This window comes from Camelus dromedarius, chromosome 6 (assembly GCF_036321535.1).
Source record: "Camelus dromedarius isolate mCamDro1 chromosome 6, mCamDro1.pat, whole genome shotgun sequence".
Lineage (NCBI taxonomy): Eukaryota > Metazoa > Chordata > Mammalia > Artiodactyla > Camelidae > Camelus > Camelus dromedarius.
In genome coordinates this window covers 64,548,506-64,692,684 of record NC_087441.1, presented here as the reverse complement: position 1 = coordinate 64,692,684, position 144,179 = coordinate 64,548,506, and the positions used below count along the sequence as shown (strand labels likewise).

At 36.5% G+C, this 144,179-nt stretch overlaps 1 protein-coding gene across 2 annotated transcripts; it reads right to left on the bottom strand.

Annotated features, from left to right (window-relative positions):
- Nucleotides 1-52,069: 52,069 nt before the first annotated feature.
- IBTK (inhibitor of Bruton tyrosine kinase) lies at nucleotides 52,070-131,813 on the bottom strand. 2 transcript variants are annotated; one of them, XM_010981292.3, is made up of 29 exons: nucleotides 131,619-131,813; nucleotides 121,855-122,549; nucleotides 117,799-117,895; nucleotides 116,599-116,723; nucleotides 113,321-113,431; nucleotides 111,811-111,981; nucleotides 110,515-110,632; nucleotides 110,244-110,424; nucleotides 108,212-108,335; nucleotides 106,262-106,439; nucleotides 103,489-103,666; nucleotides 101,721-102,320; nucleotides 100,549-100,635; nucleotides 99,629-99,711; nucleotides 99,508-99,545; nucleotides 98,988-99,084; nucleotides 94,236-94,337; nucleotides 91,642-91,759; nucleotides 89,104-89,164; nucleotides 82,514-82,635; nucleotides 80,768-80,880; nucleotides 77,959-78,107; nucleotides 76,405-76,568; nucleotides 75,126-75,218; nucleotides 74,439-74,582; nucleotides 63,362-63,511; nucleotides 54,601-54,672; nucleotides 54,071-54,203; nucleotides 52,070-53,348 (listed from the first exon to the last, which is right to left on the bottom strand). In XM_010981292.3, the coding sequence occupies exons 2-29, from the start codon at nucleotides 122,173-122,175 to the stop codon at nucleotides 53,217-53,219; spliced, it is 4,062 nt and encodes a 1,353-aa protein (XP_010979594.1). In that variant the 5' UTR covers nucleotides 122,176-122,549; nucleotides 131,619-131,813; the 3' UTR covers nucleotides 52,070-53,216. The 2 variants fall into 2 exon arrangements, with proteins under 2 accessions (XP_010979594.1, XP_010979595.1); XM_010981293.3 differs by having other exon boundaries at nucleotides 103,489-103,663.
- Nucleotides 131,814-144,179: the final 12,366 nt, after the last annotated feature.

The following is a 144,179-nucleotide window of genomic DNA, read 5'->3' as shown; positions in this document are numbered from 1 at the left end:
AAATAGAGAAACAACAAGGTCCTACTATATAGCACAGCGAACTATATTCAGTACCTTGTAATGGCCTTTGATGAAAAAAAATGCAAAGAAATATATGTATGTACAACAGAATCACTATGCTGTACACCAGAAACTAACATGACATTGTAAATGGACTATACTTCAATTTTTTAAAAAAAAAGTTATGGTGAAATACTGGAGAAAATTGAGTTACAGAGCAACCCAGAAGGTTGAGGAACAGAAGTCAAGGATTCTGGGTTCTGTGATGTCTTGTTTCCACATCTTCAAAGGAGCACATTATTCCTGCTGTGGCAAGACACTGCTGTGCCGTACATATTTCCTCTTCTTCCTAACAGAAACTTAATTTTGTTTGGGGGAAACGGTGTATCCGGGCTACACACACGCACACACACATGCACACGCACACACACACTATATTCTCAGGCTTCCTTGTAGCTCAGGGTGTCCATGTGACACAGTTCTGTCCAATGGGATGTAAGTAGTGGTTGATGGTGGGTTCCTGGAAAACCTTGTTTAAATTCAGCAGCCTTGGTCTCTGTCCCTACACAATCCCTCTTCTTTCTTAAAGGCGCCATGTTTGGAGGTAGAGGAGCCAAGTTCTAATCCTGAGGAAGAGAGGCTGAGCTAAGGGTGAGGGAAGGCAGAGAGACAGAGCTCCTGGCCAGGCCCGGGCTGCTTCCTCTGATTTCTTTGTTCATGCGAAAAATGAAGCCCCATGTGTTTCAGCCACTGTCATTTTGATAATTTGAGCCAAACACAATCCCTAACTGACACACTTACTACACTTCTCAGATGAGAGAACTGAATTCCCTTCACTGACCGAAGCCGTAGGGCTCAGGTCTAGGTCCGCTTCTTTGTGTTTGCCTCTGCCCCTCGGCTGAGCCCTGCAGCGCAGGGTGTTGGATTCTCTTCGCAATGTTGTGACGGACTCAGCTCCTGTCTGACCTTCTGACGCCAGAATTGAGCTCACAGGTATTCTGCCACTGCTGGTCGGAAAAACAGAGGAAGTCCAGGGCTTCCTCATAAAGAAGAGGGCACTGGAGCTGGGCCTGCACGATGTCAGGGATTCCAGTGACTGAGGTCATGCAAGGAAAGGCAGTTCAAGCAAAAGGAGCCCTTCCAGCGAAAGCATGGAGAGAGGCAAGTCCAGTTTGGCAGGAGCAGAATATCTGAAGGGCTATATTTACTTCTTTTTTAATTGAAGTATAGTTAATTTACAGTGTTGTGTTAGTCTCAGGTGTAAAGCAAACTGATTCAATTATATATATATTGTTTCAGATTCTTTTCCATTATAGGTCATTACAAGGTACTGAATATACTTCCCTGTGCTATACAGTAGGTCCTTGCTGTTTATCTATTTTATATATAGTAATAATGTGTATCTGTTAATCCCAAACTCCTAATTTATCCCTCCCTTTCTCTTTCTCCCCAGGTGACCGTAAGTTTGTTTTCTATGTCTGTGAGTCTGTTCTTGTTTTCTATTCAAGTTCATTTGTATCATTTTTTTAGATTCCATGTATAAGTGATATGATACTTGTCTTTGACTTCACTTAATATAATAACCTCTAGGTCCATCTACGTTGCTGCAGATGGCATTATTTCATTTTTTATGGCTGAGTAATATTTCATTGTGTGTATCTAGATATGTCTATATATAGATATATACACGACATGTTTTTTATCCAATCATCTGTTGATGGACATTTAGGTTGCTTCCATGTCTTGGCTATCGTAAATATTGCTATGAGCATTGAGGTGCTTTTATCTTTTCAAATTAGAGTTTTCTCCAGATATATGCCCAGGAGTGGGATTGCTGGGTCATGTGATAACTTTATTTTTAGTTTTTTAGGAACCTTCATACCATTCTCCATAGTGGCTGCACCAGTTTACATTCCCACCAACAGTTAGGAAGGTCCTCTTTTCTCCACACCCTCTCCAGCATTTATTATTTGTAGACTTTTTAATGATGGCCATTCTGACTGGTGTGAGGTGATACCTCATTGTGGTTTTGATTTGCATTTCTCTAATAATGATAATTAGTGGTGTTGAGCATCTTTTCATGTGCCTGTTGGCCATCTGTATGTCTTCTTTGGAGAAATGTCTATTTAGGTCTTCTGCCCATTTTTTGTTTGGGTTGTTTGTTTTGTTTTCCTTTTTAATATTGAGCTGCATGAGCTATTTGTATGTTTTAGAAATTAAGCCCTTGTCAGTTGCATTATTTGCAAATATTTTCTCCCATTCCGTAAGTTGTCTTTTTGCTTTGTTTATGCTTCCCTTTGCTGTGCAAAAGCGTCTAAGTTTGATTAGTTCCCATTTGTTTATTTTTGCTTTTATTTCTTTTACCTTTGGAGAGCAACCTAGGAAAACTTTGCTACGATTTATGTTGGAGAATGTCTTGCCTATGTTCTAGGAGTTTTATATGTCATGTCTTATAGTTGAGTATTTAATTCACTTTGAGTTTACTCTTGTATATGGTGTGATGGAGTGGTCTAACTTTATGGATTTATATGCGATTTACCTTTTTTTTTCCTTTTTTAATGAAGTAACTTTGTATTTATTTTGGAAGATTTTCCTTGTCAAGGGGAAAATCTATTTTGAGTATGATATCAAAAGCTCAGTGCCATACAGAAGCAAATAAAATTAAGTATGAAAATAGGCATTAGCAGCAGCTGCTAGCCCTAGTGGAATTACACTTCCCTATTTTCTCTCTTAATTAGTTGAAAGGAGCATCATTTTACCACGTCTCTGCACTATACCAGTCAGCCACATTTGTAGATTTTGTGGTATTTGTGTTGAGAATACTTACATATTATGTTCCTGAACAGCCTTGAAGATGAGTTAAGTACTTATTTAACACTAAGCTTTCCTTTTTATTTTATTCAATCATAGAAGGTGGACATAGTTAATTTATTTGTTTGTTTTATGGTTTTATTTCATTTGAACTCTGCACAGCTTGTAATTTTTATCTTTCTCTGATACAGCATATCAGAAACACGTCTTTGATGTGGGATTATTAGAAAAGTGGAACATTTTCCTTTAGGATAACAAAGTACTTCTCAGATGATCACGCGTCACCTCAACACCATTTGGTCATTGGAAGCAGTGACAGTTTAAATTCGGCCATTAACACATTTTTAAAAGATATGAATTATAGATTCCCTTATCAGCTATGCTACTGTGCCAAAAATCTTACAGCATCTATCAGATGCCATTACATTCTTACAAACAGATACAGCATCCAACCACAGCAACCTTATGAATACTAAACATAGTTCCCTGGGGTTTGGCACAATGTCTTTGAAAAGTTGTGTTTCATCCTAGCACAGTATTTTTCATCAGTCATTCACTTTCTCTAATAATGACATCATTTAACATGCTGACAGATCCACTGTCATCTCAGAATACGTCCTAACACACTTACACCTGAGTGTTTTTTCAACATGATTTACTAATTAAAAGAGTTGAAATATTCAGTGATAAATCAAGGAGGCATATCTTTGTTCATGATGCCTCTTTCCAAGTAATATATGGAGATCCTAGCTAACTACCTCGGGACTTTTCCTCTTAAACAGCTTGCATGTATTCAGGTCGATCCCTCTGAAGTAAGACACTGAAGTGTTTTCAATCAAATTAGCTGCTGCGTGGCTACACATTTTATTTCAAGACTCTTTACTGTGACAGCTATTTAGTGTTCCTCTTTTGCAGTATCACAGATAAAAGTTTGTTATATAAATGTAGCCATCTTTATTTTTAAAAATTATTTGTGCACTACATATCTTCAAAATTATTTTTGTGGTGGTGTACGGTGAAAACCAGAGATGTGATAAAACCACAAAACCAAAAAAAGATTGAGATTTTAAAAAAGTGCTGAGTAATGAACCTGGTAAAAGACACTGATCTCAGACGAGAACAAGGAAACCTACTGTAATTGAGTGCAAAACTGAACTTTGGACTTGCCGGCAGCAAGGGTATAAAACAAAAACAAAGCTGTGGTGTGTTATGTTGAGCTCACCATTAATAAATGGAAACCAACAGTTCACCAGGAGTCCTGTGTGAAAGCATTTTTTGAGTATCAATTACATAGAGATTGTTTTAAAGCTCTGTGCAGAATTACAAGACCAGGAATTTTGCACAGTGCAGCCCTGGGCTCTGTTGGTAATACTGGATGGACACCAAAATTGAGAACCAAACTACGTGATGGACATTTTTGTCTTATTAAATTTTACTAAATCCTCTCTACACCCCATCAAGACTGAGTGTTAATATTCCCGTTTTACAGATAGGGAAGCTAAAATGTTGAGAGGGTGGATGCCATGGCCAGTGATACAAAGCTAGTAAGTGATGGAGTTGAAAATTGATCTCAGAATCATCCGATGCCATAACTCGTGCTTTTTTGACTATTGTACCAGAGGGTTTCCAAATGTCATAGTAACAAACCCTTTCCTTAAAGAAAATTACTGAAAGAGAACCAATCTTCAGTGCATACGGGGGCAAAACTGCCCTGACTGAAGGGGGTGGGGTCTACTCTCATTCCCTGGGTCCTTTTCCCCAGGCCCCTGTCTCCATGAGTGGCAGGTCCCCAGAGACCCCAGCTTCATGGCCCTAGTGATGCTTGAAGTGAAGTTTGGAGGCATGGTGCTGAATGATGCCTCTTTCCAAACCCAAGCTTTCGTGGCTCTGAGAGCCCAGATGATGCCAAGGTAGATCTTCTCAGAAGGAGGTCTTATAGATCACGTGACGGGTCCTTCTTCAGAACCAGTTCAATCAGTTGTGCAGATTTCTCCTTGTTCATACCGCATTCTGTCACTGACACTTACGAAACCGAAGGGCAAAACGCTAAATGATAGATATCTGAAAACATTTATTTGGAGAGCTAAAGTCATATAATTCTCAGCTCAATGCCAAGCAAAGTGAAGTGCGTGATGAGCATATTGTAGAATATCTATCAGTTTTCTCTGTTGCATATGGATGTTTTTCAGAATATGCAGAAAATTAGAATCACAAAGAGGATACAGAAAAGGGATTCCGTGGTTCATTTGAGTAACTCCATATGCTAAAGATTCCATTCTTACACAAAGCAAGCTTGACATTTTGGGGTAAAAACCAGAGAATGTGGCCTGTCTTCTAGCTCTATCATAGGTCCAAATGCTTGAGCATGAATCAGTCGGTTTTCAAAGTTCTGAACCATCACGTAAGGAAGAATGAACTGGGCCCCAACCTCTTGAGGCTAAGAGTTAACAAGGATGCATGTCCACCGTAAAGGACTCCTGGAGTACATTTTTTAGCTGTATTAGTGCATTCCCAGATAAATGGGTTTCTACTCAGTCCCTGACTCATAGGTGAAGCCATGAACTTCATTTATCCTCATAGAAGAGAGAAGTCAGGTCCCTTATTTTAGAATCCTTTTGGGGAGTCCCATAGTCCTAAGCAGAAGTTGGGAATTTAAGACCTGCCCCAAAGGAGCATTCTTAATCTCAACCTGATGGGAGAAGTGTACCTTTAATCAGGTATGGCCAAAACTTCTGCTGTACAAACCAAGATAAGAAATCACAAGTACTTGACTCTATTTAAACTGAAGCCCATGGCACTTTCCAGGAGGGCAGCCTCTGGGGGAAAAAAAGCTATTTGCTAATTTTTGAAGAACAGCCAGCTACATAGGGATTGCATTCATCAGAGATGATGGTCTGGTCTTTAGCTCTGAGATGTCCTGGTGATTTAGTTGTGGATCATCTGAACTTCTAAGACTGATTTTTTTTTTATTGAGGTATAGTCAGTTTACAATGTTGTGTCAATTTCTGGTGTACAGCACAATGCTTCAGTCATACATGAATATACACATATTCATTTTTATATTCTTCACCATAAGCTACTATAAGATACTGAATATATTTCCCTGTGCTGTACAGTATAAACTTGTTTATCTATTTTATATATCTCAGTCAGTATCTGCAAATCTCAAACTCCCAGTTTATCCCTTCCCACTCCCCTCCCCTCTGGCAACCACAAGCCTGTATTCTATGTCTGTGAGTCTGTTTCTGTTTTATATGTAAGTTCATTTATCTTTTTTTTTTTTTTTAGATTCCACATATGAGTGATATCATACAGTATTTTTCTTTCTCTTTCTGGCTTACTTCACTTAGAATGACATTCTCCAGGGCCATCCATATTACTGCAAATGGCATTATTTTTATTTTTTATGGCTGAATAGTATTCCATTGTATAAATATACCATATCTTTATCCAGTCATCTGTCAATGGACATTTATGTTGTTTCCATGTCTTGGCTATTGTAAATAGTGCTGCTATGAACACTGGGGTGCAGGTGTCTTTTTCAATAAGCGTTCCATCTGGATATATGCCCAGGAGTGGGATCACTGGGTCATATGGTAAGTCTATTTTCAGTCTTTTGAGGAATCTCCATACTGTTTTCCACAGTGGCTGCACCAAACTGCATTCCCACCAGCAGTATAGGAGGGTTCCCCTTTCTCCACAGCCTCTCCAGCATTTATCATTTGTGGACTTTTGAGTGATGGCCATTCTGACTGGTGTGAGGTGATATCTCATTGTAGTTTTGATTTACATTTCTCTGATAATTAGTGATATTGAACATTTTTTCGTGTGCCTAATGGTCATTCACATGTCTTCATTGGAAAATTGCTTGTTTAGGTCTTCTGCTCATTTTTGGATTGGGTGGTTTTTTTTTTTCTCATTAAGACATATGAGCTAGTTATATATTCTGGAAATCAAGCCCTTGTCAGTCTCATCTTTTGCAAATATTTTCTCCCATTCCATAGGTGGTCATTTTGTTTTGCTTATGGTTTCCTTTGCTGTGTAAAATCTTTAAGTTTAATTAGGTTCTATTTGTTTATTTTTGCTTTTATTTCTATTGCTTGGGTAGACTTCCCTAGGAGAACATTTTTGAGATGTATGTGAGATAATGTTTTGCTTATGTTTTCTTCTAGGAAATTTACTGTGCCAAGACTGATCATTTTTAATGTGGAGACTTTTAAGTATTTTTAGTGTTGTTTTTTTTTTTAATGGAGGTACTAGGGATTGAGCCCAGGACCTTGTGCATGCTAAGCATGCACTCTACCACTGAGCTATACTGTCATCCCTTTAAGTCTTTGTAGATACTAGGAATCTGTGAGGAGAAATGGCCTGATCATTCTATCATAATAGTCCAAATGGAAATAATAAAGAATTATGGTTATGGAACAAAAATAAAGGTGAGAAAGAGATAGAATAGAGTTATTAGTGGATTTGGCATTGGAAAGGATCTTAGTGGAAGGATTCACTGACAATTATACCTATTGAGATAAATTAGTAATAATAATTCAAGAAAATAAAGGTTTTATGGACACATGTGTTTGTATATCATCTATAAGCAGAAATTTATAAATAACCAAAATGTTCAGTGATAGGGAAATGAGTAAGTAAACGATGGTGAGTATGAAAAATATCATTTAATGATCTGACTCCATACCTAGATTTAGGAAAACAAAAATTCTGTCCTGGAATCTGAGATCCACACCCTTCCTAAGTTCAGATGATGGTCTTCACCCCTGCTGTTATTACGGAAAGCAAGGTTGCTGGACCTGGCTGTGTTTCCAGGAATCTAGGAAGGATGAGAGGGTGAGGCATGATTTGCCTAAAGCTAGAGGGTTCAGGTGAGAAGTGATCTGAAAGGCTGGTTCAGCAGAGCATCTAAGCCAAGGCATCACTCCACGGAGGCCAGACATGGACAGGGAGGCAGGGCCTGAAGAGATCAGAGCAGCTGAGTTCAGAAGGAGCAGGTAGCAGACGCTGAAGAGATTCCCTGTGGAGCTTTTGTGAAGGTCTGTGGCCTCAACTCTTGAGCGAGGAGGGCAAAGTTAAGGACTCAGAACTGGTATGAACAGTCTGATTCTCAGTGTAGGAAATGGGCTAGGGATTTCACTCAGCTCTCAAGTGCTTTTTTCATCCTTGTCCTCCACAACCCATTCCCAGTGGGCACAACCACGCCTGCAGAGCTGTGGGCGAGGCATGACGCTGAAGACAGCGCAGCTGGGTCTCATCCCTGTGCCAACCCCAGACACTCTGTTTTCCGTGGCACTGGAAGGTATTAGCAAGGACCCAGATAAACTGGTCCTTCATGTACCCATACTTTTTTTATACTGTATCCCACACAATAAGCATGTACAAAGAATACATTTAGCAACAAAATAAGGACTTCTAGGATGGGGCTGTGCCTGCCAAGAGTGCTGTGGTATAATCTTCCTGTGGGTTTTGTACCTTCGGGTTTTAAAACTCTTAAGAAATCCACATTTGCCTGCTGCAGGAAGGAGGATGTGGTGAGTTATACAGGCTTTTGCTGTAATGTGAGAGGCCCCATGGTGCGCAGGAAAAGAGGCTGGGATTTGAAGGCAAAAGATCTGGGCCAGTTTACTGTGTGACCTCCGCAGAGTCATTCAATCTGAGCCTCAGTTTCCTTCTCTATAAAATGAGACTAATGGTTTCTTCACATCTTTCAGAATTGGTGTGCCCACCGTGAGATATTAAAAATAAAAATCTTTAATTTTGTATGAAAAATTGTTATCTATGAATTAGATATTTATAAATATAAGAAAGCAATGTATAAGCTAATATTAAAATGATGTACTAAAACCTGTTCCTACCTATTCCAGAGACTCCTAAACACCACAGATAGGTCCTAGGATTTATTTAGATTTAACACTTAAGAGGGAGGGTAAGCTCAGTGGTAGAGGGCATGCTTAGCATGTACAAGGTCCTGGGTTCAATCCCTAGTACCTTCATTAAATAAATTAGACAGATAGATAGACAGACAGACATACAGATATATCTAACCACCCCCTCCACCAAAAAAAAAAAAAGAACTCTGAACAGAGCTTATTACAAATAAATAAATAAATGCATAACTTAAATATAACACATAAATACTGATGATTCCCAAACCTATGAATATAGCTAGCCTCTCTTCTGACTTCAAGGCCTTATCTGAATATCATACAAGCCTCAAACTCACAATAGCAAAACTTAACTCAGTCTGTCCCTCCTCCTGTTTTCTCTTAACTATTGGCATCACCAGCCATCCAATGACACAAAACAGACACTTGGAAGGGGAGCTGTCATGGTCCCTGTCCCCCCTACCCCTGGCCTCCATCTCACCACATCATTTACTCCTAAATTCTGTTGACAGACGTATTTGTACCTGCCCCGTCATCACTGCCTGAGTTCATCTCTCACTTCCTCTGCCTGGTCTTTGTGCCTCTGTTTATGCCTCATCCTGTCGCTCACCTACGCTGTTGCCAGTGACCTCTTCCTAAAGGTTAAATCCACTTAGAACACTCTCCTAAAATTCTTTAGTGTCCTGCCGTGGTTCTCAGAAGGATGGGGACATCCACCAACACACACATATATTCTTCACGAGCGAGTGCCACCCTCCCCATTCTCCTGCTGCCAAAGATGAGAAAATGTAATTATCTGTAACCTGGGCTTTCTTGGCAATATTTTAGCAAGTTCTCAACAGCCTGACTAGTGGTATTTCTGGCTTCCTCTAGTCTGGGCTTCATCTGTCTTCATTTTTCTTAACAAGATGATACCAGGAGAAGAAGGAAAAACCGAAGGAGGTTGAAGATGCTGATGTTATTTATTGATAATATGTCATCTAAAAATCATTTTAATTTATAATAATTTGGTTAGGAAATGCCCAAATTAGTTCCAGTTATATTAAGGGATTAGGAGAAGAATCAAGAATGTGAGAATCCTAATGATTTATGTTTCTTTTTGCATTTTTGCAATGAGCATGCAGGTGGGGTTGCCAGATTTAGCAAATAAAATTAGAGGCTGTCCAGTTAAATTTGAATTTCCGATAAACAATGAGTCACTTTTTTTTTAGTGTAAGTATGTCCCAAAGATTGCATGGGGCTGATTTATACCAAAAAAAATTATTCATTACTCGTCTGGTTAAATTTGAATTTGATACCTTTTGTTTAATCTGGCAACCCTACATGTATTACTTGTGGCAACAAATAGTTAAAAGGTAAAAAAAAGGAACCATTCACATTTGAGACACACAAAATGTTAGCAGCAGTTCTCTCCAGATGATGGAATTTCTGCTGATTTTTAAAAATTTTTCATCCAACTTCTCTGTGAAATTTCCAAATTTCTCACCATATTTTTCTAATCAGAACTTTAAAAATGATATTTAAAAAAAAAAGACTGCATCAAGTTTGGCTAATATCTAGATATTGGTATCTAAGGAAAACCTATTTAATCAGAAAATGGAATCGATATTCCTCTCCTGGCAGGGGTCAAGACTTGCGGGGCGAGGACCCGTAGTCCTCACGCACAGATGAGCTGGAGGGCTAACACTTGATGTAAACCCAGGAATTTAAGGGGTGAGGGAAGTTTTCCCCCAATGAGAGTATTAGATAGCTCTATACATACATCTGTATATTTATAACTGTGCCTGTTCACCCTGGAGCACTCCTGCAACGGAAAGTGCCAGAGCCGGGCACGGGAGGAGAGCAGGGGACTGGCATTCAAAGTGAAAAAGAGAGTAGCACGGGCTTTTCTTAATCAGCAAAGCTTACAAATTAGGAAAAGCATGAATTCAAATTTCCTAACGCACAATCCAGCAATTCTTGTGTTTGAGCTGGCATTTATCCCACCTTGCTTTAAATTCAATCACCAACCTACTATGTAAGGGGACAGCAAAGGAACAGCAAAATTCACGCCCACAGACAACGCCGTTCTGACCCCAGTATCTCAGGTAGAGATCCACTGCTAGCCTTTCGCAATCATGAATATTTGAGTAAAATTGCGCTATGGTTAGTAACAACAACAACAAAAAACCCTGAACTATTTTTCCATGACTTAACAAACAGCCTCCAGGAACTTGCATTATATTCCATTGAAGTCACAGTCAGACACCAGATTTATTCTGATTGTATTCATTTCTAAATTGTCTTCACTTCAATGAATGATTTGTTGAAATTTGATAGTCTCTGTGGTTTTATCAGTCACCCTAGGAAACGGTTCCTCACAAATTTGCCGGGATTCGTCATAAGTTTACATGATTAATGACTATTAAAGGTCATTAAGAACTTAACGTGATAAATGTTAAATGTCCATTGTGGTAATTACTGGCTTTTATTCAGAGTTATTTTTGCAATGAGAGATGCTGTGAAAGATCTCCGGAGGGAAACAAAAATGTCAGAGACAGGCCTGCCTTTTAATAGAAGCCTTGAGCTTCAACTTCTGATTTTCACCAGTTTTCCGACGCTGGTCCTCCCAGTGGAAGGATGTGTGTGGAGCAGAGCTTAGCAGAGTCAACAGGCAGCCTCTTTGAGTGTCTGGGAGTTTTTGTTTTGTTTTAGTTTATTTTTCCTGTGTTCAAACTACACTATTCTAAGATTTAAGTAGGAGCCGAGAGGGAAGGGATATTCTTTGCCTGTGAATTCTCTCAGATGATGAAAAGCTTGCCCTCAATTTCAAGGATACAAGGGAGACAACACTGCCATATTAATTAAATGATAGTATAGTCTTGCTTGGGCTCCTTTGAATTTCGAAAGCCCTGTCCTTTTGAAGTTCAGAGTGCTAAACAGACAGGCAGTTTACGTCAGCATCCTGCAGACAAACAGTGGAATTATTCACGCCACTTGCAAAGTCTGCAGCCTGGAGGAAACCAAAGAGCCAGAAAGGAAAGACAGGGATTATTTTTGCTGCGCATTTAGTAACATTTCAAGGTGGTGATGTGGACAAGGCTGTGGAACACGTTGTCAGAATACATGGACTGGATCTAATCGTTCATCAGAACGTACCCAGCATCTTAAGCCAAGTTTGCCAGGGTTGAGTCCATTTAAGGAAACTGATAATGACATCTCTTTCATTCAGAAGAGAACGTATAACTTAGCTCCAACCAGGAAGAGTCAAGGACAAAAGCTTCAATAAAGAGATGTTTTCAACATCTTTGTTCCTGAGATCATATTAGACATGTGTTCTAATAATAATATCTCAGAAAGAACATGAAAAGAAGGGGCACGTGTCAGAGGAGGAAGTAACTTCACCGAAGCCTGGGACTCAGGGGCACTGCAGATACAGATGGGCTGCCCCATGACTCCCCATCTTACTACCCTCCTCTTGCATATTCAAAACAGGAATCCAATCCAAGGTCAGAATGTTCTGAGTTGTGTTCAGAGGGGTCCAGCTTCTGTGATGTGAGAGCCTCCAGACTGAAGAATTATAGAACCCCGTCCCAATGAGAGCTTCAACTGGGATTCTGTAGGAACAGTCCCCACTGGGTCTGGTGGGGCAGGAGGAGGCTTAATTAGGGGGCAGAAAACCAGATGAGGAAGGGAGGCAGAGTCAGACAGGAACAAAGGTTTTAAGGGCAGTAATTTTCCTGGGTAATGGTTTCATCAGGGGTTCCTTTGGCAGCCCCAGGAGAACAGCAGCAATGGAGATTTTCTGTTGTCTTTATTGGTGAAGTTCCCTTTAAATGAACCTTACTGATCAGTAAGATCAGGTCAGACCCACAGCAGCCCTGGGCCCTGTGTACTACCTCAGACCCTGCTGGCATAACCACGTCCTTGACCTTCCTGACCGTGACTGGGGCATCCTGTCTCAACACAGGGTCAGCATTATCCTCAGGCTCAGGCCCCAGAGCAGCAGGTCAGAGACACTTCTGCTTCTGGAGCTGACTAGACCCTGATCAGTTTGTAGAAGCACATTCTAGAACCAAACCCTTAGATCTCTGTGGCTAGGACAACGCAAAGGTTTCTCTGGTTTTGTTCTCTTGAATACAAAAGACCCACTATGTGTGGACCTCAGTCTTGAAGAAACAAGAATAAATACTAATGGTGGTCAGGTGGAATGCTCAGTGACAACACGCTTTAATGCAATGTGGTAAATATAGAAGCAGTCGGAATCTAACACTATTGGACCAAAAGGAGGGAATGTGTAATTTTTCCCATCCACATGCTAGAGAGACTTAAAACAATGGTGAGCTAGAGTGGGAGCCTCTCAGGCAGTCATTGCGAGTACACACAGATACAATCACCTTTGGGCTATCAAGGGACTGTGTCTAGGTTACCCTGCAGCCACCAGGATCATAGCAATCGAAATGCCCGGCCCAATTTGGATTCTTTGCCAACTACTCTAATCAGATTCACCCACATGTCCATTCATGCTGCCTCTGAGCTACGTGGCTTTCCTTTCCTCCTCCAACCTTCAGGTGATCTCCTTTCGGGGGAGCCCCTCATGACAGGAAACCCATTTTAGAGTGGAGGACCAGAGCAGTCGTGGCTGGGTCTGTTGGGCTGAACTCTGACAACTCCACCCCTCAAGCTCTCTTTTCCGATGGACTCCGATTCCACTGCTCAGAAAGTGTGTGAATTGGGCAGCTTATTTTAACCTCTTTGTGATTCAACTTTCTCATCTTTAAAAATGGATATTTACCAACCTTGTAGATTTCTTATGAGGGCTAAACTATATAATGCACAGAAAATGCATGGCACTGCCCAGCAGCAAACGGGCACTGAACAGCTGGAAACTTCTCTCTCTTCTTGCTTCTTCTCTCTAGAGGCTGCCCTGGGGAAAGAGATACGAAGCCTGCTTCCCTTGTGATTCTCAGACACTTTACCGCTTTCAGCCCATGTCCCAGGGCCTACATCTCTCTTGGACCCCAGAGAGATGTGAGTTTATGAAATTACCAGTCAAGATTTGGTCCACCAGAGCCTGATACCAGGACATCTCACTAGATGGTTTCTCCCTTTGCCTGGGAGTCTAGGATTTCTACCATCTAAACATCCTTCATTGCTATGTGCTGCCACCCTCAGAGCAGTGCTCCCAGTAGGTGCCACGCCCACTGGCCAGAGCCTGGGACACGGCTTTCCCTTCTGTTCCCCAGGGGCTGATCTGGCGTTTCATCCTGTACCACTTACAGAATGTAGCAGGGGAAGGGCCGGGGCAGGCGTGCACAAGGCCAGACTATCTCTTGGTCAGATGTTGCCTCTGATGTTCCTGCCGGAAAACTTTCCTCTGCAACGTGTATATCCACAGGGCTGTGGGACGAAGCCGTTGGGATGGAACAGTTTATGAAGACACTAGTTTGTGGAGTATTTTCGCTTCCTTGTATTGTTCTCTTTCCTTTCTCCACTTCCAAAAGTGTAGCAGGCTCAGATCTTTTTGTCTCGGGGTAACAAGTGGTGGCCTTGTGCATGTGTGGAGGATGGGAAAGGGGAGACACAGCCTGCAAACCTCTGGATTTTGCTTTCTAGAAGTTGCTTTTAGAAAACACATCTGATAGAACACTTGTTGACATAAATAGCAGCAATCTTTTTTTTTTTTTGAACCAGCTCCTATAGTAATGGAAATAAAAGCAAAAATAAACAAATGGGGCCTAATTAAACTTAAAAGCTTCTGCACAGCTAAGGATCCCATCAACAAAATGAAAAGATAATCTACAGAATGGGAGAAAATATTTGCAAATGATGCAACTGACAAGTGAATAATTTCCAAAATATATAAACAGCTCATACAGCTTAATATCAAAAAATCAAGCAATGCAATAAAAAATAGGCAGAAAACCTAAATAGGCATTTCTCCAAAGAAGACATCCAGATGGCCAACAGACACATGAAAAGATGCTCAGTTTCACTAGTTATTAGAGAAATGCAAATCAAACCTACAATGAGGTATCATATCACCTCACACCAGTCAGAATGGGCATCATTAAAAAGTCTACAAATAATAAATGCTGGAGAGGGTGTGGAGACAAAGGAACCCTTTTACACTGTTAGTGGGAATGTAATTTGGTGAAGCCACCATGGAAAACAGTATGGAGGTTCCTTAAAAGTCTAAAAATAGACTTATCATGTGATCTGGCAATCCCACTCCTGGGCATGTGTCTGGAGAAAACTATAATTTGAAAAGACCCGTGCACCCCAGTGTTCACAGCAGCACTATTTACAATAGCCATGGCATGGACGCAACCTGAATGTCCATCCACAGGTGACTGGATAAAGAAGATGTGGTGTATATATGTACAATGGAATATTAGCCATAAAAAAGAATGAAATAATGCCATTTGCAGCAACATGGATGGACCTAGAGATTATCATACTAAGTGAAGTAAATTAGAGAAAGACAAATATCATATGATGTTGCTTATATGTGGAATCTAAAAAATATACAAATTTTACTTATAAACCAGAAATTGACTCATGGACATAGAAAATTGGTTACCAGGGGCAAAGGGACAAGGGGAGGGATAGATCAGGAGTTTGGGATTAACAGGTACATATTACTATATATAAAACAGATAAACAACAAGGACCTGCTGTAAAGCACAAGGGGCTAGATTCAATTTCTTGTAATGAGCCATAATAGAAAAGAAACTGAAAATAGATATATGAATGTATGAATATGTAAAATTGAATCGCTATGCTGTACACCTGAAACACATTGTGAATCGACTACACCTCAATAAAAAAAAAAATTTTAAGAAAAAAAATTAAAAAAAAAGAAACACATCTAGACTTTGAAAGAAGTGAAAGGAAGAGGTTGTAAAGAGAACGTCTTGAGGAAATCAGGGTTGCCCCCGCTTCGCCCTCGGCCTCTGGCTTCCCCCCAACACTGGACCCAGAGGTCCCGGCAGGCAGAGGAGAGGAGACAGGCATGGTCTTTGGTGCATGTGCTGGTTTTCTGTTGCTGCGTCACACATCACTGCAAACCTGGGAGCCTAAAGCACCATCCATGCACTCAGAGTTTGGAGCCAGTGCGGTGTGGCTGGGTCTCTGTTCAGAGTATCACAATGCTGAACTCAAGATATCAGCCAGGCGGGGAGGAATCCACTTCCAAGCCCACTCGGGCTGGCAGAACTCAGTTTCTCAGCAGTTGTGGGGCCGAGGCCCACGCTTCCTTGCTGGCTGCCAATCAGGGCCACTCTCCATTCTGTCTGCAAGCCAGCGGTGGTGTGTTGAATCCTTCCCATGCTTCGAATCTTTGATTTCCTCTTCTGCAACCAGCAGGAAAAACCCTCTATTCTTAAAGGACTTGTGTAATTAGGTCAGAGCCATGCGACTGTTCACCCTAACTTAAGATCAACTGATTCAGAACTTTAGTTACATCTGCAAAATCCCTACACAGTGATACCTAGGTTATTGTTTGTTGGATAACTCAGGAAAAGTATGTGTACCCCTGGGACCAGGAATCTTGGGGGCCATCCTAGCAGTCTGCTTCTTGTAGTCCCAGGGTGAGGAACTGAAACCTGCTTCTTGGCAGCACCATTAAGACCATGGAGGGAATGGCAGGGTGATGTGCCCAAGAACATGGGATCGTGGGGAGCGCTGCAAAGATGCTCACTTGCCTGAGGCTTGCATAAAACTAATAGGACAACGTCAAATCCCCGGTCCTGATGCCACCATGCAGAACTGGATAATGGATGTCTGAGAAGTGACCAGCCATGATCATACTCTGAAAACTTGGCACTGTGTCAAAGCTTAGACATGCAGTTAGAAATGAAATTGAGTTACAGAAATTAATGTCAGTGATACTTCTTGCACACCCACAAGATAACAGTGGGAGGCCTTACTGTCTCCAACCCTAACTACAGTACCTGCTGTATTTCTTCATGAGTGAATGAACAAAGAAATGAAGCTAGTAATAAATAGTTCAGAAAACTTAACAAGAGCCACCAGCGTCATCAATCAACCTCTTTCAAGTAACAGAAAAAAAAGAATGCATTAAGGCAGCTCTTTTTAAAAAGTGTGCTTGGTGAAAAGTTAAGTATTACATTAAAAAATAATTCTTTAATCAAGATTATTGGGAAAATGCTAGATCACAGAATGTAAACCAGTTTCTTCCCTCCAGGTTTTTTTTTTTTTTTTGCATCCTTTAAAATGCCAATGGACATTATTATTTTTTAAGTGGGATAAGATGTAACATCTCCAAAATTTGACACCAAGAGCCCGTTTTGCCCTGACAGTGTATCAGTAAGGATGAGCTGGGTAATGCTGCAGTAACAAAACCTCAGTGGTTTATAACAACTGTGCTCTATTTCTCTTTCACTTTACACGACAGCCACTAGGTGGCTGTACCTCTTTTCGCCATATTCACTCTTGGGTCAAGGCTAAAAGGGCAGCTCCCACTTGAACCATTGCTGGTCTCATGGAGGAAATAAAGGGAAAATGGTAGAACCTTTTGATGGTCTTAAGGTTTTGCTGGAAGTGGCACACAATTTCATTGGCTGAAGCAAGTCACATGGCCAAGCATGACAGAAGTAGTAAGAAGATGTGTAATCCTCCCACAGGGACCGTTCAGCAATACTGTTTCTGTGTGGAACACACTTTGAAAAACCCCACGCTGAAAGTCACTCTGAGCTTGGGACACCCCATTTTCCCTGTGACAGAGGAAAGACACAGAACCACAGGGCAGTACAAAATTAGACCACAGGTAAATCTTGGCTTTCATCCCCAATCCATTATACTTGTAGTTTATGCTTTTCTTTCAGTGTGAGAAAAAACAGGAAACAAAAGACAACAGTATAATTATCTGAAGTTTCACTGCTTTAGCTTAATATGCCTAGATATTTTTAAAAGAAGAAAAACATTAAATCTTCCATTATCTTCTGCCTAAAAATTCTGATTGTTGGTCATATCTAAGAGAAAATCAGAACCTGCCTGCTGCTCTTGGTTTTCTTTAAGCTATTCATAAGAGGGAGCCCCGTGAGTGGGACACTAGTGGGGGTCACCCTGCTGTCTTCATAGCGCCTGCTCATCTTCCCTGGTAGGGCCACTTGCACGTTCCCTTGGCCTGGCCAACGTGTCACTGCATGTAGCTCCGGATGACTGGATGGAAAGCAGTTTGTCTAAATAACTACCGAACTCTGAGCTATACCTGAATCAATAGCAAAGCTGGTGAAATGTCTCGAAATCTCAGTGGTAGAGCATGGCATTCTCTTAGCCAGTCAGAAAGAGGATTCAAGAGAAAAGGCACAGATCCAAAGTTAATGATTGGGACTTTATTTTCTTCCTCTACTCCTTGCCCTCACCTCTTTTACTTCTGAACTGGGCAGGGGACAGAGATAACTTGCCCGAATTTAGAAGAAATAAAAATGATAGGGATGGTCATTGCCGACTAGCTAAACTGACGGACTAATTTCTGATCCGGATTTCAGTCTCCTGGGAGCACATCAGATTTTTACTGATACTCCCAATAACAGTTCCATCCCAACAAGTCCATATCTGTTACTTCTAGAGTCAGAATCACTCAGTGAGCTCCACTTGCATAAGAAATACCTTTTACTCATGACCTGAGTGTGGTGACCTATTCAGTGCAATAAAGAACCACTTTCAAGATTAGCTTTAAAATGGAATCACAGCTATTGGACCCTCTTACCTGTCACTGACCCTACCATTCACCTAAGTCCCTTCCTTAAAGGAACTTTTAATATATACACACACACACCACACTCATACACATACCATATGCGGTTGTGTGTCTTAAGTTAAAACTCACTTTAAATCCAAAGAGTTATACATTTAAAGCTAGAGAGACCGTGATTGAAATCTTCCTCCAAAACATCTTCAAGGTGGTTTTTTAAAATGTATTTTTACTGAAGTACAGTCAGTTTACAATGTGTCAGTTTACAGTGTACAGCACAATGCTTCAGTCACATAAGAACATGCATACATTCGTTCTCATATTCTTCTTCAACCGTAAGTTACTACAAGATACTGAATACGGTTCCCTGTGCTATACAATATAAACTTCTTGTTTATCTATTTTATATACATTAGTTAGTACCTGCAAATCTCGAACTCCCAATTTTTCCCTTCCCACCTCCTTACCCCACCTGCCGCCCCAGTAACCGTAAGTTTGTTTCTATGTCTGTGAGTCTGTTTCTGTTTTGTTAATAAGTTTGCCCCCCCCCCTTTTTTTGGATTCCACACGAGTGATATGGTATTTTTCTTTCTCTACCTGAGTTACTTCACTTAGAATGACAGTCTCCAGGTCCATCCATGTTGCTGCAAATGGCATTATTTTATTCTTTTTTATGGCTGTAGTAGTTCATTGTATAAATATACCACAACTTCTTTATCCAGTCATCTGTCAGTGGACATTTAGGTTGTTTCTGAAGCCCTTTCAAAAAGCCTGGAACTGGCCCAAAGTCTCTGTTTTGTGAATATATGGGTTGACCTTCTCCATGTGTTTGAACAGCATAACTAATAAGGCTTGTATTTTCATCTCTTCCCCAAGCTGATTTGGTTCATAGACAGTAGGACTGGCCTGGCTTTGACTTTGCCTGAAACTAGTCCTTGTTCTCAGCTACGCATCCTCAGGATTTGACACCAGCACCCCAGGTGGTTATGATGGATGTGCTAGCTCTTTAGAAATGCGTGGCCAGAGGGGTTACGTACAAAAGAAGTTGTATTTCAAGTCTTTTAAGTGGTTTTATGCAAAATACATTACTTTATGCTGCCTACAATGAGAACAACTCCAGCAGAGTGTTTACAAAGCAATAACCCCCCCTCCCTCCACAGGGTCTTTGTAAGAGTCTAATTAACTTAAATTATTTTGTTAGCTAAAACCTATAATTAAGATGTAATAAGAACCTCCTACTGACTTACAACTAGAAGTCACACACAGCTAATCATCTTGAAACATCAGACAGTTTCTCAACTTGATGCTTATTATAAAACTGTCCAGAGAAATGGAATATGACATTTTAATTTTTTCTAGGCTATTAAGAATATATATTTTAGCTATAGCTTTGATTTGTAGGTGTTATAAGTTATTTTTCCATCTTTCCATAATACCAGAGGAATTAGAGGCAATCTAGAGAAAGAAGGAAAGGCCAGGCCTCTTATCAATGAAGACCACAGATGTGAGCTCACTGAACTGTAGCAGATCCCTCGTTGGAGAGAAATTAATGTATGTCATTGGCTTAGAAATAGTTTAGGTGGAAAGTTTTAAATATCCCTTTTGCAGAAACCAGCTTTAAGAGAATCTGAATCCAGGTGCCTGAACCTTAAACTGACAGTAAGAGAAACGCCCCCTCCTGCCCCACTTACACATAGCAAAACTTCCCAAAAATATAAAGCATCTCTTTTAGAATCTGATATACCAGAAATTCACTATGGAGAGTTTTGCAACTCTGGGAATGTAAGAGGTCATTTTCCAGGAGCCTAATAAAGAAAACGCCCATCCTGCCGGGAAGTCAGGACCACGCGTGGTCACCCTCTCTCCCCACGTCTTGGCGAGTGATGTGCACTCAGTCAGCTGAGAAAACAGAAGCTTCTCCAACTTCTCACAAATCCACAAACCTCCTCTGACCCATTCACGTTCTTTGTTCTGTCCTTTGACAAGGGAAGAAGAGTTCTACTCCTGCTAAGCACCTGCTCTTGCCCCCGGAAGCCTCTCTCTGACCTTCCCCAGGAACATGTCTGCTCTTGTTCTTTCCTGCGTCCTCTATTCATGACTCTCCCCTGGGTCGTTCCAGCAGCATGTGGATGCACTGGTGTTTTCTGTTCTCAATGAACAAATGACAAGAGCAATGAAAACAAACTCCAAATCCCACAGCCCCCTCTGTTCTGACTCACTGCTCTCTGCTCCTCTTTGCAGCAAAAACTTCTCGAAATGTGTGTCCACCCACTGTCTTTACCCCCGAACCCCTTCTCCCCTCCAGTCCACTCTCATCAATCCTCTCTCCCCACCTCCCCTGACTGCTCTTAATAGGGTCACTGACAAGCTACACGTTGCCATTGCCAAGGGCCATGTGTCTGCCCTCGGGTCACCCAGACTCCTGAGAACTCTCAGAGAGGTGACCACTCCCTTGTTCTTCAAGCATTTTTCTCTTCCCAATGACTCCGCATGTTCCTTGGTCTCCTTCTCTGGTTCTGCCCACTTTTTCCCTCTCGTTTACGCTCCTCTTCCTTGGCCCGTCTCTAAGGTGAGAATGCCTCGGGATTCAACCTCCGTCTCGACATTTTCTCCCTGGGATTAAATGCTGTTTATATGCTCATGATTCAGGAGTCATCAGTTAGGACTCATACTGCAAATCACCAGAAATCAAACTGTCTTAAATAATAACGGGGGGCTGTTGGCTCACATAAGTGAAAAGTCCAGAAGCAAGGAGGTAGTCTTCAGGGCTCAGTGATGTCATCAAGGGACCAGTTTCTTTCCAAGTCTCTGTCCTGCCTTTCATGTTATTATCTTCATCCTCAAATTGATGTCCCTCATGTTGACAGTGGCTGCAGTGGTTCCAGACTTTACATCCACAAATCGTGCCATCCAAAATGAGAAAGAAGGTTGGTTTATAGTAGCATTCTCGGTGCTCTCAGGAGGACAGGAAACATTTTCTTAGAAGATCCCAGAAATGTGATTCCACATGTTCCATTTGCCTATATATTTCAAAGACATACTTCTGATCCAACTCCTTTGGATAGGGTAATGCCATGTGCAGGGTGGCTTAAATCTAAGTTATCTGAATCTATAACAATGATGTGGAAAAGAAAGAATTAACTTGATTGAGATAAAAACAATCAAGATCCATGTCAGATTCTAGGTGAGGAGGCAATTGCCTCCAAATAATATGGGTGCCACACAACAGTGATGGGAAAGAAAGAATGGTGGGGAGGACCCACAGACAATTTCCAAAATGCTGCTATATCTCTGATGTCTTCTCTGAGCTCAAGACTTAAATATCCAACTATCTATTTGACATCTCTTTGGGGTGTAATGAGACTAACACTCTCGACACTCCTTACTCCAATCTGCCGTCACCACATCCAGTTTCTTCTCCAATATTCCCTTGTCAGTAAATAGAACCACTATCACTTTGCAAAAGACCACAATGTAGATTTCCTTTGTCATCTTGCTTTTCCTTACTCCAGAATCTAATCCACCTTCGAGTCCTGTTGATTCTACCTCTCAGTTATATACTGAAGCCATTTATTACTGTCTCCTTCCACTGTCTCCTTCCAGGTCTAAGCCATCACTCTCTCTTGCCTAAACTACTGCAATCATCAACCAACTATTGTGCCAGTTCCTCTTTTGCCCTCCTGCAATCCAGTCTCTACACACCCTCCAGAAGTAGTCTCTTCAAAATTTCAGATCATTGCCTTTCTAAAGTCTCTTCATGTCACTGTCATTTTTAGTGCCTTCAATGGCTTCTTGACCTATTTAGATGGAAACCTCAGCTCTTCATATGGAGCCCCTACAACAGCTGGCTCAGGTCCACCTCCATCTTTATCTCATTCCACTTCCACCTGTTCTCTGGGTTCCAGGAACAGCCTTTTTCACATCCTACACACGGTCAGCTTGGATCTACTCTCACTGTTGAACTCTTAGATCCCAATAGCCCATTCTTTGACCACAACTTCTCATCCTTCTAGTCCCCTCTGTCTGTTAGTTCCACCACTTATCATATCCTCTGGGACTTGACTGTTTCCTGATTCAGTGCATCTGTCCCTCCATCTGCACTTCCTTCCTATCCAGCCACGACAGCATAGAAAAAAATTATACAATGAAAATTAGTACCATTGTCTGATATGATCTTTGGTCTTGACTATGCCCAGTGTACTGTTTGACAATCTTATACACATCTCTAAACATGTATCTTTCATTCCCTTCATAATTGTCATCAGTCTTCAACATCACCTCCTCTCTCAACATCTAGCTTCTTAAACCACAGAAAAAATAAACCTCCCTCAGTCTACTGCCCTTTTACCCACAAAATAAGATGCCTCTCTATCCATGTTTAATTGTTTCTACCTTATCTCACAGAAAGAGGCCTTTTAGTGTGGATGGTTTCTGCTGTGAGTACCAAAATGCTAAAATGAATGTGGTTTAAACAGCAAGGAAATACAAACCTTCACATAACAGGAAGTCTGAAGTTTCAAGGTTGGTACAGTAGCTGATGTCATCAAGGACCCAACACTTTCCCATCTTTCCACTCTGTAGTCCTCATTCTTCTTGCCTTCATCTTTAGGCATCACTTCCTCACTCAGTGTAGTGCAGAGGTAAAGAAAATGTTGTATTATATACATACAATAAAATATTACTCAGCCATAGAAAAAGAATGACATAATGCCATCTGAAGCAACATGCATGGACCTAGAGATGATTATACTAAGTGTAGTAAGCCAGACAAAGACAAATATGATATCACTCATATGTGGAATCTAAAAGATGATACAAATGAACTTATTTACGAAACAGATTCACAGACAGAAAACAAACTCATGGTTACCAATGGGGAAAGGAGTGGGGAGGGGTATATATATTAGGAGTTTGGGATTAGCAGATTCCAACTACTTTATATAAAATGAATAAACAACAAAGTCCTACTGTACAGCACAGGGAACTATATTCAATATCTTGTAATAACCTATAATGGAAAAGAATCTGAAAAAGAATAGATAGATATGTGAATAATCACTTTGCTGTACACCTGAAACATTGTAAATCAACTATACTTCAATTAAAAAAAAATTTAACATAGTCTAAAGGTAGAAAGATTAGTAGTAAGGTCTCTTCATGTATCTCTTTCATCAAAAGGGAAAACGCTTCCTGGGGCAACCATGCATATTGTACCCAGGGTCCCTGACAGGGAACGGACCCCATGTATTGTGTGCTGGTAAATATTTACCTGTTAGCTCTCCATGAAAATGCAAATAACTCCCAATAATTTATCTTCAGTCAAGACTTTTTATTTCCTTTTAATTCCAGATCGATATGTCCAGCTATCTTTCATACATTTACGCATTAGGATCTCCCATGCATCTCCAAAGTATAATTCATTACATTTCCTCTAAAGTTACTGCCTCTGCATTGCTGGTGTCCATGGCTGACATCAGTTATTCAGACTGGATCGTTTTTGGTTTTTTAAGTATTTCATCTATTTATTTGGAGGGTTGGTTATTAGGTTTACTTATTTATTTTCATTTAATCTTGGAACTGGGAATTGAACCCAGGACCTCGTGCATGCGAAGCACGCCCTCTACCGCTGAGCTCCACCCTCCCTGCTCCAGACTGGATTGCTGGGAGTCATATTATACTCTTCCATTTCCACTACACTTACTCCAGTGAAAGCCCGGTATTATGAGTGTCTCTCCTAAATAGCCCCCAAATCCTTACTCAGATTCTGGGTCCACATTCAGGAACTCATCACCTCTTTCTGGACTACTGCAGTAGCCCTGAATGTTCTCTCTGTCCTTGGATTTTCCTGCATTCCTTTAATCTATCCAACTTTTCTAGAGAGGTCTTTCTATTGAACAAGTTGGCTCAAAATTCTTCAGTGGCTCTAAGTTGCCCAAAGAGTAAATTTTAGCCTCCTCTGCATGGACCTTCATGATCTGGACTTTAACAACCCATCCATTCTCATCTTCTATCTCCCCTTCCTTCTCTCCTCACTCTAATCTTACTCTGTTACCACACTGAACCCTTTTGAACAGAACCCATCAGATGCTCTTTTGCGTCCATGTCTTTACACATTCTGTTCTCTCTTTCAAATGTACTTTCCTCATTTATCTACCCAGAAAACCCTCAGTAAGTATCTTTGCCAGTGCGAAGTCTTGGAATTAATCAGGGAAAATAGAGGCTTTGCCTATATTCTGATTGCATTTTGAGAGTATTGTTATAAATTTCTCATTATGTTAAAATTCTTGGTTTGTAAACTCCTTGAGGACAAGAACAGTTTCATCTCTGTACACTCTCTGATCAGAATAGTACCCAGCACAAATCAGTACTAAAGCTTGTTGAATAGCAAAGTAAACAAATGCATTAATACTGAGTCTCTAGAATAATCATTGGTGCTGTTCTAAAGAGAACAGAGACTGGTTAGGGAAGCTTTGCTGTAATGAGTCTCAGATCAAGAGTGCCAGTCTCATAAAGATCAAATAACTCTACTAATCTCCTTGCCAGCCGGCCATCAACTTTATGCCAACAGTGTGGTAAGACTGATGTAAATGTGTCTACTATTCAAAAAGTAAACTGCACAGTCTGTTGATAATAGGACATTATTGTATACAATGGGAGCACATAAAAACATTCATTTTGAGATAAAATCAAATATGCAAAGGACTTCGAGAAGCAGATTCATCCATTCCCTCTCCATCTGTGTTGAAATTAGGCCAATTACATTAGGATATATGTTTTATTCTTAATCTTTTCTATACTCCTGTAAATTTCCAGGACAAAATTTCCATATTCTACATTTTGAACCTCATCCTGAAGGGACTGCTGGTTCTCTACTATTGGGCCTTGATTTTCATAACAGTCTATGTCTTGGAGACCAGGTTTGGAAGGAAATATAGTTAATTCTGTTTGGTTATGTTTTCCTTGAGATGCAAGGATAAGGCTGGCCCGGATGGCCACTGGATATAGGTCTGGAACTTACATTTACCAGGTTCTGTTGCTGTTTATAGTAAATGATGTCACTGAAAAGTTCACGAATGACTGGGTTTGGGTGAGTTTCTGCTTCTATTGTGTAGATTTTTCTCTCTTTGTGTTAGAAAGAATTTTAGACTAAGTTTTCTAACTAAAATCAGAATATTTTTGTGTAAACATTAACAGTAACTCAAAAAGATAATATCCTATGAAGTGATGAGTAGAACTTCTGTATTTTCCTCAGAAAGTACACATCAAAATCCAGGGGGCTTTTTTGTTCTTTTTTAAAAATCAATTTTTTAAGTTGAGGTACAGTTGATTTACAATATTATATTAATATCAGGTGTACAATAAAGTGGTTCAAAGTTTTATAGATTATACTCCATTTAAAGTTATTATAAACTACTGATTATGTTCCCTGTGCTGTACAATGTACTCTTATAGCTTATTTTATACATAGTAGTTTGTACCTCTTAATCCCCTCCCCTGGTCTTGCCTCTGCCCCCACCCACCTCTCCCCACTGGTAACCACTAGCTTGTTCTCTATATCTGGGAGTCTGTTTCTGTTTGGTTATATCCATTTGTTTTATTTTTTAGATTCCATATATAAGTAATAACATAGAGTATATGTCTCTCTCTGACTTATTTCGCTCAGCATAACACCCTCCAGGCCCATCTGTGTTGTTACAGATGGCAAAATTTCATTCTTTTATATGGCTGAGTAGTATTCCATTGTGTATATGTACCACACCTTCCTTATCCATTCATCTGTTGATGGACATTTAGGATGCTTCCATATCTTGGCTATTGAAAATAGTGCTGCCAAAAAAACTGGGGTGCATGTATCTTTTCAAATTAGTGTTTTCATTTTCTTCAGTTGTATATCCAGGAGTGGGCTTGTTGGGTCATATGGTAATTCTATTTTTAGTGGCTTTTTTTTTTTTTTTTGAGGAATCTCCATACTGATTTCTACAGTGGCTGTACCAATTTACATCCCCACGAGCAGTGTACAAAGGCTCTCTTTTCTCCATATTCTCATTAACATTTGTTATTTGTGATCTTTTTGATGACAGCCATTCCAACAGATGTGAGGTGATAGCTCCTTGTGGTTTTCATTTGCATTTCCCTGATGATTAGTGATATTGAGCATCTTTTCATGTGCCTGTTGGCCGTCTGTATGTCCTCTTTGCAAAGATGTCTGTTCAGGTTTTCTGCCCATTTTTAGGCTACATTTTCTAACTAAAATCAGAATCTTTTGTGTATAAAAATTAACAGTGACTCAAAAAGATAATTTCCAAGAAAATGATGAATAGATATAAAATGATGAATAGATATAAAATAATGAATAGACCTTCTACATAATTTTTCTCAAAAAGTACACATCAGAAATCAGAGTTATTAAATTAACCTTTAATTAAATAGACAGTAAGTCTAATTATTTTGAATTTAGAAAGAATGGAAGTATGAATGTATTGATGGAATGAATTAAGTATAGGAGTTGAATCCTGAGCATTTTTGTAGAAGCTAGGTTAATGTTGCAAAGCTGCATTGATATTTTTTTAACACTTCATATATTTGACTTTTTTCTTTAAAGTATCTTCAGGAATCCTTTGAAAGGTTTTGGATTGCTCAGAAATAGAGTAATTTACAGTCAGCTTACTTTAAAATTCTTGACTGCTAACCTACTTGGTGAAAAGTTAATAGCATGACTGATTTAACATTTTGACTTACTTTACCTGAGCTAGGGTCACCTGAAAAAGAGTCTCCATGTCCATTAGAGTTGAAATTAAAATTAAATATGAACTGTGTTTTGAGTTCTTATCAATAGAGTTTTAAAATTTATAGACACTTTGAAATAAACGGAATCTTAACAAAATTTTATTATAATCCAGTAAGGAATGTGACAAAAAAAATCAACCCCATAACTCTGACCTTTCATCTTTTCTCTACCCTGAGTTTCTCTGAGATGGAGAGAGTTATTCAGTCTTCTTTCTGACAGAACTGTCCCCAGTTGGATATCCTCCCATGGTGAATAGAAATGCCACAGCATTTGTGCACTAAGGTCTCCTTGTTGAGGGCTGAGGAGGGATTCACGGAAAGCATTTGGACTAAGGGGAGATGAGAATGGAGAAAGGGAAAGAGAGGAGGAAAGACTCCCCTTAGAGAAGCTCACAACATAAACCCATAACCCCAACCACAACAAAGTGGGAAAGTACCACACCCCACCCACAGCTACTTAACACCCTTCACGTCTTCTCCACTGTTCGGGCAGGGGGAGCCCACATACATAATACTGTTCACTGGCGACTGACCAAGAGGTGAGACTGGAAAAGAAGAGGGTACTAGACACTTTTTTTGCCTATTAAACTTTATTTAAATAATAGTATATACAATTTAAATATGCACAGTATAATACTCATCTGCTTAACGTAGTATTTTTGAGATTTATCCATATTGACACACGAAGCACTAGTTCACTGATTTTAGTTTCTATACAATTCTATATAGAAGAATGGACATGTATGTTGTTTCCAATTTTTTTGCTCACACACTTTTGCAATTCGCCATTTTATATATACCTCCTTATACATGCGCTACAGGAATTCCTTGAAGCTTGTAGAAGTGAAGTGGGTCAACCATAGCATGAGCACAGTTCTTCAAATTTACCAGGTCCCGATGCTGCAGTCTGCACCCTCACTGCGGGTACCAGAGTGAACGCTGCTCCACCGTCACTCAGGACTTTCTAATTGTAACATTTGGCTTATCTTTTAAGTATGAAGTGACCTCTCATTGCCGATTTAGTTTGCATCTATCAGAGTAGTGTGAGCTTGAGCAGCTGCCTATTTGTCTTCTGTGCCTTTCAAAAATATTCAGTTAAAGTGTACCCATTAAAAAGATGAAAAGAAGAAAACTCAGGAAGAAAAAGATCGCCTATAGAAAATGGGGATAGAGCGTCTCCATTAGTGTTAACTAGGGAACTGGAGACGTGGGGCATGGTGGAAAGAAAGGCAGGAATTATCCTAGTAGGGGAAGCTGGGGTGAGACCAGTCAGGTCAGAAGCAGCTTACATCAGGAGAAGGGGAGGCTCATCTGGGGCTGGTGTCCGCATTGGTGGGAGGGCACTGGAGTCCATGGGCAGGAATGTGAATTTCAGGCCTGAGGAAACGACAAATCCTCAGAGCAAATTTGATCCATGAGTCATCACCCTATTGGACCGGCTGGAGTTCGAACCACACTTCCATTCCACTTTCCAGACCCCGCCTCCATGAGAAGTTAATTTGCATTGCATAACCCAGCCTTCTGGCGTAGACAAAAACTTTTCATTTTTTGAAATTATCAAAAATATTTATAGTTTGACTAAGCTAATCTAAAACACACAGCAGAAGCAGGCCATGCCCTACGTTCCCTGGGCTGCAGCTGCGGGAGTGGCTGCACGTGTCTAAGCCATCGAGGGCCCGTCAGGGACCCTCTAGTAAAAGCAATGCTGTCTTAGCAGCAGGACGGCTGCGGAGGTTACCTGGGACCTCTTCCCCAGAAGTGACTGTCTCTCATGGGTGCCACTGTTTCCTGTCCCATTTCCTTCAGAACCTAAACTTTCGAGGCATTTGAGCCTGGAGCAGGTTCCACAACTCATTGCAGATGGAGGCATTTCATGTCCTGACCCAGCAAAATATTTTACAGTCCTGTTTCCTAATCCAGGAAAAGCTGAGTCTTACCCTTGTATAAGCCTAAACTTTGCCCTGAAAAATGAAAGCAATTCAATGAAACAATTGGGAAAAGCTTGCCTTTGTTCTGCTGAGAAGATTCAACATATGCCCCAGGGCCACAGCCCAGCCAGCCAGCAGGAGCCGCAGCCAACATCAGAAGGCGGCCAAGCCTGCCCAGAGCACCTGAGCCAGACACCAGACGTTTCTGCATCTTCTTCTTGGCGCTTCAGTAGAAGCAGGGTTTATTATTAGCTTCCTTAATATTAAGAGAGACCCCCTCAAAGGTCCTCAAATCTCCAGACAATATATATATTATAAAGTATACTGGGCAGACTCTTATTTTTCTGATTAAACTAGTTAAATTGAATTAAACTGGAAAAACTTTTGTCACAAATTTTAAAAGAGCATGCCAGGATAAATTAAAAGAAAAAAACCTGTTTCAAAATGGACATGAAGAAAATCACAACGGGAGAGGAGAGCAGAAGAGGCCATGAGGAAACGGGAGCGACCACCTGCCACGTTTTTTCTGGAAAGTTCTTGAAGCAAATGTTGATTTCACAGCCAGCAATTGATTCACACAGGCCTCCCAATAAAAGCGAAGGGATGGAAATTGCAAAGTTCATTGTCAGCGCGCGCGGTAAAGTAATATGCAAATTAGGGTCTTAAAATAAGCCTTGGAGAGGTCTGGGCCGCTTCACTCACAAGAAGGCAGCGTGGCTGCCATGTTCTTAGGGTTTAACTGCGCCGATCTCCGGTGGGGCGAGCGTGGAGCTCCTCCGAAGTGCGGTGTCCTGATTCATGGCATTTAGCAGATGGGAAGGGCCCTCTCCAGAAATAAGCCACTCCGCTGAGACTGGGCAGAAAACAGCCTGAAATGAGTCACACCACGTAAGGGGGTACAAAAGATGATTCACCAGGTCCCAAGGAAAGTACAGAGGCGGGAATGCTGGTGTACCCGGGGAACCTCAGGTCTGCATCTCTGAGCCCGGCGCTGAGCTGGCGGGATGAGGGGCTGGTGCTCCAGTGTGACGGATGGGGTGGGGCTGCGCCTTCGGGGGAGGTAGCGCAGCAGTGGCTGCTGGCTTTTCCGTCCAGGATCTTTGTGGCCGGGGGAGACATCTGTACTAAAGTCTCTGCAGAGGATGATGTGAAATGATTTATCCCGAAGACTGCACAGCTGGCATCAGATAAAACATTTGGAATCGTTTTAGATGTGCGTTACCTAGAGGCAGCATTCCCTCCCCAATGCTAAATTTAAACCATCCCTGCCATTTCAGACTCTACTGAAATCTGTTTCTCATAGAATGGCTCTGTCTTGGAAATAGCATGCGACCCCCCGCCCCGCCCTCGTAAAATGGAAGAGAATTTTAAACATGTAAATCACCAGTTCTTCTACCTCCCTCTCTCTTTCTCTCTCTCTACACACACACACCCCTCTTTTAAGAAAAAAAAATTCAGATCGGAATGAGGAATGAAGAGAAGTGAGAGAGATGTGCTTCCCAGGACGGGGAGGGGCTGGTGGCCAGTGGCTGCCCACAGCTCACAGGCCGTGGGGCTGACTGACTCATGCACAAGCCCTAGGGGATCACCGATTTCCTCAGTCGCCCTTTAGGAGGAGAGAGACAGAAAACGTGATACTTTAAATGTTCCCACAGAATCACAGCTTTTCTGGATCCAAGGGAACCGCAGGCTTACCCTGCTGCCTGCCACGCCAGAGTATAAATAAGGCTGAGGAGCCCCACGTAGCTGAAACCCTAACAGAAACCATCTCTCCCACACACACGTTCGCACGCACTCAGGATCCCATGGGAATGCTTACACAGTCTGACAGAGGACCCTAGTCTGTGCTCGAATATTACAGCACGTTTTCAAACCTTCCCGCATTTCTTGATGTACTTTCAAAGCAAAATCAAATTGTGAATGTTAATCTCCTTACCCCAAGGATAGATCCTGTAACTATTCCAAGAAGTTAAAAGCCAAGTTTAAGCAGAACTCAGGAAGCGTTCCAGTGTGGAGTCCAAATGCAAAAACTCTTTGCTGTTGGTAAATAGGGGTCTTGCTTGCCTTCTTGATGGTGATAACCCCCCGTCACAGGACACCACCTTCTTAACTCTCCCCACCTGTCTTGGTTTCTTGTGGTGACGATGCTACTGCTTCCCGTGGCACTTCACCTGCCTGGAGTGAGTTAGCCAAGGAGTGGGATGCGATTGGCAGGGAAGGATGCCTAGGGTTCTGCGTGGTTGGTGGCAGTGCTCATAAATGTCTGTAAGGACAAGGAAGGGTTACCAGGCACGCTTTGTCTTGTCCAAGTATCCTCCCCGCTCCCCCTGGTGTGGCCCAGAAAGAGCATGTGACTGAGGGGCTTCCCTGCCCCTACCGTAAGGCCAGCCGACTGGCAGGGTCCTGGGAGCCCTTACCAACAGTGAGTGGTTCAGTGAGAGCTGGGAAAAGGCTTTGGTTGTTCCCAAGGCAACAGACCCTCTGAATACTTTCATAGAGAGTCCAAACCCTCCTGGCTCCTCGGTCTCTTGAGTTTCCTGGGTTTTCTATCAAGGTCATTTGCCAAAACTACCGTTACCACCATGCTTTGAGATTTCCATGCTCAGTAAACGTGGCTGGAATCTTCCACTTGACATTGTAAGAGGTGTGACATAAAGCCTCTAGGGGAGAATGTGGTTCTTTGTAGGAAGCCCTAACCCCTACATCACACCCCACTTCAGGCATCAGTCTTCTTTTAACTCACAACATCAGTGCTTCTGGCTTTAATTAATACCAGGAAACCACCTGCAGTCCTCACTACCACAGCCAAGTGCGTTAGCCTTCCCAGGGTTCTGCTGTGTTTTTCACCCATAGTAAATTTTGCTAAAACACCTAAATCCCTCACACTTGTAACACGTGTCTTTTTTGTTTGTTTTTGGGGGGAGTTTAGGGGTTTTTTGTTTGTTTCCCTCACACGTCTTAATGAGAGACTTGCCATCAAGAGGATGTTCTCTGAAAAGTAAAGCCATTCTTGACAACCTAGTGTGTAACAGCATACACTGGTGAACGCACGTTACTCCTTTGTATCACTTACCATGTTGCTTTGTCAATTATTGGACTGTGAGCTCCCCACAAGATAACTGTAAAGTATCTACTGTATGTAACCACCTCGGGAAGGGATAGATTAGAAGTCTGAGATTAATAGATACACTTTACTGTATTTAAAATAGATAACAAGGACCTACCGTATAGCACAGGAAACTATATTCAATTTCTTATGACATAACGGAAAGAATCTGAAAAGAATATATATGTGTATAACTGAATCGCTTTGCTGTACACATGAAACTAACATTGTAAATCAGCTACACTTCAATAAAAAATAACAACAACAACAACAAAAAGAATAACCCTTCTATAGTGACAAAGATGACATTGCTATATTACCAAGTCAGAATGTTCTATACTGCGCTGCCCTACTGATTATAAACATCTTTTGGGCGGAGTTAGGCCAAAGTAAGTTACCACAACGAAGGCTTACTAATGAAGACCAGTCCACTCCCTGCTTGGTTACTAAAATCTTTACTCAGTGCTCAGAACAATGATTGATTGATTCCCTGATGACTTTCAGAACACACACAGAATCCTTATTTTTCTTTTTAATTAAAACATGCATTGATTAGCAGATCTTGACAATACATCTTCAATCACTCAAATCTTTTTTTTTTAATATCGCAAAATGCTCAGCAGGCAAGAAGCATGAGACCAAGACTCAGAGTCAAATATAAAATGAGGCATAACTTTTAGGCATATTTCTTTTCTAATAAAAACATATTTTCAGAGCTCTCCTTTTGTGAAAAAAAATTTATTGAAGTATAGCTCATTTACAATGTTAGTTTCAGGTGACCAGCAAAGTGATTCACTTATACATATACACACACATACATATATATTTTTTTTTCTTTTCAAATCTTTTCCATTATAGGTTATGACAAGAATTGAATTTTGTTCCCTGTGCTGTACAGTAAGTGCTTGTTGTCACAGCTCTCCTTTTGACATAAAGCGATAGTTTGGGTTCTCCTGGGAGATGGTTTATAATACCAGCTGTCTCCTGAAGGTTTCCAGTGCTCCTGGTCAGGGCTGGGCTCTGCTTTTCTACAGAGGAATCAGGGTAACTGAACGGCCATTGATAATATGTGCTGGGGGACTCTGAGCTATTCCTTAGTGCCTCAGCCCAGAATAGCCTATTTGAGAATAGAAAATAAAAGCTAATTCCCACTTTGAGAGCTCAAAGAGCTTTGTGATTTTAAAAAACTATCTTTGATGGCAACTCACTGAGATAAGGAACAAGTTTTAAGCAGACCCTGTTGGAATGTTGCAGTGCTAGGCAGGAAAGGGCTCAGGGTGCCAGCAGGCAGGCTGCAGTACAGTCAAACAACTGGGGTTGAACCTCTGCACTAATTTCCGGGCTATGCGCCGCCAGCCTGGCTTCCTGCTGAAGCATCACTTCATGTTTTCAGGCAATACCCTGACCCACTATGTGAAACTAAATGCGGAATCATCTTCCTGTTGGTGTTAAAACTTTTGCTAATTGAAATCCTGGCCTTTAGAGCCACTACTGTCATTGTTTAAAATACTGCCATAGTGATGTTTGGGAGTGCTTGGAATTATGTTCTAGTGGAAAAATCTATATGAAATAAATGCCCAGTTTAAAAGTCATAAGGGCAGCAGAGCAAGGGCATTTGTCACTGAAACTATGATTCACAGAGGCTCCAGGTTTTGCTGTTCCAAGTGTTCTGTTTAACTAGGAGTATATGCTTAAATGCTATCCTTCACTAATCCAAGATTTTGAAGCACTGTTTATTCAGTAGCCAATGAAGACAGGCCTCTCATCTGGGTGGGAAAATGGACTGTCAAATTGAATTTTTAATTCTTATTTTTTATTGAAGTGCAGTCAATTTACAATGTTAGTTTCAGGTGTACAGCAAAGCGATTTGGTGATACATATACATACATATATTTTTTTCAGATTCTTTTCATTACAGCTCATTACAAGAAATTGAATATAATTCTCTGTGCTATACAGCAGGTCCTTCTTGTTTATCTATCAAATTGATTTTTTTCAGTGTCCTCTGTGTTAAAGGCAGGCATTCTGACTATCATCACTGGAATTCGAATTAGGTCCTAAGAGTATTTGGATTGCGTGCCCACTACCTGATGTCTCTGACATTCAGATAGGCGCCGAGTCACAGCTGTGTGTGGGCAGACGGAGCGGAGCTGGGGCAGCTGCAGGGCTGTGGAGGTCGATCTATACAAAACGTTCTTCCTGGGGATGGGGGGAAAGGCAGGGCTGCTGAACAAGACGACCAGCATTTATTCACGTGACCATTTACAATTCAGCATGACCATGTACAATTTGTGGGAACACAAACTCAGCCTATTGGCTTATCCCAGTATCCTGGGGTGCAGGGGTGGAAGAAAAGAGCAAATGACACTCCAGTTTACTATCCTGGAAAGTGCACAAGAGAGCTGCTTGGTCAGGGAAAATTTTAAGCTTTAGTACTTAAATGTATGGACATAGCTTTGTTGGGGGGTGCATTGAGATTCTTTTAAAAGCTCTTCTTTCTGGTTCAAAATAAAAAGCAAAGACAGTGTCCATGAGGCACACTGCCATTCAGAACCATCCCCTGTCCATAGAAACGGTATGACTTCAGTCCCCATGTGTGGTTTAAGTCTGCAGAAGTATAACCTTAATTCTTGGTAAAGCAGTATCTTAGTTCTATAAAAAGAAGTATAGGACTTTGCATTCATCTCCTAATTGAAAACATGTTTGGGAAATGCAATGGTAAAGGAAAGGAGGTGAAACTTAGGATCTCTGGGAAAAGGAAAGTGCCCTAATTCTCTGCGCACTTGGACCCTCACTTGATTTCTGCCTGTGCTCTCGAGCCCTCACCATGATACCCTCTGTGAGCACAGGTCTGAGTTCCAGGGCTCTTCTGCCTCTGAACCCCACCCAGTTGGATTTGGTGATGTCACACTGTCAGCACAAGACCCACTGGCTCAGACGCCCTGCTGCCAAAACTCCTGGAGTCTCAGGCTGCCCATTCTTTCTCTAGTTTAGCCTCGTTTTCAGGATTGAGTCTCTGTCTACATTTCCCTTTATTTCTTGTCAGTTACCCTGTCTGCGAGGCTCCTGAGCCCAAGTGAATGGAGGTGGGGACCTGGTGGTTCTCACCAAGCCATGTCTGGAGATGACTCCTGCCCGCCCTGTCCTCTCGCCCAAACATGGGCAGATCATCCAGGATCACGACTCTTGTTTGCTGAGTCCAAGAGCCCAATTCTCAGTCTCTGGGCCGCTGTTGACTTCAGAGCTGTAGGACTATGTCACTTGTCACCCAGATGGTGGCAATAATCCCTCCCCTCCCACGTGCACTTTTTTTTTTAACTTTGTATTTTGAAATAATTATACGCTCACAGAAAGTTGCAGATATGATGGAGTCCCCTGTAGTTTTCAACCAACTTTATAATATCAAAAGTGTAGCTATAGAGGGGAGGGGATAGCTCAAATGGTAGAGCCCAGGCTTAGCATGCAGGAGGTCCTGGGTTCCATCCCCTAATTACGTCCCCCTGCAAATGAATGAATGAATGAGTATAGCTAGAGTATGCCATCACAGTTGTAGGACAGTATATCGTGATACAGCACAATATCAAAACCAGGAAGCTGACGTTAGTATATTACTGTTGGCTGGACCACAGTGCTTACTCAGTTTTCATCACTTTTAACCTGTATTCGTGTATGTGTGTGTATGTGTACGTACAGTTCTGTAGTTTTATGCCATGTATAGATTCATGTAACGACCACCACAATCAAGACACAGAGCTGTTGCATCACCAGAAAAGAGCTCCTTTGTGCTGCCTCTGTGTGTCCGTGCCCCTCTCCCTCAGCCACCCCCTCCCCACCCTGAGTCTCTGTCCCCCGCCAACCACTGAGCCGTTCATCTCTCTACTTCTGTCATCTTGAGAATGTTACATACATGAAATCACACAGTGTGTAATCTTTCAAGACTGATTTTTTTTTCCACTAAGCATAAGGTCCTTGAGGTCTATCCAGGCTGTTGCTTGCATCATGAGTTTATTCCTTTTTATTGATGAGTAGTATTCCATGGTGTGGGTAAGACAGAGCTTGTTCTGTTGAATGAGGCCTAGGAGGGTTATTGCTGCCACCTCAGAGACGAGCTACACAGTCCTCCAGCTCAGGGAGCACACGGTGGGAGACGTGGTTGAAGACTTAAGTCTCTTCCAGCACTTCACCCTTACAGTTACAGGGACTATGAACATTTGTATACAGGTTTTATGGAACATAAGTTTTCATTTCTCTAGGATAGATGCCCAAGTGTGCAATTGCCGGGTCATGCGGTAAGTGCGTATCTGGTTTTACAAGAAACTGCTGAACTGTTTTCCAGAGTGGCTGTACCATTTTACATTCCCACCAGCAAATAAGAGACCCTGTTTCACCATGTCCTCCCTCACCAGCACCTGGTATCATCAGTATTAGCCTCCTTTTCATTGTAGCCATTCCAGCAGGCACGCAATGATACCTCGCTGCGGTTTGAATACGTTTTTCTAATGGTTACTGATGTTGAACACGGATTCGTGTGCTAATTTGCCATCCGTATCTCCTCTGTAGTAAAATACCTTTCCCCCGTTTTATAACTGGATTGTTCTTTTTTAAAATGTTGTTCTTTATACGGCCTAGATGGAATCTGCAGCTTTTCTTTCATCCTCTTAACAGTGTCTTTTGTGGCTCAAAGGTTTGGGGTTGGTTTTTTTTTTTCTTTTCTTTTATGGTAGTACTTCTGATGTCATGTCTACGAACTCTGCACCTCCAAAAGAAGCAAAAACATGTGTTTGTATGTGTTTAATTTGCATAAAGGAACTGGAAGGACAACTGATTTAATAAAAGTGTGGAGAGTCTGTAGTGGGAACAGGAGGATGCAGGCGGGAGGAGGGGGTGTGACGCTTCATCTTTTTGTATTGTTGCAGTTTGTAGATATATGAATACATTAATTTTAAAAATAGAGCATGGGTTTTAGAGTCAGATCACAGCTACAGTCCAGGCTCTACAGATCCGCTGTTGGAGCTTGGGAAAGTTGTTTATTACTTCAGTTTTCTCATCTGTAAAATTGAATGTAAAAAATAGACATAATAATTCAACAGTTTTTAATGAAGACTAAATGAGATAATGCATGTGAAAACACTCACTTTAATAAGTGGTGAATCAGTTATGGAATCAAACTATGAATCATGAACCAGAGCAAAATTTGTATTTTATGTAAAATAGTTCAGACTTAACCCGTGACTTCACGTTGTCTTTGGTGACACACTGTGCAGTTTGCTAGGCTTGTCACATTCTGCCGAGGAATTCAGTGGCTGCATTTGCGATCTCTGCTTCTCCAATTTACGCTGTTTTGATGAGTAAGCATTTTTAAGTGCTTAGAATAAGCTTTGTTCTTTACATGAACTGGAACCTCTAATATTCCCATTAGGTAGGGATTATAATTCTTAATGTATAGGAAAGAACCCAGGGCTCAGAGAGGTAAAATGACTCACTAGTTTGTCTAATTGCAGAGTTTTTATATCTAACTTTGATGCCAGTGTGATTCAAAATATTCTCCATAGAACTCCAGTCCCTAGGGATATTGCTAAAAAAGAAAAAGAAAAGAGTTCATTGGTTAAATGAATTTACATTTTAAAATAAAGTAAATCATGTTATAAAGGTCCCTTCTTGAGAGTTTTCAATGCATAGTAGCAAATTAAAGGTCCTGAGACATCCTGTATTATTTAACCCAGCATTTTCCAAATTAATTTAGCCACAGGGCTTTTTAGAAATATATAGGACTATCAACACTGCTCAGAATTAGCATTTGCATAGAAAACATTTTAGGGAAACCTGCACTGAGCATATATTCTGCTGTGTTTTAAAATGATCTTTTTGTAAACTGTCTAATCCTGATTGTGATACCAAAGCACTAAAGCTTCACGAGAACTCTACAGACAGTTCATTTATATGGTGCTATAGCATCTTACTGATGAAAGTAGTAATCCTATGGCAAACTTAGTGAAATTTTATAGACACACACACACATTTATATATGTGTATGTATACACACACACACACACATACATGAATACCCCTTTGGTTTCTGAAGATAACCCTAGAGGAGTAGCAAGTTTGCACCAACAACTCTAAGGGTAAATGATGTTAAAGAGAACAGAAATCTGTTTCCTAGTAAGCCTGCTTTTCACCTTGAATGGTGTGCACACAATTCTGAAAAGTCTAAGATAAGGTCATTTTGAGGCTCTAACTAATCCAAAATAAATGTTGTTTAACATACAAGCAAAGAACAAATTTATTTTCTTTCAGTCTCAGTCACTACTTTTGATTGTAGTACTTATTACAAATGTCTCCTCTTCTAGGCTCTCAGAACACTCTGCGTGCTGTTATTTTCCGCCACTCACCGCTGTCGGTCCCCAGACAGGAGACACGCGCTCCCTAATCCCTGTCCTTGACTTCTGCCCTGTGTGTAGTAGCCTTTTAAACAAGTGCTCAGTAGTGAATGTGATGGTTTTAGATACATACCTATGGATATACATCTAACATGAAATCATACTCAGTCCTCTTTACTACCCCTAAAAATTTTCCATTTCTAATGATGCAAAATGAGTCAAATACGCTATTCTATTTTATAGTAACAGCATCAGAGTAATGAGCAAACCCAGGCTTGTCACTGCTGTGTTATTCTTGGAAGGTAAAGGAAAATTCATCTTTTCATTCCAGCTTAATGTTCTTTCCATCTTGCTGGGATTGGAAATAAAAGGAATACTGGAGTTATAAAATTTGAACGTTTTTCTATTTTTATTGATAAGTGCAATGAGTAGTTTGTTTCAAAATTATTTTTAAAACCTATAAATTACGTAATTGAATCTAGTGACATATGTAACAAACAGCACTTTAGAGATACAATAGCTATGAACTCATTTTCTCTAGGGTCTAAACTAAGCCATTTAATAGTATAAGGTATAAATTGTTAATGAATTGAACTTAAGATGCTTTATTTTCTATCGTATTAGTAAATAATTTTTTCTAGTGAGGGAATCTATTACTTCCTCTTTGTCCTAAACTACTTGAAGTATGCAAAATACACTTTTATAATATTTTAGGATGTATTGTTTCCTAGAACTTTAAGACTGAGTCATTAGACATAGAAAACCGACTGTGGTTACCAGTGGGGAGGAAGAGGGAAGGGATAGATTAGGAGTTCGGGCTTAACAGATACACATTGCTAAAGTAGATAAACAACAAGGACAGTAGCACAGAGAACTATACTCAATTTCTTGTAATGAGCTGTAATGGAAAAGAATATGAAAAAATATTTATGTATATATGTATAACTGAATAGCTTTGCCGTACACCTGAAACTAACATTGTAAATCGACTACCCTTCAATAAAAAGCAAGAATTTTTTAAAAAGATTGAGTCATTAGAGTAAGCTACACAGTGGTGTGTAGCAAAATTTAGCCTGATTTGAAGTACATGACTTGATTTACAAAACAAAAAAAGGGCTTTATTTTGCCTTCTAACTGTTTAAAGCTTATTTGGCTCACAATAAAAAGAAAACAAAAATAGGTAATTGCACTTTGTGTAATTCTGTTTAAACATTTATCCACCTAGCAACTGTTCTCATACAGAATACAAAAACAAAAAAACAAAACCAAAAAAACCACAACTTAAAATTCTAAACTAACATGCCATCTGTTCCCATGAATCTGAAAGATAGTGCCGCATTTGGAGACCTTTATTATTAAAGCATGACATTTGGACTTTTGAACTCCTGGTAACTTGCTTTAAAAAAAAGCTCTAATTTCTCATTTTGGAATATCTTTAGGATGTTTCATGTTCTTAAAACAGTGATTCCAAAGAAGAATCTGAGGCCCAAATGAAACATAAAATTAAAATCAATTTTTAAAGTGTTTAATAGAAATCAACTTGAAGCATTCATAAATTTTAAGTGATTCTCTTAACTTCCTGCTTTGGCTTTATCTTCTTTCCTGCCCGATAGTCCATTTAGGAAGACACAGCACTTCACATGCTTGTTAGGAAAGGGTTTATTCAAGTCTGCTTCTCTACTGCAATAACTACGTGGCATATATTGGTAATTTATCAGAATACATAATTTACCTCTCATCATATATTAATACATCATAATAGGATTTAAAAGTTTAATTTTACTTGAACAAATATAAAGAATATTCAGGGCCATGAACAAGATTGCATATGTGTAAATAATCCAAATGTTTGTTACATTCCACCACAGATTTCGCCTTAAAATACCTACTACAGTTACAACACAGACTGAAGACAGATATTTTATGCTTGGACATTTCCTGAAGTTGGGGCTTACTTTATGAAGGAAACTTGGCTGAATAATTAGAGTGGTCGCATTAACCAAGTTCGGGTCACTTGCTTTACCCAGTCACAAATTTTCAGATTAAACAATCAATATTTAAATCAATATTTACACTGAACAAGAATTCATGTCTGGTTCTCTTTTCTGTGAAGCCGTATATCTACTTACTGCATTTTTGAGTTTATAGTTAATTTTACAATCTTTAAATTGTTATAAAAAAAAAATACACTTGCAGATTCTAGAAGTCAAACCCTGCTAAAAAGATTTGTGCCAAAAGTTGCCCCCTGGTCCTAGCTAAGAGATGATCACTTTCAGCTCGTTTCTTGTTTCTCTTTTTTCATTCAACTTATTCTTTGATTGACATAAAAAGCAGTACCTATTTAATGTGTACAACTTGATGACTTTGGGGGTATGAAAAAATCCATAAAACCATCATCCCTATCAAGGCTACAGACATACCCATCACCCGCCAAAGTTTCCTCCTGCCCCTTTATTAGTAGTATTTTGTATGTTGTGTGATAACAACATACAATCCACCCTCATGGCAGACTTTAAGTGTACGATCATTGCAGGCGCTCTGCTGAATAATAGATCTCCAGAACTTACTCATGCAAGGTCAGTTAGTTTGGCCCTTTCCAGTTGACTGAGGAAGTAGCAATGTACGCGTGCGTGCGCGTGCGCGTGTGCGCACACACAGTCACTGCAGGGAAAGAGGCCATGCTTTGTGAGCTGCAACATGGAAGCCCAGAGTAGAACTGATGGTGAGCCAGTGAGAAGCTGTTCTGTGGTCAGCCTGATGCTGAGATGCTCTGGGCCATGAGCAAAGTAGCATGCAGAAGTGTACTACAAGCCAGCTGACCCACCATTCCTGAAACTCACCAACGTGGATGACCAAATCTAGCTGGAAAAACTTTGTATCAAGGTATAATGGACATACAACATTATATTAGTTTCAGGTGTACAACAGAATGGTTTGGTATTTGTATATACTGTGAAATGATCACCACAATAAACCTAGTTAACAGCCACCACCATATGTAGTCACAAAAATTTTATAACAGTGCTGTATATTACATCCCCATAACATACTTAGTTTATAATTGAAAGTTATTATCTTTTGGATCTCTTCACCCATTTTGGCCATCCCTCACCTCCCACCCCTGGCAACCACCAGTCTGTTCTCTGTATCTATGAGCTTTTTTCTTGTTTTGTTTGTTTGTTTTGTTCCAGATTACACACATAAGTGAGATCACACAGTACGTCTTTCCTGTCTAACTTATCTCACTTAGCACAATGCCCTCAAGGCTCATCCCTATTGTTGCAAATAGCAAGATTTCCTTCTTTTTATGGCTGAATAATATTCCACTTGTGTGTGTATGTGTGTCACATTTTCTTTATCTATTCATCCATCAGTGGGCACTTAGGTTGTTTCTGTATCATCACTATTGTAAATAATAGTGCAATGAACATGGGGGTGCATATATATTTTTGAATTAGTATTTTCATTTTCTTCAGATAAATACCCAGAAATAGCAGCTGGATCATGTGGTAGTTCTATTTTTAGTCTTTTGAGGAAACTCCATACTGTTTTACACCAATTTCATTCATTCCTACAAAACAGTGCACAAAGATTCTTTTCTCCACATACTCACCAACACTTATTTCTTGTTTATTTGATAATAACCATTCTAACAAGTGTGAGTGATAACTCATTGTGGTTTTGATTTCCATTTCCCTGAAGATTAATGATGTTGAGCATCTTTCCATGTACCTATTGGCCATCTCTGTGTCTTCTTTGGGAAAATGTCTATTCAGGTCCACTGTCCATTTTTAATCAAAAAAATTTTCTTTCCTACTGAGTTCTTTATACATTTTGAATATTATCCCCTTATCAGATATATAATTTGCAAATATTTTCTCCAATTCAGTAGATTGCCTTCCCATCTTGATGGTTTATTTTGCTGTACAGAAACTTTTTAGGTCGATGTAGTCCCACTTCTTTGTTTTTGCTTTTTTGCCTTTCTCTTGGTGCCAAATCCAAATGATCATCACAAAGACCAGTGTCAAGTAGCTTACCGCCTGTGTTTTTTCCCAGGAGTTTTATGGTTTCAGGTATTAAGTTCAAGTCTTTAGTCCATTTTGAGTTAACTTTTGTGTATGGTGTGGTAGTTGTCATGTTTCATCATTTTGTATGTGGCTATCCAGTTTTCCCAACGCCATTTATTGAAGAAACTACCCTCTCACCACTGTATAATCTTGGCTCATTTGTAATCAGTTAACTTGCCAATGGGCGGGCCCTCTATTCTGTTCCATTGATCCAAGTGTCTGTTTTTATGCCAAAACAGTATGGTTTTGATTACTATAGCTTTAAAACCAGGAAGTGTGATACTACTTTGTTCTTCTTTCTCAAGATTGCTTTGGCTATTCCTATTCGAGGAATTTGTGGCTCTGTACACATTTAGGGATTGTTTGTTCTATTTCTGTGAAAAATGCCATTGGAATTTTGATAGGGATTGCATGTGATCGATAGATTGCTTTGGGCAATATGGACATTTTACTAATATTAATTCTTCCAATCCGTGTACACAGAGTATCTTTCCATTTATTTGTGTCTTCTTCCATTTCACCCATATTTTATTGTTTTTAATAGGTCTTAGTTATATTAATCCCTAGGTGTTTTATTCCTTTTGATGGAGTTGTAAATGGAACTTTCTTAATTTCTCTGATACTTTATTATTAATGTACAGAAACATAACAGATTTTTATATATTGATTTTGTATCCTGTAACTTTGCAGAATTCATTAGTTTTAAGTTTTTTGGTGGCATCTTTGGGGATTTACATAAATAATATGTTATCTGCAAAGAGTGAAGTTTTACTTCTTCCTTTCCAATTTAGATGCTTTTTATTTATTTTTGCCTAATTCCTCTAGTTATAACCTCTAATACTCTGAATAAAAGTGGTGAGACTGAGCATCCTTGTTTTAATCCTGATCTTAGAGAAAGAACTGAGCTTTTTCCCATTAAGTATGGTGTTAGCTGTGATCTTGTCACATATGGTCTCTATTATTTTGAGGTATGTTCTCTCTAAACCCACTTTGTTAAGGGTTATCACAAATGGATGTTGGATTTTGTCAAATAACTTTCTGCACTTATGCATATGATCAAATGGTATTTATCCTTTATTTCGTTAATGTGGCATAACAAATTGATTGGCCCATCTTTGCATCCCTGAAATAAATCCCACTTCTTCATGATGTATGATCATTTTAATGTATTGTTGAATTCAGTTTGCTAATATTCTGTAAAGGATTTCTGTATTTGTGTTAATCAGGCCAGTAGTTTTCTTTTGTTGTGACATCCTTGCCTGGTTGTGGTATCAGAGTAATGCTGGCCTTGTAAAATGAGTTGGAAGTGTTCCCTTCTCTTCTATATGCTGAGGGTTTGATGATTGGTATTAATTCTCCTTAAATGTTTGGTAGAATTCACCAGTGAAGCCCCCTGTTCCTGGACTTTTGTGTGTTGGGAGGTCTCTGATTACTGATCCAATCTACTTACTAGTTATTGGCCTATTCAGGTTTTCCATTTCTCCATGATTCATTCTTGGTAGGTTGTATGTGTCTAGGGATTTATTCATTTTGTCTAGGTTGTCCAGTTTGTTGGCATATAAATGTTCACAGTAATCTCTTATGATCCTTCCTATTTCTGTGGTATCAGATGTAACGTCCCCTCTTTCATTTTTGATTTTGTTTTGAGTTATCTTTTTTCTTGGGGAGTAAGTCTACCTAAAGGTTTGCCAATTTTGTTTGTGTGTATATATACACATATACATATGTGTGTGTGTGTGTGTGTATAATGAACAGCTTAGTTTCATTGATTTTTTAAATTGTCTTTTAAGTCTCTAATTTATTTCCACTCTAATCTTTATTTCCTTCTTTCTGCTAACTTTGAACTTTGTTGCCCCTTTTTCTGTCTTTCTTTTTTAGTGTTTTTGAGGTGTAAAGTTGGACTGAGATGTTTGTTTCTTGATGTAGGCATTTATTGTTATAAACTTCCTTTTTAGAACTGCTTTTGTTGCATTACATAAGTTTTAGTGTATTTCTGTGTTCATTTTTCTCAAGCACCTTTTTTACTTTAATTTCTTCTTTGATCCATTTGTTATTCAGTAGCATGTTGCTTAATATCCATATATTTATGAATGTCCCAGTTTCTTCTTGTAGTTGAATTATTATTTCATACTAATATGGTTGGAAAAGATGCTTGATATGATTTCTGTCTTCTTAAATTTATTAGGGCTTGCTCTGTAGCCTAACATATGATCTATCCTGGAGAATGTTCCATGTGCACTTGAGAAGAATATATATCCTGTTGCTTTTAGATGGAATGCTCTGTATGTATCTGTTAATTCAATCTAGTCTAACATGTCTTTTAAGCCCAGTGTTTCCAAACATTTTCTGTCTGGATGCTCTATGGAAAAAAATGGTTTTCTTAATAGCAAGTTATAATTAGAACTAGTGGATTTTAGGGCACCTAAGGAAATTTCTGAAGAAAATTTTAAGCCTACTAAATATTTAAATTTTTTTTAAAAGTAAGCAATTTACAAATATCCCCCTTTTGTTATCAACTAAGGAAAGCCCCCTCATTTGGTAATAAACAAAATCTAAGGCTTTTAAATTTATATAGCAAGTGATTTCCACTTTCTTCCAATTACAAACCTTTACTGCAGTATGGACAGTAATTCTGCCTAGATTATCAAGCCTAGGCATGTATCTCCGCTTTTCTTTCACCTCATAGTATCTGTCTTCAGTGATGCGGTTTTTAAACTTCAGCATGCATCAGAATCACCTGGAGGGCTTGTTAAAACATTGATTTTTGGATCCACTCCCTGCATTTTGGATTCCATAGAACTGGAGTGAAGCTCAGTAATTACCATTTCTCATAAGTTCCCAGTGATGCTGATGTTAATGTGGAGAACTAACTGAGAGCCACTGATCTGTGATTAGCCTCAATTCCTTTCCCATAATTTGAGAGAAATAAATAGTACTTGTTCTTCTTTCCAACAAGTTTTACTTTGTACTCGATTCCATCTTCATCCTCATTTTGCAGTTATTTCTTCTTTTCCCAGCAACTCCAGTCTCTTTCTATACACACTGAATTCTCACTTGCTTTCTTGATGCATAGACTTCCATTTTTTAAAACACAAAACAAGTGCCCCATCTACCATTTCTGTCTCATTCATCTACCTGTTAACTGCCAAACTTCTATATAAAATATCCTTGAAATAAAACCTCTACATTCTCTCACCTTTCATCATTACTTGGATCATCTCTGAATCAATTAGTCCCAGCAGGAAACAGACAGCACTCTCAACTTAGGCAAATTGGGTGAAGTGTGGGCAGGATGTAGGGAAACTACAACGGATAATGCAGTAACCTGGGTTAGAAACAATGGAAAATCTCCTCCCATTCCTAGATCTGAATGGGTGAAGGAAAGCAACATTGACCAGCATCTGCAGACAGGGTGCTGTGCGGAAAGTGAGCTGCCTGATAGGAGCTGTGACCTTCCTGTGAGGAGTGTAGCTCATAGCAACACCATGGAGGTGGTGATGTGTGTTTGCGGGGGAGCTTCTTACTCTCCTCCAGTCAGTATGCTATTATGCTAGTGCTCCCAACTGGCTAACGTAACCAGAAGCCAGAGGAAAAATGAGCTGGTTGATGAAGTCCTAAGAGTTCAACCTCAAAAGATATAATAGTGGGGAGAAGAACAGAACGGATCTGAGGTGCCAATAGACGGTATCCAGCATGGTTCACCCCTTTTGCTCTTCAGCATCTATTCTTGTTCTTTATTTAGGTAACAAATTTGTATCCTCAACATAGGAAACATACAAAGTCCTGTAAGCTACCATTTCATAAGGGGTTGATGTCAATTCAGTCATATTCTTCTCTTGAATACAATAAAACTTTCTCTAGGATAGACCATATATTAGATAAAAGATGTCTTAATAAATTTAAAATTACTTGAAACAATACAAAATAAGTTCTCCAAATTTAATAAAATTAAATTAGAAATCAACAACAAAAGGATATTGGGGAAAATTCCCAAATATTTTGAAATTAAATAATACAACTTTAGAGTAATCCCTGGTTCAAACAGGAAATCAAAAAGAAATTTTTAAATAATTTGAACTGAATGAAAATGAAAGTACAACATGTAACAACTTAGGGAATGCAGCTAAAATAGTGCTTACTGGTAAATTTACAGCTTTAAATGACTGTATTTGGAAAGAAGATCTTAAATCAATAATTAAAGCTTAAACATCTAGAAAAAGAACAGCAAATTAAAGCTAAAGCAAGGAGAAAAAAAGGAAATAATAAAGATCAGGGTTAAAACAAATGGGAAAAAGACAAATAGAGAAAAGATCAAAGGAAACCCCAAAGTTGGTTCTCTGGAACAATAAAGTGGATATGATCAAGGGGAAAAAAGGAGAAACAGACTACTAAAATCAAGAATGAAAGTGGGGACCTCACCACCAACCTTACAAAAATTGAAAGGATTAGATGGAAATGCTGTGAACAACTTTATGCCAACAAACCAGACAATTTAGATGAACTGGAAAAATTCCTAGAGACATAAATAATTGAAAATGACTCAAGATATAGAAAATCTTAACAGACCTGTAACATGTAAAGAGAAAGTAATTGAATTAGTAATTAAAAATTATCCCACAAAGAAAAGCCCATACTCAGATGGTTTCCTTGGTTAATTCAATCAAACATTTAAATAAATAATGTCAATCTTTATAAACATTTCCAGAAAACAGAAGAGAGACTACTTCTCAATTCATTCTGAGGCCATTCTTTTTTTGTATAGTTGATTTACAATGCTGTTAGTTTTTAGTGTACAGTATAGTGATTCACTTATATGTATTTTTCCTAGTCTTTTTCATTATAGGTTATTTACAAGCTATTGAATATAGTCCCCTATGCTATACAGTAGGACCCTGTCTATTTATTTTATATACAGTATGTTGTATCTGCTAATCTCAAACTCCTAATTTATTCCCCCCCCACCCCACCCAATTTCCCCTTTGGTAGCTGTAAGTTTGTTTTCTGAGTCTTTCTGTTTTGTAAAAAAAAGTTCATTTGTGTCATTTTTTTAAAGATTCCACATATAAGTGATATATGATATTTGTCTTTCTCTGACTTACTTCACTTAGTGTGATAATCTCTAGGTCCATCCATGTTACTGCAAATAGCATTATTTCCTTCTTTTTTATGGCTGAGTAGTCCATTGTATATATACAGCACAACTTCTTTATCCAGTCATCTGTGGGACATTTAGGTTGCTTCTTTGTCTTGGCTATTGGAAATGGTGTTGCTGTGAACATTGGGGTACATGTATCTTTTTGAATTAGTTTTCTCTGGGTATATGCCTAGGAGTGGGATTGCTAGATCATATGGTAATTCTATTTTTAGTGTTTTAAGGAACCTCCATACTGTTTTCCACAGTGGCTGCACAAAATTACATTCCCAGCAGAGGAGGAGGGTTCTCTTTTCTCTAAACCTTCTCCAGCATTTATCATTTGTGGACTTTTGAATGATGGCCATTCTGACTGGTATGAGGTGATATCTCAATGTAGTTTTGATTTGCATTTCTCTGATAATTGGCAATATTGAGCATCTTTTCATGTGCCTGATGGTCATCTGTATGTCTTCACTGGAGAAATGTCTGTTTAGGGTCTTTTGCCCATTTTTTTGCTTGGGTTGTTAGTCTTTTTGTTATTGAGTTGTATGAGCTGTTTCTATATTCTGGAACTTAGGCTCCTGTCAGTCCTGTCATTTGAAAATATTTTCTCCCATTCTGTAGGTTGTCTTTTTGTTTATGGTTTCCTTTGCTGTGCAAAAGCTTGTAAGTTTAGTTAGGTCCCATTTGTTTATTCTTGCTTTTATTCCTATTGCCTGGGTAGACTGCCCTAGGAGAATATTGCTAAGATTTGTCAGATAATGTTTTGCCTATGTTTTCTTCTAGGAAGCTTATCATGTCCTATCTTATATGTTTAAGTATTTAAGTGTATGGTGTGAGGGAGTGTTCTAACTTCATTAATTTACATGCAGCAATCTAGTTCTCCCAACACCATTTGCCAAAAAGACTGTCTTTTCTCCATCATATAGTCTTTCCTCCTTTGTCGAAGATTAACTGACAGTAGGTGTCTGGGCTTATTTCTGGGCTCTTTATTCTGCTCCATTGATCCATATGTCTGTTTTTGTGCCAATACCATGCTGTTTTAATTACTGAAGCTTTGTAGTATTATCTGAAGCCTGAAAGGGTTATGCCTCCAGCTTCATTCTTTTTTTTCAGTGTTGCTTTGGCAGTTCTAGGTCTTCTGTGATTCTACATAAATTTTAGGATTATTCGTCCTAGTTCTGTGAAAAATGTCCTGGGTAATTTGATAGGGATCACATTAAATCTGTAGATTGCTTTGGTATGGTATAAAGCCATTATTAAATTGATTCCAAAGCTAGAGAAAGACAGCAAGAGGAAAGAAAACCACAGACCAGTATCATGAATTACAGAAGCAAAAAATCTTGCATGAAATATTAGCAGTCAAATCCAGCACCTCGTTCCAGGGTGCTATTAGTGGTCCACTTCTTACTAGTAAATTACTGAACTAAACATTTTTGTCTTGTGCACTTAATCTGTTTTGTGTTATGGTTCAAGATTTAAAAGATTTAAACACATAAGAAAGAAAAGAATGCCTAGTCTATGCCTTCAAAAATATAAATGATTTAGTAAAAGATAAAGGCTAACAGAAAAATGTAACAGAGTATGACAAGTTCCCTAAAAGGAATAAAGTGTTAAGAGGAAATGGGAGCATAATTGATCCATGAATGCTACTGTCTTTATTTTATTTTTGAGGACATATGAGAAGAAAAAAGCCAAGAAAAACTTTATAAAGGAAATAGAACTGGGGTTGCCTTCATCATAAATGGGTACAATTTCAACAGGTGAGGAGAAAGAAACATTGAGGTAGAGATCTGCATGAGCAAAGCTTGAAGCCCATTTGGGAGAATCATCAGGTCAGATTTGGCTCAATCACTACATGTATAGATCCAAAAAAATTTTTTTTCGCTTGAAGGCGAAGCTGAGGAAGTATGAACTTACTTGAAGTATAGAGGGAGTAACTTAAATTTTCAGAGCGGGAGAGAGACAAGATGTATGCTTCGGGGGTATTAGCTTGAGATTAAGGAGTTTAACATCTTTAACCAAGGAGAGGGAGAATGGGGTAGCAGTTACAGAGCTCAGCAGTCAAGTGGTTCTCAACCACTTCCTCAGCCTTTCAGGAGCTGGAGAGATGGACACTATTTTCATAACAAGTTATTTGCGTTTTTCAATCTCAGTCATGTTTTCCGGACATATGTTATCACAACAGATTACATGCAGAAGCAGATGAGAATCTTAGGAGTTCTCTATTAAACCTGGCAGTAAAGACCTAAATCTAAAATACTGTTACGTATTTTTATATATGAAAATATAAAACAAGACCATTCTTATTTTGTAAAAGTTACATTTTCATTAAAAATGTCATTTATGTTAGTGTTGGTTTATGATTTTTAAGTGAATTGAATGTTTAAAGTTTATTCTAATTTGGAATACATTAAATATGACTAGATATAATCAGTATAAACAAAAGCTCTTCAGGGCCCTCAATAATTTTAATCTGTATAAACGGGTCCTGACACTAAAAAGTTTGAGAGATTAAGGACATATAAGTATTACTATTACTCTAGTAATTATTTATACTACCTATTTATATTACTATAGTAATTACAGTAACTACTACTATAGTAATAATGATTAGAATGAAATGGAAAGAATTAAATAAAAGATATTGTAGTGACAGAATTGACAGGAGTTGGACAGTAAATGTGGGGGCAAAGTGGGGAGGGACACAAAGAAGAATCCAAAAGTTCAGCCTGAACTCAGACTTGTGACAATGACAGATAAGAGAAATAAGAGATAAGGAATTGAGCTAAGAGAAAATAAAAAAGATCAGAGACTTTGAGGATGGCAAGAAAGCAGCCGACTAGGGACATCTAAGAAAATTAAGTATGTATACGGGGTCTAAGATAGACTTTGATGGTGATGTGTGCAGGAAAGACCGGTTGCTGTGGCATCTTACATGATTCCGCATCATCTCCTGCAAAAAAGATACATAAACATTACCGTGAATATCTTGGGTCACTTGTTCTCAGTTCCTTGGTGGAAATTTGTTGTAGTTTATTCTGAAAACATCTTATACTGCCAATTCTGGGAGCTTCTGGGTTCCATTTATTTTTTTTACTAAGTGCTTTTTACTGTTTTCTTTGTCTTGGCTGAACTGCTATAGACAACTAGCAGTTTCTAAGAGGCAGTCTCCTGTAGTTGTAGGGGAACCAGACTGAAAAGACAGAAGACTTCATTCTCATTAATTACTTCCTCTTGAGTTCACTCACTTTCGTCAGTTTATAAACTAAAGAGAACATACAAGGTTAATCTATTAGACTTCTTCAGATTGAAAATTTTATGAATCAGATATCAACCCTCATAAACAAACAAAAAAATACATCCCAGCCTCCAAAGGAGTTATAACCAACCCAGATAATAATTAGCAGTATCTTTCTCAACTGACTGAATCTGATGTTGTTTCTCTATAAAGCAGAATTGTCTTAAATTTATTTTAAAAGCTACGTCTTTAGAATTTAACAGGAAGTTCTGAATCCTAGTATTTTGTTGGCAAATGTGACTTGACTTGAATGGTAGACTTCTTGATTTTGCAAATCTAAGCATATTTGCTCTGACATCTCTACCCGCATGCCCACTTCCCCATCTAACCATCACCTTTCCAGGCTAAGGAGTTCTGTCATTGTTTTGGTCAATCTTGAAAACCTCTCTGTCCCACTGATCCCTTAAATTACCCATTTCTGGATTCTATTAAGTCTTGAAGTTATGGGATCAAAGATTAATTAATTATTGTAGGCCAGAATAATGTTAGGAAAAAACCCATCACTTTCCTGGGCTTTTTGGTCACAGTGTATCAGGCTGCTATCTTCATAGGATCATTTATAAATTATAGTTTATAGTGGTGCTTACCTTTCATTTTACTAGAAAAAGAAAAAATTTTTTCAAAGGAAATTTTATATAATAGCCCAGTATGTAGAAGTCATTCAGTGCTCTGAATGAGGCTTGTAAAGACCTAAAGCCCACTCCCCCTCGCCACAGCAACATCAATAAAACAGTACAAAATTCACTGCTTCTCAATTTACTCAAACACACATAATATAAAAGTTTTCACACGTGCATTTTAGGAAAACTGCCCTTTTTTAAGCAGTTAAGGAATGGACAGAACCATCAACTTCAACAAATACTGGCTACAACATATGATATCAGGAGGAATCATTAGTAATTCCTCCTATAACAGATGTCAGCATAGCACAAGATAACACACACACACACCAGCAGCGAAATGGGTCAAAATGATTTTTTATTGCACATTTGCTTACAAGTTTGCTGCTCTTGGGTGGAGCTAAAGCTCAAGTGTTGAGTTAGTTTCAGCCGTATTTCCATTATCCTAATTATAGCAGTGATTTGCCTGTATGTTCTCCTAGGCTTATTATGTCCCAGAAACTACAACATTAACCTTCCCAATCTGTCCATGTACTAGGAGCACAGGCTTAACAATTAAAAAAAAACAAAACTGAACCACTCAAAAACAACCCAAACAGCACACTGTAAAGAAAACAATGTCTATGTCTATTCATACAACCCAGGTTCAGGGAATTTCTGATTATGTAACATTGTAAAGGTATACACCAGTCTTCTTCCAGACTATTCAATTCTTGTATGTATAATTAAGCATTTATTTTAAAAAGTTTTAACACTTTGACAAAATGATTCTCTCACAATTTGGCTTTTATAAGGCCTCCTCTCCCCACAATAACTCCAAGTCTTATAGAAGAACTATCATCTTGGAATAGGCTGTTCAGAAAAGTGTTCTTATTTCCTTTCCACCATATTCCATAGTTTAATGCAAAATGGAGAATGTGCTGTTCAAACTGAAATATGGCATTCAAGCTTTAAACAGACTTAGAACGTTCATAGCCTGATGAAAAGACTCAAATGGAGACATAACTACTATAGCAAACACACAATGCTGGCCATAATGCATCAGAAGTAATCGATGCTTCTACTGTAAGCTCATCAGTGTCCCATTAAAGAAAAGAAGAGCGACAACAGATATTTGGCAAAAATCTTCTAAATTATTTATCCCACATTCTCAAATGGAAAGTTATTTTTAATGCATCACTCTTAAATTTTACACTGCAATCACTCATGTTTTCCTTTTAAGATTATTTAGAAGAAATAATTCTATTAAACTCAACCTAGTAAGTTTTTCCTCACACACTTTTACATAAAAAGTTACTAAGATCACAATTCTGAGGAATTTCTTTGTAATCATACAAACATTATATGCTTAAACTGCAGTAAAGAAATTAGATTCTTTCTTACTCTACCTAGAATAATCTGTTACCAAATTTGTAAGAACATTTTTTCCACAGCATTTCTTTGTAACAATCACAATTCATGAAAAATGTATCTCAACTCCATGGTGAACTAGCACCCATGCTTATTCCACATGGGCACCGCCAGTGGTCCCTGCGGTGTCCTCTCAACGACGACGAACTCATCAGGGTTGCCAAACGCCTCATAGAAAACCAGTAAATCCTGTATCGCGCGCTCCTCAATCTGGAAAGGCGGAAGGGGAAGGAAACTTCCTTTACTTTTTTTAATTATAAGCTAAGCAGGGTTGTGTTAGCTTTCCAGTTTCCTGCTGTGGAACTACCATTTTCTATGCATACGATACAGCGGAGTTAAACTAGACGTCCCGCTAGCCCCTTGGTAAGGAAAAGGGCTGCGGCCTGAGCTAGAATAATCAGATACCTACCTTCCTTTGAATTTTAATCTTGAGCAGAAGGAAAAAGAAACTGAAAATAGTTATTCAAATCCATTTATTCCAACAGCTCGTTGTGTGAGGTGCTTTCTATTACTGTACGAGTTTTCTAAATCCTTCAGCTCTCTAGGGCCACTGTGAGTCTCACGTTTCTAAGCCTGGCTCTCTGCTTTTTCAGCTCAGCATCTCTCCAGTTAGCCCCTAAGTTCGCCTAAGTTGGTGTCTGTTGCCTACAACCTAAGAACTCTTACTGGTACAGAAGCTAGATGTACAGCTAGGTAATGCCAAGTTCTCTACTGATCACTTTTAAAAACTAGAACAGTCCAAAGCAACACCAGTGCAAAAAATATTTAGCATTATTTATTAGTTCTAAATTAATTATCCTGAATACTTTCAATTAATACTTGCTGAATGCTTCAGTTTTTGTTTTACACTGTATTCACATTTTAATGTGACAAATATGTGCACCTATGCAAAGCAGTACAGTTCCTACCCTAAGTTTAGGCATGTTATTTACCTGAATCAAAGCCAAGGGTTTTTCCCGACTTCTGATAAGAGCTGCTTCCTGTTGTAGTTCTTCTTCTACAATAGATGCAAAAGTGACTGGAGCCACCACGGAAGGAGCAGTCAGTGAAGACGACAGCCAGGGGCTGAAAGGACAGTAATGATGAGTTTTCATTGACCTTCATAAATTTTTGCACACAGTATCTCCTCTGAAATACTCTTTAACAGTGTTACATTTTTTTCTTGTGACCCACAACTTAAGGGGACCTGGGAGCTTTTGCATTCCATTTATAGAACGACGTGGTGCGAAACAGAAACAAGGAGAACGATGTTTTATTTGATCACTGCTGTAAAGAGAACTTTGGAAACACCAAAAAGTGTAATGCAGTGAAGCAATATAACTAAACAAAGTTAACTCAAGCTAGACAGAGAAGAGTATTCAGCTCACTCTATTCAATATCATTCCCAATTTCTTAATATTTTCTCTCAGTGCTAAGCAGCAGTCTAGCTTTGGAGGTCCCAGAGCCAATCAATGAAACTTACTTGGGACTGTCTACAAGTGGCACATCCGAAATATGGTTGCCTTCTGGTCCTGGGGTACCATGAGTAGAGCATCTGCAAGACAAATAGCAAAACTGGAGATTAAAGCCCCTGGTAACATCAGTAAACCTGCTTATTAATAGAAATACAGAGGAGGTGTTGCCAAGGCCCTAACTCAGGAAACAAGTTAATATATGCAGTCAAACTTACCTTTAAAACTATAAGTGAACAAAAAAATCTGTAGGTAGCCTTAAAATCTTGTGTATAAAATACCATGGGGGAAGATCTTGCAAGAATGGTCCTTTTTTCCCTAATAATATTCATAAAGCCATTTACTGTAATCAACATATATTAGGAAATACAGCCAACTTTGTGAAGAATGTTTTACATTACTACTATTTTATGAATAAAGTGACAAATTAGCACCGAGTTTCAAAATACAGAGAAACCAGGTAATTAGCAGCCAAATTTTGTGAGTGATTAATATATAGTCTAAATTTGTAAGGGATTTAAATACAGTAAATATTTTGATACTCTCAGGATTATCAACAGGACCAAAATTCAAGACACAGTCTGTCTCCTAACTCACAAACTACATGAGAAAATAACATATAAAATGACATAATATACAACAGAAAAGAATTTTGGTCTTTTGAGAGGGCCTCATTGAGAAGATGATAAAAGGGCTATAGGATTGAGGGCGGGGGGTGGTGGGGAGAGGGGGTAGGGGTAAGAAGCATTCCTGTAAGGAGAAGAATTAACAAAGGAACTATATGGATTGGCCTACTTGTGGAATTCCAGGCTTAGAAAAATACCTAGAAATTACTTAGATTAACCCAATGCCCTCTTTCAGCTGTGAGGGAATTTAGGTCTTGCTAGTTTTAACAACGGAAAGTGAACAAACAGGACATAAAATATTGACTTTTTGATTCACTTATGTGTATTTATTGAATATGTGCCAACACTATGGTACTGAATAACAGGCTGATTAAAACTCAGTCCCCTCCACTCAAAAAAATGGTAAGAGATTTAAAAAGGTACTTAGGCAATGATAAAACAACATGAGATTATATAATTGATATATTTATAAAAATATATATACAAAGTACTACTGATTCACAGGAGAAATTAACACCAGATAAAGGAGAGTATATGCTGCTAATTTCACTGAGGAAATGACATTAAAGCTGAGGACAGTGGCATGTGAGATAAGGTTTTGATTGTACAAATACACAGAACTGTTAAAGATTTTGATGGCTTAGGTAAAGGTAGGTTCTTCTCAATAAACGAAATGACTGGATTAACAGTACAAAATGCACTAAGAACTAAAATGTTGAGTCCTGATATGGGCAAACTCACTAAGAGCATTTTCATACACATTATCTCATTTAATGTTTGCAATACTCTGTGAAGAAAGCATGTATTGTTTCCATTATACTGATTAGGAAACTAATACTCAAAGAATATTAGAGAATTTGCCTGATTCACAACTTGGCTAAATGACAGAGACAGAACTCAAATCCAGGCCTTTTTACTTTTACAAAAGTACACTGTATTTTCCATTATCACAAAGATACCTTTATTTTTACTATTCCTGGTGGTCTGGAATACAGTCCACTACAAGTGTGCTTCATTCTCTAAGGACTGGCTCAAGGATCCCCTTCTCTCTCCACCACAGCATTTTGACGACTATTCTAGAACCTCACACGTGGTGCTCTTGTCTTTACATGTCTGTCTTAACTGCTAGACTAGTCTCTCAAGGCACAGAACTGTTTCTTTCATCTTTGTATATCAATGTCCAGCAGCCACCTGGAACATAGTTGTTTGTGAAAATAGTAACTAGAGAATAAATAAGTGAAGCAGAAAAGCTGAAGGATTTTAAGTATGGGACAGAATAAAAGCAGAGGGTTTTTTTGCTTGTTTGTTTAAGTTCTTTATTCTTTTGAATTACTGGTAACTTCTTTCTTCTAGATGCAGGTACTGAAATAAAAAATGAAATGAAAATAGGTATAGTTATTAGGTTCTTAGTTTAATGAAGTCTTATGACTTGAAACCTGCTGGATACCTACCTATGGCATCCAAAAAATAAGAGAAGTCTAAGAAGACTTGTGGCCAGAAGGAAAATGAGACCAAGGAGGTGAGCTAGAAAGCTGCTGGGATAAGCATGTGGTGAGATGATGAGCATCTAAACTAGAATGAGTGTAAAATAAATAATGGAACAGGATAACTACATTAGCCAGACTAAATGCAAATCCCCTTGGTTAAGTCCCTTGAAAGATCCGTAAGTCAGTCAAGGCTAGAAAGCAGAAACTCTAGGACAGGTATAACATAGCGTAGCAATGGCAGATCATGACTTAACTGGAGCTCAAAAATCGTCCTGGTGTCTAGGGATCAGCTAAGTGTTTCGACACTTTCAAAGAAAGGCAAGTTTGTAGTTGCTGCTTCTTATTTATTATCTTTGAAAATATGTCAACAGAACTGAATATAAGGACTAAAGTATCTTGTATAGGCCTGTTGAAGCAAAGTTAAGCAGTCACAGCTTATGTTATCTATGTAACATTTTATAATTTATAAAGTACTTTCATATAAATTATCTGATATATGCCTTGTAATAAACCTATATGATAGGTGTTGTTCACAGAGGGCTACTGTCAGCATTAAACTGAAACTGTTCGATAAGATTATAATGCTAGAATTCTTTCCCCTGATGATTTTCCAGTGGATAGTCTCATTAATTATAAATTTACTCAAACAACTTGAAATCTCTCATAATCTCATCTTAGAATGAAGCAAAACTGTTAAATAAAACAAAACTATAATTAAATACAAAAAAAACACTGTAAGCTTTCAGATGATAAATATCAGCATTATTAGGCTTTAGGTATTTGCAACACAGAAATAGACATCTCAATAGATAATCTGTATGAAAGTTAGCTTTCTGAAAACAGAAACAACATAAAAGGGCTGGCTAAAATCTTTCAAAGAGTTTGTTCAAACTGAAGAACATTAATCTTGCCAAAGTCAGACTTTAAGAGAACAACTAAATTACTTTTTGCTCATACAGGTTACTACTTTTTAAAAATAATTTTGTATTTTATATAAGATTAGAGTTGATATAATGATTTTTGTCTCACAGGCAGTTTTTCCTACTAATTAGAAACACAAAATCTTATTTTCTGCCCAGAATTATATCGGGGGTATTTAAGTGAAAAGAAAATGAAAGAAAACACATTAGAATGAAAAAGAACACAGAAGTAACAATAAACAAACAGAAATGCCAAAAACCCTTCTTTTCACATCAGTAACAATGCCACTCTTGGGTTTCTCTAGTCTTGGGGGAAAAGAAAAATCACATTTTCTACAATTAAAACAAGAATTTCCTGAGATGAGCCCTACATCGCTGCCACCCTGATTCCCTGAAGAACCATTAGCATTCCTGTCTTGCTTTAATTTCCACTATTTCCTCTAATACTGCCCTTTCTCCTCTCTTCTTTTAAAAATCCCATCCTATATTCAAAAATGTGTAGCAATGAAATCAGTATTTTTCTAATACTATTTGTATGACTATAAATATAATGATCAAATATTTGGGGTGGAATAGAAGTGTTTATGAACTAATAGAAGCCTTTCTTTCTCAACAAAGTTTTTCCCAACAACTCCAGTTGGTCATTTTTTCCTTCTCAGAACTACTCACACAACACTTAGTCATATATTGCTTCGTGACTTCATTAACACTGTCATATTTTACTGTAATTTTAATCCTGTTCTTTCAATTAACTTCCACATGTGCACATTTAAATTTACCAACTAGATTTCAAACACATTTAAGGCCAGGCCTGTGTATTATACTTTTATATGCACCCAAGAGATATCTCAAGTGTCCCATAATTTGATGACCTAATGAAACATAACAGATAAAGTGAAATATTTATTATTTCCTTTAAAAAGCTCTTATGATTACCTATTTTCTATGACAAAATTAAAAATGAAACTTAAGCTGTTTTTTCTCACTGATCAGATGACAGCACCCAGCTATTTAAAACATTAACTTCCACTTAATTACCAAACACCAAAACATACTATCAATACATGCCTTTAACTAAATTTCCAAAGAAAGCACACACAACTTTTTCTCAATTAAGAGCGCTGATGTTACAGCACACTCTAGTGGTCAACTATGAAACCACAGATCCTTAATATTTTTAAAGTTCCATGATAAAAATATTTATCCAAGGAAAATAAAATTTTAATAATGTTAAATTAATGTTCATATCTTAAAATTTATACATTAAAGGCATTCAAAAGAACTCACTACATTAAAAAACAAATGTTACCTGAAACAGCTACAATTTTGTTTCATTGATTCATCCCCTCATTCGCCAAATGCTCACTGACCACCTACTACATGCTGGGGAAACATTCTCATCAGTGATGAGCAAAGAGATCAATCTTCCTTGCTTTCACTAAACAGACAGCTAAATATACAGACATTAAAATACTTGTAGCAGAAAACATTACAAAATCACACTAGTAATAAGTTTATAGTAGCCCCCTTCCTTATCCACAGGGAATACATTCTAAATCCCCTGGTGGATGCCTGAAGCTGAACTCCATGCATAGTATGTTTTTACCCATATATACATATCTGTGATAAAGTTTAATTTATAAATTAGGTACAGTAAGAGTTATAATTGTTTTATTTTATTACAGTTATTATAACAATATACTGTAATAAAAGTTATGTGAATGTGGTCTCTTTCAAAATATCTTGTACAAATGTAATGCCTTTCCCATCATAACCAACTTCTGCAGTTTGAGGTACGACAGCAAAACTAGCATGAATTTCTCTTTTCTTCACAATTTCACGGATAGAAGATTCAGTCTTACCATAGATCTTAGCAACCTCAGCATACAATTTGTTTTCTCACCTTACTAGGCTGAGAACTTTCCATTTTTTCACTTAAAGGAAGCACTTTATGGCTTCTCTTTGGCACATCTGAACTGCCAACATCACTCCTCTTATGCTTTGGAGCAATTAAGTAAAGTAAAGGTTACCTGAACACAAGCACTGTGCATCCCAACAATAGATCTGATCACTGAGATGGCCACTAAGTGACTAAAAGACAGGATACGCCGGACCAACGGGTGATTCACGTCCCAGGAAAGATGAAGCAGGAAGGTGAGAGATTTTGATACACTACTCAAAACAGCACACAATGTAAAACTTACATGGAAAATTCCAGAAATAAGTTTTAACATTTTTAGACTACAGCTGACAGCAGGTAACTAAAACCACAGAAAGGGAAACCACAGCTAAGGGGGTACTACTGTAACTGTGATAAATGTGATGAGTGGGAAGTGCTGTGAAGACATAACAAGAAGCTGACCCAGTAAGAGAAGTCAGACACCTCCAAAGAGTAATAAGACTAAACAGAGATTGGAAGTCAGGCTCAACTAGTCAAAAGGTAGGTAGATGGGAAGAAGTAAATGGCATTTGAGAAACTAAGGGAAGGCCAAGTTAGCTAAAATACAGAGATAATGTTAAAAGATAAAGAAGTTGGAAGGCAACAGACTATGTGGGCCTTGAAGGCATATGAGAATTCTAACTCTTCTCATATGCGGTAAGATCTGCATTTTAAAAAGGACACATTAGTTCAATGTACTGTCGAAAAGTAAGAAAGGCCATGGCAAGACAAGTTAGGAGGCTTTTTCAGCTGACACAAGTGAAGGATCACAGTAGTCTGAAAGAGGATGGTGGCAGTGGAGATAAAATATATATATGGATTTGAGAAATACTTGAGAGATAAAACAGGTATGTCCTGCTGATAGACTGGGTATTGCTGAGGGATATGGACATGTCAAAAACTTGCAAATGACATTTATCAAGGAAGAAAAATCAAGAAGCAGCTAGTTTTATGTTTTTCTGTATTTTTGTTTGATATCGGTATTATGAGAAGCCTACAAGGAAATCGTTAAGTTGGGTTTTGGACATAAAGTTTAAGATGTTTCTGAACGTCTGTACAGGATGGAGATATCAAGGCAGATGGAGAACTAAGTCTGAAGCTCAGATGACAGATGTAGGCAGGCAATTTAACTTGGAGTCTTTAGTGTATAGCTAATAACCGAACAAAGAAGCTCATGAAATAGCATACAAAGAACGTAAGGTGAAATGAGAAGATGACCTATAAGTGAACTTCAAGTATGATGAGTCATATAAAAAGTCCGTGGTGCTGGCAATAATGGAGGTCACTGCTCAACTTAGCCTGAACTGTTCCAGCTTAGCAATGGGACTGGAGGCCAGAATGGATTAAGAAGTGAGTGGGCACTGACAGCTCTTTTGAGAAATATGACTGTGAATGGAGCAGGGAATTGGTAATAATAGGACAATTGCTAGAAAAAAGCATGGGTGTTGCATGAGGGATTAATTATTCCATCCATTCCACATGAGAGAGACCTTAGCATATTCACAACCAGATGGGAAGAGTCTACTTAAAGGGAAAAGGCTGAACATCCACAAGAAAAGAGAGGGTAATTGATAGTTTAAGGCTTCTGAAGTGGAAAGGGGTTAAGAAATAAGTGCAGGTATAAAGCCTATCCTTAGATGGGAAGGATCACTTCCACTGCAGAACAAGAAAGGAGGGAAAGATGAATACAAATCCAGGCAGACTTGTATCCCTCACATTAGAAAAATAGAAAAGTTACACGTCTTCCTATTTAGAAGCATGGTCTATAGGACATTACTCATCATATAACTTACAAAACTAATGGTATTCTTGTGGGCTTTTTTTTTCTTCTATCAAAAATGACCATTACTCTCAATTTTTTAAAATACTATAATAGCTCATAGAGGATGACAAATTACCAATTTTTAAAACATTTTTTCTAATTAAAAATTTGTCTTAATAGAAAACCTTCATGATACATATACATGACTACTTTAGAACATTTTAGAATTATAATTATGTATGTAATAGACACATCTACAAAATATGTAAGTGTGTATATGGACAAGTGGTACGCAAATGTAGTCTGGACATAGAAGGCCAGGAGGAGCTGATTTTTTTTTTTTAGTCATTTGTAACAACTTATTTCAATCAGGATTTTCTTAATTCTAGACAATTAAAATGAGAAGTAAATTGAATGTTGAGGCTGATAAACTTCCTCTTTGTCATGACTTGTACACATTTAACTAATCATTTCTGTAAGGCTGTTCTTCTCCTTTGGACTGTAAGGTCTCTATGAGCAGGGGCTATGCTAATTTTGCTCCCCAGTAACTCTTGTACCTACTGTAATGTCTGATCCAGAGCAGCTAATAAGTATTTGTCAACTTTAAGGCTACAAATGTCTTACATTGCACCCAGTTTGTATTTATGAGCCCATCAAAACAGCCTCAACATTCTCACTTTATCTGTTTAGGGTTCCATGTAAGATTTTTACTTTAAAATAGCATTCCACTGCTAAAGTATCTGAAAAGTTAGACCAGATGACTTCTCCAGGTCCTTTCTGATCTCTGATTTTCTATACTGTAAGTAAACGGCTCAAGAACTTTGGTTGCAAATGTACACAGTTGTACTAAGAAAGCCATCAACAGTAAAACTATGCTTAAATAGTTCATCTAAAGCCAGTAGTTTCCAGTGCTGTTCCAAGACTGACAGTCCCTCAGGAGTGGCTTGAGACAGGTAAGGTGAGGTTAAACTAGTATGCTGCCTGGATCGCTCTCCTCACTTCAGTCCGAGAAGTTTGTATTACCCGTCTGATATATCAGAATTGGATTTAAGATTGTATTTTTAAAAAAGGCTTAGGGGGAAAAAAGTTTGACAAACAGTGAAAAAATGTTTGTCATTATGAAAAACAAAACCATTAATCTGGTCACAATGGACATTTTAATTACATTTTTTGTCTAAAATATTCTAGGGAGTGTATTAATATCTTTGAGAGATGTCATACTAGTAGAAATAAAAAATTCCATTTAGTCAGCCAACTTGAAACAGTTTTTTCTTCCAACATTGGCCTACCTAACATTAAGAATGTTCACTTTTGAACAATGATTAAGAGAACTTACATACCAGGGTGGAAAAGCTAGTTATAGCAAAATATCAAAACTATATTTAATTTTCATGTTTCATGTAGGCATTTAAAATATGAAACATCTTTTTAAAATACAATGGACTTTAAAAACCAGTATCAAATATAGCTAGAGAAAAAGCTGGAAACCCCCAAAGGTCCACCAACAGATGCAAATAAACAGATGGTTTTATATCTACACAATGAAATATCACTCAGGAAAAAAAGAACTACTGATACACATAACAACTTGGATGAATCTCAAAATGCGTGCTAAGTAAAAGATTAAAAAGAAAGTACATGCTGAATGATTCCACTGATCTAAAAACTATAGAGTATATAAGCTAGTTTACACTGACGGGAGCAGGTTAATAGCTGAAGGGGAGTAGGATGGGGAACGAAAGACCACAAAGGGGCATGAGGAAACTTCTGAGGATAAGGGTTCTATTCACTGACTTGAATGGTTGGTGATGATGGCTTCACGACAGTATACATATGCCAAAACTTCAATTTGTATATTTTTAATACATACAGCTTACTGTAAGCCAATTATACCAAAATAAATCTTCAAAAAAGTAAACATGGTTAATTTTGAATTTAAAAGAATGTATAAAAATCTGCCTCATAAATTTTTAAAGATTATTTCAGAACGTAAAACCACCATAGAACATTTTAAGGAGGAAAATGTTTATTTTATTACCTTACAACTTTTGGAGCCTGGGAATTTTCAGTTCCTTTAAAACACACTTTTTTGACATGATCTCCTGAACTATGGCCAGTAACAGATTTTTTTTCTTCTACTATGAAATCCCGGAATGACTTGGATGAAACTGAATGTGGAGAAGATGCCCTGTAAAAGACAAAAGAGATCATGTAAAAACATTTATGTTTTAAAAAGGTTGTTGCTGGAAGAGACAAGGGGACAATGGATGTATATCATTTAACCATCAATATAATTATTTTCCAATGTAAGACTGGATTCTTGCTGTCAACTGTAAACTAATTAAAACAATGTGATAAGAAAAAACAATCAATGGATACCAACACTGGCAATAACCCAGATGTTGAAATTAGCAATGTCTTTAAAAACAGCTGGTATAATTATGCCTCAGGTAACAACAAAAAATATGCTCAGAATAAATTAAAGAATACATAAGCTCAGCAGAGGAAAGAAACTATGAAAAAGAACAGAACAAATTCAAAAACTTCAATATTCAAAAACAAAATTGACCGGATGGATCTAACAACGAATTGGAAAAGAGTCTAAACTTGAAGGTAAATCAACAGAAATTTTTGAATCTGAAGAACAGAAGGAAAAGATTGAAAAAAAATTTAAGTGTGCCATGGTGAACTATGGGATAATATTAAAAGATCTATCATAAGTCTAATTTGGGGCCCAGAAGGAGAGGAGAGAAGTATGGCAGATAGAAGTATTTAAAGAAACAATGGTCAATAAAACATTCTCCAAATTTGGTGAAATAAATGTAGAGATACAAAAATTGTAGCCAACCACAAAGAAGATAAACACAAAGCAAGCTACACTTAGGCACATAGTGGGAAACATGCTGAAAACCAGAGATCAAAATTCTTGAAAACAGTTGCAGAAATACAGCACAGTATGAAAGCACCTACTTTATTATTAGAAACAATGAAGGCCAAAAGAGGAACAGCATCCTTAATGTGATGGAAGTGGGGAAAAAAACTGGTCAATCCAGAATTCTATATCCATATGAGTGAGCATGGACAAGGATCCTCTCCAAATCAAGCTCTCAAAAAACCACAGCCCTGGATGAAGCTTGACTGCAGCAATGTGGGAGACCTCGAGCCAGATGCACCCACCTAAACATTAACCAAGCTAAGCCATACTGGATTCCTGACCCAAAGGAACTGTGAGATAATAAACACTGGTTATTTTAAGCCACTGTTTAGGGATAACTTGTTATAAAGCAATAAATAACTAATACAAGATAACACATGAGTTAAGAGGATGATAAAGAAATATTATTATAAATAACTAGGCAAATAAATTTGACAATTTACATGAAATGGATATATCCTGAAAAAAACAATTCAAAGATAAAAAAGCTATATACACCTATATCAAATTTTTAAAAATTGAATTATTTGTCAAACATGTATCTGACAAAGGACTTATACCCAGACTCTAAAAAGAAATCCTAGAACTCAAAAATTAAAAAACAAAAAGACAAACAGGGCAATTTCAAAAAGCATGCAGGAAGGATCAGAATAGACAGTGCACAGAGGAAAACATGTTAGTCAAACACATGAGAAAGTATTCATTACCCATCAAGGAAACAAACTGAAACCACTATACACCCACCAGAATGGGTAACACTGACAATTCCAAATATTGGCAAGGATGTGAAACAACCAATAATCTAATACACTGTTGGTGGAGGATAAAATGATACAAATGATGTGGGAAAAGACCTGGTAGTTTTTAAAACAATAAACATAAATTTTCTATAAAATCCAGCAATTCTTCTCCCTAGTATTTACGAAAGAGAAGTTACAATATATGTCTGCAAAAAAGGACTAAACAGGAAGCAGCTTTACTCATAAGAGGCCCAAACTGGAAAGAGTCCAGGTGTCCATCAACAGGAACAAACATAAATTGTGGTATATTCATACCTTGCATACTACTGAGTAATGAAAAGGAATAAACTATTGGTATATACAATCCAGATAAATCTGAAAACGTGCTGAGTGAAAGAAGCCAAACAGAAAAAAGTACATTATGTTTCACTGTAATTACATTAAAGTTCTACAACAGGCAAAACTCATCTATAGTCAAAAAAGAAAAACCACAACAGTAGTTGACACTGGGGTGAGAGTGAGGCAAGGAGTAAAGAAAACTTTTTGAAGAAAATTTTCTGAGTTAATGGTAATGCTCAACAATTTATTAAAAAGGTTAGTAAACAATGACCAAGTGGGGTTTATGCGAGGTTGTTCTAATACTTGAAAAATCCATCCATTTCATCAGATTAACAGGACAGAGAAAAATCCTATGGAAAAGTTCCATGATCAAGTCAATGGATGCATCAAAAAGCTGAAATTTAGGAATACATTTTAACAAATCATGGATTCACATGCTATATACTAAACTGATATAGTGAAACTGTAAAATACTGCTGCAAGAAATTAAAGAGGATCTAAAAGATTCTATGTTTATTCTTGGGAGACTAAGTGACTCAAAGATAACCTGTCAATCCTCTTCAATTCATGTACAGATTCAAAGCAACACCCAACAAATCCCAGTAGACATTCTTCTTTTTGACAAGCCAAATCTAAGATTTATATAAACATGGTCAAAACTAAGAATAGAAAAAACCTGATCATTTTATTCCTAGTTATATACCCAACAGAGATGCAAATATGTTCAACAAAGACAGGAACTAGAATATCCACAGCAGCACTAACCCTAATAGTGGAAAAAAAAAAAAAAGCTACTCAAATGCCAGCAAGAACTGAATGAGTAAAATAAATTATATATATTTACACAATGGAATATTAGCCCTAATTAAAATATGAATGAATTTATAAATATAATGCTGAGCAAAAGAAGCTACAAACAATGGTGATTCTATAGATAAAAAAGGAGAAATTACTCTATGGAAATAGAAGTAAGTATAGTGAATTGCAGGGGAGGGGACCTCTGATATGCTAGCAATGTTACTTCTTGATTTGAGAGCTGGCTGCACAAGATAGATACATTCGGTTTGTAAACATACAACAACCTGCACACTTATGATAACTGCACTTCTAAATGGATTATGTTTCAATAAAGTAATTCAAAATTTATATCTAATTTTACATGGATAACACAGAGGAAACAAAAATTAAGTTGATCTATGAAAAAAAATTAAGTTCATCTTAAATAATCAAAACACACAAAATTAATCACACCCATCAGAGTTGTAATACTTTGAGAATCAGTTAAGAGTGGAATGCACTTTAGAATATCCACTAAGAAACACGTAAAGAAATTAAAAATCACCTATACAGATTAATTTAGTTTCCAAAAGATTTCATGCTAAGATTTTTACAGTATCAGAATCTTAAATCAATGTTTTACTTTCCCATAAAAAATGTAAAAAGGATGTGCAGGATAGTAGTTAGGGTTAGGCACACTGGCTCTGCTGCTGACTGTGTGGGTTCAAATCCTGGCTCTGCCATGTACTAGCTTTGACCTTGGGAAGATACTTAATCTCTGAGTTTCAGTTTCTTCATCAATAACATAGAGATACTAACACAGCCTCCTTTGTTATCAAGGTTACGAACATCAAATATTAATTTATGGTAAAATATTTAAACAAAACCTGACACATAGAAATCCTATGTAAGTCTGTTACTATCCACAACTTTCAAAGCATTTAACAAAATTACCCTATTTTGATATAAGAGAAAGATAAAACAATGAGAACACAAAAGTTCTGACATGAATACAATTAGTTAGCAGGCTTAGTATTTCCTTCCTAAAGACTGACTTAGAAAAATTAATTCAAAAAAACCTTTAATTATTTTGTACACTAGACCACATGGTACCCTTAACATCATTTTCAGAACCCTTAATAATAAAATTATGAATAACAATGTAAACAGTTTCCTAGTCTACTAATTTTCTTCCATTTTATTTACTCAGAAAACAAAGTGAACACAAATGCTAACCAGTTAATTTCCCAAAAAGTTAAATTCATAAAAAACCATAAAATCCACACCCAGATTAAATTTATAAACTATTTGGGGTAACTTATAGAAAATTAGCAAGGACTTCTAAAATCCTGTATGTTGTTTGAATCTGTACCTGACCTAACCACCAAAACACTTTTATATGCATTGTCTCATTTAATCGTCACAATAACAATCCTTAACGGTAAGTACTTTAACCACCACCTAAGCTTAAGAGTACAGCCAAAGTTGAGGGATCGCGATGAACTTAAGATCACCAGAGATAAGGCAGAACTGGGATCCAAACCCAGTTCTTAATGATCACAAAACTCATGCTTTGCCATTTAGTCTACCATTGGCTTCAGTAAGAAATCAAAACAGTACTCCTTATAAAGTGCCAAAGATGACACAGATGGGAGGAAAATGATGACTCACGCTTTAATTTTATCAGCATATGAGCTAAACATCTACTCATAACAAAATCATCTAATGTTTACCAAATTTCTATCTGCTCTATAATCGAATCAATACGAATTACTTCACATAAGATTTTTCTTAAAAAAAGATCATCAAAAACTTAATACATGTTAAAGAAAACAGTTAATCATGTGAACATACTACCAATTAAGTTACAATTTAAGTCTATGATAATTGTTAATATTTGTACATTTGTGATTATACAACGTTGAAGATGCTGAGCTAATGTGTTCTCTTTATTAACTCAGTTCACTCTACATAATACCCCTGTGAAACAGGCACTGTGCTTAGCCCTATTTATGAACAAGAAGACAGAGAAATAACTGATCTAAGTTCACACCGCTACCAGGTAAACAGATCTACAATTCAAAGGTCAGCAAGGCTCACTCCAGAACCCAGGCTTAATCACTATTACTCTACTGCTGTGTCCACATTTAAAAATCCTTCACCAATGTAAAATCTTAAATCATATGAGAGAAATTTTCTTTATAGATTTGCCTCAAAAACATGACCCACTAAGATAACTCATTTTAAATATATTTCTTCAAAAGGAACTTACCTGTCTTTGACTTTAATCATAAAATTTCCCCCACAACATATGCAGAACATTAAAAAATTAAATACATATACAAAGAACTACTCCCCATGTCCACATCAACTCCTCCCCCAAACACATAAACTCGAAGGTTTCTATTGGCAAACAAGGTAACTATGGTGTGTACACTACAGTGTATCATTAGTCATTTGGGAACACTGTGGGCAAATAAATATTCTTGCCAGAAAATCCACTGAACGTCTTTTGTAAATGATTCATGTCTCTAAATACAGAGATTTCACAATGAGTCTGTATAAAAACCACAAATTGTCAGATTCATCCTAATCTGGCAGTAATTTGGCAGCTCCTAAATGTGGTAAATAATATACACCCTAAAAATATATTTCTTTAATAGCGACTTACAGCATCTCCTTAAGAATAAAGGTAACAGTGCTTATAAAATATCTTAAACTCAACATATTCCTTAATCATGCATAGCAGTTACCTACAAAATGTCTTACGAAGATTTCTTTAAATGAGTTCTCTTATTCTTTCCACTGATCATGCCATAATTTGAAACAGTGTCTGATTTCCCACGATTTTACTTTCCTAACTCATAGGCTATGGCTATTTTCCATTTTAGCAGCCAGAGAAACGAAGAAGCATTTGTAGCCACATAAAAATTAATCAAGATTTTGCTCCTCAACTACAGAAGCCCTGAAATTTTTGCTTTAATGAATGAAATTCCTAGCTCTAAAAGGTTTTGAAATTGAATAAATAATTGAAATTAGTTTATAATTTATGGGTTAGCTCTAAATGGAATTTGGGAAAATTTACATTCACATCAAGCCAGGCCACAAAGACTGTGCATTTTTCCACTCAAGATGACTTGTGAGAAATGTATTATTTCTCCAAGTAAAACACTTGATAATGAAAAGTGACCAACTCCCATATACACTTGGTGTTTTTGTATTAGATTTAAAATTCAACTGGTTAAAACTTCATTCTAATGCAGAAATCAGTTTATCTTTAATGTTTAACACTGCCACACCTAACTGCATACAGCAGGAGTCCAGCTGCATACTGGGAGTCATACAGACTAGATTAATGAATGTGTGGACAAACTAAGAAAATTCCTTACCAGAAGCAGAATCAGAGGGCTAATTTGTGATTTGCTAACGAATTGCATGTTAACCTTAGTATTAAGATCAACAAAGTATAAAAACATCTTCTAAAAAATAAATAAAATTACATTAGATAACTCATCAGGATGAAGATGTATCTTTGAAAAGTACTTAAAAAAACAAAGATAAATCACTACAATAATGAATACATTTTATAAACACAATCTGTAAATCAGATTAAAATGCTAATTTCAGATTAATTTTCTACTTTTTTCAAAGCAGAGCAAAGTTTAAATTCTACCAATTTTCTTTAGGCCAACATTTACAAGAGATATTCTCAGGAAAACAAATCTATTACTTTGTTTCTTCAAGCATATACCACATGTGTTTATATTCTATGTGTATCTGATTAAAAATAAACTGATATACTAAAGTTGTAGCCTTCTAAGGATTCAAGAAAGAAAATAATGACTATTTTCAATTATACTAAATATACATCAAAATTCAGGAATACCAAACACCAACCATTTTACATAAATATGTTCTTAAAATTTCTAGCAAATGTTTTCTGATCCCTGACATTAACTTATGATAAAATTTCCATAACTAAATTATATGCATATATTATATACATATATGCTTATATCTTACATGTTGACATATATACTAATATACACATATTGATATATACATGTAAGATATTGTACTGTTAGCCCATTATTTACTGCTTTCACTTATACTCAAGAAGTACATAAATGCAAAAGAATTTAGCAGATATGAACTTTAAAAGATCCTTCAGATACCAAAAGGTCTTAAGAAGTCATAAAAGGGGTATAAACTATTAATTTTATGACAATTCTAGATACCCCTCACTTGGACAAAAATTCAGAATACAATTATTCATAATTGGTCACTTAGATAAATTTCTTTGGTCCCCTAAAATACCTAAGACCCATTACTCATTTGTTTGTATTTAAGTTTTCCAACTGCATTTTCATAAAATAAACCTATAATAAACATCACTTATGTTTCATAGTCATCAAATTACTTTTCAAAGAAATATACCGATTACATTTTTGGCCAAATTTTATGGCATTTTTCTTCCCACATTCCTAGAATTCTCCTTAATATGCCACAGTAGATTCCTTTTCGAAATTTAGATAGCCTTTTCAACAAGGGAGTCTGAGCTCGTGTTGCTAATAACTACTGGGGAAAGTTTCTTCCTAAATCAGTAAGTCAAAGTCTGAAGTTTCAGATAAACGATTACTTTAATCCTTTCCTCTGAAATCCCATATAAAGTGAACAGGAAAGTAGTCAGTAAGGCATAAACCCACAAAGGCCAAAGAATAAGGCATTAAGACAATGGCAGACTAAAAGTAATACACTAGTGGAGGATGGAAAAGAGCCAGAATGATCACTAATGTAGTGGAAATAAAGGAAAACTAATGGTTAACAAGTGGGGTGTGAAGCTTGGAACCCTGAAAAGGCTCATACATTGGAGACATCTCATGTATCAAATCCAGAAGTAGCCATGAATATGAAAACATGAATACTGGTTCAAAGATTACTTGTATAGGCGCTAAGAATGTCAGATGTCCTCCCTATCCCCACATGGTCAGATGACTGCACCTCCTTCACCTTGGTAGAAGAAAAATTTGATTGAAAATCATTAGTAACAGAGGCAGGTAGGATTGAACTGTTGTGTTTAAAATCTACACACTAAACAGCGAAGTATATGAAAATCTAAACCATACAGTGAGAATCTTAGCCTCAGCCCTAACTGCTTTGTCCTGATCAGCTTTCAAATTCTGGCAACTAAATATAAAAATGAAAAGGCTCCTCTTTAGAGAAACCTGAGACCAAGGAGAAAAGACACCGAGATAGTGCAGTATGGGGTCCTCTAAAGATACTGACAGGTCATCCTACAGTCACACTGAGTGGTCAACCTCTTCCACACAGGCACAGAGAGCTTCCAATCAGAACGTAAAACAACCAACCAAATAAAACAAAACATAGTTCAAATGAGCTAAAACATATAAAAAAGAGTGAATAAACATGAATGTAAGTCAATGATTATTTTTAACTTTTATAAATGGAATCATACAGTTTTCCCTGATCGGCTTCTTTTGCTCAATATTACATTGATGAGATTCATCCACAGTTCTATTTAGTCATAATTCATTTTTCATCATTGTGTAGTATTCTACTATATAAGTAAACTGTAATTTATCCACTTACTGCCACAAACATGTAGGTTGTTTCCAGTTTTGATATTTTTACAAATGATGACATAAACATTCTGATACATGTTGCCTGGTGCACATGTGCCTATATTTCTGCTTTGTATCCACTAGAGAGTGAAAAAGTTTACTGAGTACAGGTATCTTTAACAGCTGAATGTTGAACAGGATACTATTAAAAGAGCATTATCAGCAAACAAGAAAAAGAGCTCTTGGCAATTAAGCATTTTAATAGTTAAAGTAAAACATTGTTCAGTAGAAGGGTTACAAGATAAAGTCTGGGAAATGTTCCAGAAAGTAGAATAGGAAGATGATTATGTGGACAATAGAAGAGCAAAAGTAAGAAAAATGAAAGAAGTCCAAGGAAAGCAATTTCCAACTCACATGATTTCTAGAGAAAACGGGAGGAAAGTATCACACGTACAAGACATTCCCAGGACTTTTTAAAGACATGCTTTTCCCACTCAAAAGAGCCCATCAAGTACCCAGCATAATGTATCAAAAAAGAATCCACATCACTATGAAATTTCAGAACACTAGGGATAAAGACCCTTTAAGCATCCAGAAAAAAAGGAGAGGGGAAGGAGGGAGGAAACTGGTAACATATTAAGTGTTAGGAACTGGGATGGCATCAGACTTCCCAATAGCAATGAGAAAGAAAAAGGAACCTACAAATGATTTCCAACTCAGAATTCTATTCCAATCTAACTATCAGTCAAGAATGGAGAGAATAAAAATATCTTCATAGATATAAGAGCCACAAAAATGTATGTCCCATGTATGTCCTTTATCAGAAAACTACCGGAGCTGTGCTCCATCAAAACAGAGAGTAAACTAACTAATAGAAAAACATAGTATCTAGGAAACAGGATCAAACACTGGAAGGAAGCAAAGGAAATTTCCAGGATGGCAATTCAGGGAAGTCTCAAGATGACACATTCCAGCAGGCCTGGGAAAGACCTAGTTCAGACCAGAGAACTCAGAACAGAGTTCTAAGGAAGATGCTTCCAAGAAATAAACAAAAGCAACAGATAACCTGCATACTGCAGAGAGCTATGTTTTAGAGAGTAGTGATGGGTAAGTACACAGCCAATAGGGAAAGCTGAGAGAATTACTTATTCCAGGAAAAAAAAGAAAAATATTTTTAAAAAAATGGAAATACAGTGATACTCACAATATGACTGCGGTGAATCTCAATTAACGTCACAAAATAGAAGGCTTAGGGCAGAGGACTACTGTCTTTCACTACAAGCCTTGAAGTATTACCATACTTCTAAATTTTTTAAACTATGCATTTTAATTTAATTTAAAACATTTTTTATTAGAGCTGGAAGAAACTCCTATATATGAAATAGATTCTGAACCAAGAGTATTTGTCCATTAGTTAGATTTCCTAATTTGAGTGATCACTGTTTTGTTCCTTCTTTTGTTCACTGATTTTTTTGTTTTTAAGGAAGCTGGTTGATGGCCTGGCTAAAACTGTATTTACTAAGCCCAAAGCTTCCTCATGTGCTTAGTTAATTCTCTGAAACTGCAATATATTTAGTATCTTGAGAGCTAATGAAGAACTTTTTCGTGTGTGTTTTCACTTTTGTTCAGGGAGAACACAAGTCAGTATTCTAACAGCTACCCTTTAACCACTACAGAGGCAGTGCTCCCGTCAGTTCTGTAAATCGCCTCACCCCCAGAAACTAGAACTGTGCCTTGCATGTAGAAGGTACACATCAAACACCAATGAATTAAAACATTTTACTCAACCCATTCTCTCAAGCTTTACTCTCTTTTCTTTTACTTGGGTTTTCTGACTTCTTGTTTTATTTTTTTCTGTGATCATGTTTTAGATCTACTAGTGGTTCTGACTGACATTAATTTATCCCTATTGGTGGCACTCAAAATAAAATGAGTTGCTACTCCCTTCAAAATAATTTATATTTAATTTGGGAAAAATATTCCCTCTTACAAATATAAAAAGGTACCATTAGAAGCAATGAAGCCCAAACCAAGGTTCGTCTCCAATACTCTCTTCAATGCTTGTGAGAGAACAGAACTCTACTGATCTTTCTTGCCTTTCATACTATCCATGTATTTTTCCTGTAAAATTGGTTTCCAATTAACGTATTAGTTACAAAGAAAAGGGAGGGTGGGAAGGGAGCAAGAAGGACAACCTATTTTACATATCTCAAAATTGCTATGTGACCTCTTTGGAGATTATTCCTATTAATGCTGCATAAATTATGGGTAAATTCTAATTGAGAAAAGTTATATAACAAAATGTTAATTAAGTAAACTGCTCTGCTTAAAAAGACAATGACAAGTATGATTATAACAATGTAAAGATATTCATGATGCATACAAAAGAACAAAGAAACTAAGGTGGTAAAAAAAGTTTGCTTTTATCAAACTTTTCTATGATAAATATTATTTCTTACTAAAAAAAGAAAAAGTAAGAATGCTCCTTTAAATTGCTCTAGCAACAAACATTAATGAGAATACTAAGAAGAAATTTTACCTACATATACAAAAAAAATTTGAAAATCATGATGTATTTGTCAACAAAATAAATCCAGTCTTTATTTCCCAAGGTCCAATTTTTAATTTAAAAGCAAAGAGGGGAATGAAATATTTAAAAAGCCCAGGGGGGAGGCCAGAAATACATTAAAAGATAATGTACAGATATATACTTAATTTAATAAAAAAAAAATCAGAACATACCATGCATTTGCTGGTTTGGGGGCTCTTGAAGGAGCAGTTAAAGCTGATTCCATGCTATTCATTCCTGAATTATTTTCTTTGGTAGTCATTGCAATCATTTTTCGCTGCTTCTGAGAAAGTTTAACTCCATGGGAAATCATTTTTCTAGAAATTAAGTTAAACTAATCAGTCTCACTGCTTCTGAGAAAGTTTAATCCCATAAGAAATCATTTTGCTAGAAATTAATCCAATTAGTATTCATTTCTACTTAACGAAGGCTACAGGTAATTATCTTGCTTTCTGTTTATTTGATGAAATTTTACTACTACTAGATCAAAATGACCATGTAAGTTTCAACAGATTGTCACTGTATAATCAGTTTATACTATCAATGATCAAGAAATAGCTACATAAGCCCTCCTACTAACACACTTGCATCAGAAATAGTCCAATCATCATTTTAGAGGCAAATTTTTAGTATACAATATTATATTTCACAAGAGCCTGACTATCAGCCCAACTCAATCTTCAGCATATATTTAAGAGATACTTTTATAGAGGCTAAATTACCTAGAAAAGAGCTTATGATTAACTTTAATATCAAATGCAGAGTAACAACAGGAAAGGTCCAGTAGGTCTTTCCAGTTCCTTAGGGCAGAACTATATAACACAACATGGTCTTTACTTTTTTATGATTTTGTAACCAACCCCAAATTTGTCTTTGGTGTAGCTCCACACTTTTGTCTGCTTTCTTCAATTTGCATGATGGTTCTGAGGTCCATGACGGGAGGGCTGACAGGACTAAAAAACAACATAAAAGTTGCTTTACAACACATTCATTTATCCATAAAGTCCAACCCACAAACTTCACTGAAACTGCAAATTATATAAAAAATCATTAATGAGAGGATAATAGGTCTATTTTATCAGCTGTGGCCAACTTTAAAAAGGATTTTTGAATGAAAGCTACTTTTATACGTACATAGATAAATAATAACCAAAATGCATCCAAAGTCATAATGTTAAGTGATACATGTTTAATAATAGTCTAACATTAGTAATTAGAAGATGCTTCTAGGTGTTCCCACAAATATGTTTATTTGGGCAAAAAAATTGAGAACAATGTCTGAACTATCTTTAGACCATGAAGCATCATAAACCGGGACATCATAATCTTTGTTCTAACTGTGTGAAATATAGCATATTTCAAAACAATTACACAAATGGTCCAGATGATAATATAATTAAGTCAATAAACAGTTTTAGCCTATTATAAGCCATACTAGGTGTATAAAGATGAAGTACAAGCTCAGTATTTGAAAAAATACTACGTTAAATACTCCTTCAGTTTCAAAAACTAACTTTTCTAAATAAAAGAAAAAATATGAAGAGAATATAGGTTAAGTTAAGGGGGGAGGGTATAGCTCAAGTGGTAGAGCACATGCCTAGCATGCCTGAGGTCCTGGGTTCAATCCCCAGTACCTCCTCTGAAAAATCAAGTAAGTAAGTAAACCTAATTACCTACCCCCTGCAAAAAAAAAAAAAAAAAAAGAGAGAGAATATAGGTTAAGTTAAAAGCACATAATTGTGAATAACAACACATTTTGTGAGATCTTAAATACCCCTTAATGTGCTTTAAAAAAAAAAAAAAAAGCTAAAATAAGCCCTCAAGTGACAAAATGGTCTCCCTGAGTGGGATTTTTAACTAATATATACTAGCCATTAAAAAAAAAAAAAAAAGCTGCTATCAAGTGACTGTGTGTGTTATATAGCATTTACCAGAATTCACTGATGACGTTACAAGGCATCTAAATTTTGACGAGAAAAGAGCCTTTTAGCTGGTTAGGAATTTGTATACATTTAGGTAACTGTATATTAGAAATTTATATTAATAATTTTTGAATGTGCTTCATTAAAAATTTTTGTTTAACTAAAAATGAACGGTATTTCTCAGACTAACAGGTACAGAACAAAATGAAAACTCTACCTGAAAGACCCAGAAACCCAACTGGAAGAGCTGGTAGTGTCAATTCTGTTACTGGGAATGGGCTGTGGAGCAGATATTTTAAGTACTGGTGATTTTTCCCATGGTTTTAAATCATCCCGAAAATATGCAGAAGGCGTACCATTAACATATGATTTACTTTTCCCCTGGGGGTAAGAAAAAAAAAACATTAAAAAAGTGACTAATGGACACCTCTAGCACAGCAGCTAACACACAGTTTATACTTAGGAAATATTGGTTAAACTGTATTAAAGAATAAAATCTTATGACAATCATCATCCAGAATTTTCAATTCAGTTCTTCCACTGAATTTTTAAATAACTGATCAATTCTCAAACCACACTGGTGACTATAACCCAATTATTGTAAGCTTTGGGAGAAATTTTTAGGGAAATAAGGTTGCATAATAAATCCCTATTTACACAAGCACTAAATTAAAATGTTAATAAATGAAAGTTTCTTAAATACGATATGAAGCAGTAACATTAATGTCCATGACTTTAAAATGAAACAGAATGAAAGTTTGGTATAAATGTCATATAATTCACTATGGGTATAATTAAAGGACTCTGAATAAAATTAAAGCCAAATAATATAAACACTTCAAAAAAGACCCTAAATTAACTATTGCTATTACAAAAGGTCAAGGAAGTTACTGAAATGGTATTTCCACTGCCAGGATAGACTCTTATACTACCGCCAGACATTCACAGCATGTCTTCAACCTTCCTTTAAACCTCAACTGTCTTTCACACCAACCTCAGTGCTAGTATGAAATTGCCCCCAAACTTCTACCCTGTATTAAAAATCACAAAAAATGTGTCAAATCAATCCTTGAGGCCTAGAAGACTCTAATAAGAAAGAGAAAATTTTCTATTGTCTCATAAATTTCTAGAAGTTTTAATACGTTCGGTGGATGTATAGAGGTTAGAAAAAAATTAGCTACTAAAGTAAGCATTTTCCTTCCCTAATGATTAACAATTATGGAGTAAAATGTTAAGAGATGTCTAAAAAGTGGCCTCCCCAGAGTCGACCAGACTAGGAATTTAGCAACTCAGTGTCAGCTGTGCTAGACAAGGAGACTTTCACTCCAGCTTCACTGCCCCAGCTCCCTCCATGGAGGGAAGACACCATACAGATTCTGAAATTAGGCTTACTTTCAAAAATCATCTTCCTTCAACAGTTTTTAGCTGGTGTTACCTGACAGTTCACAAAATAAATTTCAAGTAATTTAGTCATAAATATATACTTCAGTATGTCTATACAGTATTGCTATATTTTAACATCAATATTACATTTTATTGCAGAAAGTTTAAAATTCAACATAATAAAGGGCTCAAAACTGCCACTGAAATCTTTAAAACTAGAAGTATTAGGCAAATTTGAGAAAACTAATACTACATGTCATTAAATTATATTTTCTTATAAACCAGTCAGAAGTGTTTTAAAGTTAAGAGTAAAAATAATGAAAAAGTAAACTGTCTATAAACTAAAGTCTGACGAAGATAGTGCATTTATAAACAAATAAAAACAAACCTCAATCTTATCTGAATGAAATCCTGTTGTGAAATCAGGGGACTGTAAATCTCTAGGACTACCCACTCCTGCGTAGCTTCCTTCAGAGTCTGATGTCAACAGTTCTGGAAGAGAGTCTACAGAATTGGTCTTACCAGACTTTAATAATCCTAAAAGGTAAAACAATTTTAAATATTAAACACATATACATTACACATATATGTATTACATTTAATGAACTAAATAGTGCTAAAAACTTCCATTTATCCAGATTCAGTAACAATTAGACTCTCTGTACCAAAAGCTTAATAATTCAAGCTAACTGAAGAAATCAGTTGAACTGAAAACCTGAAATGGAGATTTTAAAACAGTTTTATTCATTTCAATTACACATCAATTATACAGTGAACCTGAGGAATACAGTTCTTTGGTATCTAATTTAAGAAGTGATTCAGAACTTTTTCCCCCCTCATAAAAATAAAGAAGGAAGACAAAATTAATAAACTCCAGACCGCTCCCCTTTTCCATCTGTCTCTGCACTTATGCAGAAGGGGAGCAGCCCCAGCCTGTGTGGGAGGCTATAACGCTTCTGTCTGCCACTCATCTAACCAGCAGACTGACCCAGCAGCAGAGGCCTTGCTGAAGCCAACTGTGGCCTGTTTGAGAGTTTTCCTTCTGCAAAATACCTACAGACAGAGAGCTATTTTCAATTAGCTTATCACCTAAAGCATGAGTTGTTATGAAACGTGTAAACCATTTCTTCTCTTAGGCAAGCTAAATACTTATCTCCCTGCTACACCTGGTCCAAGTTCTTTAGCAGATCAACTATTTCAAGTAATAACAGAGTAAAAAAACTTTTGCTTTGGTTCATGCATTTATTTTCATATTTAAAATGTAGTATAGTCTAAATGAAGTGGCAAAATAAACTCATTATATGAACTGTAACTAAAAGTTGTACAATTGATTTGAAAATAAATAAAACATATCATCTCGAATAAATTCAGTAAGTTTTGTTTTTTAAAGTAAATCACCTTGACAAGACACATGCCTTTTTTTGTTGTTATTGTTAAAACAGTTTGGAAATAACATCAAATATTTTTCCCCCACAATCTTTTAAATATTTTTAAGAGTAGCAAATTTTTATAAAAGAGAATATATTTAATACTGGAATGCAGTCAGTTAGAAATAAACCTAATGAATTAAAAAGATGATTTAAGTAGCCAACAATTATTTTTGATAAAAAACGTTTTCACAGAATGCCTTCTGTCTAACTTTAAGGATCGACACAAACTAAAGATAAGCCTTCACACGACTGTCCTTGATGAAATTTGCTGAATAGGTTTTTTGGGACCCCAATTAAATTTAACCTTTCAATCATTATTTGCTTTGGCCTAGAGAGAGTGGTACAGCAGGAAGAATACAGAATTGGAATCAAGAAAATAAATTATATTTCTGTCTGTTACTACCTCAAATCACTTAACTTTTGAGCTTGTTTCCTCAAATTTAAAGGAAGGAGCATAAATCAGTTCATTACTGTATTTTCCAGCTCTGAAATGCTAAGACTCTAAAACATGCGCTAACAATAACATCATTAAAAGCAAACCAAATATCCACTTTTTCTATAAATCTTTTAGGTATCTGAAAAATCACCGGTTTCACGACTGCCTGTCCATTTATTAATCCTTCCATCAACCCACCTATGCCTCCTTCTAAGGATTAGAGGTAATTCATGTAACACAGAGAACATAAAATTACAGAATTTTAAACTTTAAAAGGTCCTAAAATAGGAATCAGGGGATACAGATGTAAAACAACTATTCTTGATATTATTTATTCCTTTCAGATTTATTGAACATGTCAAGTACCTCATTTGTAGTATCTTGTTAAACATAAAAATATGTTTTTCTTTGCAATGAATAATAGCTATTTTTTTTTCACAGGGACAATGTGCACTTGTTTTTTTCAAAGTTGCTTGTATAAGGCTGACTGACTATGAACATCCTGCTGATAGAAACTGCACCAATTTGTGTTTTATTGTTAAAGATATTACTAGTTCTGAAAGCCACACTGTAGTCTCATTATTTTTTTGTCACACTTCAATTTTTGTCTAAAGAAACTTATTAAAATTTAGGTAGTTTCAATCTGGATCTAATCAGAGATATCTAGAATGTGGGGGAATCTACAGTATCACTGGCCTAATGATAATGGTACTGCGGTTGTATAGAAGAATATCCTTATTTTTAGAAGATTCATATTAGCAAGGGGGGGGGTCATGTCTTCAGCTTAGTTGCAAGTGGCTCAGGAAAAAGTAAAAAGTGCACGTGTAGAATGTTTGGGGGATGAGAGAAGACAGCATGCAATACAAAGCCTGCAAGGAAAAGCAAATGTGGTAAGAGGTTAGAAATCTGGATAAAGGGTATAAAGGTATTCGGGGTATTTTTCTTTCACCTTTTTAGTAACTTGAAGATTTTCAAAATAAAAAATTAGAAAAAAATTTTAGAAAAACTACATAACCTTACTTTCAAACAGGCTCACATAATGCCTGATCCAAAACGTGTTGTATTGTACTACTGGATGGCACCTCCTTATGCACATCCCACTTGGCATCTCACCTGGATCACTGATACTTGTGTGTGTGTGTAAACTGAACCCACATGATAACAGTATCCCTGCCATGTTTTGCCTACCTCTAGCCCTCTATGTCACTAGACAGAGTGGTCTTTCTAAAAACATAAATCTTATCCAGTCACATATGTTAAATGAATTAGATAAGGAATAGATATTTGAAAGTTTAGATCAGAAAATATACCCTAAAACACTTTCCACTCACCTGTAGATGGTGGACTCTGAATAATATCTGAAAGGTTATAACCTCCAGAACTATCTGATCGCTTACGTGGCTTCTTTTTTGCTTTTGTTTTTGTCTTCTTGAACATACTTTCCCTAGGAAAAGAGCAAACAAAAAGTCATTTAAAAAAAAATAAGTTAGAGATGAAACAGCAGAAGAACGATGCCTTTTGAGCAACAGAATCTAGCATGCTGGTCAAACAGAGAACACAACAACATGGAAGGATATGCACGCTCTGGGACCATTTACCTATGTGGTGTGGAGCAAATCACTCAATTTCACTGAACCTCAGTGTGATACTATCACTTGTTCTAACTCTAGCATTTCTGTAAGTCAGAAACAAGTTGGTATATATGAAAATATTTTGAAAAGTAAAATACTGGACACATTCACACACAATCTATTATAAACTATGATCTTGAACTAGAAATATTTGATGATAATTTTTAAAGTATTTCAAGGGCTGCATAATTCCCTGAATTAAGTTTTACTGATTCAGGAAAGGGAAAATAAAATTATCTAAGAACTACAATTGCCTTGTTTCACATCTCATTATATAACTCATCCACAGTTACACAGGGTCAGCTGTGGATACTATTATTTTGTAAAGGTTAATAGATTTATGTCAATGTTAATTTTATTATAACTTTTAATATAATAATATGCCATACGTCTAAGTCAGATATCTATAAACTTCAACTATCCCAAATGGCTAATACCAAACTCTAGAAAAAGAGTTTAAAAAAAAATTGCTGGAACTAAAAAGTGAGCTACACAGCTGATTATTATGCACACACATATATACACACTCACACATATATATAGTAAATGACTTTAACACCCCCTAATTTTATTTTAACAGATCATTTACCAAATAGAAAAAAAGTAATTTTATAACCAGCTGGTAAGCGAGTCTAAAGTGCAGACTGGAAATTCTAAGCAGGACTTGTCGAATGGTCAGCAGAACGATCATGTAGGACCTGGGGTATTTTGTTGGAGGACTCCCAAACGCCAGCCACTGCAGGTACTCTCTCTTGAGCCAGTAGGGCTCTCTTTACAGAGGGATCCAGAGGAGTGGCTGATGCACTCCCCTTGGTTCACCCTCTCCAGAAGGAGACCCTCTAGTCTTTGGCCAAGACGGAAGAGGGGCAATCACTTGGTTGAATGGGCCTCAGGAAGAGACTGATGCTATTTGAAAAAAAATCTCAAAAAATGCTCTTTTCCAAATTCAACTACTTACCCCGGTCCTTATAAACCTAGGGCCTCTAATTCTTAAGCCTTTCCAGAATTCAGTTTTTCTATTTTAAGTCATTACTGCTCAGCTGCCACTTTCCAAGGTCTAAAACTGTTAACATCCGCTGACTGCCATTTACTCTTTTCCTGTTCTCTCTGCTTAAGCACAACATGCCTTTTTTACTTCTTTACTATAATCTCAGCAAGGTTTTAAAACATAGTTAACATGAACGCACTTACTTAACCCAATATACTTAACCGTAAGGCTACATTCCTTTCATATTTATACTTAATTCTGTTATACCTGCAAATATTAATTATATTTACTTCATATTTTATCAAGGCTAAGAATGAACATGAATACCTATTTTTTATGTCAGGTTTCTCACTTTTTCTTTCAGTACCAATATGAAAGTGTCAGTAGTGTAAAGACTGGGGATAGAGGGAGAAGGAAAGGAGAAAAAGAAAAAAACAAAAACAAAAAACAGAGCTTACGAATAATTTTGTTCCAAGTTTATTTCTTCTTTCAAAAAGACATCACCATCTTCTACATCCAAATAGCTAATATCTGGTCCATCTTGATATGGTGTAATGACTCTTCTATCCATTGCTGGAATCTATAGGGAAAAAGATGCCACTTTTTAAATACAAAATTTGCAGAGGAATGACATCAGCACCATGGTGGACTGAAAAGCTACCTGTATCTTTCCCCTTTAATACAACCATCATCCACTGCTAAACAAAGGTGCCTCTGCCCAACCCACTCAGACACCAGAGACTTCCACACATTTGTACAGCTAAAGATGGCTGGACTAGAGCACACAGAGTAGGTGGAACTGAGGGAACAGTGGAGTCGCCTGCAATTCTGGGCCTCTAACCATGGCAGCTGAGCCCACAGCTTCAGAGAACCCAGTAGCAGCAGGTGAGGTGGTGCACACAGACCTGGCATCCTGAACAGAGCAGCGCTCATAACCACAAATAATTGGGTAGCAGTGGCAGTGTGCCCTGGAACCCAGCCCATGCCCCTGCCCACTATCCACAGTGAGAGTCCCCCAGCACAGTGGCAGAGCCCATTAACCTTACAACACTGGACACAGCAGAGGTACCTGTGCAACCTTGACTCTCCCCCCACCCCCATTATCCTCCTCCCTTCACACTGCAGAGTTTGTAACTCAAGGAATCCAGGACACTGGGGAAGAACCCACTATCCCAGTGATGACAGCAGCTGTGGGAAAAGAAAGGCAGTAAGAACCCTAGAGGCACAAGAAGCAATAAAGAAGGCACAGAGGCACTCCTCTTACCGAGACGATGGAGCCTTGAAAGTACCAACTCTCAAATATAACTAAAGACAGCTCAGGTAAGAGAAACCAAAACTTTGTGTTGTAATGCCACCTACTGGAAAGCAAAAGAAGTCTCTAACTTCTAACCTGTCATTAACTTCAAGTGCCCCTGCAGGGGAACAATTCATTGAGCACCACAAAGAAGCAGTTAACACTATACTACAAAAAGAAAATAACAATTCTCCAGACACCAAAATCATGACTACTGCTATCGCACTGATCAAGAATTCAACACAGCTGTCATGAAGGAACTCAGTGAGCTACAAGAAAAGTCAGAATGGCAGTTTAATGAGCCCAGGAATAAAATTAATGAACAGAAGGAATATTTTACCAAAGAGACTGAAACTCTAAAAAAGAACCAAACAAATGCTGGAGCTGAAGAATTCAATAAGAGAGATTAAGAATGCATTAGAAAAGCAATGGCAATAAAGCAGACCATGTGGGAGACAGAATTAGCAAGCTCAAAGGTAAAAAAATCTTAAATTGATACAAGTAGAAAAGAGAAGTAAGATACCAAAAAATTGAGGAAATTCTACAAGAGCTATCTGTTTTAGGAAGGACAACACTGGGATAATGAGTATCCCAGAAGGAGGAAAGAGAGAGAAGGGAGCAGAGTTGTTTTTTAAACAAATAATAACAGAACTTCCCAAACCTGGGGAAGGAACTGGATATGCAAGTCCATGAAATTAAGAAAACACCTATTACCTCAATGCAAAATGACCTTCTCCAAGACATTATATTAAAACTGTCAAGTCAATGATAAAGAAAGAGTTTTAAAGGCAGCCAGGGAAAAAAGGATGATAGCCTACAAAGGAAACTTCATTAGGCTATCAGCAGATGTCTCAGCAGAAACCCCAAAGGCCAGGAGGGAGTGAAACGACATTCTCAAAATGCTAAAAGATAAAAAGTGTCACACAAGAATACTCTATGCAGAGAAGTTATCATTCAAATATGAAGGAGAAATAAAGGCTTTTCTAGACAAACAAAAAAACTAGATCTGCCAACAAGACATGTTCAAAGGAGCTCTCCTAATAGTAACAGAGGCAAAAGTACACACAACTTTGAGCAAGATGATAAAACAGAATCAGAAAATTGCAATTCTTTATCAGGTTTTTAAAACACTTTATTATAGCATAAAGGTTAAAGACAGAAAAAAAGTAAGCCGAAAAATAACTACAGCTATTTCTGTTTGGTAACAAACTCACAACATTAAAAGGGATAATTTGAGAAAAACATAAAACGGGATGAGGAAAATTTCTATAGGTAAATGAAGATAACATAGTATCAGCCAAAAAAAGACTATTTTATCTATGAGACATTTTGTACAAAGCTCAGGGCAATGACCAAACTTCAAGTTATAGAACAGAGAAACAAAACATAAAAAAAGAGGAAACTGAGAAAAATAAATAAAACGACCAAACCAAAATGACAGACAAAAGCACAAGGAAAAAGAAACAATGGAATATCGAGCAACCAAAAAACAAAATGTGGAATTTCAGAACTAAGTCCTCATCTATCAATAATCACCCTAAATGTAAATGTACTGAATTCACCAATCAAAAGACACAGTAGCTGGGTGCATGAAATAACAAGACCCAACTATAAGCTGTCTCCAGGAGACTCCTCTCAGCTTTAAGACAAACAAAGGCTCAAAGTGAAGGGATGGAAGATGATACTCCAAGCAAATGGCAGCAAAAGAAAGCAGCTGCAGTCATACTTATACCAGACAAAATAGACTTCAAGCCAAAAACTTAACAAGAGACAAAAATGGTCAGTATATAATAATAAAGAGGACAATTCATCAAATAGACATAAAAGTGATGAATGTATGTATACCTAACTTAAGAGCACTAAAATATATAAAACAATTATTAACAGAACCAAAGAGAGAAATTGATAGCAACACAATAGTTGGGGACATTTAACACCCCACTTACATCAACGAATAGATCATCCAGACAGAAAGTCAACAATGAAACAGTGGCCTTAACTGAAATGACAGGCCAGATATATCTGATAGATTTGAAAAGAACATTTCATCCAAATGCAGCAGAATACACATTCTTTTCAAGCACACATGGAATTTTCTCAAGAATAGATCATATGTCAGGACACAAAACAAGTCTCAACAGATTTAAGACTGAAATCCTATCAAACATCTTTTATGATTACAATGATATGAAACCAAGAAGAACAACACTGGAAAAACCATAAATATGTAAAGAATGAACAACATGCTGCACAACTATTGAGTCAATGAAGAAATCAAATGAGAAATTAAAAAATCACCTTAAAACAAATGAAAATGAAAATATGACATACCAAAATCTACGGTATACAGCAAAAGTGGTACTAAGACTTTGTAGCAATAAAGGCCTACCTCAAGAAACAGGAAAAACTTACACCTAAAGAACTAGAAAAAAGAACAAAGCCCAAAGTTAGTAGAAAGAAGGAAATGTAAAGATCAGGGAAGACATAAATGAAATAGAGAAGACAATAGAAAAGATAAATGAAACCCAGAGTCAGTTCTTTGAAGATAAGCAAAATTGATGAATCATTAGCTGGACTCACTAACAAAAAAAGGAGAAGGCCTGATAAATAAAATAAAAAATTAAAGAGAAAAAAATAACAGATACCACAGAAATATAAAGGATTATTAAGAGAATACACAAATTGGAAAACCTAGAACAAATGGACAAATTCTTAGAATCATACAACCTTTCCAAGACTGACTCATGAAGAAATAGAAAATTTGAATAGACCAATCACTAGCACAGAGACTGAAACAGTAATCAAAAAGCCTTTAAAAAATAAGTCCAGGACCAGACAGCTTCAGAGGTGATTTCTAGCAAACAAAGACCTAATACCTATCCTCAAACCTCCAAAAAATGAAGAGGAGAGAATGCCTTCTAACTCATTTTACAAGGCCAATATCATCCTGATACCAAAACCAGACAAAGACAACACAAAAAAAGAAAATCACAGGCCAACTGATGAACATAGATGCAAAAATCCTCAACAAAATATTAGCAAACCAAATTCAACAATACTTCAAAAGGACCATAAAATGATCAAGTGGGATTTATACCAGGGATTTAAGGATGGTTCAACATCCACAAATCAATCAATATGATACACCATATTAACAAAATTAAGGATAAAAATCATATAATCATATCAACAGATACAGAAAAAGCATTTAACAAGATTAAACACCCATTTATGATACAAGTCTCCAGAAAGTGGGTTACAGAATGGATGTATCTCAACATGATGAAATCTGTATGTGATAAACCCATAGCTAACATACTCAATGATGAAAAATTGAAGGCTGTACCTCTAAGATCAGGAATTAAGACAAGATGCTCATTCTCACCACTCTTATTCAATATAGTATCAGAAGTGCTAGCCAGAGCAATTAGACTAGAAAAAAAATAAATAAAAGGCATCCAAATTAGAAAGGAAGAAGTAAAACTGTCACTATTTCCAGATGACTTATATATAGAAAACCCTGAAGACTCAACCAGAAAACTATTAGAAATAATAAACAGTAAAGTTGCAGGATACAAACTCAACACACACACACATATTTCTATATGCTAACAATAAGCAATCACCAACAGAAATTAAGGAAACAATCATATTTACAATGGCAACAAAAATAAAATACCTATGAATAAAATTCAAGGACGTGAAAGACCTTTACACTGAAAACTAAGACATTGTTTAAAGAAACTGAAGAAGACACAAATAAATGGAAAGGTATTCCGTGCTCATGGACTGGAAGAATAAATTATAAAAATGTCCATATTACCTAAAGCAGTCTAATTCAATGCAATCCCTATCAAAATCCCAAGCACATGTTTCACAGAAATAGAACAAAAAGATCTAAAATATATATGGAACCACCAAACACCACTAATAGTCAAAGTAATCCTGAGAAAAAAAGAACAAAGCTGGAGGCATCACACTCCCTGGTTTCAAACTATATTACAAAGCCATAGTAATCAAAACAGCATTGGCAGAAAAACAGATGCAAAGATATCTGAACAGAACTGAAAGCCCAGAAATAAACACTTGCAAATATGGACAATTAGTTTATACAAAGAACCAAAGAACATATAATGGAGAAAGGACAATCTCTTCAACAAATGATGCTGGGAAAACTGAACAGCCACATGCAAAAAAATGAAAGTAGACCACTAATTCACAGCTATACACAAAAATCAACTCATTCAAAGTGGATTAAAGACTTGAATATAAGACCTGAAACCATAAAACTCCTAGAAGAAAACACAGGAAATACGCTCTTTGGTATCAGTCTTAGCAATATCTTTCTCGATATGTCTCCTCAGGTAAGGAAAACAAAAGCAAAAATAAACAAATAGAATTACATCAAACTAAAAAGCTTTTGCACAGCAAAGGAAACCATCAATAAAATGAAAAGACAACCTACCAAATGGGAGAAGATATTTGCAAATGATATATCTGAAAATAATTTATACAACTCAGTAAACAATAAAAACACCTGATTAAAAAAATGGGCAAAGGAGTTGAATATGTATTTTTCTAAAGAACACATACGGATGGGCCAGTAGGCACATGGAAAGATGTTCAGCAACACTTATTAGGGAAATGCAAATCAAAACCACAATGAGATATCACCTCACACCTATCAGAATGGCTATCATCAAAAAGACAAGAAATAACATGTGTTAGCAAGGATGTAAAGAAAAGGGAACCTATACACTGTTGGTGAGAATGTAAATGGGTGCAGTCCCTACAGAAGACAGTATAAAGATTTCTCAAAAAATTAATAACAGACTAGCATATGATACTCAGCTATAACATTTCTGGGTATTTATACAAAGAATATAAGAAACACTTATTTAAAAAGATATATGCCATCCCCATGTTCACTATAGCATTATTTATAATAGCCAAGATATGGAAACAACCTAAGTGCCCATCAATGGATGAATGGATAAAGATGTAACACACACACACACACACACACACACACACACACACACACACACACACAGAGGAATACTATTCAGCCATGAAAAAAGATGAAATCATGCTATTTCCAACAACAGAGATGGACCTTGAAGGTATTATGCTAAGCAAAATAAGTCAAGAGGAAGAAAGACAAATACTATATGAGTTCACTCATAGATGGCATATAAAACACTAATAAACAAACAAAATAAATGAACAAACCAAAACCAAAACCAAACAAAAAACCCAAACACATAGATACAGAGAACAGAGGGAGAAGGGGAAGGGGAAAAGTGACAGGGGGTATAAGGAATCAACTATGGTGACAGATGGAAGTTAAACTTTTGGTGGTGAGAAAGCTGTAGGGTATATAGAAGTAGAAATATGTTGTACACATGAAACATATAATGCTATAAATCAGTGCTAACTCAATAAAAATAAATAATAAAATTTTTAAAAATCCATGTTTCTGCACCATCCTGATCTTTGGTAAATAATAACAAAAGACTCCAAAGCTTTCAATAACTTTCATTTATAAAGCAATTAAAATAGATATTATTTTATTATTAAATATCTTTAATTTTGATTATTATATTTATCTGTGGAATCTGTAGAGAAATTCAATATCCTCAGTTTTAAAAAATCCTAACGTATCAGAATTCATTAGGAAATTATTCCTTTGAGAAGTCTGACCAAATAAACTGCTTCAGTTGATATTATCACTGAAAACAACATAAACCTTACCATTTTTCGGTAATACACAGAAAGATCCTTCAAAACACCATCACTTAAAACATCAAGGGACCTAAGAGTAAGATATAAAATTCTATCTTAAGACTCAAGTAATTTAATACCTGTCGAGTTTTCCAAATGTAAAGAGACATTTTATATTGTTGAGTAAGTAAGTTTTTTTTTTTAAAGCATTAATATGCCAGTTGCAGCAAATTCTTCTTGGAAGTGTGTGTTGTTATATATTTCATACACATTAGACAACATCTTGAATAAAACTCAAAACAACTCTTATAAATAAGTGATAAAACCTTTACAGAAAGAATACTATATTGATAGAACGATGGCCTATCAGGTACCTGAATTCCATTTAGAATTATCACTGCTCCCAATTACCTGCATGACCTTGAGCAACTCACTGTATCTCTCTAGGCTTTAGTACCTTCACGTGTAAAATGATGTTAGGACTAGTTCAACTGCATTCAAAGCAGATTTTAAGGAACTCTCAGGTTCTAGAGAGGTACTTTGAGGCATCAGTAAAAATTTAAATCAAAGTTTACATTATAAAATATATTTCAAACCATTTTTACAACTCATACAAAACAAGCATATTCAAACCTGTACTATACAGGTTTTTTTTTTTTAACATTTTAAAGATAATTAAGCTGTGATGTTATGTCAGTTTTGATGCCTTCCTTTCTTAGTATCTCTGTGCATATTTATTTACACTTCTAGCAAACACATATTTGATTAGAAATGGTTATACTTACACAAATCTTTGTTTTAATGGAAGTTATGCATGAATACTTACATAGTTATTCACCAAAGCACCTGTGACACCCTTAAATATTAATAGTTCAGCTGACACTCCTGTCACAACATAATAACTGAACAACAGCAGTGTGACACATCATTTTCCAGTATCATATTTTAGATTGATTTGGTGCTTGTTTTACATTTGCGTTGATTCTTATCTAACAAATTGAGTAAGTTTAATTCGACAATGTAAGGTAAAAAAAATTGCTATGGTCAGAATTACTAATATAATGTCAGCAAAAAAATTAAATTTACTCTGAAACCCTAGCTAGGTCCGGACACTAAAATACCAGAGGCATTTTGAAATGATATTGTCTAATATCCTTTAACATTAATTTGCATTTGAAAGGCATTTTTCACAAAATAACAAAGTATTAAACTGTCAAAGGAATTTCCTCTAAACTGAACCTTTAAGTGGCAAATTATTAAGAATCTATGATTCACCTTTTAAAAATAGTAGAAAGCTTTTCTTTCAATCATGTTTTGCAATTAGTTTCATTAAACATCATCCTGACTTTGAAAGGTGAGTTATCAAAAAATTATTAAGATTTCTAATTCATTAAATGGATCAAGATTTTGATTATTTGGAAAAAAAGGTTCATGGGTTTTTTCATCCTCATATGAAGATATAATAGAATCTACTTCATAATATTTTCATGAAAATTAACTGAATCTATATAACACTTTTAGAATTCTGTCTGGCACAGTATTATGATTATTACTATTATTATGTAACTATTATATTACTATTATTTGTTATTACTATTAATAACTACTATTATGGCAGTAAGTGTGGGCTATTATTACAATTAAAACAAAATACAGAAGTACACTGGATATTGACTTTAAAAATGCAACTGACACCAAGACTGTAATCTGAAATTTCTGTTAACCAAAACAGACTCATTTTCCCGTCACTGACTTAAGTGAGTAAATATAATACAATTTTGACCTTATGCTAAAAAATAAATCTGTAAATTTATTTCATTAAAAAATTCTACTGCTAAAATAGATGAAAACAATGGAATGAAATTTCCAACATTTCTCTAATTCTAAAATGTTTATGACTCCTAAATCATTATCATTTACCAAATTATTTCCATCCAGGTAAACAATACAAAATATTGGCTTATAAAACAGGATATATATATTTAGCTAACTTTTTCACTTAAAATGTGTCATTTTTCATACACAATATTTCATTACTCATTGATTTCTATGTTAAGGCTTCAAGAGGCATATGAGCTTGTAATAAGACCAGACCAACTAAATTTTTAAGGCCATCTGCTACAGCCGAAGTTTGACCAAAGAATCAATATGTAGTACAGGAAATATCTTAAGAGTGAATGAATATAAAGCGAAAATAGAAATCAACCAGTAACAAATTATATGCAATTAAGTGCTGGCTTAGTTTCCAAATGCCACGGTAACAATTACAAAATTACAAAACAAGCAAAGAGGTATGAATACATATAAAAAATATACTTGTGATAATACTGTCCCACAACTTTTCAGTGTAAGCTCCACTGAGGGCAAAGATGTCTATTTGTTCACCACGGTATCTTAGCAATTGCTGGTATATATTAGGCATCCAAATACTTATGGAATCATTAAATCCCCTTACATTTTCACTTTTTTTCTATAAAGCTGGAATTTATCATTATTCACTTTTAAAGTACTAACATATCTAATATGTAAATAAGTGGTTTTGAAACAGTCTGTATGCACTCAACTTACCTTGCTTCAAGTAAAGCTGCCATATTCAGTCCTATAAACTGTAAACAAGACAGTTTCAATTGTTCAGCATTATACATTGCTGCAAATTCCAGTAGCATAGCAGCATTCTTAAGGGTGACTACAAAGAAAAAAAGATTTGCAAAATGAGATGAAAGGCATGTTACTACAGCAAATTAAACATACTTATTTCTCAAGCTGTCAGGTTTGAACACTTAGAAGAAGGAAAACTGAAAAGTAGTTTCTTGCCAAAAATAGCTTATACTAGGGCAAATGTAGAACTCATTTTCCATTCCAATATGTCAAAGTAATTTTAAATAATTCGCCCTGAGAGAAATGAACACATATAAAATTTTAAGCAAAAGAAAATACAGAAGGTGCATTACAATGTCATCTAAAAGCAAACACCTAAGAACCAACAATCTTCCAGCTAACCTTTTTGGAATATTTTTAACTTTCACTGATAAACAACATTCCTTTTCATTTATATAGTACAGAATAAACATTCTCTCTTCCATAAAACTAAAAAGATATTCTTAAGACTAAGAGAAACTGGTGGGGAGGGTATAGCTCAAAGGGGTGGAGCATGTGCTTAGTATGCACAAGGTCCTGGGTTCAATCCCCAGGACCTCCTGTAAAAGAAAAGTAAATAAATGACCCAATTATATCCCCACCCCACCCCCACCAAAAAAAAATAATTTTCAAAAGACTAAGAGAAACTGATGAAATTCTATAAAATATGTTTATGTTGAGTAATACATCAGACTTTACCTGGGTATGTTACATATATAAACACATACACATACTATATATTTAGAAAACAAGTACAACTAAATCTTACCATATTGCTTTTCATACCAGTACAGAATATGGAATACTGTACAGAAGATGCTAGATTTTGTTACTTTATGTAACTTTATATATGAAATGTGTTTTGCTGGAGACAGTCCCAGAATACTCTACTTACTGAGCATATAATTTTGGCTTCCAAAACCTCTCTGTTCTTTTCCTTATTTATTCTGAGTCCCAGCCAACCGAGGAACACAACTGTTTTCTATACCTCTATTTCTTTTTTCCTTTCCCCTTGTAACTCATTCAAAAGTTGTAACTGCAGACAATAATGATCTCTGTCTCACTCTTGACTAACATGAAGTTTCAACTAATGATACACTCAGTCTCCCATTTCACAGAAATAAAAATGGATCATATAAAAATTTGAGAGTTGTGCAGTGGGGAACAAGAATTGCCCAATTATCAGAGATGCAAATTCTGCTGAACCCTTCTCTTGTGAGGTTCTAGGAAAGATCAAGGAATTCATTAATAGAGGCAACAGTGTAGCAGGAGCCAAGAAAGACTATCCAGGGGATGCCAAGAAAGTCAACCGAACAACTGAAAATATTAGTATTTTATACCTATTGCATGTTGTGTCCTTTATTTTAATGTACGGCTGGCCTCCATACCCGAGTTTAACGGCAGCATGTACAGAGGGCCAGCTATATTCACTGTACCACACCATTTTATATACGGGACTTGAGCATCCACGGATTTTGATATCCATAGAAGCTCCTGAAACCAATACCCCTCTGGACACTGTGGGACAGTATTTCCCTTTTCTGAATGGCTTAAAAGATCAGAGTCATTGTTCTCTTTTTGATAACCAAGGAGTAGATACTCCATTCAAGAAAAGTGAGTAAATAAGACAACTAGAGCAAAGACAAACTACTAGCAACTATAAATTCGAAACACTTGACAGGAAAACCTTTCACACTTGCTGAAGTGGCAATGAAAGAGACCAAAGATTAGAAAGCCAAGAAACCTTTATATCAGGCTAAGGAAATCTAACCTTTATCTTAAATATTAAAATTATAGAAGACATAAGTACTTCCTATAGAAAGAGTAAAGAAAGAGAAGTTAGAAGAGAGAAATGGGACTTAAAAGACTACGATGCCACCACACAGAAGGGATGGATAACAGTGATCTCCACTAGCACACGGACAGTGAGAATAAAAAGGTGAGGGAAACGCAATCAACGTAGGATGAATCAGTTTTGACAGCTGCAATTTGAGTTTAAGGAACAAAATAACAAAAGATAACTTTGGGCTTCAAAACTGAGTGTTAGGATGACAGCCATGTAATTAACTGAAATAATAAACAAAGAAAGAAAGAAAGAGTTTAGAGAAAAGAAATGTGTTTTGATCAAATATATTAATGGAGTGGTTACACAAAAGTTCCAGCAAACAGCAGGAAATGGGTAGCTAAACACAGACTTACAGCCCAGGACAAGGGTAAAACATTTCTGCCTTCAAACTCTCATCTTTCAAATTCCAAAATAAATTTCATGCCATCTTTATTAGTCAAGGTTTTATGGCATTTCCAAAAAAATTAATGTATTTCAATTCTAAGATATACATGTTTTCATATATTAACACCTCTGAAATTTGGATGTAAATTATAAATAATGACACAAAATAGTTTAAATGTCTGTTTCATGATACAAAAACATGCACTTTACCAAAAGGCATCATAAAGTCAATAAAATACAGTGAATCCTGGATCAACCTGAAAACACATTAAGATTCTAATTTACAAACACTCACGTTTTTCACTTAATGCTACTTCACAGATCTCTTTTAATCGCGTTATGAGAAGCTGATCAGCCACCACAAGAACACTACAAACAAAATCCACATTTTGAGATTCTAAAAAAAAAATAAAAACAAAAAGGAAAACAAATGTCACTCTTTACTATTATTTTGTAAACATTACACCTAGGAGAAAAAGTTCAAGTAATTAAGACACTATGAGAGAGAGAACTAGATTATTTTCTAAATGTTGAAATGGCAAATATGACAAACAGTAATAGTAACATCAAAATACTTCCATCTTCTAGGTAGAGAGCAGAAAAAAAACAACACCCAAATGCCCTGGGACCATAAAATGTACAACTTGAGTTGATCTTTTTCAGTCTAAAGGGCCACTGAAATGCTTGACTTATTTAAAAATCTCTCACGTTGTTAGACAAACATTTCTCAGATTAAGAGGGGAAAGTCAAATCTCATCATCAAAGGTAATACACAGGTACATGTTAAATAGTTACATATATGTTAAGAACATACATATACATACAGAGGAGAGGGGAAGGAAGAAGAAAGGGAAACGTGATAATGCTCTTAGGCTTCCTTGTTTAAAATAAAACTGGTCATCTGAGAGTACTTTTTTTTAAACTACAGTAATTCTTTAATTTAAAACAAACTTGGTCCAGTGTACTATTAACGACCTTAAGCAATGCCCTTGAGTTACTACAAGAAAAATAAGATAAATAGGAAAAAAACCCCAATACCACTACCATGTGAAGAAAAGAAAAAAAAAATGGTTAAAAAGGGAAAATGAAGTAGAAAAGCCAATTTTTAAAAAATGAGGGAGAGGTGAAGTCATTATAAATGGCAGGCTAACGACTACTTCCAAAATTCTTCTCCTCTACAAAAACAATGAGATTACAAAAATTATCAAAAATCAACTCTTGTAGAATTCTAGAAATTAGCCAATGACTTGCAATAATTTAGGGAACACTGAATCCAAAAAAAATGGCTGAATCTTGGTAAGAGAGTGAGCTTTGGGACTCTGTAGTTTCTGCTATGTAGATCCTCCTCTCCTCTCCCCCACAACAGTCTTGAAAACCATCAGTCCTGCAGTCACAGTGGAAATGAGCAGCAACAGAGGAGACGACAGAACAGCTGGGGAGCGACATTATCAAATAACTGTCATTATTTGACCTGTCTGACAGTTTCCTGGAAATCCCAGGTTTATTTGACCAAACTAAAAGCTTGACCAGTGTGAACAGCCTCAGTAAAGGTCATTTATTAAAAACAATTAGCAGCAACTGTTTAACATTCAAGCTACCTGAGACAATGACAAGGGACAGAGCCAAAAAGCAGCAGATCAAAAACACTTAAAAAAAAAAAAAAAAGCTAGGGAAAAAGATGTCATGACTGAACTGAAAGTGTCCCCTGAAAATTCACATGTTGAAGCTGTAATTCCCAGTGTGGCTGTTTTTGGAAATGGGGCCTCTAAGGAAGTGATTAAGGCTAGGTGCAGTCATAAGGGTAAGGCCCTGATCTGACAGGATTAGTGTCCTAAGAAGAGACATCAGGGATCTATCTTCCCCTACCAACCCCCTTCACATGGGTTCACCCTCTCACTTACTTTCTCTCTTTCTCCAAATACACCCACACACAAGTACTGAGGAAAGGCCATGTGAAGATGTAACACGGCAGCCCTGTACAAGCCAGGAAGGGAATCCTCACCAGAAATCAACCTTGTCAGACTTTGATCTGACACTTCCAGCCTCCAGAACTGTGAATGATAAATTTCTGCTTAAGCCACCCAGCCTATATGATTTGTTATGGCAGTCTGCGCTAATACTAATATCCATAGGGGATTTTGAAAAATTTTAACATATTCCTGTGAACCTAGAAGGCCACACAAATGTGAAGGGCTGTGCAAATGCCCAGGAAAATACTTAAGAAATCCCAAAACTCTTACCTCTGGCTGAACTTGAGAATCTGCAAAAGCAGGAAATAAAAGCTAGGGCAGAGTTGTACACTGTGTACACTGCCTGCCTAAGAACTGAAGCCATGCCACAACACAAAGAGCCTCCAGGCAAATGCTGAGAGTTTTACTAGTTTAGGCCTGTAAGAAAAATTCTAATTATTAGCTGACCACTAAGCTGATCAAACAGAGATCTCAGTGGGCACATATCCACAAAGAATATCAATTTTGCAGAACTAGTTCCAAAGAGTCACTAAATGAACAGCAAAAACAAACTCTAGGGAAGGAGGAGAACCTGATTTCAACAGTTGCTACATTATGTCATTTAAATATGTCCAGTTTCCAACACAAAAATTATGAAAGATGAAAAGAGATGCAAGTATGGCGTATATACAGAAAAAAAGCAGCTAAGGGAAACTGTCCCTGAGAATGCCAAGATGCTGAACTATTAAAACAAAGAGTTAAAATCAACTATTTTAAATATATCTGAAGAACTGAAGGAAATCACATCTGAAAATCTAAAAGTACAACAATAATGTCTCACAAAATTAAGAATATCAATAAAGATAAAAATGATACGTCAATGGAGATTATCTAATCTGAGGAAGAAAAAGAATGAATAAAAATAAACTGAGTGTAACAGACCTGTGGAACTTTATCTAGCGTACCAAGATACATATAGGAGTCCCAGAAAGAAAAAGGAAAGAACATAAAGAATATTTGAAGAAATAATGGCAAAGGGGGAGAGAAGTAAAAGTGTAAAGGTATTTCACACAAAGTTGTGAATAACAGTCCAGAGATGGAATCAACCCAACCATCTACCAACAGATGAATGGATAGAGAAGATGTGTATGTATATACATACATACACACAATGGAATATTTACTCAGCCATAGAAAAGAATGAAATTATGCCATTTGTAACAATGGACCTAGAGGATATTATGCTTAGTGAAATAAGTCAGAGAGAGACAAGTACTCTGTTATTACTTATATGTAGAATCGTGGAATCTAAAAAAAATAACACAAATGAATGTATGTAACAATACAGAAACAGACCCATAGACACAGAGACAAAGTAGTGGTTACCAGTGGGGAGTAGGAAGGGAGAGGGGCAAGACAGGGTTATAAGATTAAGAGACACAAACGACTATGTATAAAATAAATAAGCAACAAGGATATATTATACAGCACAGAGAAACAGAGCCATTATTTTCTAACTTTAAATGGAATATAATCAAAAAAATGTTGAATCATTATGGTGTATACTGGAAATCAATATAATATTGTAAATCAACTATACTTCATTAGAAAAAGTTGTGATTAGTTTAAAATAGACTGTTAATATTATATTACATGTAAATCTTATAGTAACCACAAAGCAAAAACCTACAGTAGATACACAAAAGGTAAAGAGAAAGGACCCAAGGGTGTCAAGAATACAAAATGGAGAAAGGACAGTCTTCTCTTCAATAAAGGACATCAGAAAAAATGAATATCCACATGCAAGAGAATGAAATTTGACCCTCATTTTACACCATCCACAAAAGTCAACTCAAAGTACATTAAAGACTTGAATGTAAGACCTGAAACCATAAAACTCCCAGGAGAAAAAAGGGGAAAAGCTGCTAGACACTGGTACTGGCAATGATTTTTTAGATGTAACACCATAATCACATGTAACAAAAGCAAAATAAACAAGTGATATTATATGAAACTAAAAACCTCAGCAAAGGAAACAGTTAACAAAATGAAAAGGCAACTTTGAAATCAGAGAAAATATTTGCAAACCATATCTGATAAAAGATTAATATCCAAAGTACATAAGTAACTTCCTACAAATTCAATGGCAAACAAACAAACAAAAACTCAATTAAAAAGTGGGCAAAAGACCTTAACAGACATTTGTTCAAAGAAGACATACAAATGGCCAAAAGGTAAATGAAAAGGAATCAATGTCATTATTTGTCAGAGAACTGCAAATCAAAACCACAATGAGATGTCTTCTTAGATCTAACATCTTACAAGTGCTGATTAAGATGTGGCAAAAAGGCAAACTTGTGCCCTGTCGATGGCAGTATAACTGGTACAGCAACTATGCAAAACTGTACGGCGGCTGCTTCAAAAATTAAAAATAATAAAACTACCATATGATACAGCAATTCCACTACTGATTATTCAGCCAAAGGAATTGAAATCAGGACCTGAAGACATACCTGCATTCCCATGTTCACTGCAGCAATATTCACAATAGTTAAAATATAGAAACAGCCTAAATGTTGCCCATTAACAGAGGAATAAAGAAATTGTGTTATACACATACCATGGAACACAGAAGTACACCACTCCTATGACTAAAGACACCTGGTAAATAAAACACGGTGTGTTGCCTGACAAAGAATATAAATGCAAAGTACACCATTCAGGTTCAATTATTAATTTCTTTTACTTCAGATATGTTAGCACAAGGGAAAAAATATGCAAGAAAGAACTTCTGTAGACTATTTGTCAAAACTATACTCCCTAATGTCAATTCTTCATCTCAACCATAGAAGTAGCTAGGTATGAAAATATTACATCTAATCTCAACCATTATTAGTAATTCTTAGAGAGTTCATTTTCACATAAGTAATGAAAATTTTCTTTTTCATTCCTTTACTATTAGTAATCATCTCTATTGCTTATTCTAAATTTAAACCTGTTTATAACATATTTCAATTAGAGACGAAATTAAGATTCATGATTTTAATCATTTTCAATTTTATCTTAAATATCTAAAATGTCCTAACTCTTATTAATACCTTTTACCACCACAGCTTCATCAGTATAGAGGTAGTCCAAAATAACTTTCAGTATGTCAGAATGTATTGGCATTTCCAGAGCAGCACAACTGGAAGCCTAAATAAAATAAAGTAAAAGAATTAACTTTAAACTACAAAATACTACTACAATCCGAGGTCACTGGTATGATAAACAACAGAAATCACAAACGTAACATTTATAAAACACAAAATTAAAATGAGATACATTTAATTTTAAAATGGCTTGCAACATGAAAAAGAATCAAGAAAAACTGAGAAAAAAAGAAACAGACTGGTATTCAAAATACAAGTCCAAATAATAATAGGGGAGTTTATTTAAGTAGCTTTTGGCAACAATTTTCATTTCTAAATGTTCCTATCTTCTAGCAGGCTTAAGCATAAATAAAGTTCAATACAAAAGAAAAACTGAGTTAAAATAGTTTTGAATTTCTTTAGTATGCAATTTCCCAAAAATATGAAGTGTTATTACCAGCCTACATGGTTTCTACTTAAATCCTACCTCAATCCACGAGCTACTCAGCATACTATGAAAATATTCTGAAAGAAAAAAAAAATTCATTAAGAATAGTAAAATGATACTAAAACAAATAAATCTGCAACTAACTAAAACGTGTACCTACCAAGTCTAGCACAAAGAACGCACTTATGACAAGGGAATTCCTTTCCATCCACTGATTTCATGGTCACATCACATAGAAACGAACTTAAAAAAAATAAAATTTAAGTGAAGCAAGAGCACTTTCTTCACATATTTAGCAAATAAGAGAATTCATTATAGGATCTGAAGCTTAACTTTTGATTTTCTCCTAATTAAAAGTGGCAGAGAATCAACAACATGAAGACATACATAAAAAAGTACTTCATCTCCTTTCACATTAGGAAAGACAGTAATGTCTTAAAATAAAGATACTATTTGAAAGGGAAACTATGAATAGAGATAAATACTCAGCAGTCTTTCTTCTGACTTTCCTTTTTCATCACAAGACAGGTGTTAATAATATGCCTAGTAAGCAACATCACAGTCAAAGGGCTTCAGTTTACTTATTTGTACAACCTATTCTGTGCTAAGTACTGTCCAGGCACCTTTACAGTTTTTTCTCCCAAACTTTTCACCTACAAAGTACAAATACCTAAAAACAAAAATTTAGTAATTAATATATTTAGAATAGTATGTTTACTATGGAAAAAAATTTATACTAAAGGAAATACCGTTCTGATGAAGAGGCATAATTATTTTGTTTTGGCTTACATCATTACCTACTTTTTAAAAAACATAAAATTTGGCCAAGAAAAAATATTAAAAATTCCTTTCATTAGAAAGTAATCAGAAAAAAATGAATTGTATCAATGTATTATTGAGCAGTTAATATTCTATTTGCCTTAAGAGCTCTCCAACATCTTCAGAAATGAGTAAGGCTAGTAAAATTAAGAGGCTATCCACCTACACATTTTGCTTCATATGTAAGTAAGGAGAGCTCTGTTTCCACACTTAGGTCCCAAAATCTAGATATGAAAAGTTTATCTTCATTTCCAAACTTACCATTTTTTCTGACTTAGCTTTTGTTTATTACCAGTTTTCTTGACAATTACATTAATTTCTTCATTTTCAAATCTGACTCCATCTAACCTATCAAGAATAGACAAACATTAACAACTGGTGGATATATTCCCCTACGAAAACAAACAACAAATTAGCTCACATATGAACATGATTATGTACTTTGTATCACTTAGAAAAGTATCTTAACCCCAATTCTGTGATAAAGAAATATCATACATTCTTTAATGTTCTTGAATATTCAAAATTATTAAATATTAACATCATTACTGACAAAAAAATAAATGAAAGCTATGGCACAAAGCCCTTTGTTGTTTTTAAACAGAAAACGATGTACACTCCCCTCCTCTGCTCCTGCCCCACAACTAAGGCTATACTGCCACGGGCAACATAAATACCTTAAAGATGGGGAGAATTACCAAAAAATCTGGTTTATAATATGACAAATACTGTGTTAGGCACTTTACACATGCTATATGACCTAACTACACCAACAATATTAGGTCAGTATTATGCCTCCCTTTTTATATAGAGAAACAGAGGTTCAAAGAAATAAGAAACTTGCCTGAGCTCATCACAGTAGAGCTATGAGGCATATACAGGTCTTTCTAACTCCAAAGACAGTACACTTCCCAGAATACTACACCGCCTGCCTCTCCAGATCCATTATACAAATACCACTGAGAGTTCAAACCCACTAACAGCCTTCCCATCCTTTAATGTTTTAATCCAGGGAATCCCAGAGAGATAGCTTTACAGAAAATACAGAAACAGGTCTACGAAAAGAAAGAAGGGGGACGGTATAGTTCAAGTGGTAGAGTGCATGCTTAGAATGCATGAGGTCCTGGGTTCAATCCTCAATACCTCCATTTAAAAAAATAATGATAATTACATAAACATAAACCAAATTACTACCCCCCCCAAAGAGGAGGCGGGGGGTGGGCAAGGGGAGGGAGAAGGGAAGGAAGAGGTAGAGAGTGGGGAAGGAAGGGGGAGAGAGCAGCGGAGAAAGGAAGATAGAAGGGGGAGTGGGGGAGGAGAAGAAGAAGCAGGAGCAGCAGCAGCAAAGCAAAGCAAAGCAGAAGAAAAACAAATAGAGAATTTTTAAAAGGCGAACAGAATGAGGTACATGAACAGATATTAAGGAGTCATACCTACTATTCAAATTACTGAAACCAAATTTCCTTGCAACATTTTGCAACATTCTTACAGGGTCATCTTCCCCAACATTTTTCACTTTTTTGGAAGATCTGGATTTGCTTTTCTGTTTTTCACTAATTGTATGAGCTTGATTATTTTTGTAAACTTCAAATGCTGTCTTCTGATTATCTTCGTGGGAATTCATTTCATTCAAATGAGAATTTGGAGTGCCCTGATATTCTTCTGTTTTTTTGTTTAAATTTATTCTTGGTTTGAAGCCATGAGTTAAAAAGTCACAAGTATCTGTGTATATAAATTGTAAAAGGTATTCAAACAAGTCAGGGTGAACCTTCTCTATCACAAAGAGATGGCACCCTGCAGAATCTTCATCTTTCCGGTAAACATCTGTAAAGTCTAAAGTAGTACCATCTGAAAGAAACAATTTCTGGAAAAATTCAGAACGCACTGCCAAAATATATTTATGTGCAGGGAAGATTCTATTGCCAACTTGAAATGTCACATCATGGATGTTATCCATTTCATCTGTTTCCCTCAGCAGTTTGCCAAACTCTTCAAAAAAGGAGGATGAGGACACAGCTGGAATTTCATAAAGGCTAGAAATAAAACAAAAATTACTTTTACTTTCAAGAAAACAAAAATAACCCAAAAGTATCCCTAGCCAATTCTCCTTTTAAAGTGTAATTTCTTTTTTATTTATTAAGCTTAGAAAATTTTAAATTTGGTACTTCCAAAAACCTAAGACTATTACAGTCTTAGATACTGTTATCACTCTTTAAATTTTTTCTATTCCTTTATGTATTTTTTTTCCCTAAACTAAAATGACAATTAAGTTTTCCTCTGAAAGTAGTGTTTTCTAATTTCTGTAAGGAAATACTAGGATATAAATTCAAATGACTCACAGAAATTTTTTAAATGATCAAAAGCATAACTAAAAACATTCAAAAAGAGTAGAGTGCTCAACCTTTTCCTCTTTTATGTCCTTTTATTTCACAAGTGAAGAAACACATATACAAATAAGTGAGTAAACACTTCAGGCCCCAGATCAAGTTAGAAACTTAAGGAAGTAAAGAGAAATACACACAACACAGCCACATATCAGTCTGTAACCCCAGTTCTTTCAGTACTGTAAGAATGTCATCATACCTTCCCAATCTACATTTCACCCTCCCAGGTAGGGTGACCAACCCCCGCCCCTGGTCTTCCCGAGAGAGGAGACTTTCATTGCTAAATATGGGACAGAAATGGTCAAACCAGAAGGGGCAGTCACCGAGTTCCTAGGACTTTTTCCCCCTTTATTAATACCCTTGATACTTATCTTAACCTGTCATCTCTATACTAATATGACAGAAGAGTTGCACTGAGATTCTCAATGCCCTCTAGACGACTCTACACCACCTCCTCTTTTGTCATTTCTCATTGTATTCAAGGGTTAGAAATTTTTGTAAATTACACAAGTATTTATATTTCTTAGAATCTGAGAACCTAGAGTATACCACAAAGTACTAAAGACAAGAAAAATTTTGTGTGTATATGTATATAACTTCAATAGGTTCCATAAATATCAGTTCACCAACTAAAAGGAACACATCATTTCCAATACAACAAATTCCACCTTTGAGTTATCCTGGTAACGTGATTATATGTCTAAAGTCACCACAAGACTTTGCAAGAGCTCTTCAAATTTTCTCCAGGGGCTATTGAAAGCAAAAAAAACCAGTGATTATTCCTTGTAAAAATGAAATTTAATATATACAAGCGTACCTTGTTTTAGGATCTGACTGCAAGACTGCAAAGTTGCATCCACTTGGATCTGTGCTGACACTAACAGCTCTATGGGCAAAAGTTAGTTTCTCAAGTCGAATTCTTTCATATACACTATTTATATCAGAGACACAAGATACATCTGGTGAGGCATTATGAAGGTTTGATAAGATCTCTGCTAAAAAGAAAAAAGATAAACTTCTATTAACCAAGGCTTTATTGACATTGTTAAAAAACAATTTAGGAGTATATGGAATAGAAAAACAATTGGGAGAATATGTAACTATCTTTTGTATGCATTAAGTCCTTTTTAAGAACTACAACCTCTCTCTCTTCAACACAATTTACACCCTATATATACTGGTTGTATTATAAAGGAAATTTTGGTGAGTCAGTTCTCAATTATCCATGATTTTATCCTCCACATTGCAACCAAAGGTCTCTAAAAAGCAAATATAGTGTTATACTACCTTTTAAAATACCTCAGTTTCCATTAAAAATATTTAAATTTAGCATCTTCATCTAATCTATTTATTTGCTCGCTCCCTTCCTTTCATTTATTCAGTAAATACCTGAGTGACCACCCTGTGCTACTGTGCTACGGTGATTATCAGTCTATCCCTAGTGATACAGCAGTGAACAAGACAGACATGTCCCTCCATCTTGGAGTATGCCATCTAGCAGAGAAGACAGATATTAACTGATTTTATCATTATAAGTCAGATCAAGGCCACGAGGAAAAATATGAAATGTGCATGCAAAGAAATGATTCTGCCTGTATGTAGTATAAAAAATGTTTAAAGTAAATAAAAATAAAAAAGATCCTTTAGGAAACTAAGAGTCCAGAGGGAAAAAAAGAACACTATAGACTGAAGTTGTAGCAATGAAACTAGGGAAAAGTAGAGATTTCAGAAATATTTGAGACAAAAGTGGCAAAACGTGCTGACTAATGGGATGTAGAGGGTGAGGAAACGTGCGGTGTCAAAGATAACCATTTACCATTTTCTTAGAAAACACTGGAAAGCAGATGCGGCAGCATGAGATCATGAATTCAGTTTTAGAACACCAAGTATGACGAAGACACGATTCTAAGGACTTCCAACATTTACAAGTTGAACCTGCATTCCGGTTACTCTCTCAAATTCATTCATTTCAGTGTCATGGGGGCTTTACTAATCTTCCCCGACAGTCAGTTATCTGTGCTCTTAAAAGACTTATGATGTGCATATTAGTATGTCTCCATGAAACGTAAATTTGTATACATACCTACTGGCCCTGCAAAATCATGAATGTCTGAGGGGCCCATCTTATATATTTTTGTATAACTAAAACATAGCCCTTAAATGTTGACAGACTTAATTAATCTATAAAGAAATAAAATACAAAAAATCAATAAACTACCCAGAAATCATGCTTTTGTGGCTTTATAATTTTGAACAATGTTTATAATTTTCTGAGTAATTATAAATGCTCCTTATATGTCTTTTAGCATATAATAACTGATTTACTCATTCAACACAGGACTTAATGAGAACTACTATGTGCTAAAGATTATAGTGGAAACTTGGATTCTACAGTAAGGATATAAAGACCTCATACATAGTCCTTTCCATCTTACAGTCTGATAGGAGAGAAGCATTGGAAAAATTAATCACAAAGATAACACATAAAAATGCATAACGATAGGCTGCATGATGAGAATACAAGGGAATATTAAAAGTGAAACAGCATAACTAAGCTTAGATTGAGGAATCAGAGAAAACATCTCTGATGAGGTATAAATTAAGATGAGATGTGAAAAATTAGGAAAGGCCCTGGACAAGAATGAAAACCTGAAGGTCAGTGTGTCTAGAGAACAACAGTAAGTGACAGGGAGAGAACTCAAGAGGAGTTCAGAGACACAAACAAGGGTCAGAGCCAGGGGCCTTATAGGCCATGTCTAGAAAGTGAGGGAACCATCAAAGAGTTTTTAGACACAATAATATTAGGATCAGACAGTAAAAGCTCACTCTGGTAAGAGAACAGATAAAAGGAAACAAGAGTGGAAATAAGAAAGCTTATTTTTTGCAGTACACATGTGATATGATTTGGGCTGGGGTGGGAGCAATGAGATGTAAAGAAGTAAATGAATTCTAGTTTTTCTGGAAGGAAAAAAAAAATCAAACAGATTAACTTTTATTTTCAATAGTGGAATCTTAATTAAAGCTATCCTCTATATTAGTCAAGGAATGAATAAAACTTCTAATTATTCAGCAATTATTTAATAAAACTGGTACTTTTTAAAATTCTCAATGAACAAAAAAACTTTATTCTTCCTATGATTTTCGTCTAAGTCCTAAGATATCTTTTAAATTTTTAGTCTTATATATACAAAAATATGTAAAATAAAACAAAAACAATAACAGAAAAACAGAACATAAGCCACTCAATTCTCAATTTGGGGAGAGAAAAAAAAATAGCTTGGAAGATGGTTCAAAACCATCTAGGGAGTTTTTTTTTTTCAAGGCTAATGATTGACAATAATGAGCCACTGTTACTGAAGGGAAGGTACCATGACCTCAGGGCATACTGAGACAGATAAAAGGATGAAAAACTCCAGATTTAAGTGGCTAGAATTCCCTTTGTTTACCTGTACACACACAAACCAAAATCAAAAGAGACACAGGGGAAAAAACCTAATTATACTTGTCAATTAAACCTAATGGCAAATACTTACAAAATTAAACATTAACTAAAAGGTACCCTTATATGCCATTCACATACATGAACTAACCTTTCTTTTCAGAACTCTTTCTTTTTTCTTCAAACCATTTCCCTCTAAATCCCTCTCCATCTCGTGTGACAAAAAGAATTTCATTTCTACTTAAAGCAATATCAGAAATGAAGACTTGGCGTGGATAGGCCCATCGACACTGCTTCAGAGAACTGCTGACTGATCTCCAGCAAAATACCTAAGATAAAACCAAATTACATTGGAATAGAAAGCAATATAGCATCTGAACAACCAAAAACTGAAACCAAGAGATATTATCTCTAAAACAGAAGCTCTGATCAATATGTTCCAATGTTCATACTTTCATAGAAAAAGATAAATACTATAAAAGTCAAGATGGTTTAAGGAACTATGTCTTTCAGAAAGTGTACATCAAGCAAGCATGAAGCACTAAAAATGTTTCAAAGATACTTCTCAAGTAATTTTCAGTATTACTCGTTTGGGGCAAATAGATCTGCAACAAGGCTAAAGAAAAACAAAAATCTTAATGCTAAAACTTGTTGTAATACCATCTATTTACAAAAGGAATGAAAATCACCGTATGAAAATCCAAACTTTACTTTCAATGGAAAAAAAAAAGAGAGAGAGCGAGAGATGTATGCATAACTAAAATAACTAAGACAAAAATCTTAGAGATAGAAAAATCATCATAGAGTTCAATGGCTTCCAAGTGGTTCTGCAAAGCCTAGAGTTCCTGAGAAACGACTCAGGGGCTGCTGCTCAGGGATGGAGAATGATGGGAGAAGGGGGCTGGCCTTCCCAATCCAGCTTTATCCAGAGCAGCAGCCCTTTTATCTGCTTCACAGATTGGCGTTCCAAGTAAGATTTCATTTGAAAAATTAATACTGCTGATTTTTAAAAGTTCAATCCCCTTATAATTAAGAAACTTAGAGCACAGAATGATATCTGCTAAAGTCTCTCAAAAGTTAAAGGTACACAAAAAACAGATTATGCTGACTGATTCCTTAGAGCTTGATTTTCATTTTGACAGGAAAGTACTGAATTTTATAGGGAGTAAATACCCACAGGTAAATAAGCTAGATCCTTATTAATGTAAATGAAATACATTCCAAAGTCAAATGTTTTTATATTCAACTTTTCAAATGTAATCCCATGCCTCTGGTTCCTTCTATTAGTACAAATTAGATATCCACTTCTTAAATATAGTTCCCTCTAATAAAATGATCAACTATAATAGATTTATGTCTGTAATGTACCAGTAGATGCAGCTTTTTGATTAATCCTTCAATTTCTAAAATGTCAATTTTTATAGCACTTCATAAACCTCAGAGAACATTTTTTGTATGTTTCTATTTTATAAACAAAAAGCAGAAAGCAATCTGTATTTTTCTAGTCAGTGTAAAATTTTTTCAGTGTTTTTAATGTGTAATATACATATTTTTAATAATTTTATTAGATAAATAAAAATTAGAATTAAATTTAAATAAAAAGTAAGAGATTCTTTGTATAGTGATCTAAAACATTATCTCTTATATATGATAGTAATAATTTCTGCATATATATATTATGTGTATATCTGTCTAAAGCCCAAAATTTTCCAATTATGTACTGAATTTTTAATACTGTCAGCTCAGCTTTTAGTTTTTTTTAAGAGTAGTTCTATGACTCATATCTATGCAATTCAGTGTCATTTCTCAGTACTCAGTGTAATATTAAATAACCCACCAAAATCCCTTATTTCTATTTTAAGTATAGTAAATTAAACTACTGTTTAACAAAGCAGTACTGTGCAACATTCGTAAAATGTCATATTTTGCTTTGAAAAACCAGCTCCAAACTAATTTGGTACTGGACATCAAAAACAAGTAGGGAAACAGTCAACAGAATTTGTCACCATCACAACAATACATTTCCACATTACCAGGTCCCCTACAGTCATCAACTGAGAACAAGATTACTATGCTTTTGTGTAAATATGTATATACTCACCCTTCCAGCTCCGTCCATTGCAAGAATACAAATTTTCTGACCCCCATTTTCTTTCAAATGTTCAGGATCAACCTTGTATTCCATATGCCCCCCAGATACAAGAACCTTTTTCAAGTTTAGTTGTCTGGGTGGAAAAAAAAAATCTAGATTAATATGCCCTCTAAAATACACAAGCTCAATTTTAAAGAAATTACTATTCAAACAATAATTCAGGGTGATTACTGTGAAAGGTGAAATTAGACAATTTGGCCTTCGGTATCCTTAGTCCTTCCTTTTTTTAAGTTTCCCCTACACAAGGCCACTTTTTTCTTTGGTAAGTCCTTCTCGCCCAAAAGCCTCTACCTACACAAATACACACATTAAATACCTAAAACCCCACTTGCTCATGTACACAGTCACTCTAGATTAAATAACTGATAAGCTAAAAGGCTCCTAAATTTATTTGCATTTTAACAAAAAATTTAAACCTCAACACTAAATAGAAATCCTTAAATTAAAATATGGAAAACCTTAAGTAAATACAGCTACCATAAAAATTTCAGTACTGCTAATTTAATAACTCATCCACTAGCCAACTCATTGTCATTATATCTGCACGTGATGTGCCTACAGCATGGTGTGAAACCTGCCTGCTACTTCTCCAATAACTGTCCTCTCTTTTAGGTATACTTCCTGTATTTTTTTAAAAAGTTTTCTTTTCAAAATTACTGTTGTAGCAACCTATAACAAAAGAATTTTCTTAGTGAAAACTTGGATGTAACTTATATTTATGTAATTTAATGTTATCCAGACAAGTTTTAAATGTTAAAAACGAAACCTAACTTCACACAAATCACCGCATGCTCAGAAAAAACCTAGTCAATTCTAACATGTATGCTCACACTGAACTGAAATATGGCCTATAAATGATAACCTTCCAATTGCTACACATAGAAGTTGTGTTGATTGATGGTTGACATCTTCTGCTCATGAGCTAACCTCATGGATGGTATCTGTTTATAAAGCTACCATCTCATTTGCATTAACAAAAGCACATTTTGTTGCATTTCAACTTAAATCACCCATAGTTTTAAAAGTTAGACTGCTACCCTCTAGAATTCCTGCATACTTCTGCTTCCACTAACTGAGCTATTGTATCTGTTCAAAGATCTATTTCTCTATTTGTATTTATTACTACAGTTATAAAGAAATACTATGTAAACCAATGAAATATTAGTCTGAAAAGAATATTTTCTATAAAGGCTGAATACTTTTAAATAACACTAAATATGAGAAGTAAAAAAAAATGCTGTCAAATCAGGTAGGATTAATCAACTATATTAGACTCAAAATGTATGAAAAATATAGGATTCTGCCCTTAACTTACTTCACAATTGTTTTTAAGGACTTGCTCCTTAAATCATTCAAAATGAAACCAGAGGTAACCTATTTTAAGTATGGTTTATGCACAAAAGACAGGGAACTTCAGCTGATGGAACTACCTAGACTTAAACCTTAGTGTCAGGATTCCCTGCTTTAATTTAACTGACATTTTGATTAGACAGCCAACTGCCTGTTTACTGCATGTTACTACAGTGTGCTTTCAGATAATGACTGACTATACAAAGGTAAAAAATACACCAGTTAGGTATAAATATTTGGACTGAGTAGAGGGTCCACAGTATATGATTAACTATTTTTTTAAAAATTAATGTATAACACATAAAAGACTACACAGGAACCAATGAGGATTGTGTCATGAACCAAGAATTACAAGTAACTGAGTTCTGTGCACCTGAAGCATAAAAAAATGGGAACTTATAGGTCATATTTAACCATTACTTGGAAATACTGTTTTATAACCCACAAAGATTTTTACATATATTCACTGGATGTTTGCCAAAAGACTAAGATTATCAAAGGCAAAAACTGACTTTCCCACCATTCAATTTTCTCCATTTGACATTTCAGAGCTTAGCATAAAGCTGATACTCAGCTGCCGGAAGAGTTGAACTATCATTAAAGTATGTTTCTTTCCCAGAAATACACATACTTAGAAGCCATCTTCTTGCACTGATACTCTGCAAGTAAGTATATATCTCCCCTTGTGGTGACACAGACAGTGGCCCCATCACTGGCAGCAACCAAAGACAGAGCGATGTCCTTATGATGAAGGGCAGAGACTTGACGAGGAACAGTTACACATTTTTCTCCATTGGGATCTAGTAAATAACCTAAAAAAATTGCACAAATAAACAAATCACAAAGTATCTGTTTTAAGAATCCAATTTACTTTTCAGATATTGTCACCACAGATTTCTTACCCAGTTGTCCACCATTTAGTCCCATAGTGTAAACAGCTTCTCTAGTCCATAGCACTGTATGAAACCTGCCCGCTGCTACCCCAATGATCGTCCTTCCTTTCAGATATTTCGCCTGCATCTACTCAAAAGACAAATAAGATTTCAGTTGACGTATCCAAGAACTAGTACAATTTTTCAAAGACTCAGTAGACTAGGGGAGCAAATATATGGCAACCTTGCTCCAGTACCCCCTCAAGTACTAATGGCATTTGTTGCCAGTAAATCTCAGCACTAACAATGAGACCCAGCTTTTCTCAGAACACAAGATATTTTGATGCAACCACTTCAAGGCAGTAGTTTTAACATATAAAAAACTGACGTGGTATAAAAACAAAATAATTAAACTTGTTAACAAGCAATACATAAAACAGGCATTCTCATACTTACTTGAAAATAGGGTGCTTTTAAATTTGACATATCTCAGTCTCTCAGTAGTGACACTACAGTCTGAACCAGATGATTCTCTGTGGGGGATTTTGTTGTGTATCGTAGGAGGTTTAAGCTGCGTCCTTGGACTCTGCCCACCAGATGTCAGTTGCACCACTCTCACCACTTCACCCAGTTGTGACAACTAAAAATGTCTCTAAACATTGCCAAATGGCTTCTAGGGTACAAAACTGCCCCCACTTAAGAATACTGGAAATGTCCGTATCAACCCAGAGGTCCAAGGTAGCCACACAATGAGAATAAATATGGAAGTAAAATCTACCATTCCTAAAGAAGTCTACAAAATGATTAAATATCTACAAATCCCACAGCTTTTTGGGGAAAATGGATCTTCTAAAAAGTACCACAGATTGGTGACTACCTCTAATTACTGTGGAGTAATTCCTATTGATTCATTAGACATCCAGAATGGGAAAGTATTGGATCGTAAAGCTTCTTAATAATAATAATAATAAAAAAGAATTTCTAGTAATAATTTTAAACCCAGAGGATTAAACCAGTGAAGAAATTAAACACCTGAAATGCAAAATTTTATGAGTTGAAAACACATTAGTTATGGGAAATGATTCTGCTTGAACACTTAAAAGGTGAACTGAAGGTGGTGTGGTGCTTAATTTCCCAGGTGCGTTCTTTCTTACTCTAAATAAATGCTAATTTGTACTATGCTTAATTCCTCCTGGAAAAATAGATACCATTGAAGAAATACATACCACGGAGTATAAGTAAAATACGTTGCTGTCAATACCTTCCATCTTTTTGTCCATATAGGTTTTATAACAAATGGTCATCTTACTGTTTAAAGAAGTTTACCTGTCTAGGTACACTGCAACTGGAAGGTGGAGGAATGATTCCTAACTGATGAAAAATATTTAGACCAAACGTATAAACACATCCATCTTCAGTTAGTACAACAGTATGATCCTTAGCAGCTGCCACTTGAGAACAATTATGACCACTCAGTCCTTCCACAAGCCTAGGGACCTACAAGATAAAATTAACTTTACTATATTACATTAGCCATTTATACAAAAATAGAATCTGATGATACCACGTCCCAAATGACATGACATATATGGCTGTCTATCATAGGCAAACTCTATAACTCAGCAAGGGGAAGATGAGTCTAACAGGATATGGACATTGCTTTGTGAGTAAAATACAAAACCCCGGTAAGACATTTCAATAAAATAATTTGATTCAACAAATGATTTTTGAGCCCTTATCATATATCATACACCAAGTGCAAATTTGTCTGGCATGAATAAAGGAGCTCTTCAGTCAAAGTATTCATTGGCAGAGTAAAGAAATAAATAAAAATACAGGAATCAATGCATCCCTTCAAGGAATAACCAAACATCCAATATCATATTCCTTTAGAGCCATCTGGACTGGGTTCAAATCTTAATTCTGTCACTTACTAGCTATTTGACCTCAAGCAAATCTCTTAGCCTCTCTGTACCTCATTTTCTTCATCTGAACAAAAATAACAGTAATATTTTAGATGATGGTAAGATCAGTGTAAGGAGTAAGAGTTGGTAAGTACAAACACAGCAGTCTCTGGTTCTCAGAGCAAGCCACTGAGAAATGACTGCCGTCACTGCTACTGTCACTGTGTGTAAAACGAGGACAGTAATGCCTACCGCCTCACAGGCTGCTGGAGGGCTGAAGCCAAGGGAATGACACTGCATGGGAAGCATGAACGATGCCTAGAACACAATATGCCCTCAAAAACTGGGAGCAATTATCACGGTTCCCTCTCCGTTTTAAAGCATCCCTTAATCAGTGATGAATGCATCAGTAGTTCCCTCAAAAAAAATTATCGTAAAAATAACCCAGTGAGGTATTTTCTTGAATGTAATGATTATTAGGTCGCTTCCAATTAGCAGTAAGTTTCAGTAGTATAAGAGCCAATTTTGTGATTATACAATGAAAATACTGGCTCAATTTTTAGATCACAAATACCTTAATGAGATGTTAAAACCAAATAAAAACCTAGACTGCTGCAGGAAAAGGGTTTTACAATTAGTTTGACTTCAAATTTCAACCACAGAAATGTTTTAAAGCTTATTTATATACTTTCCTAATTCAGTATTTGTTATAAGATATAATTTTTCTTTGCTGCTTTAGAATTTTGCATCATATCTAAATCCTTAAGTTGAACATGATACATCAGGGAAGTAATCTATCTTCTAAAATCTATTATCAATTGGTATATTATTTTCTCCTTATAGTTGTTACAAAAAATTTTTAGTTAACTAAAGCTTCCAGTTTATCAAATTCTGCCAAAGTTACCTAAACTGTATAATGACATTTCAATTACCAAGCATGTCTGTTCATCTCCATGGCCTAACCGTCCTCCAGGACCATGACCACAGGTATAAACCTGCCCTTTCTGAGACAGAAACACCGAGTGAAATTTACAAAGCACCACCTATAGGAAAATAAGAGAATATTATTCAACTTCTCTAAATAAAATATCCTTTATCTTATAAAAATGAAATATAACAGAATATTATGACTTATTTAATCTAGATAATGGGTACATTAGGATTCATTATACTATTCCATTTCATATATTTTCAAAGTCTTCTGTAATAAAAATTTTAAATATATGGTGGTCTATCTTAAAACTATATCTAAAAATCCTCACATTGGGGAAAAAAAATTTAGTAGGAATTAAGCATGTGTTACCCAGAGAAGAGACTAAACAAAGGAAAATGTAAATCTTAAGCATTCAAAAACTAATAGCCAGATATTTTCCAATTTCATAAAATCCCAAACAAGAACAAAGTAAGTGAGAAATATAATGATTACCACTGTTATCAAAGAAAAATAACAGAAATAGCTTAAGACTATTTTTTCAAAACATCACCTACAAACAGGGAGTGAGGGGTAAACAGTATGTCCTTTTTATATCTCTGATTTTGTCTATATTTAATATCATTGTATGGCTTTAAATAATTTTATACTTATCTTCAAGCTTTTCTCTCTTCCCCACTTCCTTTCTTATCTGCTTCCTTCCCAGAACCCTCCTTGCTCTCTAACAAAAACACTTCCATTCTCACACATTCTTACCAGAAAGGGTACGGAAACAGCTGAACTGCATCAGCAGAATGCAGTAACAGGAAACCCAAAGCAGTTTTAAACATGCATGTATTTACATACCTCACCTGCAGGCCACACTCTGCTATTTTTCAATGCATCTAATATTCAGTGTACTTATTTTAACTTAATACTATTTAAAAATTCCTTTTTTTCCCTCCTTTTTTATCTGCAATTGTATTTCTTATGCCATCCATAAATATTTCTAACTTGGGCTATTAAAAAGTCCTAGAATTATTTTCCAGAAAGTCATGATCTTTTGGAAATTAGAAGATTACAAGCTGAATTATAAGCCAAATTGCAAGCTCTATTTGCACATAACCTTAAACCACCTGTCGAGTTCTGTAAATACATGTGCCTATCATAGGGCAAAAAGTCATTATCTTATTTAGCTGTACCACAAATATCTGAAGTTTAAAAATAAAACTCAAAATTGTATTCAAATTTGTAATAGTTAAAATTTATAAGGGAAAAATTATTTTATGAAACCAGAAACAATACATTTTGTTCAATTCCATATTCAATACCAGAATGCCATTCTAAATTTCTTACTTCTATTAAACAACCAATACCAGAGTTTAAGACCTCCAACTTTAAAACCTCCGAATATTTTAAGGAGGTAACTGATCATGGCTTTTCATCTTAATTTTCAGGAATGTATTATGCTAATAATTATAATCTCTGTCCCATGGCAGTTAATTCATTTGGTACTATACTACAGAACCAGCCCTTTTTCAGTGACTAGTGGGGCTCCCTATATAACAGGTACTTATTAAACATTCCCATAAACTTGCTTCCTTTTTTCTGACTGAAAATTTACACTGCGTTCCTGCCTCTCAAACCCATCCACAGTGCTTGTGTTTCAACCCTCACTATGTGGTAAATAAAATTCCTTACATTCTTATCTTCTTCCCAAAATACTCTCACTTCCTTACCTTAACTGAAATGTAGCTTTCTCTCTGGGTATACTGTTTCATCCATAACCCTACCAACTGGAATATGCTCAATTCTTCTATAGCACATATACCTTAGGATCGAAAAGTACAATCAGCCTGTTTCCTAGTGCCACCATCATTTCTTCACTCTTGTGTAAAAATCTCAGCTCATGAAACATGACTATATCATGTACTAAGTTGGAAAAGGCAAACAGATGCCTTTCTAAGTGCCCCAGCTCTGATCAGTCATTAGTGGCTGCTGATGGATGGATCCTGAGGACCTATTCAAGTTCTGTTTAAAACTGAGAGAAGGGGAAGAAGAGCGAGGGAGAGAAGGTGGAAGGGAGAGAGCTCACAGGAGAGCAACAGTATGCTGTGCCCTTTTAGCCATGTCAACCAAAGACGCTGAACTAGGTGAGGAAAAGCAGCGAGCCCTGCTCTAACAGCATGCCTCACATTCATTAGAGACTCTTGTCCATCCCAAGTCCTTTCTGTATCCTATGTGCCCTCCAGATCTATGCAGATGGACAACCAGAATCCTAGCTTTCATGACACCACTCTAATCTCTTCTTCTCTATCACTCTGCGTTCCCATGTAGGCTCCTGTTCCTGGCCTCTTAAACTTTAATATTCTCTAGAGTTTAATTCTTCATTTCATTTTTTTAAATTGGTAGTTGTGATACATTAAGTAATGACTTGGTGTGAAGAACAGTGTTCTACAGAGCCCTAAATATGATGGCGACATGATTTATCATCCAAATAGCTGGGGGAATTAAGGGAGAATGATATTAACAATTACATCAGGGAAAAAAAATACACAGAAATTAACTCAATAGACATGTTTTGAGGTATAATTCTCAGGATTCAGAAACTGAGATTTATGTCTGCAAAAATTACACAATGTTTAGGAGTGGCAAAAATAGCGCTTCAGACAGTTAAATTTAAAAACTTTGAAAGAATATCCAAAGTACAACTGACATGAAGCTCAACAGAAAGGCTGAGGCTAGAGATAAAATTACACACACACAGCCCCCATTACAGTGGAAGATGAGTATGTCAACAGTACCAAAGTCTATGCAAGTGGAACGTATCATCCAGAATAATGACTAAGACCAAATACCAAATATTTACAATTATCATTGAAAATTTTACAATTTACATTTAAGAACTCAGGTTCACTTAGCTGAAACTAATTAACACTGAGTTTCAACAACAAATTCACTTGAGAAACTATCTGAAGAACTCTAATGGAAAAAAAAGCTAGAAAATCAACAGAAGCTCTGTCCTTTTAAAATTAAATTAATATCTGTATATTGCCTTCTAATTTCTAACACTCCTTACACAAATATCTTATGGTTTTACGATATTTTTACAGTCTAAATATGATTAAGACTAGCAAAATCTAAAATAGAATTAATAAATTTCTGTTGATCAATTTCTTCATTCAAATACATTATCGCAGCTTCAACAAAGTTAACATAATCCAAATGAAAAGATGAGGTATCAAATACAAAAGTTCTTTTTAATCTCTGAAAGTACTCAGAATACACTTTAATATATACCTGCTTGATATAAACCCCACTCCTGGAGAACAGATCCACCAATTCTGGGTGATATTTGCTATTCTGGCTTCCGTGACCCAGGGTGAAATTTGTATTATCTCCCCAAGTGTAGACATCTGTAGGATCTAAAATGAAGATCAGTTTTTATACTCTTTTACATTTTAAAGCAAGTATCAGTATAGTTCAATTATAGATATACTCTAGTAATCAGTTTATACCTCAACATGACTCTTTACAAAAAATAATTTAAAGACCATATTTAGAAAGATACTACTGATACTCTCTTTTGAATTATGAATCTATTAAAAATTATGAATTTATTAACTTATTATATAACTCTAGGAAAAGAAACCAGAAAATCCATATCAGCACAGGCCTGTCTCAATGTAAGCAATATAACACTTGACTCTTGCTTCTTTACCAGCTGAAGTTTACCTGCCAAATGAGTAAAATGTCACCTGCGATATCCACTTAGTTTCCATGAAATAATATGTATACTTACTTAAATGTAAAGTGTTACTAAAACATATATATAGTTTGTTATTGATAGATGCAAAATCACACTAGGGATTAGGGCAATATCCTTTAAACTGGGATAAAACTTAATCACAGCTAATTATGATATAAACCTTCATTTCTATTTTGGAAGGCTTAGTTCTTGAATGGAATTGTAACTGTAACTTGCAGTATAATGCCCAAGGTAGAAATAAAAATGAAGAACGTGTCCTTTCTTAGCTTGCTCACTAGTTAAATCCAAATTACAATGCCTTCATTTAAATCTCTTCTCCTTTTCCACCATTTCCATTTCCAAAGCTCATAGGGCAAAAAAATTGGAAAGATAAGCGCAATCAGAAGAACATGTGGGTAGATGAATCACTTCCTTTTCCCCTCGACCTCAAAGACTGGTGTACTTTCCTGATGCACACTGATGACCTTACAGTAGTTACAATTCTAACTACCTTCCTTTTTTAATCTGTGTTTTTACCCTTATAGACATAAATGTACACTGAAACTGAAAAATGTAAAATGAATCAGAGTGTTCTAACAGAAAACCAAAATTATCAACCAACATATACCAAAATAAAAGTCCTTTGCAGATATCCACACACAAATTTTCTCAGGTATTAAATACAACTATCAGATTTCAATAAAATGTTCTAAGCTGTACCTTAATGGAATACATTCGTGGGATTTTCTTACCAGTATTTTTGAATACCACGTGAGTTGGTCTATCCTTCATTACAAGATCCAAAGCTGACAAGCCTTCTTTATCTTGAATATACAAACTAACACCATGCTAAAAAAGAAAAAAATTTATGTGTGTGTATATATATAGAGAGAGATATGTATGCATATATTTTAACCATTTACCGGTAATCAGTAATTTACTCCTATTTATCAGAAAGTCAGATGATCAAACCCAAACACATTAAAAAATAAACACTGAATAACAATTACCGCCTATGCTTATACATACTTTTTTCTCATATGGAAGAAAACAAAGAGAAATCAAATATCCAATTCTTGGTAGAATAAGGAAGAACCAGAAAACATGAAGAAATAAAATAAATGGTATTTAAAATCAAAATGACTAGATGTGAAAGTTTTCCATAGTAAGGCAGGTCTTGTTGCCTCAAAGGCCCTAGCTCTGGGTCTATGTCTGTGTACGTACTTACACACACATGCACACACACACATACATACACATACACATACATAAATACACTTTTTTTTGGATTTAAAAAGCCAAAATCCACATTCAGGTAAGGGCTGTAAAGATTTCTATGCAATGGTGAACAATACTTACACTAGTATTTACGGTATATAAATAAAATATGATCACCAATGCTCCATCTCTTTTTGCCCTGAATTCTACAATATCTCTTATTGACACTAAGACAATTACATTCTTTTATTTCTATTCATGTGATATGCATTTTTATATTTTTCTACTTAAAATTTTATAGCATGGTCTCATCATTTGTAGCTAAATTGTATCTTTTAAAAAATCTGAGAATGCATGTGTGTGTGTTTTAAAGATGAATTTAAAATAATCTGTAGCTTTATATCTCCACAATTCAAATTCAAACATGAAATAAAACATTTTCTGTCCCACTTATTTAAGTCAGCTAGCACACCCTATGCCTTCACCATACTGTCTTTTAAAATATGATGGGAGGAGGAGGGGACAGAAAGAAATGTTTAATTCATATTATTGTTATTTTATTACAGTTTTTTTAAAATACACAATGTACTGCTTTTCAAGAACAACTTTTAGGGCATTCAACAATTATTCAGACTTCTATTTTAACTGGTGTGAGTCATCACTGCCTATTCACATACACAGTTTACCTGGGTAGTTACAGGCTAAGATGAACCATGAAGTTTTTAAACTCTACCTGTAACATGCTGAAATACCCTGTTTGGGGTTACTGTTTTGGGTTACTCCTCTTAACTCATAACAACAGATTTTAATAAACTAAAATCAGTTCTAACTTCATTGTGTTTCAGATGGTTATAATACTAGATTTCACAAGAACTGTCAATGAACAAAAAACACTCAAGTCAGTGGGCTAACAAATAAAACAAAATTCAGGAGTAAAAATCTTAACACATTATGTTGCTTACTACTTTCAAGTTAGATACAATAAATCCATGTGAAATCTGAGCTTGGACTTTGTAAGAGAAAGAAGGGTAGGCTCCTGGGCAGAATGTCCCTCGTTATGAATGTGACAGACAGGTTCCCAGGAAGTTAGATTCCTGGAGAGTTTATTTTACCAGTTATATAAATTTGTCCTAAACTTTATATATGCCAACTGGACCCTTGTAAGACTACATACTAAGTATCCCCAACTGCATAAAGGACTAGGGACATTTTTTTGCCTTTAGAGCTCCCTAGATATTGGTGGTCTCTGACACTTTCTAATATGCTCATCTTAAACTCATTTAAAGGTAATAGGAGCAGTGTGTAGTCTATCTGATTTATTAAAGAGCAACTCTTTATATGTCCCCAAAATAGTATGTATATTCATTAGCTGATTAAATAGCATCTAAGTATAACAAAAAAGAAACAAACAAAAAGAGATTCTGTCTTGTTCGTTACAATGTCCCTAACACTTAGATCACTGCCATCACACATTAGACACTCAAAAAAAAAAAAAAAAAGTATATCATTTAGTCCACACAATCTTATGATTCAGTCAGTGCTTCCATTTACAAATGGGGAAAATTAAAGCAAGTTCTCCCAGATTAGTAATGTAAGAAAACCACCAGTATTAAAGAACAATGGTATAGCGATAACAGATACAGCAGGACCCACAAACATAAACATGCATCATGTCATGGAATCAAGGAGGTAATGAAAGGCTGCATAAGATGCGCTGTTTCTACTCCAGCTTTTGGTAGACAAAAAGTTTCTGCTGCAGTTTTTCATCTTTGGCAATCGGGAACTGATAGAATGGGTGTCAATTTATTGTATAATTTATTTTGACACTTAATTTTAAAATTTCATAGCTATAAAGTTTCTACAAAATGTGTTTAAACACATTTAAAATGTGTTTTTCTATATGGTCTCTTCCTGTCAATCTAACACCTTAAGTGCCACAGTTGTCGCCAGAAGTAGAACTGACGTAACACCCCTATCACTGCAGCCCTTCTGCAATTCCCTCCCTTTAAGGAGTGTTAAAAGACCACAGGAAAGAAGTTTGTGCTAAACAAATGCAGACGGTTAACAGCAACACAACACGGGAATGCTAGATGGATGAAAGAGGTTTTTGTGGGGATACTGTCATTCCTGTGGTGGATTGGTGGGAATGCATCTACCACATTAGATGTCTACCACTGATCAGAAGGACTCTGATAATGAGACAGTCAAGCCAAGAGCGAGGTGGCCCAGGACATAACTCCCTGTCTTCTCCTAGTCAAGCTGGTGAGGATGACTGGGGATTTCTAAAGGGAAATGAAACCCAAAGCAAAGGAAGGTCCAAAATTCAGACCAGACCCTATTTCAAACTAAAGCTCCAAATCGTAACACCTGAATGGCAACCCCTAGGACAGCAGAAAATCCAAGGACACTTTCAAGCTTGAAAGGACTGGCAGTCATCCAGTTTTTCCAGCAGAAACTGGTGGGAAATGGTAAAAGCAGAGCTGATAGATGCTTTAATGCTTACTAACCTATCTTTCCCAATAAGGGAATTAAACTGATACCCAAAGGCTTCAGATATAGGAGGAATTAACAGTACTATTAATAAACTTAAGAAAAATTTTTTCATCACTCAAACTCCCTGGGAGAAAAAAAAAAAATGAGGAAGGTACTTATATTATTCTCTTAATAGATGAAACTGAAGTTCAAGATTTAGTAACTTGCCCAAGATAAATCAGTAAGTAGTAACCTAAACAGTTTAGGTTCAAAGAAATATTTTGTTATTAATATATACTGAGAATTATTTTGATCAGTAAATGTTACTACCCAAAGACCACTATGTAAATAATTTTTCTGATGACAAAAACAGACACCAAAGATAAAGACACTGAAGATAAGCTCCCTAATGCCCTAATGTGATCACAAGTTCCTTGAGGACAGGAACTGCTTTGTTCTTCTCTGGGTCCTCCACAAACATGACAAAATGCCTATACAAAAGAAAATTGTTCAATTTAAAACTTGTGACTTCTGATAGTTTTTAATTTGCATTCATTAGTGAAATGACATCAGGGTATATTTCAAAACACTTCATATTATTTGGTTAAACAGTACAACAAACCTAGATACAATCTATTTGATGGGAAATTTAAAATAAATTAAGCTGATCCTAACTATTAATTTTTCTAAGAAATATAAAAACTTTATCCTAGACAAAGAAAAACACACTCCTCAAAACACAGTGCCTAAGTGACCTCAATAGCCTTTTAAACTAGGGAATAATATAGTTATATAAATGACAAAAGGTCTGAGGTTTACTTTAAGAATAATATGGGATGGAGAGAAGTCAGTGGAGACATGCCTAACACAAAATTGGCCAATAATTCATTATATATTGTAAACTTTGGTATATGTTTAAAATTTTACATCATAAAAAGTTTAAATTAAAAGGATATGTGAGGATTGAATTCTAAAGATGAGTTACAATAGTAAAAGACATCAAACAATCAATGAGAACAAACTCAAATCTCTTTTGGAAAGTTAAGGGGAGTATATGAAAAAGATTAAGAGAAACACATGCCAGACCAAACAGTTTTAAATAGACAAATGACACTTACCTTCAATAGAGACCAAACACAATCAATATGTCCATAAAAAATGCTTCTGTGCAAAGCTGTCCATCCTGACTCCTTGTCTTTGACCAAAGGATCCACTCCTTTCTCAATGAGCCAATCTAACACTCCTTTCTTTCCACAGGAGGAAACAAGGTGGAGGGCATTTCTGCCAAAGGCATCCTTGATGGTTGCAGCATTGTAACAGTGACTGGAGAGAAAAGCCTTAATCTGGTTTTCACTCCCCTTGGTTACCACAGAAAGGACATCTAAAGCATGCTTCAGGGATCGACACTTTGATGTGCAGTCAGGGATGGAAGAATTCATCCTAATTGTTGTTATACAGCTTACTTTTTCAGAAGAGTCAGATAATTTTTAAAAAATGAAAAAGCCAGGACATGAAGGTGCTATTCAGAAAGTTTTATAGAGAATAAATGGCCTGTTCAGGATTATAATTTAAACCCTCGAGGCAACAGTATAAAACTATATAGATGTGCACAATTATTTGGCACTTAAATCAAAAAATTATAAATAGCTCTATAAAGTTTTTTTTTATCAAATACAAGTCCTTTATTTAAAAAAAAAAAACTTTCAACAGTTTATAAATTATTCCTGGAGTCAAGCACCAAGGGGGAGTGAGGAGGGGAACTCCCCCTCCACACTGTCTGATCCTTCTAAATATCCATAATTGCAAGGGTGACCTATAAGAGAAGAAAAGAGAAAAAGTGAAAAACACAAAATCTATCTCATACTCTCCTCAAATATTTTATAATACAATTACCTCCATATTTAAGTGCCCCTAATTCCTATTTCAAAAACAAAAAAGTGGGTCTATCAACTTTTCACTGATAGAAGAAACTTTCACACATTGAGTCACTCTGGCTTATACATGATTTGGCCTGAACTTTATGCTAACTGAAACAGCCTGTCTTATGGCCTGTCAAACATATCTTTCACATCTGCTTTAACCATAAAAGAATGTGACTCATTATCCAGTTACACAAAAGGTTAAGTCGCGATCCACTGCAGAAGCCCACTGACGGTGTGTCCTGAGGGAAATTCAGGATGGGAAAAACAGGATGAAGAATTCTATGCTTTAGATCTGCAAGCTCCTAAAGAATCTGGTTAAGAGACCAGATTCTTGCACCTTCCCATACATAGTAGAACACTATAAGCATTAATTTGAGATATCTGTTCTCTGTGATTAGCAGTCATCTTTTGCCAAGATATATGCTTGACTACTTGTATTTCCTTGCCAAAAAAAATTCATTTTTATACTGGCTTCTCCCCTACCTCTTCAGAGTAGTCCCCTCAGAGCTACTGAGAGGCTGTTTCCTAGATTACAGTCCTGTTTGGCTGGAATAAAACCCTCTTCTATTCTTACTATAGTTTACTGGCTATTTGCATCAACATCACTTTCACATGTGTAGTATTCTGTATCTACATCAGTCATCCTCACCTCCTTTTTTCCAGTCTCATGTTTAAGGTTAACCTGCGTCTAGACTCTGGAGTCCACCTCTTTTCTTCCAAAACCTTCATTTCTTCTCTCCTGTATTTTTACACTCTATTAGTTATGCCCCCACAAACTATAAACATACCTAATCCACCATCTTTATAGGAATCCCACCCAAAATCTTTACCCCTTAAAACTCCATGATCATCATCACCACCACTTACTTCCACCTCCACCACAATAAACAACACTCTTGTCATTTAGTTTTTACTATACTAAGTGCCAGACCCTGTGCTAACATTGTTCTACTCTGCCTGGAAGGTCCTCACCATAGGAAATGATAATTAAACAAGTATCAAAACAAGTAGAGAGCTATCTGGAGAAAAATAACTATAAACACTTACTTTATACCTTACACTAATATAAATTCCAGATGGCTCAAAGACAAACATAAGAAATGACTATAAAAGCACTACAGGAAAACCAAGGAGACTCTTTTTTCACAATCTTAAAGTACAAAGGGCCTTTCTAAACATGATCTGAAATCCAAGTTACAAAACACCAATAAATTCCATCAGTCTAAAACGTATACAAAAAGATTTTAAAGACAAAAAAGGAGAAAAATCAATTCAAAAGAATAATTCAAAAAAAATTCAAAAGAAATACCAATTAAAACTATAATGAAACACCTTTTTTAATCTTTCAGAATGACAAAGATCAAAAAGGTGATATTAACTATGTATTGACAAGGTTGTGGAGAAATAGAAACTATTCCATTGTTGGTAAGTGTAAATCAGTATAGCCTTTATGGACAGCAATTTAGTAATATTTACCAAAATGTAAAATGCACATTCCTTCTTACTCAAGCTACTTTACTCCCAGGAATTTATCTTGTAAAAATATATCCATGTGTCAAATGGTGTAAGTACTAGAACACCCATTTGCATCACTGCATGGAAAAAACCTAAATAGTTGAAAGACAATTATGGTGTGTCCATGCAACCGAATAGTTTTCACGTAATGAAAAGAATAAAGCAGCTATATATTTTCTAACATGAAATAATCTGCAAGATATAGTGTAAAATGTCTTTCAAAACAAGATATATTTGTAACGCCAGTTATGATAAAAATGTACATGTATGTTCATGTTTATGTTTAATTACGCAGGAAAGATGTTTAGAAGAACATACAATAAAATGGTTAATAGTGGCTGCTGTAGGAAGGGCACCAATGGTTGGAGGCAGACTTACTTTTTACTACAAACCTCTTTTAAAAATTCTACCATGGGCATGTATACCTATTTAAAAGTAAACATCTTAAAAATATAAATAAATGCTAACATACCGATTAGAGAGGCCACAGGAAGTATAGAAAACTCAACCATCATACATGAGCCCCTAGGTTTTTTCCAATATGCTAACCTTTCTACTTTTCCCATTCAGATCTGGAGAAATGAATATCATTTGTCAACTACTTGATAAACTAGTAATTTTCAGCTTCCTCACTTCCTGTTGAAAACCACTAATATATTAGAAATTTTGTACCTAGAGTGGACTACTTTACACTAAGCATTTCTCCATCATCTTTTTATTTATTGTCTCCTAATTATTTACCCACTCCTTCAAGTATTTTTGTCCTAAAGATTTTAAATGAGTAGTCAACCCACCCATAATACCTAGATTTTAAAGCTTTTATAGTAGAAATTCTATGTAAATTCTCTTCTCCAATGTATCAAACTATCACAAATACTTAAACTCCTCAAAATATTCTTTTTCATTTAAATTTATTTTAAAAATACAGTCAGCCATCCATATCTGCAGGTTCCACATCCACAAATTTAATCAACCTCGAATTAGAAATAGTAAAAAATTCCAGAGAGTTCCAAAAAGAAAAATTTGCATTTGACTCAGTCTGGCCAACTATTTACATAACATTTACAACTACAGTTGACCCCTGAACAACAAGCCAGCTTTCCCTATACTAGGTTCCACTCACTCATGGTTCTGCATTTGCAGCTTCAACCAAAGGCAAACCTTATAGTACTGCAGTACACATTTACTGACAAAAATCCAAGTGTAAGTGGACCCATGCACTTCAAACCCATGCTGTTCAAGGTTCAATCATATTTACATAGCACTGACATTGTATTAGTATTGTTAAGTAATCTAGAGATAATCTGAAGTATACTGGAGGCTGTATGTAGGTTATATGCAAATACTAATACATTTTACATAAGGGACTTGAGCATCTGTGGATTCTGGTATCTTCTGGGGTCCTGGGACCAATGCCTGACTGACACAAGAAGATAACTGTATTTATTTGAATAACAGAGGAAAAGCAGTTGTAAGACGACTATTTAGAAGATAATGAGTTTAGGTAACTGTATAGAAACAATTTCTGTGCACCAAACATTAACATTTCAAATCTGCAGTTTCCACTCCCATTTCAAATCATACTATATCAGAAGTCCTAAATCTAACTAGTCCTTAACTATTCTGATTTCCCTATCTGGAAATGATAGCATAGAACTAGATGACTCCTAATCCTTTCTAGCTCCAGTTCTGTTTCAACTAGACTATATGTTTTATAATTTGATATAATTCTTAAAAAAAAAATCATCTCCAACTTAATGTACTGATTTGAACCAAAAACAAGCAAGGTATTTGGTAGTTAGCTGACATAAAGGAAAAAGTACCAAAGCCTCAAGTAAATTAAAATGTTAAACTGGAAAACATGATATATGACAAAACAGTCATATGGAGTTAATTTTATTCCTTTGAGGCTCTAAAATTTTGCCATCTTCATGTTTTCAATGTCTTCTTAATACCTAAAAGGAACTGCTTATGTGAATCACTCAAAGTCTACATGAAAGAATTAGGTACAACAAAAGAGGATTCCCTAATTTGTTACTATACATAATTTAAACACTTAAAAGGGGGAAAAAAGAACACTAAATACAAGTGATACTGTACTATAATATATACAGAGAGAAGCACATACAGAGTACTATGAACATAAATATGGAAGTGACTAAGAGCTAGCATTTCTTAGAATCCTATATATTTGTATTCAAATATAGCAATGCCGGCAGTCACCAATTATATAACTCAAAAAGTTATATAATCTCTCCAAACCCTCATTTCTTCATGAAGAAAATGAAGACAATGTCACCAGCCTCACAGGGTTACTGTAGTCATAAAAGAAACTGCTTAACATGGTATCTAGCATTAAATATACATTTAACAAATAGTAGCTTTTATTAATATCATTTCTTCAGTTAAAAAAAGGTTAACAAATTTTCATCTCAAAGTTCATGTTTGGGCTTCAACACCTTTGCTATGTGGTTTCCACGTATTCCCTGGTGAAACAGTACACGCTAAGATTACCAATGACTTCCAAATTGCCAAATACTTTTGGATAATGTTACTTGACTTTCCTGCTTATGAGTTATTAATACCACATTCCCCTGAGGAATCTAGAAAGAGTACTGAAAGCATAAAGAAGCACTGGAGCTTTTAAGCATGGGATCTCCATCCTCAAACTTCTTCCAAAAGCAGTTTCTCTTCCCCTGACCTTCAAATGTTGGGATTCTCTCAGTGTTTCACCTTCAGTCTTTTTTTCTTCTCTAATTCATAGTCTCTCTGGATAATTTCAGTCTCTTCGTGTTAACTTTAACCTACATGCTCATAATCCCCAAATCTGTCTTCTGTTCTCATATCTGTCCTAAATTCCTGGCCCGTATTTCTAATGCTTAGTGTTCATCTTATTTATGCTTTCAACAAATGCTTACTGAAGGCAAAGAAAACAATGTAAATATTTATTAAGTATGTGATGTTTTACATCACAGAGAGGTTAAGTAAGCCCCCCAAATCACAGCACCAGTAAAAGAGGAGTTAGAATTCAAACACAGATCTATTTAATAGTAAAGTCCAAGCTATTTCTACAACAATATCCTGCCTCCTCAGTGCATCCACAGTAGGTCAAATGATACTCAGAATACAAAAACAAATAGTGTTAGGCAGTTAGGTATAAATGAGCACTGGGCAGGGGGAGAGGAAGGGGAAAGGAACAACACAGAAAATAAGAGTACGTCTGCGTTCAGGATAAGGGACTCCAGAAATTTTTACTTTCTCTAAGTGAGGGCCAGCAAAAGAAGCCAGTTAAAATCAAAACGCTTCAGCTGTGTATAAGAGAAGGCTCTGGCGTAACCTGAAACAATGCTCACTATAATGTAATTAACATTACAGTTTGGGCCCCCTCCCGTAGGTTTCTACATGTGCTTCACGGGTAAAAACCTGCCCCAAAGGGGATGGGCGTGCCAGAGCAGGAGGAACCTGAGCTGTCAATCAGTTTGATCACTCAAAGAACCTGAGCCGTTAATCAATCAATCAATCACGAAAAACACCCTTAAGGCAAGACATAAGACAGAGAAACAAAGGAGTGTCGCCAAATTTCCTCTCTTAGATTGGCCTGCTCCCAATTCTCAGGAGTGTACTATCTTCCACTACCTTTTTACTTTACTAATAAAAATCTTGCTTATATCACGCTTTCTGTCTATCATTAAAAATTCTTTTTTGGGGGGTGACTAAGAACTGAGGTAATTCTTATTTCCCTTTTCCCAGTAACAATATTTTTGTTACCAGGGACTTAAATATTTTAGATAATATAATAAAGTACAAATCCATGGATAATCCTTGAGTGAAAATACAGCTCCCTTAATAAATTTTGTTCAATCAATACAGCTGCTATCTATTACACAGTCTCTACCATCAATGGGTCACAGTTCAATACAGGAGAATGATTTTTATTTAAGTACTAAAAATATATCATGGTTATAAACCTATGGTAAAGATACAAGTGACTCTTAGGGATGGAAGCTGACAAGAGGGACATAGGGAAGATTTCCCAAAGGAGATGTATAAATGAAGACTTAAGATGAGTACAGGTTTATCTGATAAATTCAGGGTAGGGGGCATTTGAGGCAGAAGGAACAGTAAATATAAAAGCACTAAAATCATCTTGGTCCATTCTGAAAATTCCAAGTAATTCAGAAGACAGAAAAGCGTAAGGCCTAATATATACACAAGGAAGAACCAGATTATAGACAGCCTTATGTGCCTTTCTTTAGGGATAAAGAAAAGTGAGCAATTCAGAAACATATCTAGGACCTTGAATTGACAAGATGTGGTGATAACTCCTTGGTTTCTGGCTTGATTACAGACAGGGCAGCCAGGAAGAAAAGTAAAGGGTAAATACTTTGGAAATCAGAAAAACAAAACAAATTTAAACAAAGGAACAAACAGAAATTAAAGGTGAAAATTTCTGTTATATACATGATGAATATGAAGTGTTGATGAGGGACTGAGTTGGAGAAATGTAGCCAGCTACAGGCCAATTGTTAACCCTGAAGACTGGTCCACCCCAAAGGTGCCAGCCAGTAGAGGCTGAGCCCTCCACAATGGCTCACAATCCTATTCATTCTTGGTTAAGAGTTCAGTTATCTTCCTAAAACACAAATCTGACCATGCTATTCTCTGACATATCCAAGACCAAAATGAACCAGTATCTCTACTTCATGTGTTTATAGCCTTGTGACCTCAAGAAGAGGCTGCTAGTTAGACCTGGCAACCATGCAGCATATAAAGTTCAGGCTCTGAATTCAACACTAAGCTAGTAACCCAGGTACACCACTAATTAAATGACCCTAGGCACATCACAATTGCTTCTCTCACTTGTAAAAAGGTAATAACTATTTATTTCCCGAATTGTTCTGAAAAATAAATGAGACAATTCATTCAAATGTAAGCACCCAAGAAATGTTATGAAGCAAAAAGGAATATACTGATACATAGGTCAGAAAGTGGGATAACTATATTAGAGTCCTTCCTGCTTGGAACGCTTTTTACCCAAACTTGACAAGGCTGCCAACTCGCCCATGGCTCACAAACATTACATCTATCATCTTTTGAACTTTCATATGGACAAGCAGAGTGCTTTCCATAAATTAACTAACTCAATCCTCTTTCCAGCCTGTATTGCCCTGTATATACTGTTACCCTCATTTTACAATGAGAAAATTGATATGAAAGTTTAGTAGCCTACCTAAAATTACACCGATAGAAAACAGTACTCTAGATCCTACCTATTCGACTCTACCCAACCTGCTCCATCAAAGTGCACTTTGGAAAACTTCAATGAGAAGTAGAACAGTGTAGCAGAAAAAAATTACCCTTATTTGTAGTCATAAGAATTGGTTTCCTACTATCTGAAACCTTGGTCAAGTAGCTAATGTCTCTAATCCTCAATTTCTTCATCTGCAAAATGATGATAACAATATGCTTTATAAGTGCATACCTTGCCTACACATAAGACTTTAAGCTCCTTAGGAAAGAAGGGGAAAGAATGTCACACTTACTCATATTTCTCACAAAATACATGCATTCGGTAAGTAGGTTCATTTTTTTAAGAGCGCTCTAAAATTAAAATATCTTCCCTATAAATTTGTATCTATATTAAATAAAAATAACTGGTACAAAGCTACAAATTATACTGATTCATAATTGAAGAATTTTTAAAATTTTTAATTCTTTCTGTAAGCCCTGAAAAGACTTCATATAATTTTAAAACATCAAGACTCACTACTTCAGGAAATTAATAATTTAGCTTTATCAATATTATATTTCATTCTAATGTTTCCTCAAATGTTCTCTGGGTCCAAGAGGTAGAGGCTTCAATATTTTATCTGTGCAAAACCCATTTCACAATTGAACAATTCCCCAAATTTTAGGAATTTTGCCCCTACATGTGACAAAGAATTATTGCCCAACTAATGACAGTAAACTAATTTTGACATAATTTATAATAATTAACCAAGTAATATTGAGCACCTTATGTAATATGGTCTTTTGAACTTTACAGTTACAAAGCATAGTGGGGGTTAAAATATAATAATTTCCTTACATACAATTTAGCATGCTAAAACGGTTCAAGTTTTTAAAATACTTTTCAAATAATGGAAGAGCCATTTTTTAAAAATTCCTTGAATCAAACTTCTTTGATTCAAGTTTCTGCAAATATCTGTATTGTAATTCTTTTTAGAAAACAGCTCTTTCTAACTTATGGTAACCAGGGGTTAAAGGGAGTGGAAAGGGATAAATTGGGAATTCGAAATGTGTACCTCTTAGAAAGTGATGGAAATGTTAGCTATCTTGATTGTGGTGGTGGTTTCATTGGTGCATACATCTATTAAAATTCATCAAATTGTACATCTGAAATATGTGTAGTTACTGTATAGGAATCATACCACAATAAAGGTGTTAAAATAAAATGAAATAGGTTCATTGGTTCTTTAAAACAAACAAAAAAACCCCAGCTCTTTCTCCCCTTACCTACCCTATGAGTCTCAAACCAATAAAAATCAAGCAATTCAAAACAGAAAAAGCAGTGAAAAGATCGAGCTATGGAAGGGTGTGAATTTGCACATCACGGGCACAGAAACACCACCACTTTTAAAAGTCACGTTCTTCCTGATTTCTGATAAATTTCAATTTTCAAACGCCCTACTTTCCAGGCATGAGAAAAAAAGGGGTGGGAGGGGTCGCTACATCAATCCCTGCTTCCTGAAAAATATCCTACCCGGTTAATACAATCGATTAACTTGATTAAACACACTTGATTAAGTTTGATTAACTACGTTGGAAATCAAGAGTCACAGGTATCCTGGGTTGCTTATTTCGCTTTTGAACTACAGCTTTCTAGAAATTGGCAACATACGATACATGAATAAAAGGCCTCTATATAGTCTCCCCCGTTCCTCCCGAAAAAGAACGGGTCCTTTTGCACACAACAGTCGTTTCACACTGAACTTTAGACTTAGTATCCCCAGAGTGGACTAAAACTTACGGGACGCCGCGAAAGGGACAAGAGACATGGGCAACTCGAGGAACGGCTTCAAATACTAGGCTCGAGGGGAACTGACAAGAGACAACTATCAGAAACTAACTAGCAGCGCAACATCGCTGGAGGGCGTGTCGCGCGGGACCGCAAAGTAGCACGTCGACCGCACGGGCCATTCATTAGCCCGGGAGGCTGCGGGAGGCGGCCGCCGGGACCCCGGCCACTCGGTCTGCCCCGCGAAGCCCGGCAGCCTCCGCGCCGCTAAACCCCCTCCCCACGGTCCAGCCGCGGCCTCCCGCACCCTCCAGAAAGTGAACACTGTCTCGTCACCACCACCCCGCCCCCGTCACCTTCCCTCCCCCCGCCCCGCTCTGGGGACTCCGCCGCCCGCTCCGCACGGTTGGGCGGAGCCCTCCCTTACCAGTCGCTAGATGAAAATGCGCCGGTGGTCTCCACGGGGTGGGCATACGGCCGCGCAGAGACTCATCCTCAGTGAAAGCAGCAGAAGAAACCGAACGGCGCCAGCGGAGGCCGGTCCCCAGGCCCGGGTCAGCTCCGGATGCGGCTGCACCTACAGCCGCGACTATGGGCTCCGGCAAGCCGAGAAGGGAGAGAAGGCCGGCCTGGGCGGGACCCAGGAATAAGACGGGCGCTGATTGGCTGGGGCTCGTGTATGCCTCTTGAGGATTGGCTGCTGTCTGCCCAGAAGCCCTCGCGTGGCAGCACCTGAGCTGTGGCCTTTCCCCAGCGCCCTAAAGGAACTTGACCCCACCGGCCTTGGGGCGGCCAACGCTACCCGGGGGCGGGGAAAGGTAGCAGCCGGGGACCCTAGGCCAACGCGGGTGGTGGAAATGTCCCTTCTAGGGTCAGCCTTCGCCCAAGAAAAAACGTCGCTCTCCCCGCAGCTAGAGACTTGGGATTCAAGATAAACTTGGGTGGAGAGACTGAGTTCTGGAGACCTGGACGGATGCCTTAGGCAGCAGAACCACAGACGTAGGCATCTTGCACCTAAGAAGAGTTTCCTCCTGTCTCCCTACCGGGGTGGGGCACTGGAAAGCCAAAGGCGTCCTCTCGCAGAAACGCAGCCTTGCCCCTCCCTGGCTCGCTTTACACCCGGATTATCTGGCGGTCACTCCCTGGGTAAGAAGGCAGTGACGCCTGCCTTCTTAGATCACTGCTGCGGAACCAGCTGCCGAACCAGGTCACGGCACTCGGTGCCTGACACCAGGCTTCCACGTAACGCTTTCCGCCCTTGCACTCTGCATCCAAGGGCCGTTTTAAAAATGGTGGAGTGAAAAAAATTTGAGAGGAAAGAAAGTAGCCAATAATCGATACTAGCCTAGCGAAAGGGAAACATCCTGCCCTCCGCCTGATACAGGAGGCGCTCAGTAAATGTTTGTTCAGGGAGGGGTGGTGTGACTCCGAACAAACAAAACAACAGTCAGGAGGTGGCTGTGCAGCTCTGCCACGTGGTCAGTTATACAAGCCACTCAGTCTCCCTCATCTGTAAAACGACGGAGTTGGACTAGATGTCTTCTTAGGGGGCGGCCCGTTCAGCTTTACTCGGTTTTTTGGAGACTGCCCTGTGGAAGCCCAAGCCACACAGCTGGTTAGTGAAGGGGAAGGGGAGAATAATAACTAGCTCTCCTGCTGTCCTTCCCAGTGTTCTGTCTCTTTGCACCTGGTGCCTACTTCCTTCTTTGACAGGTAACAAGTTTGTAATGTAAAACTTGAGTGGGTTTGAAAATAAGCTATGTATCTCAACTTTTATTTTCACAAAGAAGCTAGGAATGGCAAGTGAAGTCAATAATGTAAACAAATGCATTGACCTAAGTTCAAATCTTTTCATCTGTCCCTGGGCAAGTTAATTAGTTTTTCCGAAGCCTCAGTTTCCTCATTTGTAAAATAGGAGCAATAAATTTTAGTATTGTGAAAATGTAATTATGTAGATAGAGATAACTACATAAATACACTTAGCAGAGTGCCTGCCACACAGTAACACTTCTTAAATGGTAAATGTTACATGTTATAAATAAAGAAGTATTTCTTTAATTCTGGGGAATTATTCCAAGCAGTCATTCATTTATTTTAACAACAACCAAGTTTACTTCTGGTAAGCAGGAAGGATCCAACAGTGAGCAAAACACTTACAGACTCAGATAATCCCAAACATAAGAACAGTTTGCAACTTTTTCAAGACCTATCAATAGTACTATGATAAATTTAACGACCCAAAGAAGTGACACGAACTGGAGGAATGAGTAAGAATTAGATGGTGCAGGAAAGAAAACACTGCAAGCCAAGGAATGTGGAATTGTTCCCCCTTTCTCTGGAAATTAGTTGCCTTCAAAGATACTGGTAATTTGCAGGACAGTATTGAAATGATTAGGAAATAGTACAAATGAAATACAACTAAATTAAAAGTGCTTTGTAGGTGTGGTAAGTGAAGGAAGAGATCAAATTAGCCATTAAAAAATCTGTTTACACATAGAAGAAAGGAGAGAGAAAAATAACCAATAGCTATGATTATCTTTGTGTGGTGGGTTATGGATGATTCTCAATTCTGTCATTTTGAATTTGTCATTTTTATTAGCAATAACTAAAAGTTACTTGATTAATTTTAAAAATCAACGTTTAGGAAAATAATGGTCTGGAATTTCTAAAGTTGGTTAAAGGAAGAAATAAATCTAAGGATGGCTTTAGAAGATTGCAGTGATTTAGATAAGAAGTAGAATAGTCCAGGCAAAAGGAGCAGAATTTGAGATGAGGCCAGAATAGAGCACTGCAAAAAAAAAAAAAAAAATGTTTAAACTACACCACTTGCAGTAAACTCCCTAAATGCCATTTTTCCAAAATAAGTTAATAGTGCTATCCTTCATGATTAAAATGTATTGTGATACCACTGAAGGTATATAGAGATAAGGAATGCCAGTGCCACCAGCTTCAGCTGGTGACAGAAGAAAGAATATCAGAACTTGTGTGGCTGCAATGGATCAAAACCCAGACCTGTTCAGGTTCTGCAAAAATGGTTAATCGCTACAGGGAAATCAGCAGTGCCGTTGGCCCTCAGATGACTAGAATCTTATCGTTTGATCTAATTCTCTTCTCCAAACTGTCTTCCAAGTGAGGACACTTGGCTGGAAGCAGCTTTCTGACACACATCTCAGCTTTAGGTTAGGGAAGACAGCACTGAGCCCTCTGCCTCAAGCACAGAAATCCCAGGGGCCCCTGATATACCCTGATATTGACTCCGATTAGGTGCGGAGTCAAGGGTATTATGATTGACAACCTTTATTAGAGTCAAATGATTGAAACAGACTGACAAGTGTTCCCCAGAAGACATGGTGCAGAGCAGACAAAACAATACACACTATAGGGTATTTCCATACTATTATATCCATGGGATATGGCCCCAGCTGCATTCTTCCTATGTAATGACTATCCTTCCAATTCTCACTTAGAGGAGGCCACCTCCTCACCAATCTGTCATGCCTTTCTTCCCTGATGCCCTTAACTAACAGTTATCCCCTCTTCTCTACTACTTATTCCTGTATCTTATCCCTATTACTGTGTCACACTGTATTGTTTTCAGATATATTAGTTTTACATGCTGGTGCAGTAAAAACAAGGGTTCTAAAAGCAAACTGCCTGAATATAAATGTTTACTCCTATTCTTACTAGCTTTGAGACCTAAGGCAAGTCGTAGACCCCCTGAGGCCTCAGTCTCCTCAACTCTAACCTGGGATTAATAGTACTTCCTTCAGAGAGTTCTTATGAACTGAAATGATTTGATATATGTACAGCTCTTAGTATAGCTGTTAGCACCTACCCCAACTCTTCAGGATGAAGATATTTGCATGAGAGAGTTTGAGGGTTGGGCTTGGGAGACACAAGGAATGACCCACAAGATGGCAGTGTTTGAATATAACTTTAGAACTATATAAGCTTGAAAGCAGAGTCCACCAAGAAATCTAAAAATTCAAGGCAAATGCTGGAGAATTTCAAGACAAATTCAGAGCCTACATGAGACAAGCAAAAATTGTGAGAAATCAAACCTATTCATTTGGCAAGCTTAGCATTCTTTCATAATCAGAACAAACTCTAACTCCCCTTTACTGTGAGTATTTGATGTTGTTAGAATTTCTTGTGTTCCTTCTTTACCTAACTACATAATTAAATCAGGTTGTTATCACCACTGCTTCCTTAAGGAGAAGGAGAGGGAGGGGAGAGGGGAGGGGAAGAGTGGGGGAGAGGATGGGGGGAAAGAAGAGCAAGTTTTACTTTTTTTTAATTTAAGTATAGTCAGTTTACAATGTTGTGTTAATTTCTGGTATATAGCATACTGGTTCAGATATATGTGTGTGTGTGTGTATATATATATATTCCTCTTCATATGCTTTTTCATTATAGGCTATTACAAGGTACTGAATATAATTCCCTGTGCTATATACAGTAGGACTTTGTTGTTATCTATTTTATATATAGTAGTTAGTATCTGCAAATCTCAAACTTCCACTTTATCACTCCACCCATCCCTTGCTCCCTGGTAACCATAAGTTTGTTTTCTATGTCTGTGAGTCTGTTTCTGTTTTGTAAATAAGTTCATTTGTATCTTTTTTTTTATTCCACATGTAAGTGATATCATGGTATTTGTCTTTCTCTCTCTGGCTTACTTCACTTAGTATAATAATCTCCAGGTCTATCCATGCTGCTGCAAATGGCATTATTTTATTCTTTTTATGGCTGAGTAGTATTCCACTGTATAAATATACCACAACTTCTTTATCCAGTCATCTGTTGATGGACATTTAGGTTGTTTCCATGTCTCGGTTATTATAAATATTGCTTGTATGAACATTGGGGTGCATGTATCTTTTCGAATTAGAGTTCCCTCTGGATATACGCCTGGGAGTGGGATTGCTGGATTATATGGTAAGTCTATTTTTAGTTTTTCAATCTTTACACTGTTTTCCATAATGGCTGCACCAAACTACATTCCCATCAACAATGTAGGAAGGGTCCTAGAAAAGCAAATTTGATTGAAAATGGCAGACTGGGAACATATTACAGCCTTTTCTCCATGCCACAAATTCCTAGACCTGGTGGTAAAATTGATTTTTTAAATTCATAAATTCACAAGTGCAATGGAAAACAAGAACTTTAGCTACTGATGGTCTAAAACTTAGGAGGATTCCCTGAAAGATGTATAGCAGGCTGGATTGGACAGGAGAAAGTAGTAGCAGCCTCAAGCCACAAGAAGACAAGACTGCTACAAAAGGCAATAGCAGCACCGAAAGGGTTCCACATCTACAGTTGGCTTTCAGGAGCAGGGAGGAGCCCACATTAAGCCACAAGGTAATGAACTGGAGTATCACCGCAGGAGCAGGTAAGCCCACTGAAGCTTCCTTATCCCCCCATCCATCATAGCAGCAGAGGTATCTGTCTCTCGGTAGAATATAGGACCTTCAATTCAATTAGATGGGACAGTGTCCATGTGGCAGGTGAAACCTGGAATAATCAGGAAACTCTTCCACCAGTTCACTAGCTACTAGCTCTTCCTGTTCAACAGCATCCCCACCCCTTCCTCATACCCCTAAAGAAAAACAGGTGTTCAGGTGGCGGCCCCAGTCCTTATTCCTCCTCGGAGGGAGAGTGTACAACAGACACAGCCTACTCCATAAACACTTTTAAAAACATCTCCTGTGCACAGATAAGCACAAAACCAAGAATCACCAAATATTTGAGGAAAACCAACAATGTAAGAAACATAACTCTACATCCAAAGAAGCTCAGCAAATCCTAGGCAGGTCTTCAGCCTGATGGGAATGCTGCCAGATGGAAACTCAAAATTTCAGGAAGGAAGGAAGACAGTGAGAAATGGAAAATAATTGAGGAAATACAGTCAACCCTCATCATTCACAGAGTCCATATTTGTGAATTCACCTACTTGCTAAAATTTATTTGGAACCCCCAATCAGTACTAAACAGTGCTTTCACAGTCAGTCAGGGACACATGCAGAACAGTGGAAACTTTGAGTCACCCAGTGCGCACATTATCCACACATTCCCAGATGGGCTCAAATAAGCCAATGCTCTGCCTTCCTGTTTTAGCTCTTGTAATATAAACGGATGTCTTTTCACTGTCTATATATTGCCACATTTTTTGCATTTTTGTGCTTTTTCTTGATGATCTTGCTCTTTAAAGTGGCCCGCAAATGCTCTGCTGAAGTGCTGTTGGGTGTTCCTAAGCCCAAGAAGTCTATAATATGCTTTATGGAGAAAATACATGTGTTCGATAAGCTTTGTTCAAGAATGAGTTATCCTGCCATTGGCCATCAGCTCACTGCTAATAAATCAACAATATATATTATATGAGGTGTCTTTAAACAGAAACATACATACAACAAGATTAGGTATTGATCAGTTGACAAAAATATTGTGACCAGAGGCTTCCAGGAACCTGTCTGTATTTCTTCTGGGAGTAATGGTTCAGTATTCACTAATTTGGTGTTTGTGTCGACTTTACAGACATAAGTACTGTAAATAATGAGGATCACTGCGTATAAAAGTTTATATTTTCCTGTCAATGCCTTTAAATATATGTGACTTCAAAGCAAAAACTATGTTATTGTCTGTAGGCTTACAAGGTATGTAAACATAATACAAATGACAACAACAGGGTAGAGGAGGTAAATAGATGCATACAAAGCCAAAGTTTCTATATTTTATGTGAGTTGGTACAGTACTAATTCAAGTAGGCTGTGGAAAGATAACAATGTATATTGTGATACTTAAAGCATCTAGTTAAAAAAATTAATGCAAAGGATTACTATAGCTAAAAAGCCATACATAAATTAAAATGGAATTATTTTAAAAATTCAAATAATCTGAAAAAGGCAAGAAACCAGAAACAGTGTAATAAAAACCAAATAATAGAAAATGAGCAATAAAATAATAAAAATAAATTCAACCCTATCAATACTTGCATTAAATGATTAAGTACTAAAAACTCTAATTGAAAAGCAGAGATTGTCAGAATGATTTTTTTTTAAGTCCAAGTATATGTTGTCTAAAATAGACTCACTTTAGAGCGGAGGGTATAGGTTAATGGTAGAATGCATGCTTAGCATGCATGAGATCCCAGGTTCAATTAAAGACTCACTTTAAATATAAAGATTAGACTGAATGTTAATGGTGGGAAAAGATGTACCATAAACATAATAAAGCAGGATGGCTATTAATAATAGCAGAAAAATAGACTTTGAGATAAAAAGTATCATCCAAGATAGAGAGATTTAGGAATGATTAGAGGATCAATTTCTCAGGAAGAAATAATGTGTATGTGTCTAATCATGAATATGTATGTGCCTGATAAAAGAACTTCAAATATGTGAAGCAAAAATTGACAGAACTAAAAGAAGAAATACACAATTCCATAATCATAGCAAGGGATTTTATCTCTCAGCAAGAGATAGAACAATTAAACAACAACAACAAAAAAAGGAAATCCATTGGTAATTCGAGCAATACTATCAACCCCTGTGATGGTTGTTGACATTTGTGATGGTTAGTTTTATGTGTCAACTTGACTGGGCCACGGAGTGCCTGGCTGTTTGGGCAAGTATTATTCTGACTGTGTTTTGAGAGCGTTTCTGGATGAAAGTAACAATTGAACTGATAGACTGGGTGAAGGAGGTTCCCTCCCTCATGTGGGTGGGCCTTGTCCAAACCTTTAAAGGACTGAATAGAAGAAAAAGAGTGAGTAAGAGGGAGTTCCTCCTGCCTGACTGCCTTAGAGCTGGGGTACAGGTTTTTCCTGTCCTTCTGACTTGAACTGAAACATCAGCTCTTCCTGGGTCCCAGGCCTGCTGTCCTTCAACTGGGAACTTACAGCATCTGCTCCCCAGGTTCTCAGGTTCTCAGACTTCAGTTCTGTTGGTTCTGTTTCTCTAGAGAACACTGACTAATACAACCTCACTGATGTTTAATGGACCCCACATCCAGTGACTACAGAATACATATGCTTTTCAAGTACACACGGTTCACTCAGCAAGATAGACCATACACTGGATCTTAAAACAAGTCTTAATAGATTTAAAAGAATTGGAATCCTAAGAAAGTTAAATAGTATTTCATACTAAATAAAAATAAAAATGCAACATATCAACACGTGTATGATACAGCTCATATACAGAAATGTATAGCTTTCAATATTTAGGTTAGTAAAGAAGAGAGATCTAAAATCCAATCAATCACCTAAGGTTCTACATTAATAAGCTAGAAAAAGAAGAGCCAAGTAAATTAAAGTGGGCAGAAGGAAGAACATAATAAAGATATGAGCAGAATTCAATTAAATTGAACACAGAAAAACAACAGAGAAAATCAGTAAAGCTGAAAGCTGTCCTTTTAAAAGATCAACAAAATTGATGAACTCCTTGCCAGTTAGTTGTCAAGAAAAAGTAAAAATTAAGAACTGTCAAGAATTTCAAGCGTTTGAGATAGTCTCCTACTAGGAAAGCTAACCAGTTAGCCCACCACAGTTTCATGGGTATTGTGGACTAAAATGGGATTCCTGGTCAGAGACAGGACTCTGTTGCTCACAGCAAGGAGAACGAGCTTTATGTTTGTTTGCATCACTTCCTTTTGGCCCCCAAGTCCCTCAAGAATGACACAGAGTAGCCCCTGTAAATGTTGCAAATGTAGTGCCTTGGCATCCCAGCTAAGGGACCCCGAGTTTAGGGAAACTTAACTTTTAAAATATATACTGCAAGCAAGCCTGCCTGTTTTTACCCCTAAAGTAGAAATTATCTTTATTATACTGGACAGTAAGCAAACCTGCCCTCTGCTCTGGAGGAAGCCACTATCACTATTTACCAAGGCTATTTGTTTGCTATACCAACATCTTTGAGAAGCTAGTGGAGGACAAAGGCTGTCAGTGCCTTTCCTCATAAGATGTGAAGAGATGGAAGCAGATAGGACATGGAGTCCCCGGAGAAAGAGAACCAGGCATGGCTGTCTTGACATAAGAGAAGCCATTTTGTGATCTAAGCCTGGCCACAATGCTTGTCCTTGAATAGGTCTAAGTAATTAATGATCTTTAGGGAACTTAAGAATGGAGGAACAAATGACTGTTATCAGGCAAGCAAAGATGATAAATCAGTTGTAAAGACTCCCCAGTTCTGTTACAATGGTAGATTAGCCCGAAACGCATTCTTGAGCTCTTTCCCAGAATTTAACCCCACTCCAGCGCTCAACAACCAGATCAACTGGAACCTAAGGAATGATGATGTTGACCTTTTCTGATCCTCATGACTTCAATCAACTAAAGCTTGGACTCTGTCAACCTTTACCCCAATTCTAGGCTGAATTCTCCTCTGCTCAAGCCCCTTCATGAATATGCATGTATCCTTAGACACTGCTTTGGGAAAGATCTCCAGTGTTCTCCTTACTTGCTGCAAGTAATAAATCCTTCCTTCTCCCACTCTTCAGCTTGGTTGTGTCTTTTGGCTCCACACCCACCAAGGGGCAAGCCTAGTTTTCAGGTAACAGAGACCTATGGATAATTGTCTCCCAACAAGAATCACAATTACCAATATCAAGAATGAAAGAGTAGCCATCACTACAGGCCCTATGGACATTAGAAGAAAAAATTAGAGATCATTACAAACAACATTAGGTTAAAAAAAATCAGAACAGTGGTTTGCTTCGGGAAGTGGGGAAAGGTAGTATCTGGGAAAATATTTGAGAGAACTTTCTGAGGGTAGAAATATTTTGTATCTTGACAGGGATGTGGCTTACGGGTGTATACGTTGTCAAAACTCAACAAATATACATTTACAATTTGTGCATTTTATTATGTTTAATTTTACCTTAAAAAACAGTAAACAATATGAACTTTAGCAATGATTTTTATACTAAAGTGTTTAAGTGTAAGTTAATACCTGCAATTTACTATGTAATGCATCAAGAAATATAATTTGGATAAAAAGACAAATAGATGATAGATATGTGATAAATCATATTAAAAATGATTAGTGTATAATATTGGTGGGTATAGAGTTGTTCAGAGTAAAATTCTTCCAAATTTGTTGTGTGTTTAAAATTTTCAAAATAAGAAAATGGAGTAAAACAGACTTAAAAAACATATAAACTAATTACAATGTATAGACTTTATTTGGATAATAATTTGGATATACAAACTGTAAAAAAAAAAAAAAAATTACAAGATACTAGGGAAAATCTGAACACTGGCTAGTTACTTGTAAATTGTTTTCAGGCCAGTGTAGGAGATGCTGTCAGTTCTCGGGTTTCATAACCCCTTACTACTTCTGTGCATGCTACCTAGAATTCAGCTGTCAGCATCTGCACTTCTTTGCTGAGGGCTTTCTCTGCCTGCTGAAATCTTTCCCTGCTCTTGGCTGTCTGCAAGGACTGAGGAGTTAATGCCTGCCAGCGCAGCTTTCTGCTAATGTCTCACAACCCTCCCTTATTTGTCTTCCCTTCCCCTTTTCCCTATTGGTATCTCCCTCCCAAATAGATTATTTGCATTCAAGTCTTTATTTTGTTACTGGTTTCTGGAGGAACTCAAACTATGACATTGGGATAATGGCATTTTAGTTTTTTGGCTTTTTTTTTTAAGACTTTTTTTTTTAAATGGAGATTCTGGGGATTGAACTCAGGACCTCATGCATGCTAAACATATGCTCTACCACTGAGGTATAACCTCCCCTTAATTTTTTTCTTTTTTTCAAAGTTCTTCATTTTTGGAGGTACATATTGAAATATTTACAGAAAAAAAATACATTTTGGGGATTTGTTTCAAAATAATCAAGTGTTTGTAGGGAGAGTAGGAGGAAGTATTAATGAAAAAAGCCGCAGAATCTTGATATTGTTGAAGCCCGGTGACAGACATGGGTGTTCATAATACATTTCTGTCTACTTTGGATATGTTAGAAATTTTACTAAATGATCAGCAGGGGCTAATCATGAGAAAGGGAGGTCTGTTAAGAGGCTTGGGCATAAACTCTGGCCTGGGTTCTATCAAACAGACCCACCTAAGAAAGACATTGGTTTAAAAGTTGATCAGGAGGAGGATACAGCTCAGTGGTAGAGCACATGCTTAGCGTGCACAGTGTCATAGGTTCAATCCCCAGTACCACCATTAAAAAAGTAGTAGTAAAATAAAATAAATAAACCTAATTACCCCACCCCCATAAAAGGAAAAAAAAAAACCAGTTGATCAGAGAACCTGCACATGAATATTCAAAGCAACTTTATTCGTAATAATCTCAAATTTGATACAACCAGAATTTTGTTTCAGTGGGTGAACAGTTAAACAAGCTATGATATATCTGTACCTTAGAATACTACTTGACAATAAAAAGTATCTCACTTTTCATTGTTAACCAACACAATAACCTGGGTGGATCTGAAGGGCAATATGCTGAGTGAAAAAAGATCATATATGATTGCATTTACATAACCTTGGAATGACAAAGACATAGAAATGGAGATAGATTACTGGTTGCCAGGGGTTAGGGACAGGAAGAAGTAGGTGTAACTATAAAAGAGTAGCCCAAAGGAGATCTTGATGGCAATGGATCAGTTTTGGACCTTGACTGTGAAGGTGGTTACATGAATCTATACACTTGCATAGACCTATATACACAGACACACTCACACATATACACATGAATGAATTCATGTAAAAGTGATGAAATCTGAATGAGGTCTATGGATTGTACCAATGTCAATTTCCTGGTTTTGTTTGTGCTATGGTTATGCAAAATGAAATTAGTAGGGGGAAGCTGGGTGAAGGGTACCAGGGACCTCTCTGAACTATTTTTACAACTTCCTGGGAATCTCTATTGCAAAACAAAAAGTTGTTCTAAAAAGTAAAGAAATGGAGGGGGGGTGGTATAGCTCAGTGGCAAAGTTCGTGCTTAGCATGCACGAGGTCCTGGGTTCAATCCCCAGTACCACCGTTAAAAAAAAAAAGGAAAGAAATGTAAATAAAGTTTTAAAGAAAAGCAAACATCCAGCCCTCTAAGGTAGTTACAGCAAAGGCTCTAGCAGACGAGTCCTATATCCACTGCTGACAATTTGAGTCTCATATCCAGTGCTGATGATGCAAAAGAGTTCTTACGAGCTTCCATTCCTCTATCCAGAAGCAGGAGGGCTAGAGTCTTTACCAGAAATCCCAGAAGCCTAATTATTACAGGCTGTAAACCAGATTATAAAGCCCTCTCAGTAACTGTAAGGGGCCCAGCCTCTTAATACATTCCTTTTCTGCTTAAACTAGACAATGTGGGCTCTGTTGTTTGCAGCTTTGAATGCTGGCTAGTTTTTAATCTGATGGTTTCAATTGCAAATATTAATTTTCTGAGGGACTTTAAGGGGGGATAAACAAAGCTAAAGCATATCTCTATACACTGAAGCCACTGACAAATTGATACCAGGCTAGGAAGTAATAAGGATATGCAATATTCCTTAAGAATTTCTTTGTTTTGAGCCTGATTATAGCTGAGTGGTTACCTCTAGAAGCAGAGAGAACAGGAGCTTACACTGCCTTGAAATTATTGACGGTTCTCCATTTCGGAGGTTTTTTTATTATTATTCTGAAATCCCCAAGAAACCAGAATTCGCATGTGTACTTCTGTGTCCAGCACACGGATTTTAAAAACCCTCCTGCTTTTAAGTACAGCTTAAATGAGGGCTCTGAAAGCGGGATGTTGAAGAGAGTTATACAATTAATTCTTATTCCTGCAAGAAGATCAGGAGTGGGAAGAGGGCAGGCAAAGGACCAGAGAAGAAAGCAAGAGAACAGAATAAAGCATGCAGTTCAGAAAAAAGGAATAAGACTTAGAGAAATTATCTTGGCCTAAATAAAAGGAGGAGAAGAGCCAGCATCTTTAATGACCCCACTATTCCCCTTTTACCCTTCTGACTGTATTCAATGTGTATGTGGGCCTGGATCCTTGTT

Excerpts from the sequence above, each read along its gene's own strand:
- IBTK (XM_010981292.3), bottom strand. The coding sequence starts at position 122,175 with ATGAATTCTTCCATCCCTGACTGCACATCAAAGTGTCGATCCCTGAAG. Across the intron at positions 89,165-91,641 it reads GCAGCTTTACTTGAAGCAAG|GTCCCTTGATGTTTTAAGTG; the intron begins GTAAGTTGAGTG and ends TCTTACTCTTAG. Across the intron at positions 82,636-89,103 it reads CTGTGTATTACCGAAAAATG|ATTCCAGCAATGGATAGAAG; the intron begins GTAAGGTTTATG and ends TTTTCCCTATAG.